The sequence below is a fragment of the Hemicordylus capensis genome, chromosome 2, assembly GCF_027244095.1.
Source record: "Hemicordylus capensis ecotype Gifberg chromosome 2, rHemCap1.1.pri, whole genome shotgun sequence".
In the NCBI taxonomy this organism is placed as follows: Eukaryota; Metazoa; Chordata; class Lepidosauria; order Squamata; family Cordylidae; genus Hemicordylus; species Hemicordylus capensis.
In genome coordinates, this window is record NC_069658.1 from 246,466,820 (window position 1) to 246,600,831 (window position 134,012).

General features: G+C 47.1%; 7 protein-coding genes across 32 annotated transcripts in view; 3 read left to right on the forward strand and 4 right to left on the reverse strand.

The window, feature by feature from the left end:
- LOC128342612 (zinc finger and SCAN domain-containing protein 31-like) overlaps positions 1–8,940 on the forward strand; it is a 14,007-nt gene extending 5,067 nt beyond the window's left edge. For both annotated transcript variants that reach the window (XM_053290128.1, XM_053290127.1), the window contains exons 3-4: positions 678–804; positions 5,275–8,940. In XM_053290128.1, the coding sequence (XP_053146103.1) occupies positions 678–804; positions 5,275–6,542 (1,395 nt within the window). In that variant the 3' untranslated portion in view covers positions 6,543–8,940. The remainder of the gene's footprint in view (positions 1–677; positions 805–5,274) is intronic.
- A 2,290-nt stretch (positions 8,941–11,230) lies between these two features.
- Positions 11,231–37,404, forward strand: LOC128342637 (zinc finger and SCAN domain-containing protein 12-like). Of its 9 annotated transcripts, XM_053290233.1 has the most exons (6): positions 13,360–13,808; positions 15,941–16,657; positions 17,646–17,772; positions 20,175–20,290; positions 31,186–31,312; positions 32,607–37,404. In XM_053290233.1, exons 1-6 carry the CDS (start codon positions 13,707–13,709, stop codon positions 33,188–33,190), a joined length of 1,773 nt encoding a protein of 590 aa, XP_053146208.1. In that variant the 5' UTR covers positions 13,360–13,706; the 3' UTR covers positions 33,191–37,404. The 9 variants fall into 9 exon arrangements, with proteins under 9 accessions (XP_053146214.1, XP_053146210.1, XP_053146213.1 ...); XM_053290239.1 differs by lacking the exons at positions 13,360–13,808; positions 31,186–31,312; positions 32,607–37,404 and adding an exon at positions 11,231–11,539 and having other exon boundaries at positions 20,175–21,349; XM_053290235.1 differs by lacking the exons at positions 13,360–13,808; positions 31,186–31,312; positions 32,607–37,404 and adding an exon at positions 12,946–13,064 and having other exon boundaries at positions 20,175–21,349.
- On the forward strand, positions 23,965–28,984 carry LOC128342699 (zinc finger and SCAN domain-containing protein 9-like). Its single transcript, XM_053290443.1, has 2 exons — positions 23,965–26,254; positions 28,111–28,984. Exon 2 carries the CDS (start codon positions 28,147–28,149, stop codon positions 28,870–28,872), a length of 726 nt encoding a protein of 241 aa, XP_053146418.1. The 5' UTR covers positions 23,965–26,254; positions 28,111–28,146; the 3' UTR covers positions 28,873–28,984.
- Positions 37,405–38,924: 1,520 nt separating the features above from the next.
- On the reverse strand, positions 38,925–51,258 carry LOC128342648 (zinc finger and SCAN domain-containing protein 31-like). 3 transcript variants are annotated; one of them, XR_008315100.1, is made up of 6 exons: positions 51,127–51,251; positions 49,976–50,061; positions 48,727–49,509; positions 48,385–48,511; positions 44,163–46,368; positions 38,925–39,047 (listed from the first exon to the last, which is right to left on the reverse strand). XR_008315100.1 is itself a non-coding variant. In XM_053290266.1 (5 exons), exons 3-5 carry the CDS (start codon positions 49,465–49,467, stop codon positions 45,542–45,544), a joined length of 1,695 nt encoding a protein of 564 aa, XP_053146241.1. In that variant the 5' UTR covers positions 49,468–49,509; positions 49,976–50,061; positions 51,127–51,251; the 3' UTR covers positions 44,136–45,541. The 3 variants fall into 3 exon arrangements, 2 of the variants coding, with proteins under 2 accessions (XP_053146241.1, XP_053146242.1); XM_053290266.1 differs by lacking the exon at positions 38,925–39,047 and having other exon boundaries at positions 44,136–46,368; XM_053290267.1 differs by lacking the exons at positions 38,925–39,047; positions 49,976–50,061 and having other exon boundaries at positions 44,136–46,368; positions 51,127–51,258.
- Positions 51,259–54,714: 3,456 nt separating this feature from the next.
- Positions 54,715–76,285, reverse strand: LOC128342627 (zinc finger and SCAN domain-containing protein 31-like). 5 transcript variants are annotated; one of them, XM_053290190.1, is made up of 6 exons: positions 76,155–76,285; positions 72,735–73,510; positions 67,992–68,115; positions 63,600–63,851; positions 57,158–57,256; positions 54,715–55,744 (listed from the first exon to the last, which is right to left on the reverse strand). In XM_053290190.1, the coding sequence occupies exons 2-6, from the start codon at positions 73,392–73,394 to the stop codon at positions 54,939–54,941; spliced, it is 1,941 nt and encodes a 646-aa protein (XP_053146165.1). In that variant the 5' UTR covers positions 73,395–73,510; positions 76,155–76,285; the 3' UTR covers positions 54,715–54,938. The 5 variants fall into 5 exon arrangements, with proteins under 5 accessions (XP_053146165.1, XP_053146164.1, XP_053146168.1 ...); XM_053290189.1 differs by having other exon boundaries at positions 63,600–63,854; XM_053290193.1 differs by lacking the exon at positions 63,600–63,851.
- Positions 76,286–78,901: 2,616 nt separating this feature from the next.
- Positions 78,902–98,880, reverse strand: LOC128342629 (zinc finger protein 3-like). Of its 5 annotated transcripts, none has more exons than XM_053290200.1 (6): positions 98,847–98,880; positions 91,942–92,124; positions 85,815–86,608; positions 84,375–84,486; positions 82,416–82,544; positions 78,902–81,958 (listed from the first exon to the last, which is right to left on the reverse strand). In XM_053290200.1, exons 3-6 carry the CDS (start codon positions 86,520–86,522, stop codon positions 80,973–80,975), a joined length of 1,935 nt encoding a protein of 644 aa, XP_053146175.1. In that variant the 5' UTR covers positions 86,523–86,608; positions 91,942–92,124; positions 98,847–98,880; the 3' UTR covers positions 78,902–80,972. The 5 variants fall into 5 exon arrangements, with proteins under 5 accessions (XP_053146175.1, XP_053146174.1, XP_053146176.1 ...); XM_053290199.1 differs by lacking the exon at positions 98,847–98,880 and adding an exon at positions 98,442–98,538; XM_053290201.1 differs by lacking the exon at positions 98,847–98,880 and adding an exon at positions 98,256–98,427 and having other exon boundaries at positions 85,815–86,565.
- A 9,649-nt stretch (positions 98,881–108,529) lies between these two features.
- On the reverse strand, positions 108,530–124,031 carry LOC128342608 (oocyte zinc finger protein XlCOF22-like). 7 transcript variants are annotated; one of them, XM_053290110.1, is made up of 7 exons: positions 121,969–122,122; positions 119,627–120,009; positions 119,047–119,229; positions 115,484–116,234; positions 113,434–113,545; positions 111,698–111,826; positions 108,530–110,576 (listed from the first exon to the last, which is right to left on the reverse strand). In XM_053290110.1, exons 4-7 carry the CDS (start codon positions 116,189–116,191, stop codon positions 109,423–109,425), a joined length of 2,103 nt encoding a protein of 700 aa, XP_053146085.1. In that variant the 5' UTR covers positions 116,192–116,234; positions 119,047–119,229; positions 119,627–120,009; positions 121,969–122,122; the 3' UTR covers positions 108,530–109,422. The 7 variants fall into 7 exon arrangements, with proteins under 7 accessions (XP_053146085.1, XP_053146087.1, XP_053146089.1 ...); XM_053290112.1 differs by lacking the exons at positions 119,627–120,009; positions 121,969–122,122 and adding an exon at positions 123,897–124,031; XM_053290114.1 differs by lacking the exons at positions 119,627–120,009; positions 121,969–122,122 and adding an exon at positions 122,399–122,469.
- Positions 124,032–134,012: the final 9,981 nt, after the last annotated feature.

Here is a 134,012-nt window from a genome sequence, read left to right on the forward strand (position 1 = left end):
TCCCTTAGGGGATGGGGCCGCTCTGGGAAGAGCCCCTGCCTGCTTGCATGCAGAAGGTTCCAAGTTCCCTCCCTGGCAGCATCTCCAAGATAGGGCTGAGAGAGATTCCTGCCCGCAACCTTGGAGAAGCCGCTGCCAGTCTGTGTAGACAGTACTGAGCTAGATGGGCCAATGGTCTGACTCGGTAGAAGGCAGCTTCCTATGTACCTTGCTTTTAAAGCTGTCAGTCAGGCTGAGGTGGGGTGGACAGAGTCTGAGCACCTAGCCAGCCAGTCCTGTGGGGTGGGGGAGCAAGGGATGCTGTCTGACACTCCTCCCCTTCCCCTCTCAGAGAAGGAGCCAATGATGTAGGAAGTAAGTGAGGCAGAGAAGCAGGAGGATTCTGTGTACCCCATGTACCCGCCCCCCGGCAAGGTTTCAAAGTACCCTTAAGCGCTTGAGTTGAAAACTCCCGGCCTAAGGAGCTCTCAGAGTCTAAAACTGGTGATGAAGAGAGACAGAATATGGCCCTTGCCCATTTGTAAGCCACTGTTTGCTTCCCTCTTTCCATAGCTAAGTAGGACAATCTCCCTAGTTAGAATAGTCCTGCATATGCAGAGGGTTGCAGCATTTGGTGCCCTGCCTTAGGTGTGTTCTTGGCCTGCCATAGTATCTGATAGTTGTCATTTTGCCACTAGGTGCTGGGAACATTTGACAAGCTGAATGCAAGTTTCTCCAAATCTGAGCAGATTCCCCTGGATCCTCAAGAGAAGAATCCCTCCTTGGAGATCAAACAAGAGAGCAATGGATACCACAGCTTACTAGGTAAGGATTTCCTGTGTCTGCTCTAATTCTGACTTCCTTAAGGCACAATTTCAGTTCCTTTTATCAGGGTGTAGCGAGGTTAGAATGGTGCCTGGGACATAAGAAGAGTCCTGCTGGATCAGGCCCAAGAAGGCCCATCTAGTCCAGCATCCTGTTTCACACAGTGGCCCACCAGATGCCTCCAAGAAGCCCACAGGCAACAGGTGAGGGCATGCCCTCTCTCCTACTGCTTACTCCTCTGCAACTGGTATTTAGAGGCATCTTGCCTCTGAGGCTGGAAGTGGCCTATAGCCCTCAGACTAGTAGCCACTGATAGACTTGTAGTGATAGTTGCCACTGATTGACAAAAGTGAGGATGGGCTCCCCTGTTCCCAAACCCCATCCCACCTTTTCTTCCTCCCCCATTGCTTTTGTAGGAGAAGTGTAAGGACATGGTGAAAAACAAAAAAATATCTGCATGTCCTTTCTCTCATTCATATACAAATACCATCACACTCCCCATGCACACAGACACTTACACACACACGTGTGTGTGTGCATTTCCCTGGTTCGGATTTTTTTTTTTTTAACGTACTTTAAAAAACAACAACATATATACCTGAGGCATCATCTCATACTGCGTGGGAGAAGGCAATGGTAAACCCCTCCTGTATTCTACCCAAGACAACCACAGGGCTCTGTGGTCACCAGGAGTCAACACTGACTCGACAGCACACTTTACCTTTACCTATGTATATATCTCCTGGAGTTCTTTCAGATGGCGACTTTGCCGCAGCTTTCCTTTGGGAGAGTGGGTGTTCATTCACATATCGGCCAGATTTACCCGAAGTCTGTGTGATATTTCAGAGAGCACTTCACACACGATTCGAGTTTTCCCCGCCATATTGGAACCTCGCCTGATTTGTATCCGGGGTTAAAAAAAAAATCTTCTTTTTGCGTCAGAGTATCCGGTATGCCCCGAACCCGCAGTAAAACCTCATGGCCAAGCTGCGGTAAAGCCTGCTGTCTGAAAAAGCTTCTGGAAAGGGCTTGTCTTTTTTGAAAAGAAGTCTTTTTTGAAGATGAGTCCTTGGATCAGGAGCCAACAGCATGCTAGTGAGTTGTGGAAGTGGGAAGGGGACATTTGTGCCCCCTTGTTCAATCATCGCTACGCCCTTGCCTCTTGTCTCCCTATGATTGCTGATGATTTGCATGGGTTCCCACAATCCCCTCGGCATTTCTGCCCATCCTAAGAACATAAGACTTGCTCTGCAGGATGAGACCGGAAGTCTGTCTGCCCCAGGATTCTGTTTCCAGCAGCCCCAGACAGTTGCGGGCACAAAGGCAGTAACCGTGGCTAATTTTTCAGTTAGTGATTCTTGAGTGGTTTTTTGGCTTTTGATCTTTTTTCCAGTTGCTTTTTGTATAACTATTTTGTTATTTATTTAATATATTTGTATCCCACCCCTCCAGTACAATACTGTTCGGGGCATCTCACCGACAATTAAATTAATAAAACAATATACAATTAATAGAATTCAGTGATAAACAAGACGCCAGTTAAAACCAGATGTACAAATTTAAAACTGACTAGAAACCAATAAAGAATAAAAACTAAAATGCCTCTCTAAAAAAATGGGTCTAAGTGTTTCTTAAAAACCCTGAAGGAGGGAGCATGGTGAAGCTCGGCCAAGAGGGAATTCCAAAGCTGAGGGGCCACGGTGGAAAAGGCCCTGTCTCTGAGCCCCACCAACCAGATCTCTGTCAGTGGTGGGGCTTCAAGCAGGGCCCTGGCAGGTTCATTTGGGCAGATGAGGCCCGACTAACAGATATCCTGGCTGTGCGTATTTGATTTTACTTTGTCATCATTCATTGTTGTGTTCTATCATCTATATATTTAATTCTCCTAGACATACCCATTGCTAATCCCATGTGTGGCAGCTCTTGCGAGAGTTTGCAAGTGGCTACGGACAGGATAGCGACAGGGATGGGGGAGAAAATAGGGATGCTGGCCAGCCACTGTAGGAGGCAGCTGGAGGAAGCGGTGGTGGGCTGGCCTGGCGAGCAGCAGGATTTGGTGGGCGGGTGGGAGGAGGTGGTGGGCTGGCTTGCCAGAAACTGCGGGGGGCAGCTGGCCAGAAAGCCGGGCGGGGGGGGTCGAAAAAGGCAGCGGTGGTGGGTGTGCAGATGCTCTGCGCCAGGCCCAGCTAGTTTTAAATAAGTGGCCTTGAGCTTTCTTGATCCTGCAGAACCCATGAACCTCAAATCTTGTGCTCATGACTGGCTTTATGAATAAACATTCTTTCAGTGAGTTGTGCTCATTCCAACCAATCATTTGACCTGGGAACAACGGTCACAGTTGGAAAGGCAGAGTAAAAATGCTTCTAATAAATAATACAAACTGGCCTGACTTTTAAGATCCTCTCCAGGGTCCCGTCTCCAGGTGTCCTCACATTCAGAAGCAGAGTGAATTCACAAGCAGAGAGAGTGTCTTCCCCTGTAGTTAGTCCTGTCATCTGTAGTGGAGCTGAAGCTCAGTGGTAATGCATCTGCTCTGTTTTTGATGCAGAAGGTCTCAGGTTCAATCCCTGCATCTCCAAGTGAAATCCTTATAAAGATAATACTGTCTGTCTAATATATTGGAGTCAATACCTAGGATGGACAGGCTAGACCAAAGGGTCTGGTTCAGTATAAAGCAGCTTCCTGTGACTCGGCTCTTTGGGGAAGGACTATAGCTCAGTAAAGCATCCACTCCGTGGGAGAGTCCCTCCTCTGCTTGCAGTAGGTCCCAGTTTCGATCTCTGGCATCTCCAGGTAGGACTGGAGAAGATCTCCAGCCCTGAAACCCCAGAGAACTGCTGCCAATCAGTATATGCAACACTGGACTAGGTGAACCAATGGTCTGACTTAGGAGACAGCAGCTTCATGTGTTTATCTGGAACATCCATAGCTCAGCGGTAAAGCACATTCTTTGCAAGCAGAAGGTCCCAGGTTCAATCCCTGGTATCTCCAGGTAATGCTGGGAAAGGCTCCTACCTGGAGAGCAGTGTTCCCTCTAAGAGGGAATCCCAGATGTTGTTGACTGAAATTCCCATAATCTCCAAATAAAGGCTATTGCAGCTGGGGATGTTGGGAATTGTAGTCAACAACACCTGGGAATCTCTGTTAGAGGGAACACTGCTGGAGAGCTGCTGCCAATCGTGGAAGACAATATTCATCTAGACCGGTGTTTCTCAACCGCCAGTCCGTGGACCGATGTCAGTTCGTGAGGAGTTGACTCCCGGTCCGTGCTTGTCCATGAAGAATTAACCCCCACCCCACCCCAAAAACCCAATTTCGAGCCAGAGCAGGCCGCCACTGCCGGGAGCTCTCTGGAGCTCATTTCTAGGCAGGCAGCCCTCACTGCTGGGATCACATTCATTTTGAGGAAGTGAAATGAACATTATCCAGCCTGCCTAGAAATGAGCTCCGGGGAGCTCACCCGGGCTCTGTGGATCCTGGGCCCCGCCCCCTTTGCGTGTGATGTCACTGGATCCACAGAGCCCAGGTGAGCTCCCCGGAGCTCATTTTTAGGCAGGCAGTCCTCGCTGCTGGGCTTATGTTCATTTCGAGGAAGCAAACTGAGCGTTATCCCAGCAGCAAGGGCTGCCTGCCTAGAAATGAGCTCTGGAGAGCTCCCGGTGACAGCGGCCCCCACCGGCTCAAAATTGTTTTGCGGGGTGCCTGGGGGTGTGGGTGGGAGCGAGGGGGGGTGACCCCTTTACTAACTGCTGGTCCCAGAAACTGCACACAAAGAATGTGTGCAGTTCCATGACTCCAAAAACGTCGAGAAACACTGATCTAGACGCACCAGCATTCTGACTCAGTATCTCAGGACCATCTGTAGCTCAGTGATAGAGCACCTGCTTTGCATACAGAAGGCCCCAGGTTCAATTCCCAGCATCACCAGGTAGGGCTGGGAAAGATTCCTACCTGAAGCCCAGGAGAGCTAATGCCAGTGGGAGTGGACACTATGCCAGATGAGCCAAAGGCCTGGCTCAATGGAAGATTGCTTCCTCTGTTCCTGATGGTACAGTAGTTTCCTGTCTTCAGGGGGTTTGGCTAGAATATCTCAAAGGGTCCTAAGAGAGCCACCACTTTAAAATATGCCTCTTTGCCCAGTTAGCAAGAGTAACTGGGTTTCTTGTTTCTTGTACTAAATGGTTTAGCAACTTGAGGGGCTTCTAGAAGAAATCTGGATCTACTGCAGTCTGTGTGCTCTTTCTTCCACTGTTAATATGCATAGGAGCCTTGCGGCGGGGGGGGGGAGTGGCAACCCACTTTAAGATAGCTGAGATGTTTTCTCCCCAAATCAGACCCTTCAGCTTCCATTTGAGACTCTTCTGACTTTGTGGGGGGACACAGGAGAAGTGCATCTCAACATAAACGATATAAGGAGGAAAAAATGTTATCTTTGGTTTCCTTTCATTTTTACAAGATTATCCATTGCAGGAGGTGATATACTGGTGAATGAGTGTGGCAAGGAACTACAGGGGATGCCCTCAGAAAAATCAGAGCATGAGGAGGAGGAAGAAATCCTTGGCAACCAACACAGACCAGAGAAGTTGATGGAAAACGAGACAGAAGAGGGAAGGAATCAACACATTACTGGGTTAGGTAGTGACAGCTGCAAAATTACAGCCCCAGAAAAAATACACCAAGGGACTAGAAGGAATACATGCTCTATTTGTGGGAAGAGCTTTACTCGAAAATCGGGCCTCAATAGACACCAAAGAATCCACACAGGAGAGAAGCCCTATGAATGTGCAGACTGTGGGAAAAGCTTCAATCGGAAAGCCAACCTTATGACACACGAGAGAATCCACACCAGACAGAAACCATACCAATGCTCTGACTGTGGGAAAGGCTTCAAACATAAATCAGGCCTTACTCTGCACCAGAGAAATCACACCGGAGAGAAGCTTTACAAATGCTCATACTGTGGCAAAAGCTTCAATCGGAAAGCAAATCTGATGATCCACGAGAGAATTCACACAGGACAGAAACCATACACATGCTCGCACTGTGGGAAAGGCTTTGGGCATAAATCAGGTCTTACTGGACACCTGAAAAATCAAACAGGAGGGCAGTATAAATGCTCCACCCGGAAGAAGAGCTACATTCGGAAAGCAGATGTTTTCAGATACAGGCTGCTGAATGAATGTGAAAAAGAACCAGAGGATATACATCCAGAAAAAGCAGAGCAAGAGGGAGGAACCTGTGGAGATCACAGACCAGATATGCAGGTAGAAAACCAAACAGAAATGTGGATGAATGCATCCACCACAAGTCTAGGGGGTGATGTTTGTGAAACGACAGTCCTGCAAATATTAGATGAAGGAATTAACAGGAACACCTGCCCTGTCTGTGAGAAGAGCTTTACGACCAAATCGAGCCTTAGTAGACACCAGAGAATCCACACAGGGGAGAAGCCATATAAATGCACATGTTGTGGGAAGAGCTTTAACCGGAAAGCGAACCTGATGTCCCATGAGCTAATCCACACAGAACAGAAATCCTACAAATGTTCCAGCTGCGGGAAAAGCTTTCGACATAAATCAAGCCTTCTGGTGCACCAGACAATACACACAGGGGAGAAGCCGTATGACTGCTTGGTCTGTGGGAAGAGCTTCACACAGAGAGCAAATGTAGTCAGGCACCAGAGAAAGCACACCAGAGAGGAGCAAGATGGCTGTGCTTCTCAGACTTCAAATAGTTGAGGCACGGTTTAGAAACAATAATAATTGGAAGAACGTTTCACTCTCTTACCTGGAAAAGCTGGGTTGGTGTCAGTGCCCTGGCAGAGCTAACTTCTCATGTTTGTCCTCGGGCCTCCCCATCCCTGGGAGGATCAAGCCCAGCCACAGTTTGGTTGACCAATGCCATTCTCCACCAGTGTTCCCTGTAGTAAGGATCCCCAGCTGTTGTTGACTACAACCCCCATAATCCCCAGCCTTAGGCCATTGCAACTGGAGATGCTGGGAGTTGTAGTCAGCAGCTGGGAATCCCTGTTACAGGGAAAACTGCCCCCCCCCACACACACACACAGATCCAGCGCTTCCAGTATAGCATCATTTAAGAGCTAAGAGCATGGGGGGGGGAGGTGATTGCCACCAATCACCCACCATATTTTCCCACAATGCCCTGGAACATGACATTGACAGCGTTGTGAGGGGGGAATGGCAGCTGCCAAGCCCTGCTGTCCCTGCTGCCACCAAGATAAGCTCTGCCATGGACCTTAGAAGGACCCATGAACCATTGAAGGGCTCTTGCTGTGGGCTCCCTGAAACCTGCAGCTGGCCCTCTCGAAGGCTTACTCATTGTGTGTTTAAACATGAAAAACTGCACACCCATGTGCGACGCTTCTCTATAACGTGCTGTTCTGGGCACTTTTACGTTGTTGTTTTATTCTCCTGCTCTATCCCATTCCGCTCAGAATGGCTTCTAGCAGGGGTTACCAACAGTGGATACTAGTACCCCTAGCATATCCCCCCAGCACTCCCTAGCACTCGTAGAGCTACCAGGAGATACTTGGAGCCCTGCTGCCTCTCCACGCTGCAGCTACGCAGTTTGTTCCCCTTCTGAGGATTGCCAGCTTGAAGCCAACACGTTCTCAGCAATGTGTCCCATGCAGAAGGGGCAGGAGGAGGGCCCCTCCTCCTTTGCTCCTGATTGGCTGGCTGTGTGCTGAAACTCAGCCTGATTGACAGGCTTCAGTAAATTAGCACTAAGGACTTCCATTGAAATTAATGGGACAAGTAAACATGTCCTATTAATTTCAATAAGACTCTTATGGATGTAAGCCAGTTACTGTAGTAGGCTGTCTCCCTACCTGTAATGATTAAATTTGTGCTTTTACGTGTATACACATAAATATTACAGTTATGAGGCGGGCTACTCCAGTCACTGGCTTACATCCAGATTGTTACTCATAAGTAGTCTTATTGAACTTAATGGGACAAGTTTACTTTCAGTGGAAGTGCTTATGAGTAACTTAATCTGATTTTAAGCCAGTGATTGGAATAGCCTGTTTCATACCTGTAACATTTAAATGTGTGTGCTTAAACCTTCAGCTCAGTGTGTGTGTGTGTGTGTGTGCGCGCGTGCTTAACACACACACATACACACAGCTGAAGGTTTGCAACAGAAAGGGTGCATTTGTTTAAAAAAGGTTGGGAACCCCTGGCTCATAGCAACCCCCCCCCAAAAAAAATTACTGTTCCTCTTGGTTGGAAGGAGGCCAGCCCAGAACAGTTACTTACACAGAGATGCAAAAGCCAGCCTCCTTTGCAAGAGGGTAATTGATGCTCTGCTTGTATATTGGAAATGATGTTCCAGCCTGTGTTCCCTCTAAGGTGTGCCTCATGTGAGCATGCTCACACTTTTAAAATCTCCGCTGAGTTGATTTTGGATCCTGCTCAGGTTTAATCCGGAAGGTCCCACTCTGAATATACATGCGCACACACTGCCTTGATACTGCCGCCCAGAAGAAAACTCATTCCTCACACTGTTGAAAAAAATTAGAGAGAACACTGGTTCCAACTGCACCTGCCACAGAGATTGGTAGAGTTCCTTCCTTGTGTGGAGGTAGATTGGAAGGAAGCTAAACCGGGAGTCATGCAAAGGCATGGTGGGACAGACTCCTGTGTTTTTTTTTTCTTTTTCTTGTGGCACCCTTGGAGCTGCCCACTGGCACACTAGCGCCCTCTCATGCTCCGTTTCAGGGATCACTGCTGTAGATATAATCAGAATTTACATCATGAGAAAACTTTCCCTGAAGTATATCTCTTATTAAACATCTGATGATATGCATAGGGATAGGAGACACAGTAAGTATTTAAACTCTGTGGGAAGAATAAGAACATGGGGTGGGGTGGGGGATGGAATGGTCACAATTTTTCTATTCAAATTTGATCTGGTGAGACATGTTCTGTGGCAAGTTCATTGGTATTAATTTGCAACAGATTAGCACATCATGAAATTTTCAATTTCACCTCTCTTACTTTGCAATTGTGTGTCTAAGCTTGACTTACTGCTAGCCAAGTATTATTTTTTGTGGATGTTTGTCAGTAACGTGATGTTATAATAAATGTACTCTATACATTTTTTAAAGCCTAATTTGTTTTTCTTTTTTCGAGGAGTTGTATTTTGTTTTTAGATTAAAGTTTGCTCATGTGTTACGAGGCATGCAGGAAGCCCCAGGTCCGATGCTCAGCATTTCCACTTAAAGAATCCCAGGTAGCCAAGTTGGAAAAGACCCTGCAGAGGTGGTAGAAGTCAGAATAGATGCCCCTGAGTAGATATTTGGGGAGGGGAGGCTTTCTGTGCCTTCCATGTACAAAGTCTGAGATTCCATGTTGGACATTACCAGCTAAAAGGATTTGAGATGGAATGAGAAAGAACTGCCTGAAATGTGGAAGAAGGGCCATAGCTCAGTAGCAGAGCACCTGCTTTGCATGCAGAGGTTCCAAGGTTCGATCCCTGGCTTCTTCAGGGAGGGCTGGGAAAGACTCCTGCCTGAAACCCTGGAGAAGTCTCCTGGGGAGCTGCTGTCAGTCAAAGTAGATAACACTAGAACATCTCCCAGAATGTAAGAAGAGCCCTGCTGGATCAGGCCCATCCAGTCCAGCATACTGTTTTGCACAGTGGCCCACCAGATGCCTCTGAGAAGCCCACAGGCAAGAGATACATGCATGCCCTCTCTCCTGCTGTTGCTCCCCTGCAACTGGGATTGAAAGGCATCTTGCCTCTGAGGCTAGAGGTGGTCCACAGCCACCAGACTAGTAGCCATTGATAAGAACAGAAGAAGAACACTGAATTAGTTGGACCAACGATCTGACGCCGCATGGCACCTTCATATATTCAGCAGCAGCAGCATCCATAGCTCTGTGGAATAACACATGTTTTGCATGTAGAAGGTCCCAGGTTCAATCCCCGGCATCCTCTCCAAGTTGTTGGGAAAGACTCCTGTCTGAAACTCTAGAGAGCTGCTGCTGCCAGTCAGTGCAGACAATGCTAAAGTAGATGGACTTTATGGGAGAGGAGAGCTGGTCTTGTGGTAGCAAGCATGACTTGTCCCCATAGCTAAGCAGGGTCTACCCTGGTTGCATATGAAAGGGAGACTAGAAGTGTGGGCACTGTAAGATATCCTCCTCAGGGGATGGAGCTGCTCTGAGAAGAGCATCTAGGTTCCAAGTTCCCTCCCAGACATCTCCAGGATAGGGCTGAGAGAGATTCCTGCTTGCAACCTTAGAGAAGCCGCTGCCAGTCTGTGAAGACAATACTGAGCTAGATAGGCCAATGGTCTGACTCAGTATATGGCAGCTCCCTATGTGACCAAGGTCTGATTTAGCACAAGGCAGCTCCCTATGTATGTAAGATAAAGTGTGCTGATGAGTCTGTATTGACTCCTGGTGCCCACAGAGCCCTGTGGTTGTCTTTGGTAGAATACAGGAGGGTTTACCATTGCCTTCTCCCATGCATTATGAGATGATGCCTTTCAGCATCTTCCTATATCGCTGCTGCCCGATATAAGTGTTTCCCATAGTCTGGGAAACATACCAGCGAGGATTCGAACCAGCAGCCTCTGGCTTGCTAGTCAAGTCATTTCCCCACTGCGCCATTAGGTGGCTTCCTATATATGCTCCTATGAGATATTAATCAGGAGCACCGGCTTTGAATGCAGAAAGTCCCCAGGTAGGGCTGGCAAGGCCCCTTTTTGAAACCCTGGAGAGTCACTTCCCACCAGAGGGCCACACTGAGGCATCTGAGAACCAGGCTAGCCTGCCACATACTGGGGATAGCTCACCTGACATGCCCCTGATTTTCGCTCATCTTTGAGCAGCAAACCCAGTTAACTTACTTGGACATGATGGTATGCCGTGGTGGTTGGCACAGGCTAGCTGGGGTTTTTAATCTAGGATCAGAACTGGGCTAGCTAAATGGAGCCTCTTGCATGGCACACGATGAGCTTTTGGAGGGATTTTTTAAAAACTTCTGAAAACCCATCTCTTCAACCAAGCTTTCTCAGCTTTTTAAAACTTGTTTTTAAATTGTTTTGGCTATTTAATTGTTGTTTTGTGATGTTTTATAATTTCTGTTTTAATTGTTAATTGATTTTAATGGTGTTTTAATGTAAACCGCCCTAAGCCTTTTGGAAGGGCGGTATAAATTTTTTAATAACAACAACAACAACAATTAATTAATTAAAATGTAAATTATATATAAACAAGCCGACCCCCGCACAGAGCATCTGCGCATTTTTGGGGGCCGGCTACCTCTCTCCCCCCCCCACCGCCCCAGTCTCCGGCCGGGCTGCCGCCGGCCTCCGTGTTTGGGCTGGGCCCGCCACCGCCGGCCTCCCCGGCCGGGCCAGGCCCACCACCGCCTCTGTCCTCCACCACAGACGCACCTCAGCCAATCAGGTGCGTCCCTCCGCTCCGCTGCCCAGCCAATCAGCTGGGTTGCCGGGACGCATCCCCACAGAGGCTGAGGCACGTCTACGGGGATTAAATATATAGATGTAAATTATAGCAACATAAGTAAATAAATAAATTAACCCAGGAGTGATGACGGAGAAGGGGAGAAGGCCTGAAGTTGCTGCCAGATAATTATCAAAAGGGGGTCTGTGAGCTTGGGCCTTGGATAAGTATCTAGCAATGCCCTGTGGACAAGACTGGGGCATGTGTGGTCTGACTTGGTTTAACCAGCTTCATTGGTACGTTTGGTCAGCCCTTCAAGCATACTCTCTGGATTGGGAGGGTGATGTGGACTGGAGCTGAGTGGAAGCAGTGGTTTGCAAACTTGCTTCCAAGAAAAATGGGCCTTCCTCAGCAATATGGCGCTGGATACCTGAGGGACCTCCTGCACCCAAGGGTTTCTGCCCACTTGACGAGGTCATTGAAGAAGGCTCTGCTTTGCCGGCCAAAAAACGTTAGATTTTTAAAAACACACACAATGAGGGAGGCTCAGAGGGAAGGCACACTCAGTTACTGTCCCCGGACTTTGGAATGCTCTCCTTTGGCATCCTTTACTGTCCCCGGACTTTGGAATGCTCTCCTTTGGCATCCTTTACTGTCCCCGGACTTTGGAATGCTCTCCTTTGGCATCCTTTACTGTCCCCGGACTTTGGAATGCTCTCCTTTGGCATCCGCTCCTCAGTCTCCATCAGTTTTTAGAAAGCAAGTAAAATCTTGGCTTTTTACCCAGGCTTTTATATGAGTGCTGTTTTTGTTTCTGCTGCTCTGTATTTTACTGTTATATTGTATTTGTATGTTATGTTATATTGTGCATGTTTTTTAAGCTTTTAATTCGATTTGTATTTTTATATTCTAGTTAAATATTGTTATTGTGTAACTGTTTTATAGCTTTATATTGTTTTAAATTTATTTATTTATTTGGTTTATATACCGCCCTTCCAAAAATGGCTCCTGGGTCTGGACTGGTCCTGATATAAATGAAGAGGAAGGTGGCAGGTCTGCCAGGACCCGATAGAGTCAAGCTTGGTGGCATTTAATTTTTTAAAAAATATATTATTGTTATTGTTTTTATATATATATATATATATATATATATATATATATATATATATATATATATACACACACACACACACACACACACACATTTTCAACAAAAAAGTTATCAGAGTGATTTACATGACAGGAGATACAAGGAAATGGTCCCATGTCCCCAAAGGGCTCACAAGTGTGGTATTATATATCATACATATAGCATATGTAGGGTTCACAAATGTGGTATACGGATAACGCAGGGCAGCTCAATGGAACTTCCCAGGGTATCACTGAACACAAGGTGGAAAGAAGCAAGGGGGGGGCTATTGCCTTCGTGTGGGCTTTCTGAAAGCATCTGACTGTCCACTGTCGGAAGCAGGAACTCTTGCTCAGATCCAACAGAGGGTTTCTTATTTCCTTGCTTTCTCTCCTGTCCCGCCCCAGCCTGCCCCCCACAAAATCTTTCCCTCATTAGTGTCTACGATTTGAGGCTGATGCGAAAGACAGAAGACTAAAGCTACTACAAATAAATGCATGGTGGTGATGATGATTGATTGATTGATTGATTGATGTTGATGACAAATTGACGTCAGCCACAAAGGTTTGGCAGGAAAAGTCAAAATGTTCCGAGCATCATTCTCTGCTGGCCATCAAAAGGTTAAGCTAGCAACGCACTGATTCCTAGAGCGCCTTGGGAAAGTGGCTGGATACCTAGAGCGGTCTGAAGGGGTGAGGACTCGGGAGGGGTCTGTTTCTGTTACTGAGAGGGTCTTTGCTTCTTACCCACACTCCTTGCCAGCTCCTCCCCTTCCCCCGTAAGCTGGAGTTTGAATTTCTCAGCACTGGGATTTCTACTAATATCCATGTGAAATCAGTGAGTGAATGCTGGGATGGGGTGGGATGAGGGATGAGGAGCAGCATATGCGAATAATAGGGTGGTGGGGGATGGGGGTCTAGGGCAGTGGGGAGAGGAAAGGGAAGAGATATATGGGGCAGGGAGACACTGCAGGGTTGGAAACTGGAATTCCCAGGTCATGCAGCTGTTTCTTCCTCTGCCCACTTGGATCAGGGACAGGGCAGAAAGAGACAACAGAAGTGTGTATGAGCTAGCTTTCTTTCTTTCTTTCTTTCTTTCTTTCTTTCTTTCTCCCCCCCCCCGCACACCCCCAGCTCTGTGATGCCTGCAGTACGGTTTTGCTTCCGATTTTCCTTTGCTGTTTTAGATCTGTAGACAAGGGGATGTTTGAGGAAAATGAGTGGGGTGAAGGTTGCAGAGATGGGCAATGTGATTTGCTCTGGAGTTATGGACAGTTGAGTTTTGTTTAAGAACCCGAGAAGAGCCCTGCTGGATCAGACCCAAGACCCATCTAGATGAGCATCATATTTCTAGCATGGGTCACCCAGATGCGCCTGGAAAGGGGTGTGATCCCCTTAGAACGCCACCTAAGGAAGTGGCTATCACCACGTTATCGGGTAAGGGTTGTAACTTGGTGATGGTAGATCCCCTGCTTTCCATGCAGAAAACCCTGCTGGCAGCATCTCCAAGTAGGGCTGGAATGACTCCGATCTCAAACCCAGGAGAGGAGCTGCCAGTAGATAATACTGAGATAGATGGACTGATGGTTTGATCCAGTAGAAGGCAGCTTCATATGACCTTGTGGCATGAAATCCCATACATGAATTCTGCTTTGCATGGAGAGGTGCTTTCAAGCCACCTACTGGCTGTCCATTGCAATGATCATGAGTTCTATTGTTAACTAGAACAATCTTTCCTCTTTCTCTCTCTTCAGATCATTCAGTCATGCCTTCCCCACTTAGTTGTCTTTATTTTCTAAACGAAAAAGCCCAAAGCCTATTAGTTTTTCCTTAGAGGGAAAGTGCTCCACCCCCTTCATGGTTTTGGTTGTTTCTTTTCTCTGCACTTATTTCAGTCCTATGGTATCCTCTTTGAGATTTGGCAACCAGAACGGCATTCAACATTCCAAAGATGGCCACACCATCGATTTATAACATCCCCTGAGTGTATGGGTAGAATTAGGAGGTTTTGCCTCAGTGTGAATCGGTTTCCACTTATTTTTTATTTATTTGTTTATTTAGTACATTTCTATACTGCCCCATACAAAAATGTCCCTGGGTGGTTCACAATATAAAACCCAATTAAAACATTTACACAAAACAATTTAAAATACAATAAAAACTCTAAAACCGAAGCTTTAAAATTCTAAATTAAAAGCCTGACTAAACAAGTATCTTTTTAGGTCGTTCTTAAAAACATTCAGAGAAGGGGAAACTTAATTTCGTTAGGAAGGGCATTCCAGAGTCCCAGGGCAACTCTAGAAAAAACCAGATCTCAAGTCGCCACCAACCAAGCCAGTGGCAACCTCAACTGGACCTCCCCAAATGATCTTAACAGGCAGTGGGGTTGATGAAGAAGAAGGTGCTCTCTTAAATACCTTGGACTCAAGCCATTTAGGGCTTTATAGGTAATAACCAGCACTTTTTATTTCGCCTGGAAACTTATTGGCAGCCAGTGTGGTTCTTTTAAAATGGGTGTTATATGATCTCTTTGGGCAACCCCAAAGACCAACCTGGCTGCTGCATTTTGTACTAGCTGCAGTTTCCAAACTACATTCAAAGGCAGCCCAATGTCGATCACATTGCAGTAGTCAAGTCTGGATGTTTTCAGCATATGCACCACTGTTTTAAGGTAGTTTTATCTGCAGAAATGGACATAGCTGGCAAATCAGCCAAAGCTAATAAAAGCACTCCTGGCCACTGCCTCAATCTGAGAAATCAGGGAGAGATTTGGGTCCAGAAGTACTCCCAATCTACATACCTGCTCTTTCTGGAGGAGAGCAACCCCGTCCAGAACTGGCAGATGTAAACCACTTCCTAAGACTTGACCTCCCACAATGAGTACTTCCATCTTGCTTGGATTCAGCCTCAATTTTTCTCCCTCATCCAGCCCATTACCACCTCCAGGCAGGCATTTAGGGACGTTAGGCCATTTCCTGATGAAGCTGACATAGAGAAATAGATTTGGGTGTCACCAGCATACTGATAACACCCGGCATCAAATCCCGGATGATTTCTCCCAGCAGTTTCATGTAGATGCTAAAAATCATTGGAGACAGTATGGAGCCTTGTGGGACTCCATAGCAGAGCTCTTGTTTTGAAGAGCAAGTCTCCAAGTGTCACCAAGTGTCAAGGTAGGAGCGGAACCACTGCAGAGCCTTGGCTCCCACTCCCAGCCCCTTCAAGCGCCCTAGAAGGATACTATGGTGGATGGTATTGAAAGCCACTAAGAGAGCCAAAAGGATCAGCAGAGCCACACTCCTCCTGTCAGTTCCTAATTGGAGATCATCCAACAGGCTGACCAAGCCCATCTCAATCCAATAGCCTGCCCGAAAGCCAGTTTGAAATGGATCCAGATAATCTGTTTCCTCCAAGTCAGCCTGAAGCTGAGCTCCCACACCCTCTCAATCACCTTGCCCAACCATGGTTGGTTGGAGACATTATTAATAATTATTAATTAATAATGTAAATTATTCTGATAAAAATTTAACAGAATTATGTTAATTCTCAGTTCTTTCTTTGCTGCCCAGCCACTACGTTTGGCAGCGGTTCACCACCCGAGGATGAAAATGAAAGAGGAGATTCCAGAAGGCCCCACATCTGACAGGTCGTCAGAAGAATCTGGAAACGGTCTCCATGTTGTCCAGACTGGATCTAAGGAAGAAGGCCTGCATCAGGTGACCTCACAGGGGGTTAAACTGGAGCCAGAGGAGAGGCAGCTGCAGTGCTGGGAAGCCCAGTTGCAGGAGTTCCTGAAGAAGGTCGAGTCTCCTCCCTCCGGGTCAGAAAACACAGAGCCCCCCTCAGAGGCCGAGATGTCTCTGGTTCCCTCTGATGTCTGCCAGAGTCAAAAGGAGACAGCAAGGCTCCAGCCAGCCTTCAGAGAGGGAGACCCAACTGGAGTCCAAGGAAGCTGCCAAAAAGTGAAGGAGGAGGTTCTGAGAGATGAGACCATCAGCACTGAAGTCCTGCGCCGACGTTTTAGGACTTTCTGCTACCAAGAGGCAGGAGGGCCGAGAGCAGCTTGCAGCCGCCTCCAGGGACTTTGCCACAGCTGGCTGAAGCCAGAAAGGCGCACCAAAGGGCAGATCCTGGAGTTGGTGATCCTGGAGCAGTTCCTGAGCATTCTGCCCTTGGAGATCCAGAGCTGGGTGAGGGAAGGCCAGCCAGAGACCTGCGGCCATGCGGTGGCCCTGGCTGAGGAGTTCCTGCTCCGGCATGGAAAGGCTGAGAGGGAGAAGAGACAGGTGAGAACATCTTATTCCTCTGTCACTTTGGGGGAACCAGAGTTGATGATGAAATGGGACAGAATGTGGCCTCATTGCTAGGCCTCTCCTTGCATCTTTCATTCCCTCAGTGGCTCAGTGTCATAACCAGAGGCGTAACTATAGGGGGGGCAGGGGGGGCACGTGCCCCGGGCGCCATCTTTTCTGGTCACGTGGGGGGTGCCGCCATGACAAAAAAAATTCTTTTAATTTTTTTTTAATTTTTTGTTAATACAAATGTTTCCTGCTCAGTGCAGCAGCGCTGCAGCAGTCAAGGGAGCACGTTGGCGCCCCCTCCCCCACGAGCGGTCCCTTCCGCGCCGCCCGCGCCCCCCCCCATTGCTTTGCTGGCGCCTGGTGGCCAGTCAGTGGCCTGGCTTGGCGGCGGCGGTGGGCGCTTGCGAGGAAAAACCTAAGTATAATGTAGTATGTTGGGGGGTGGGGGGCGCGGGGGGGCGCCATTTCAGTGCTTGCCCCAGGTGCCGTTTTCCCTAGTTACGCCTCTGGTCATAACAGGAAGTTTATGCCAAGAAACAGCCAGGTTCAGTCTCCCACTTCCTCAGTGTTAAGGATCTCAGGAGGCTTTCAGTTCACAAGGACCTTCCTCTGCCCTCGACATTATTGAGCCAATCAGATGAGACAATTCCTGCCCTGTGGCAGCCAGAAGAGCAGAGGAGCAGGAGGGATGTTTTGCCATCCAGCCCGTGTTCGCTGACACTGCCATGGTGAGATGCAGGAGGCCAGCTGGGAGCCAGGAGGAGGATCAGACAGCCAAGGCAGCCTGATTTTGTGTTGTTCTTCTTCTTAACTGGTACTTTGATTCTCACTGTAAGCGGCCTTGGGCACTACCTGAGTGGGAAGGTGGGATGAAAACATCTGCCAATAAATAATTCCTGCCTTGGAGGACAATTAATCTGACTCTGTATATAAAACAGCTCCTTCCTTATGGGACCCTCTTGTTCTGTTTCAGGTGCTGGGAAGGTTTGTGGAGTTATCTGTGAGTTTCTCTGAAGAAGAACAGACTTCCCTGGACCCTGGACAGAAGCATCCTTGCAGAGAGATCGAGCAGGAGCGCAACAGAGACGCCAGCTTTCTAGGTAAGGGTTTCCTGTGACCCTGTTGACTGGACCTTCCTGGCAAACACCTTCAGTTCATGCTGTGCCTGTACCATCCCCGTTTGTGTTGCTTCCCTCACTTCCCCCTCAGCATCTGTATCCAATCTCAGGTCACAAGAATCACACTCCTGGATAAGACCAAAGTTTTTACCTTGCTCAACATTTCCCATCTTTTCCCCAAACTTGCCCATCTTTTCGCCCAAGCGTTTTCAGTTTTTTAAAAACTGTTTTAATTTTATGGTTGATTTTAAACAGTTGATTTGTTTTAACTTTTATGTGTTTTAATTGTTTTATGTTAACCGCCCAGAGATGAAAGTTTGGGAAGTATATAGGTTTGATGAATAAATAAATAAAATAAAATAAAATAAACATTATGATTTAATTCATGGCTACCAGATGCCTCCAGAAGGCTCCTAGGCAGGGTATGAAGACAGTTTCCTGTCTCTGCTGTTTGTCTCCATCATCTGATAATCCAAGGTAGACAGCTTCAGAACCTGGAGGCTCCCTTTATGAGCTTTGTCATGGGAATCTGCCTCATCCTTTTAGGTGCCATTGCCACAATTTATGGGTCCTGGTGATGACCCTCAAATATTGTTATTATTATTGGCTAGCATCTAAAGCGGTGCTTGTGGAAGCTATATCCCCTCTCTCTTGTTGTTGCTGCAAGCTCCAGAAATGCTTGAAAAAGCATTCCTAAGATCAAGGGACCCTCAGCGATAACCTGAGATGCCTCATGTGAGGCTGCAGGGGGGAGGGGGGATTTTAAAAAGGTAGGCAGGAAGGAGCTTTGTCCTGGCACAGCACTAGTCTGGATGCTCCTCATCATTTATTGCAAAAGTGGTATAAAAGTAGTTGTAGGAGGAGTTGATTTTTTTCGGTGTTGTACATCACTTTGTGCACAATATACTGCAAAGTAGTATATTAAATGCAAAGTGATGTAGATCAGTGAAAATATCTACTCCTCCTACAACTACTTTTATCCCACTTTTCAACAAATACTTCTCAAAGCAGTTTATATAGACAAGATAAAAGAAGATGGTTCTCTGTCCCCAAGGGCTAATAGTCTAAAAAGAAACAGAAGGTAGATACCAGCATTAACCACTGGAGAAACCTTGTACTGAGGATGGAACATAGGAAGCTGCCATATACTGAGTTAGACCATTGGTCCATCTAGCTCAGTATTTTCAACACAGACTGGCAGCGGCTTCTCCAAGGTTGCAGGCAGGAATCTCTCTCAGCCCTATCTTGGAGAAGCGAGGGAGGGAACTTGGAACTTCTGCATGCAAGCCTGCAGGTGCTCTTCCCAGAGTGGCCCCATCCCCTAAGGGGAATACCTTACAGTGCTCACATGTAGTCTCCCATTCAAATGCAAACCAGGGTGGACTCTCCTTAGCACGCTGTTCTTATTTGTCTCTTCTTAGTTGAGTTCTCTTCACAAAAGACCTTTTATTGCACAAAAAGTGTTTTCTGTAGAAAATTGATATAAATCAATTAAAAACATGCCATCATCAGTTTCCAATCAAGCACAGAGAAAGACCTTTTCTGTTCCTCAGCTGTTAAATCCCCCAGCTTAAATTCCCAAATTGGGGAACAGAAGAGGTATTTTCTGTGCTTGACTGGAAACTGATGATGGCATGTACACTGAAATGTTTTAAATTGATTTATATCTACCTTCTACAAAAAACCCTTTTTTGCACAATAAAGTGTCTTGTGAAGAGAACTGAAGTGTCAATATGTGCATTGCATTGCCGACATATTTTCTTAGTTGTCTTTTAATTGAGAGATTCCCTTTTACTGGTTTAGTTATTTTAGCACTTAGCAATAGCAATAGCACTTACATTTAGTGATGTGCATGGTCCGGAGCAGTCCGGACCAGCACCAAAGGAGAGCCTATCTTTTAGGGCGGGGAGGGCTTGTTTACCCCTCCCGCGCCTCTTTGCCCCCGCCAGTGGCCGTAATCTACTGTAAAATTGGGGCGCTGGAAACCAGCCGCCCCAGCCGCCGCCGCTTCCGCCGCCCCCACCCCCGCGAGCAAATTAGAGGGAAAAAAGGCTACTGCCTACAAGGAAGGGCTACTGCCGCCCTGCCGCCCCCCCACCCGCCACCCGCCAACCCCCCACGAGTGCTCACCAAGTTAGAAGAATTTAGAGAGCTCGCGAACAGAGCTCCTCTCTTATCGAAGCCTCCAGCCCAACTGGGGCCTTGGGCGCGTGCGCACGCGCGCTAGAGCTCTTTATCCACTAGAGCTTTTGCCGGAGGCCCGGTCTACCCGCCGGGAGGAAGCCGGGTAGACCGGGCCTCCGATCTAGAGACTTCAGTAGTAGGCAGTTTAGAAATATAAAAAATAAATAAATACTCTTGCAAGATTCCCTCTTCTCTTCTAGGAGGTGAGATGTTGACAAGTGAGCAGGATAAGGAACTGCAGAGGGTGCCTTCGGAAAAATTAAAACACGAGAAGGAAGAAGAAGGCTGTGGCAATGGAGATGAACCAGAAAGGCAGGTGGGGAATGTGGTCCAGAAGAGGACAGTGATATCCTTTGGTGATCCATCTGGTAACTTCTGCAAAATGTCCCTCCCGCAAAAATTACCAAATGGGACAATTAGGCATACCTGTCCTGTTTGCGGAAAAGGCTTTTCTCGAAAATCGCACCTTAATAGACATCAGATTATTCACACAGGCGAGAGACCCTATACGTGTGCAGCCTGTGGGAAGACTTTCAATCGGAAAACAAACCTGATTGCCCACGAGATCATTCACACAGCAGAGAAATCCTACAAATGCACCGAGTGCGGGAAAAGCTTCCGACAGCACTCGAGCCTCCTTGGGCACCAGAAATTTCACACAGGCGAGAGGCTGTATAAATGCTCAGCTTGTGGGAAGAGCTTCAGCCAAAGGGCTGATGTCATCAGACACAGGCTGGCGAACGAGCACGGAGATCGGGAGCCACAAGGGGTGCCCGTGTGTCCTGTGTGCGGAAAGAGCTTTGCCACGCAAGCCACCCTCAAGAGACACCAGAGGATCCACACAGGAGAGAAGCCATACAAATGCTCAGATTGTGGGAAAAGCTTCAACCAGAAATCGAGCCTGCTCACCCACAAGGCAATCCACACAGAAGAGAAACCACACAAATGTTCTGACTGTGGGAAAAGCTTCAGGCAGGCTTCAAGTCTTATGGTGCACCAGCGGATGCACACGGGAGAGAAGCCGTATCAATGTCCCATCTGCAGGGAGAACTTCAGCCAGAGGGCACATGTCAGCAGGCATATTATGAGAAAGCACACGAGAGAGAAGTCAAAGCTCTGTGTTTCACAAATCTCTGATAGCTGAAAAGCCAGTGTTTTGTGAATTAAAAATGGGCTTTTGAAAAGGATTCCCTTTTTGGAGGGATGACGGATTCGGAGGCTATTACAACCCTATCCAGACATTATGTTGTATAAGTTTACAAAGATCTGTGCAGACTCATACAAGTTCTTTGTGTGAATGACTGTACCTGCATTCATTTTAAAAGTGAATGTGGGTATAGGCCACTCAAATGCGAGATACAGATGAAAAGTGTGATATTGTACCTGTGTTCAGTATAACGTGTGGATAACTGTACCCGTGTACAGAACTGCACCTGTGGACACTCTACACTCATTGTACGAGTGTTGAAGATGACTTGTGAATAGGGCTTTTATTTCCCTGGGTCTACCTTGCTCCGATCCCATTAGGAGCACACCATTCCTTCAAGGTAGGCCTCCACCAGCTGAAGACTGATCCAGAGTCACTAATCACACTCCCACAATGCTTCAAACAAATTATAGAGCTGTGTGGCTTGAGGCTTCCTGACGTAGCACAATCAGAGACTACAGAACCCAGTTCTAGACAATCAGTAGATAACAGGGATTCTTAAACTTGGGTCCCCAGATGTTGGACTACAGTTCCCATTATCCCCTGCTGCAGCCACTGGACAAAGGGTTTGTCTCAGTATAAGGCAGTGTCCTATGAACTAGTAGATCAAGGGTTCCCACCAGTGGTATGCCAGATGTTGCTGAACTACAACCCCTATCACCCCCTAAACCCCCCATCATCCACCCAAAGCACTTTCCCATGGCTTCCAAAATGGGAAGAGGGTGTTGCATTGCTTTAGAGAGCATAAAAAAGTTTAATTATGAAAATGAGCCTGAGCCAGGCCTTGTAGGCCCCCTAGATCTTTTAAGTGTCTAGCAATGGTTTCATACAGGGATCTTTCTCATCTCACTGGAGTTCTCAAGGATTCGATGGAGGAACCTTCGGCGTGCAAAGCAGGAACTCTACCACTGAGCTACAGACCTTCCACTATAAGATAATATTTTATTAAAGGAGCTGGAAATGTAGCCTGTACAAGTTCCACCGATCGTCTGCTACGGGGGTTCCCAACCAGTGGTACTCCGGGTGTTTTAAACTACAACTCCCATCATCCCTGACTACAATTTATTGTGGCTGGGGATGATGGGGGTTTCTATACTTCTTTACGCTGATGATGCAGTGATTCTCTCTTTGTCACCCATTGGCCTTAGGAGAGCACTAAAAGCATGAAGATGAATAAATAAATATCCATTAACTTCACGCAGCGGAGAGGAGCAAGGTACTAAAGAATTTATCCCGGGCATGTGCTCAGCTGGTCTGGAGCTGTCAGTGCCCCTGCTTGAAATCCTGGAGCACTGCTACCAGTACTTGCTGACAATACTGAATTACATCAACCAAGGGACTGACTCAGTTTACGGCAGCTTCCGATCTACCTATAATGATTTCTAGTGTTCATAATACACATGCTTGTATGTCACCACGAAGGCCACATTTTCTGTAGCAAAGCAGAACAGAAATGAAATCAGTAAACATAAACAACAGAACAACAACTGTGATTCCTGAGCCTAAAAACAACTAAAAATTCTTTCTCTGTTCTCTTTTTTCCCTCTCCCTCTCACTACTCTGGGAGGCAAAAGAGCTCCAGCTTATTCTCCATGCTGCTTCGTGTTTATTAGCAGCACCATCTGATGCCTTTTTTCTCAGACGTTATTCTCAGACGTTACGTCCTACTGTGTTCAGCAGGACTTGCTGCAAGGGCTATTCCACACTGGAACAGTCTGCCTCATGCGGTGGTGGGTTCTCCTTTGCTGGATGTTTTCAGATAGCGGCTGGATGACCATCTGTCAGGGATGCTGTATTATTATTATTATTATATTATTTCATTTATTTTATTTCTATACCGCCCTTCCAAAAATGGCTCAGGGCGGTTTACACAGAGAAATAATAAATAAATAAGATGGATCCCTGTCCCCAAAGGGCTCACAATCTAAAAAGAAACACAAGAGGAGAGGAGAGCTGGTCTTGTGGTAGCAAGCATGACTTGTCCCCATAGCTAAGCAGGTTCTGCCCTGGTTGCATCTGAATGGGAGACTTGATGTGTGAGCACTGCAAGATATTCCCCTCGGGATGAAGCCACACTGGGAAGAGCAGAAGGTTTCAAGTTCCCTCCCTGGCTTCTCCAAGATAGGGCTGAGAGAGATTCCTGCCTGCAACCTTGGAGAAGCCGCTGCCAGTCTGTGAAGACAATACTGAGCTAGATAGACCAATGGTCTGACTCAGTATATGGCAGTTTCTTATGTTCCTAAGATAGACACCAGCAACAGTCATTGGAGGTACTGTGCTGGGGTGGAGAGGGCCAGTTACTCTCCCCCTGCTAAATAAAGAGAATCATCACATTAAAAGGTGCCTCTTTGCCAAGTTAGCAGGGGCTTGATTCCTGCACGGAGCAGGGGGTTGGACTAGAAGACCTCTACAGACCCCTTCGACTCTCAAATCCTTTGCTTCTATAATTATAAAATCTCATGGTCCACTTTAGCCAGAACTGAATCCCTAAACACAAAAAGTTGTAATTGGTTCAGTATAAGTGGTTCATTAATCCCCTACAGATTAACAAATTTCCTCAGCTAAATCTGTCCCCAAAAGAACTCTAGGTGAATGTGTAATCAAATCAAATCTCTTTATTTCGGTCAGCAACCAGCATAATATGTAATGCTGGTGTTTCCTTTGGTTTCTTTTCTTCCACTTTGAATTTGTTGATTCTAGGTTTGCAGCCTAGGTTCTTCCAGCACAGAGGTTCCCAACCTTGAGGCCCCAGATGTTGTTCAACTAAAACTCCCATCATCCGATAAGATACGATACGATAGTCTTTATTGTCATTGTCCTGTACACAACAACGAGATTGAAAGAATCTACAACAACCTCTACAGGACCTAACAAGAAATAGCTAAATATATCCCAATATACCACCCCCCATATACCCATTGCCCTAAAAAAACTCTAAAAGAAACACTAAAAAAACTGCCAAAGGCTGGGGATGATGGGAGCTGTAGTCCAACATCTGGGGGCCCAAAGTTGGGATATCCTCATGACAGAGTCTAACTTCTTTGGCATGCTCCTGTCAGTCACAAAGAGCTCCTCCCCAGAGTTCTGGGAGGGTGGAAGGTAATCCTAGGAGTCTGATTGGCAGTTGATTTAGGGAGTAAGGCTGCCAGCCCTCCAGGATTGGTCTGGACTGGAGTTTCCGGGAATTGTCATCCATCTCCAGGTGACTCTTGAAAGCAATCCTAGTTCTTTTAATGGCTTCATATTGTGAAACAAATTGGGGGTGGGGGTGTCTTTAGAAATAGGGGGTGTCTTTAGAAATTGGGTAACATTGGGTCCCCTCCCCATAACAGATCTGAAGGAGCTTTGGGTAACAGCGGGGAGCATTGGGTGAGCATTGGCTAACAGGGGACTCAACAGAATTATGGCTCTTGGTAAGGATTGCCAAATAGGAACCTCCATATCCATAGGCAGTATATCTGAGAGGCAGGTGCTGTGAGGGTGCAAGGAAGAGAAGAGCTGTTACCCTGCTTGCCAGCTTCCTAGGGAGGTATCTGGCTGACTGCTGTTAGAAGCGGAGTGGTCCTTATTCATGTATTATTATTATGGAAATGAAGTGCACAAGGGTACGTCAGTCCAGTAATATTGTATGCATGCAAACTGTCCAAATGTTATACAAGATTAAGTCAATTGAAAATAATGTTTTCTGTCATGTGGCTTCATTTGCACAGTTTTCATGCTCACAATATTATTTATTTATTCATGTATTTATTTATTTAATTACATTTTATATCCCGCTCTTCCTCCAAGGAGCCCAGAGCGGTGTACTACATACTTAAGTTTCTCCTCACAACAACCCTGTGAAGTAGGTTAGGCTGAGAGAGAAGTGACTCTCAGTGTATCATATTGTAGTGAGTCCTTCAGTTTAACTACTGGCCTATAATTGTTTGAACCATCATGTGTCCATTTGTGGGCAAGGAGAGAATAAGGCCTCTTGAATTCTGTGTTTTATTAGCTATTGTTTATTGTTCTTTATTTTATTTTAATTTTACATATATATCCCTCTCTTCCTCCAAGGAGCCCAGAGCAGTGTATATGGTTTTGTTTATCCTCACAGCAACCCTGTAAGTTAGGTTAGGCTGAGGGAGTTGTGACTGGCCCAGAATCACCCAGTGAGTTTCATGGCTGAATGGGGATTTGAACCCGGCTCTCCCCAGTTCCTGTTCACCACTCTGTCCACTACACCATGCTACATGCACCACACTTTATAGGGTTTCATAAGTAAATAGTAGGCAGGTCCCTGCTCCCAAGGTATTTACAGTCTAAATGTCAATTGGAGCGAGGGCAATAAAGAGGAGGAGAGTTAGAAGCAAGCAGAGATAAGTTTGTACATGTGCAGTTCCTGGAATCACTAATAGAGCCTCAAGGTTCAGGGGCAGTCTACCCCTGAGCACCAGATTTATACCCTACTTATGGGCTTCCCTGAGGCATTTGGAAACAGAATGCTGGGCGCAATGGATTTATAGCAGGTCTGCTCAACTTCGGTCCTCCAGAAGATGTTGGCCTACAACTCCCATAATCCCTTGCTATTGGCCACTGTGTCGGGGATTATGGGAGTTGTAGTCTAAAAACAGATGGGGGGGCCCTAAGTTCAGCAGGCCTGATTTTATTTATAGTCCTTCCCCCAACCCCCCCCCCGTTGCTTGATCTCCATGCCAGAAAAAAGCTTCCCTGCTGAATGTGCCTAATGTGAGGCTGTTGAGAGAAAGAGAGACAGACAAGACAGACAGACAGTCTAGTGTGCGGCTGCTACTAACGGCACAGAACAAGCAGAGTCAAGAATACATACAAGACAGTGATCTTCATAAGAGATCTACCTACTTGCTGGGCAGCCGAGGGTTAAACTAGCATCTAATTGATTCCTAGAGAGGCAGGAGAATGTGGAGGACTTAAAGGGGGAGGGGGGGTGTTTGCCCTAGGCTGGTTCTTCCCTATTAACCCCATTACATCCAGGCTCCTGCTCCTCCCCTTCCCCAGAAGCTGGATTTTGAATTTCTTAGCATTGGGAGCTTTGTTGGCATCTGTTTGAGAGCAGTGAGTTAAAGGGGGTTTGTTTTTAAGAGGTTGGAGGGTTGAGATGGTACAGAGGAACAATGGAAAATAGGGACGTTACCTTTACCGAGTCCATCTAGCTCAGTAACATCTACACTGCCTGGCACCTGGCACTGGCTCTCCAAGATCTCAGGCAGGAGTCTTTCCCAGTCCTACCTGGGAATGCAGCAGGGATTGAACCTGAGACCTGGTGCGTGCAAAGCAGACCTTCTACTGAGCTATAACCCCATCCTTAGGAATTGAGATAGCAAAAGCAGAAGAGAGAATAAATTTTGGGGTGTCAAAAGGGGATGAGGCCATAGTTCAGTGGTAGAGCATCTGTTCTGAGCAGAGAGGTCCTTGACAGCATCTCTAGAGAGGGGTGGGAAAGGCCCCTGTCTGAGATCCTGGAGAAACACTGCCAGGCAGTGTAGATAATACTGAGCTAGAGGGACCAAGTTCTGACTCAGCAGATGGCAGCTTCCTGTGTACCTATTTCCAGGAGTGGCTTTGCATGCAGAAGGTCCCAACCAGGTTCATTCCCTGGCATCTCCAGGTAGGGCTGGGAAGGACTCCTGCCTGAAACCCTGGAGCGCTGCTGCCAGTCATTGTAGACAATGCTGAGCTTGGTGAATCAACATTCTGATTAGCTATAAAGCAGTTTCATATGTTCCTCTGGGTGCAGGGTTGGAAATTGGGGTTTCCGGTTCATGCAGTTGTCTCCTCAGCTCAGATTAGGAAGTACTCTCTCTTTGTTATTGAAAACCCCCCAAAAGTATGAAAAGCACCAGCTTTCGTGATTCCTGCATTATGGTTCTGCTTCTGTTTTACCTTTCCTGTTTGTAGATCAGCTGACCATAAGGTCATGTCCGAGAACAATGTGGAGGATGAAGGTTGTAGAGATGAGTGATCAGAATTGCCCTGCGGTTAGAGGTTGCCAACTATCTTTTTAAGAAAGAGCATAAGAAATGCTTTTCAGGCTTAAATGGAAGGTCTGGCTAGTACAGGGCTGCACAAATCTGCCTCCCCCCTGTTTGGATTGCAAATCCCATCATTCTCAGTCACAGTGGCCAATAATCAGGGATGATCTTTGCGTATGTTTTAACTTGTTTTATGTTATTGTTAACTGCCCAGAGACGAAAGTTTGGGGTGGTGTATACATTTGACAAACAAACAAATAAATAAATGATGGGTGTTGTAGTCCAACATCTGCTTGCCAAAGTTTCACAGTCCCATCCAACCAGATACATGTGGGATGTACTGGAAGACACAACTCCTATTCAGACATTATGGCCGGGTTCAGACATAACATGAAACTGGAGGTTCCTTCTGGTTTTGCTAACCGAACGGAGCAAACGGCAGTAAAAGGAAAAAATGCAGCCACGGTTTCCCTCCCCAAATTCCATTTGTTATTTTCTGTTCTCTCTAAGTTCCTTGACCCAGCCTCTGGTTTGGTGGGGTCAGTGTTACATCCGAATGCTGACACCAATGTTTGCCTAGTCCCAAACCAGAGTTAAGGGAGGAAGCTCCCTCACTCTGGCTGCTATTGGCTTTGCAGGCTGTCCTTCAGGAAAGAAGGAAGCCCGCACAACCAGCTCCCCCTGCTCTCTGTAGTCTCACTGACTTCAGAGAGCCCCCTCTCCCCAATGTCTGAACATGGGTGGGGGGAGGGGGTATGGAACCGCGGGTCCATTGGACCCATGGTTTAGTGTTACGTCTGAACCTGGCCTATGTTGTACATGTATACAGAGGTCTGTCAGTTTCCTTCCTGGACTAGAAGATCCCCAAGGTCCTTTCCAGCTCTTTGGTTTTATGACTTTGCCCTTTGGTTGTGTCTCATTTTTTGCTTTGTTGCCCAGCCACTGAAATTGGTAGTCAAGAATCACCATCCAAAGATGAAGATGGAAGAGGAGCTCCCAGCAGGGCACACACCTGTTGAGTCATCAGAAAAATCTGGAAATGATCCCCCTGCTGTCCAGGCTGGGACCAAGATAAAGAGTCTATCTCTGGTGACACCACAGCAGACTAAACTGGAACCAGAGGAGAGGCAGCTGCAGCACTGGGAAACCCAATTGCAAGAATTCCTGAAGGCAATGGAGACCCCTCACTCTGTGCGGGGATACACACAGGCTTCTCTTATTGTGTCTGACATCCGTCAGGGGCCTGGTAGAAAGGGGGTGGTGAGGCTCCAGCCAACCTTCGGAGAGGGATGGCAAACATCCTCTAGGACCCCAAAACCTGCAGGCCAAGAGGGTTGCCTAAAAGTGAAGGAGGAGATTCCAAGAGATGGGGCCATCACCAATGAAGTTCTGCGCCAGCATTTTCGGAATTTCTCTTATGCGGAGGCCGGGGGGCCGAGAGCAGCTTGCAGCCGCCTCCAGGAACTTTGCCACAGGTGGCTGAAGCCGGAAGGGCGCACCAAGGGGCAGATGCTGGAGCTGGTGATCCTGGAGCAGTTCCTCAGCATTCTGCCCTTGGAGATCCAGAGCTGGGTGAGGGAAAGTCAGCCAGAGACCTGCAGCCATGCAGTGGCCATGGCTGAAGATTTCCTGCTCAGGCGCAGAGAGGCTGAGAGAGAGGAAACGCAGGTGAGAACTCTGGTGCTTAGAATGCCGGACTAGGACCAGGGAGACCTGAGTTCAAATCCCCTTTCAGCCGCAAATCTCACTGGGAGACTTTGGGCCAGTCTCTTCTCTCTCAGCCCAGCCTACCTCACAGGGTTCTTGTGAAGATAAACATAACTATATACACTGCTCTGGACTCCTTGGAGAAAGAGCGGGATGTAAATGTATTTATTTTAATTTATTGTTAGAATAGAATAGAAACTTTATTTCAGTCATAGACCAGAATATTTTATTGTTAAATTTATTTATTTATTGTTAAATTTATATACTGCCTTTCATTAAGACAATCCCAATGTTGTAATTTGTAGTAAATGTAGTAAATAAATAAATCCTATTCCAGGGATAGCCACCTAATTGTGCAGCGGGGAAGTAACTTGCCTAGGGAGCAAGAGGTTACCGGTTCGAATCCCTGCTGGTATGTTTCCCAGACTATGGGAAACTCCTGTATTGGGCAGCAGCGATATAGGAAGGTGCTGAAAGGCATCATCTCATACTGTGCAGGAGATGGCAATGATAAACCCCTCCTGTATTCTACCAAAGACAACCACAGGGCTCTGTGGTCGCCAGGAGTTGACTCGATGGTACAACTTTACCTTAATTCCAGGGATGCAGCTCACCAGCTATTGTTGGACTCCAATTCCTATCATCCTGAGCTACAATGATGTGAGTAGCCATGAATGATGGGAGCTGTAGGGTTCCAGCCCAACTCTATTCAAGCCAGCATAACCTCATTCCAGTAGATATTATTGGTGTCTCCCCTGTGTTTCTTTTTAGATGGTGAGCCTCTTGGGGCAGGGAGTCAGGTTCTCATTTTAGCCTGCCCAGGCACTTTTTTTAAATAAGGCGGTATACAAATGTACGGAATAAGTAAATTTTATTTGATTTTATTTATTCGTATATGAACTGTTTTTTGAATTTCTGTTCATTTGTTAAAATACAGTGTATAAAATTAAGTGTTCTTAATCAATCCTGTAGAATTCTGAAGAGGCCAGTGTTGGTGGTGATGCCGTTGGACAAAATGTGCCACTTTGTTATTTAGCCTATATGTATTTATTACTTTTAAATATCCCCTAATCAAAAAACCTGGCGTGGTTTTACAAATGGCCCTTTCGTCATTGTTAGGCTTGCTTTCGATTCTCACTCTCTCTTCAGTAGGGTAAGCCCATAGCTCAGTCCAGGAGGCAGCCCTTACATGAGGCCAGGGGCAGCAGTTGCCTCGGGCGGCAGATTATTGGGGTGCCAGAAAGGCGGCAAGAGGCTCCCAACCACTGCCGTTGTAGCAGCTCTTTGGGACCGATCTGACCCTGGCAAGCTTTGGAAGGAGGTGCCTTTCCTCACACTCCTTGCAAAGCTTGCAAGAAGCATGAGGAGAAAAAAGGGAGGCTCTTGCCCCCCCCCCCCGCCGCCGCCCATGTCATGTTCAAAGCCTGCAAAGGTCAGTTTGGAGCAGAGTCGTGGGGCAAGGCAGGCACTGCTATAAATGGGGCCACCCTGGTTCACTCTTGGATTATGAGCTTTGCAGGCAGAAGGGAACCCAGTTCCAACTCCTTTTTAGAGGATCGAGGGCAGAAGTGGTGGGGAACCTCTTCTTTAGGCCTCGGAGAGCCAGTCAGAGTAAAGTACTCTGGGCTGGAAGACTGTTCCGACTCTGTCTTCAGCAACACCTTTAATGCGGAACTGCACAACTTTGGCCCTCCTGCTGTTGTTGAACTAAAGCTAAAGTGTGCCGCCCAATCAGTGTCGACTCCTGGCACTGTGGTTGTCTTTGGTAGAATACAGGAGGGGTTTACCATTGCCATCTCCCACGCAGTATGAGATTATGCCTTTCAGCATCTTCCTATGTCGCTGCTGCCCGATATAGGTGTTTCCCATATTCTGGGAAACATATCTGCGGGGACTCAAACTGGCAACCTCTGGCTTGCTAGTCAAGTCATTTTCCCGCTGCACTCCCATTATCCCCAGCCATCGTGGCCAATAGTCGGGGATGATGGAAGTTGTAGACCAACAACAGCAGAAGCCAGTATGGTGTAGTGGTTAGAGTGCTGGACTAGGACCGGGGAGACCCGAGTTCAAATCCCCATTCAGCCATGAGACTTGCTGGGTGACTCTGGGCCAGTCACTTCTCTCTCAGCCTAACCTACTTCACAGGGTTGTTGTGAGGGGAAACGTAAGTATGTAGTACACTGCTCTGGGCTCCTTGGAGGAAGAGCAGGATATAAAATGTAAAAAAAAAAAAACCCCAAAAAATTCCATCCGCAGAAGGGCTGAAGTTGTGCAGCCCTGATCTAATGTCCCCACTTGCCCTTTTAGCTGCCAAGAACATCCAAGGAGTCACCTGTGAGTTTCACCACAGCTGACCAGATGCCACTGGACACAGGGGAGAGGCATCCTTGCAGAGAGATCAAGCAGGAGAGCAATGGAGACACCATCTTGTATGGTAAGGGATTCCTATATCTCTGTAAACTAGATCAGGTCTCCAACTTTCCCCAGATGTTGTTGGACTACAACTCCCATCAGCCCCAGCCCCAAAGGCCTTTATAGCTGGGGATGAATGGAGCTGTAGTCCAGCAACACCTGGGGACCTCTAATTTGGAATATAATTAATTAAAAAGAATGTAATTCATAATCACGTATGGGTATTGAGTTCTAGATCAGATGACTTTAAAAGGGGGATAGACAAATGTATGGAGGACAGATCTTTTAATGGCTGCTTGTTTTGATGGCTATAGACTACCCCCAAATTCAGCCCCTGCTAACCAAGCAAAGAGGCACCTTTTAAATGGGTGACTCTTACATTTAGCAGGAGGAGAGTAACTGTTCTTGTCCAACCCCAGCACTGCATTGCTCCAGTGGCTGTTGTTGGTGTCTACCTTGTATTTCATTATAGATGGTGAGTGCTTTTGGGATAGGGTAACATCTTATTGCTTTGTCGATGTAAACTGTTTTGATAAGTCTTGTTGAAAAGTGGTATGTAAATATCAGTAAAAGTAGTTATAGGAGGCAGAAAGCCTCTGAATCCGAGGGGCAGCAATAGCAGGAGAGAGGGCATGCCCCTGCTAACTGGGCAGAGAGGCACCTTTTTAACGTGGTGATTCTCTTTATTTAGCAGGGGGAGAATAACTGGCCCTATCCACCCACAGCACAGTACCTCCCGTGACTGTTGCTGGTGTCTATCTTATGTGTTTTTTAATAGGTTGTGAGCCCTTTGGAGACAGGGATCCATCTTATTTATTTATTATGTCTCGATGTAAACCGCTTTGGAAACTTTTGTTGAAAAGCGGTATATAAATATTTGTTGTTGTTGTTGCATTCACCTCTTGCTTGTAGGCTTCTCCAAGGGCGTAGCTAGGGGATAGGGGGCTCATGTTTGCCCCTCTCTCCGGTGGCCCCTTGGAGTGAAGGAGATAATGAAAAAAATAAAGGGTGGAGCTGGGGGGCTCTTAGGAGCTGGGGGCCTAGGTTCTTTGAACCAATCTGCTCAATTATAGCTACACCTCTGGGCTTCTCCGAGGCATCTGGTGAGCTACTGTGGGGGGGAAAGATGCTCTTAGATAGTCTGTGGCCCTGATCCAGTAGAGCCCTTCTTAGGTTCTTATCTATAGATAGTGTGTCTGAACACTAAAGGTTTTTCTAAACATGGTTGATCCTTCCCTTTTAATCCAGCTGCTGCTTTCTTTTCCCTTATTTGAGAGATTCCCTTTCACTTTGGCAAGATTTCCTTTCTGTTTCAGGAGTCAATTTGCTGGTGAATGAGTGTAGTAAGGAACCACAGGGGATGCTCTCACATAAGTCAGAGGGCGAGATGGAAGGAAAAATCTGCAACAATCAAGATGGAACAGAAAGGCAGATGGAAAACCAGACTGAGGAGTGGAAGAACAAATTTGTTATAGGTCTGGGTAGCAGCTCCTGCAAAATTAAGGCCCCCGAAAGAGTGTACAGAGGAAAGACAAGAAGCCCGTGTCCTGTGTGTGGGAAAATTTTTGCCACAAAATCAAGTGTTAATCGACACCAGAGAATCCACACGGGGGAGAAGCCCTATAAATGTTCCGATTGTGGGAAAAGCTTTACTCAGAAAACAAGTCTGATAACCCACAAAGTAATCCACTCTGATCAGAAACTTTACAAATGCTCAGATTGTGGGAAAAGTTTCAAACATAAACTGAGCCTTATTGCACACCATTCAATACATACTGGAGAGAAGCCATATAAATGCTCAGTCTGTAGGAAAAGCTTCACACAGAGAGCCCACGTCAGCAGACATCAGAGAATCCATGCAAGAGAGAAGCAAAAGGCTTCTCCAAATTCTGATAGCTGAAGCTCATTTTTTTCTGAATTAAAATTTGGAGGAAGATTTCACTTTGATATCTGAAATTGATTACTATTAGAGGGTCTAGGACTGACCAGCCCTCATCCACCTCCTGCATTTTGCCAGAAGTCACTTAACTAGATGTGACTCTTGCCTGGAAGAAGGCAAGCCCCAACCAGTTACTCACAAAAAGATGCAGCAGGCAGCCTCCACTGAGGGTGAGTAATTATGCTGTGTTGGAAATGATTGCTGACGTCATGCCCAATCCAGCAATGGAAAAAAGCTACCCTCCCTCCATGGAAATCTATTGGAAGGAAACAAAACTGGAGCAGCAAATTGTTTATGGCCCTTCCAGACATCAGTGTATTCCAACTTCAGCACAAATTACCATGGAAAATAAAATGGGAAATCTATGCTACACAGAAGGGATGTTGTGTAATATTCTTAGCACCATCTTCTGGCAATCAGTGGCACTCCATGAAACAACCCTCTTTTTCCAAGTTAAGAATAAAATTATGAAAAAAGCTGCTGTTTCACAGATTGCCAGTAGATGGCACTAAGAATATTACGCAACATACGATGAATGACCTAACCTACCTCACAGGGTTGTTGTGAGGATAAAAATAACCATGTACACCCCTCTGAGAATTTTCTGTGAGTAATTTGTACTGATATTAGAATATAGCAGCATCTGGAAGAGCTCTTAAAGCGTCAATGGCTCAGGAAGAGTTCTTGCAGCAAGCTACTGTGCCCTGGTGCCCTCTATGTGAATGACTGGAGGAAATCTCATTACACTGAAAGCACAGAAACTGTCCCCATAGTTCACCTTTTATTAGCAATCCATAGGTATACAAAGGTGAGAGTTAGTAAAAGGAGCTGGATTATGAGAGATTTTTTAAAAAAAATCTAAGATTTCTAATGTTAATATTCAAATTAGATTCAGTGGGAGATATACACTGACAATTTCCCCTGTATTAACTTGCAGGTACAAGTATAGCCTGTTCAGACATTATGTTGTACATGTGTTGGGGTATCTGTACACATTTACATGTTTTTGTGTACATGAATGTACCTGCATTCATTTTAAAAGCAAACCTGGGTACAGGTCTCCTGAAATGTAGTCAATTAATTCATCCACGTAAACCACTTCCAAAACTTTTTCGTAACACTTCTTTTATAGTAGGCGGAGAAGGAGCTTTTCAACAGAGACTATTTTCTACTGCAACCAAGAGGTTTAGGATCACCATCTGAGCAGTGTGATTGATTGATGGCTGACATTCACTGTTCCGTGTGTGTGTGTGTGTGTGTGTGTGTCTTAACAAGATGTGTGTGCAGTTGCACAAGAGTGCTCTTGTGTAAAAACAATTGTGCAATAGACAGACATTATTTCCAATGACCGTCCATCATGCAGCTCCATTTGCACAATGCTATCTGTCTGCACGAGATTGCTGTTGCACAACTGCACATATGTTTCATTAAAACACACATGGAACATTGTGCAGGATGTTAACTAGGTTTTGCAAGTAAGTTGCAAGTGTAGTCAGAGCATCAACATTTAACCTCTTGGCTGTCCTCTGAAATCCTGGGGAGGGGGTGTGCATCACATCCTCTTCTTCCACCCCACCATCCTGCAAGCACTCTTGATTTCTGTTCTGCCCCAATTGGGCATTTTTAAATTGTGCCCTTAATCCCTGTTTTTAGAATGGTCATTATCTTCCCTTGATGTGTGAGCACTGCAAGATATTCCCCTCAGGGGATGGAGCCGCTCTGGGAAGAGCAGAAGGTTCCAAGTTCCCTCCCTGGCAGCATCTCCAAGACAGGGCTGAGAGAGATTCCTGCCTGCAACCTTGGAGAAGCCGCTGCCAGTCTGTGAAGACAATACTGAGCTAGATAGACCAATGGTCTGACTCATTATATGGCAGTTTCCTATGTTCCCTATAGGGATCTGTTAGCAACTAGTTAGGCTTTGCTATCTGTTACTGTGAATTGATTGGTAGCACTTAGAAAGGATTTGTCTCTCCCCCTGTTTGGGCCAGTAAGTAAAAAGCCTTTCAACTTGTTCTCAGTGTCATCCTGAGTTGCAGCCTGGGCATTTTCCACACAGGGCTTTTAGCTCACATTTCCTCTGGAATGGAGGGTGTGTGTTCAGATATTGGCCAGATTTACCCCGAAGTCCCTGCGAGCTATCAGGGAGCACTTCACACACAATTCGGATTTTTCATTGCGTGTTGGAGTGTAGCCCGATTTATATCCAGGGTAAAAAAAATCTCCTTTTTGCATCGGTTATTTGGGCAACATCGAACTCGCAATAAAGCCTCGCAGTAAACTCGCGGTAAAGCCTGCTGTGTGAAAAAACTCCCTGGCCTTGTCTTTTCTTTCCATGCCTCAGTCACACACTCCAGTTTATTTGGTTCAAACTTTCACAAGTCTTTTAAAAATCCCAGAGTGAAGTTAATCCTCTGCCTTTATCAATTGCTGTTCAAGTTGTGTTAGTGAACCTGAAGATTAATCGACATGGAAGTGTGGATTGGATGTGAGTTTAGTGTGTCTTGAGGCCAGAACAATGTCGGGGGGGCAAAGCTGCACCCAGATCAGACTCGTTTCTGACCCCTTGGCTTTTGTTTCTTGGTCACATTGCGCCACCAGAAGAAAAGGAAAACATCCTGTCGAGGGTAGGCAACCTTGGCTCTCCAGCTGTTGTTGAACTACAACTCCCATCAGCCTCAGCCAGGGGTGTAGCTGTAATTGAGCGAATGGGTTCAAAGAACCCGGGGGCCCCAGCACCACCCATCCCTATTTCCTTCATTATCTCCTTCACTCTAAAGGGGCACCGGGGAAAGAGGTGAACATGGGCCCCTTCTCCCCTAGCTATGCCCCTGTCCTTAGCCACAGTTTATTGTGGCTGGGGATGATGGGAGTTGTAGTTCAACAACAGCTGGAGAGCCAAGGTTGCCTACCCCTTCTTCAGACCTTATTCAGAGACTTCAATTTGGGTTTACAGATCCCAGTGCAAGACAGTCTGGAAATTCTCTGTGGTGAGAGAATCCCTTTCTCATTATAGCAGAGTGCACAGAGGCACAACACAGCAGATTTAGTTAGGCATGCGTGTATGCTGAGAGTAAAGTAACTTGGAGCCAATTCATAGTTTCAAATCAATATATAAGGCGTTTATTAAGGAACTCCATTCTAGATAGGAAAGTGAGGAGTTAGGATCTCTAATCTGTCTATCTAGCTGGGTGCAGATGGATTCTGCATCTTCTCTGCACATATGGTGCAGGGAGAGGCTTGCCATGTTGCAAGGTAGAAGGGCAGGTAGGGAAGAGAGAGAGAGGAAGGAAGTTAGTCCCTGAGATTAGCAATCTGCATATCAAAGGGATAGTGTCAGAGCAGTAGAGAAGGGATGACCAATATCTTGACCCTCTAGCCCTCTGACTCACTAGTCTGTCCTCCACTGTCTGAGACGAGACAGCGCAAAGTCCTTAACTTCCAACACCCCCTCTCGATGTCTCGTGACTCAGTTCACAAGATTCTTTTTCTCTCTCAGCTTTTCAAAGCAGGGTCTTGGTAGTGGCTTAGTGAGTATGTCTGCAAGCATTTCATTTGTCAGGCAGTAGATCAGCTTGATTAGTCCATCTTTGTCATGTACACTTCTTTCTCTTCTTTCTGGTGTGTTTCCTTCCCTCCCTTGATGTCTTTGTCACCCTGAGAGACTTAATTGAGATTAATGAGCATAGTGTGAGAGCCTTCTCTCCTTTTGTTCTAACTCTTCCTGTGGTGAATAGGAGAATGGCTAAGCCATCTGACTGAGTCCTGAGAAAGTCACACCAAGGCCATAATCTTGGTGACTAGTATTTTCCTGTGTCTGAGGTGGGAGGCAGTCAAACAAGAATCTGTTTGAAGTAGAACAGGCTCCCCCTTGTATATGTGAAGAGTTGGGGCCTAGAGTTCAGCCCAGGACTGAAGCCGAGAGAGTGCTCCTGAGAAAGAGCAGAGTTCCTGCTGCTCCTGGCTGGGGTAGGAAGCTCCTCACCACCATGCTTTGAGGCCTGAGATTCTAAAGCTGACCTTTCTGCAACTCAGTGGTTTAACCTCCTGGCTGATCCTAACATCTAAATCAGGAAGGAGGTATGGATGGATGTACATTTTCCTGTTTCTTTTGCCTGTAATGCTCTGTTCCTTGCATCTGACTTTAATAAACAAAACTTTTTATCTTTTTACTACGATACTGGACTGTGCTGAGTTTTATACTACCCACCCTGCTCTGGCAAACGTGCTACTCAAAGGCTGTGGGATTTGTGGGGGGATGGGATTTCCCTTGGGCTTCTGCAGGAAATTCCCAGAAAGGCAGGTCTGAACATTCCCTTGAGTGTTTCAGTTGTTCAGGGTGTTTTCAGGCTTCCAGTCTGCCTATAGTCAGCTGGTAGTGGCAGTAAAAACCCTTCTGGAGTAAGCGTGGGGTGTAGTTCTTTCCTTGCATGCCCCAATTTGCTTATTGTCTCCTGGATCTCTTGTAAGCATGCCTAGTGTGTTTTCTTATGGCCCCTTGCTGCTTTTCATCATATGATTTGTAGTAAAAAATCCATGTGTAAGTCTTCCTTAGGCACCTCCAGGCATGCTGCTCTCTCCCAGTCAAGGTCCCTCATCTCCAGTCTATGGGGTGAATCATTCCGGCCTGCCTTGTGGTGGTGGTGAGGATTTCAGCCATATTTAAATGGGGGTTCCCTTATATGAAGGAGAGGGAGAGCAATTGTCCCTCTTCAGCCCTGCATAGCATCCCTCTCAATGGTGCTTTGAGGGAGAAGGCTCCGTGCTCCATCCAGATACCTGTCGATCCTTCTCTCTCCCTACTTTGTATGGGCAGATGCATCATCTCTGTGCCTTTGCTTCCACTACTGCTAATAGTTGCATGCTAGCCAGGAATGAAGCTGGCAAAGCTTTAACCACTGAATGGAGAGACACTGATTGGGAGGAAGGGACTTTATTGTTTAGAAAATATAACAATAACCAAGGAAATAAATCTGGAGGGGAAACTTCTCCGTTTGAAGCTTCACACCATGCAACAGGTATAGAGGGCAACAAAGATTCTGAGAGCTCTGGAAACCAATGGATATCTGCAAGTTTCACCACATCCACCAATTCCCTGGATTGCTTTCTGGGGTCGTCACCTTGAGAAAACAGCACCAACTTCAGATGTTCCTGCAAGACATAAGAAACAACAGCCCTGGAAGTGGATTGGCTTATCCGTTCCATCCACAAGCATTGCCCAGGCGTATCCACTCCTTTCTGCTGGCCAACATCATCCACCAACTTCCACCTGTCACCTTCCACATAGCTTCAACCGCTTCAGTCCACTGGTTGGCCTTTCAAGTATTATCATACAGTAGCATCCGCCTCGGCCACGTTCACTATCTCCCATGAGCACACATATTTACATGCCATAAAGGACAACCACCGACATCCCTTCACATACACTCCTCAGCTTCAATCCACAAGTATCCGCTAGCTTCTGGAGACGGGCTTCCGAAGGGGGACTTCCACCAGCGCTCATCTGCAAACATCAGCCCACTTCTGCCTTACAACAGAATCCAGGGGCTTCTGAATATGAATGACCACCAGGCTTCTGTCCCCACAACATCCACCAGCTTCCACCAGGGCCAAAGGTCAGCATCCACAAGCCTCAAGCCCTGGGCATCAGCAGGCTTCAAGCACAGACTAGCATCCATGCTTCCAGCAAGAGAACTTGCCTTGTCTCTGCATCCATGGTGTGACCTCCTTCATTCTGGCAAGGAACTGCCTGCTTCCATTTCTGCCACATTGTCTCTTCCGTCTGCTGTCAGCCTTGGCCTGGGTGCTTGCCCTTGCCAGTCTGGGAAAGAAAAGTGCTTTTAAAGGAACTTTCTTCACCTTGACCGAAATGTCTCGATACTTTGGTTCAAGAACCCCTAGGAGCGAGTGTATGGTGTATGTGTTCTCCCTGGTGTATGGAATTCTTCAAAGAATTCACATCTACAAGGACTTTTTCAAACTCCCCTGGAGGAATTTAAGAACTTTTGGAAATAATTCACACTCCTTTGGAGGAATTGGAGAAATGCGTTTGGAGGAAGTAATGAAGAATTCCATACACCAGGGAGAAGTGATTTATATTTAGCTGTGAAGTTTATCACGATTGTATTACATAATTGTTCATGTACTTCTGATGAAGCTTATTGTGAAACGAGGATATATTGCGAAACCTTGTCAAAAATGAAGTGATTAATGAAGTGATATCTGATATGTATACTGGTCACCATTGTTTTTTGTATTTGTTTATGCTTTATTCATTGGGTGGTATTTTTTTCTTTACAGTCCAGGAGGGCTGGCAAACTTCGATATATCAATGTGGGTGATGTAGAATCCAAGGGAAAGACTTGTGGTATGCATGGACAAGGCAGTGGAGTGAAATCAGGAATATTAATGGTTTATTGAAAGAGATATTAATGGTGTACATGGTTATGTTTATCCTCACAACAACCCTGTGACGTAGGTTAGGCTGAGAGATACATGACTGGCCCAGAATCACCCAGTGGGTTTCATGGCTGAATGGGGATTCAAACTCAGGTCTCCCCAGTCCTAGTCCTGAGCAGGTAGACTGGTAGAGAGACCCCACCACTTAAGACCAAATTGAAATAAAAGGGGGTTATATGGGGGTTATCTTGTGAAATCTTATTGTTACTATTTTCTTTTCAAAAATGATTCTTTTGTTAATATTATAAAAAGGAAAGGTGTATGTGGAACTAAGTAGCATTGGTGGGGGCAGCAGACAAGAACTATCAGTTACACAGAGGGAAGGCTCAGTTAGAGGGGACAGCTATTATGATGGTGATCTTCACTATTTTTTAAGCCGGGTTCACTTTGGCAAAGAAACTTCAGTTTGCAACCCATTTCCCACTGTGCTGACCTCCACAGTACTGGGTTTTTCTCAGTACTGAGGGGGCCCTCTAAGAGAGAAGGACCTTCGCTTAAGGGCTTCTCGAGGAAAGCACTGGAAAGGGTGACACTTCCCAGGACTCTGTGCACACCTTCCAAGATGATACATTTTCATTTATTTTATTAATCAAATTTGTACAGTGCCCCAAACTTTTATCTCTGGGCGGTTTACAATAGCATAAAACCAGTTAAAAACATATAGCAATAGCACTTACATTTATATACCGCTCTATAGCCGAAGCTCTCTAAGCGGTTTACAATGATTTAGCATATTGCCCCCCAACATTCTGGGTACTCATTTTACCCACCTCGGAAGGATGGAAAGCTGAGTCAACCTTGAGCCCCTGGTCAGGATCGAACTTGTAGCCTTCTGGTTACAGGGCGGCAGTTTTACCACTGCGCCACCAGGGGCTCTTTTTTATACAAAAAACTTAAAAACTATTTAACCATTTAAAAATAAACCAGAGATTAAAACCCCAAAAATTTAGGAAGCTGAGAAAGCTTGGTCGAAAAGATGGGTTTTCAGGTGGTTTTTTAAAAAATTGCCAGTCTCTCAGAAACCAACTTCATGCAGTGGTTTTCTGAGAGACTTCTACAACGAAGGAGCTACATTTTGGGCTTGAGGATAATATGTAACATGAACTTAATTTGAACCTTGTGCTTAGATTATGGAGAATTTGTATCTACTTATACAGAGATTGTGGCTGCTGTGAAATAATACCATCCATGGAAGTTTCTGGAAGATTCTGTCACTTCTGTAAAGTCATCTTACAAAGACATATAGAGATTAGAGATTGTGGCTATCCTGAACTTCACTGTCCTTGGTTCAAGTTTCCAGATGATCAAGATAACCTTTGTAATAAATTACATTATAAGGGATCCCACTTGAACGATTGGACAGCAGATGACTATTGTTTTAATCTCTTATCCACTTGACAAAGATTCCTTGTGTCTAAATGATTATACACTGGATCACTGCTGTAGATTGGTGATATTTTGAGTATTTTCATTTATTCATGTATTATCATGTGGTTTGTATTATTAGAACTCAGATATATGTTTGTACATATTGGACATTTTTACTCTTCATAATTTATTTTGTATAATATTGGTTTATATATTGTGGCTTCTTTGTGGCTGCCCCAGGGCTTTGGACTAATTTCCCTGTTGAAATAAGAGCATCTCCTTCTCTTTTTGCTTTCAAGAAGACCCTCAAGATGTACCTGTTTTCTCAGGTTTTTAACTGAAAATTTAAAACTATTTAACGTGTTTTTATCTTGTGAGATTGTTTTTATTTGTTTTGTGAATTTTAATGTTTTATACTGTTTTTTACATTTGTTTTGTTTTCTAACTTTTTATACTGTCTAAAAATGCATATATCAGGTGGTAGAGAAATATGATAAATAAATATACCGCACTGGGCCTTTCTCATCTCTGCATGGTACCGGGAGGCACAGGTACAGTTATTCACAAGTTATGCTGAACACAGGTACAGAAGTACACTTCCTATCTGTACCACGCATTTGAAGGGCCTGCATCCAGATAAACTTTAAAAATGGAACACAGGTACAGTCATTCATACAAATGTATGTACAAGTGTACAGGCATCTGTACACTCGTACAGCATGTCTGAATCAGGCTACGGTTATCCACATATTATGTTGAATTAAAATACAGCCATACACTTTCTATCTGTACCATGCATTTTGACTATGACGAATATTTATCTACCACTCTTCAACCAAAGTTCTCAAAGCAGTTTACATAGAAAAATAAATAATACATAAATAAGATGGGTCCATGTCCCCAAAGGGTTCAGAATCTAAAAAGAAACATAAGGTAGACACCCACAACAGCCACTGGAGGGATGCTGTGCTGGGGTTGGAGAGGGACAGTTGCTCTCCCCCTGCTAAAAATGAGAGAATCACCACTTCAAAAGGTGTCTCTTTGCTCAATTAGCAGGGGATTTTTGAGGGGCCTGTAGCCAGGTTCCCTTTTTAAATGAACACAGGTACAGTAATTCACACAAAAATATGTACAGACACCTGTACACTTGTACAATATGTCTGAATAAGGCTATGATGTTAAATTCATATACAATCTGTGTACATTGTACACAGGCCAAGATGAGTACACAGGTTCAATCATTCACATGTTATGTTGAACACAGGGGCTTGATACCATGCAGTGTCCCACCATCTCAAGAGCGGAGCTTCTGTGGCTCATCCATGCTGTTTAAGAGCTCAGAGAGGCTCTGTGGCAACTTGGAATTGTGTCACCGCTGTAGTGATGCTGCTCCCATTATTCCTGATGGCAGCTGTCTCTTCAGTGCTGACAAAATTCGTAGTTGCCATAGAGCTTGTCTGAGCTTGGAAACAGCATGGACGCAGCTTACAATCGGCCTGAACCAGCACAGGCACCCTGCTCTTAAATCAGTGGGACATTGAGAGGTATGTGCGCCCGTTTGTTCAACATAACATGAGAGTGACTGAACCTGTGTATAGGTCTGTACTTGTGTGCATTGTACACAGAAGTCCTGTTCAGACAGTGCATCGTACGAGTGTGCAGATGTTTGTACACTCATGAATTTTTGTGTGAATGACTGTACCTGCGTTCATGTAAAAAGTGAACTTGGGTACAGGCCCCTCAAATGCATGGTAAAAACAGGAAGTGTACTGCTGTACCTGTGTTCAACAGAACTGTACTGTGTACAGATCCATACCTGTCTACACTATACACTCGTCATATAAGGGTTCAACGTAATGTCTGATTAGGGCTCAAGTGTACAAGTGTTAAATGTAATGTCTGAATTACAAAGATGAAAGTTTGGGTGGTACAGAAGTTTGATAGATAAATGTCTGAATTGGCTTTTGTATCATGTCAAGGATGCCACCCCAGTGACCTGACCACTTAAAAAAAAAACCCAAACCCATTCTGGGACCGGTTCAAGTGATACAGCCAGGCAGCACAAATGAACAGGAAGGGGATGTGCCAAAAGCACATTAGCTGTGTGTAGGGGCTGTTCATCCGAAGGGCCCCTCCACGTGCACTCCAGACACCTGTTTAAACAAGTATTTGGAGCACATGTTTAGGAACCCATGGGAGAAGCATCACTGCAGCGGTGATGCAATTCTTAGGAGCCACAGAAGCGCCCATGTGGTTCAGATTCACATGGCTCTGGCGTGCATACCCCACTCTTCCAATAGGGGGCACTGTGTGGTATGTGAGCTTCTTTTTGAGATGCAGCCTTAAGATACCTTCCCAAAATAACTTCTAAATTAAGATATGTTTGAGTCTAGGGTAAGCCCATTAATTAGTTAAGTCTTGATAAACTTTTATTATGATTGATACAAAAATAAACAGCATAAAGACTGTAAAGCATCAAACCCCAAATTCTTGGAGCTGCAGGACAGACACGTGGAAATAGAAATACCATCACTGTTTGGCTCTGAAATGTTTTGAAGCCCTTGAAATTGGACTCGGGCTTCCAACTCTTTCCTGCTCCCCTTCAGGGTCATGCCACTGTGAACTAAACTCTTCCTAGTTAGGAAGGGCCTCTCTATGCACAGGGAAAGCAACCCTTGCCTGCCTCCCCACCTTTGCATGGGGCTACAGGGGCTTCTTCATTGCCTATGGCCTAGCACATCTCCAAATAGGAATGAAGTGTGGATCCCCCATCGCTTGGCCTACCTGAGCCCAGCACTTGTAGGAGCTCCCCCCCTCCCTTTGTTTTGCAGGTACGGGCATCCTGCCCTCCACTTTGCCCTGAACAGTTACTTGCGAACAAGACCCACTGAACAAAGTGGGAACTTACTTCTGAGTAAATATGCATAGACTAGCTGACCCCGCACAGAGCATCTGTGCGCTCTTTGAGGCCAGCGGTTACCTCTTCCCCCACACCTTCTGCCCCAGTCTCCACTTCCAGGCCCAGCGGCCTCTCCTCCCCACCACCACTTCTGCCCCCTCCCACTTTCTCCCCCCCCCCAGGTCTTGCCGCGGCTGGGCTGGGCCTGACCTGCCGCTGCCGCAGCGACCAATCCTCCTGGGTGCGCCTCAGCCAATCAGGCCTGTCCACCACTCAGCCAATCAGCTGGGCGCTGGGACGCACATTCCAAGGCACACCCAAGAGAATTAAATATTAAATATGCATAGATGGCGATTTGGCCTATAATACGAAGTCTGCAAAGGCACCAAGGACTGATGGATTCAGGAGGTCTTCCCCTTACCCCTTCCTCAACTGTGCCCTTGTAACATTTGATACTTAAATCAGGGCTTCTCAAACTTGGATCCTCAGAAATTGGTGGACTACAATTCTCAGTTGAACATTTCTCTGTGACCTTGGCACCTATACCTGGGGCTGAAGTATATGAACCCCTGGGGATACTTGGGGGGGGCCTACTTGGAGTGCAGGGGCAGGTTGAGATGGGCACATGTAGCACATGCCCTGGGCCCCCCAGTACCTGCCTCTTTCCTGAATGGGGCGTACATGAGCAACTTACTCTGTCTAGAGCTAGTGGCTGACACACCCCACAAGGGGACTTCAGCCTAGTAACACTGGGTCACACAAGCTGCACAAATGAGCCAGCGTGGTGTAGTAGTTAGAATGCTGGACTAGGACCGAGAAGACCCAAGTTCAAATCCCCATTCAGCCATGAGACTTGCTGGGTGACTCTGGGCCAGTCACTTCTCTCTCGGCCTAACCTACTTCACGGGGTTGTTGTGAGGAGAAACTCAAGTATGTAGTACACCACTCTGGGCTCCTTGGAGGAAGAGCGGGATATAAAATGTAAAATATAAAATAAAATGTTGCACAGGAGTAAGCCCATTAAAAATAATGGGCTTACTCTTCTGGATCATTTGCACAACTTGTATACCCACAACATTACCACACAAGGGTATGTCAGCCCAGTAAGTCAGCCACCAATTGTAGTAGCTTGCCTCTTAACTGTGATGTTAAAGAGTGGGTGGGTGTGGTGCGGGTGAGCGTGGCGGGCTACACAAGCTGAAGCTTTGAGACAGAAGCGGTACACTTCTTAAAGAGGGTTGAAAATCCCCAGTTTGGATCAGAAGGATCACTTAGGCCTCCACTTGTTGTTGGACTACAACTTGCATCATTCCCAGCCATGGTGGCCAATAGTCAGGGATTATGGGAGTTGTAATTCAACGTATTCAGGAGGGTCAAACTTGTGCAGCCCCGGATTAGACTAATGTATGAACTGGCCTTAGGTCTATGCTTTTGCTTCTTGTTGATGATCAGAGCACTTGCAGTGACTTAATATAGCTCCCTCCAAATGCCAAGCATTTTAATGGTTTCTCTCCTGCCTGTATTTTTTCTTCAAGATGCGTAAGGCCTAGGCCCAATCTCCCCTCACAATACAAACCCTTGTAAAATCTCTACACTGTGTGAGTTCTTTCATGTTTAATCAGGAGCCACTTCTGACTGAAGCTTCTCTCGCAGACAGTGCATTTATAAGGTTTCTCTCCTGTGTGGGTTCTCTCATGTCTGATAAGGTCCGAACGCTCAAAGAAGGTTTTCCCACAGGCAGAGCACTGGTGCGGTTTTTCCCCTGTGTGCTTTTTCTTATGTTTAATGAGGTTCCAGCTATACACAAAGCCCTTCCCACACATAGAACAAGTATATGGCTTCTCTCCCCCATGAGTCCTTTCGTGCTTAATGAGGAGAGAATTACGGCTGAAGCACTTCCCACAGGCAGAGCACTGGAAGGGTTTCTCCTCAGTGTGGCTTCTCTCATGAAAAATCAAATTGGACCTCTGGCAGAAGCTTTTCCCACAATAAGAGCATTTTCGTGGTTTTTCCAAAGCGTGTATCCGCTGATGTCTCACAAACTGGTCCTTGTGACTAAGGCTTTTCCCACACTCCATACATTGAAAGAATGCTTCCTGATTATGGTCTCTTCCATATCGAGGAAGGCCTGAATCCTCTTTGAAGCCTTCCTCAGTTACTGCGCATGGTTCTTCATTGTGCCCTAACAAGCTTTCACTGAGAGTCTTGTTTGCTACGTCAAGAACAGATTGACTAATTCGGCTCCTCGGAGGGCTTCTCTGTTGCCTCTTTGAGCTGTGCCGATTCTCAAAAGCTCTTCCCAGTTCTGGATGCTGGGATATATTCTCTGTTACTCTCCTTCGGGATGCCCCGTCCAGCTCCACCAGCTCAGAACTTTCCAGAATTTTCTCTCCACACTCACTCGCTGACATATAACCTTTGGGAATGGAAAAGAAAACAAAAATGGCCGATAAGGGATCTTGCCTATGTTAAATCCTCCACTTTTAAAGATTTGAAATCAAGAACTTCATCCAGCTGCCATCCCTTTATGAGGTGGTTCCACTGAGGGCCATGGAGGAGAGAATTCTGGGTGGTAGCACTTTCATAGTCTGGAAGTGTATAAAAAACTGGTTTTGTGGCAAAGTTAGTGACAAATTTATACAGATTATGTCCAAGACAAAAACCTCTCTTTGTGAAGTATTCCCATGATGGGAATACTCTCTCCTGCATGATGCATTGCTGTGTTGACATCATCAAGATGACCACCAATAATTACTGAGATAAAGAGTAAATGAAACTCCTCATCTCAGTAATTATTGGGCCAATTTTACTGTGTATAGTGTCACTGGAAAGCTATTTTCATAAGCTAAAAAAAACATGTCCTTACGACAGGACTTGACAAATCCCAGGCACCAGGGGACCGTGACACCTATACTGCCCTTCCAGAAATGGCTCGGGGTGGTATACACAGAGAAATAACAAATAAATAAGATGGATCCCTGTCCCCAAAGGGCTCACACTCTAAAAAGAAACACAAGATAGACACCAGCAACAGTCACTGGAGGTACTGTGCAGGGGGTGGATAGGGCCAGTTACTCTCCCCCTGCTAAATAAAGAGAATCACCAGGTTAAAAGGTGCCTCTTTGTCAAGTTAGCAATCACTGGGAGGAATGCTATGCTGGGATGAAAAGGGACAGCTGCTCTTCCCCTTGCTAAATGTAAGAGTCAGCCCTAAGGGAGGAGAGCTGGTGTTGCAGGAGTGAGCATGAATTGTCCCCCTTTGCTAAGCAGGGTCTACCCTGGTTTGCATTTGGATGGGTCACTACATGCGAGTGCTGTCTGCTGTAAAAATTCCCTTTAGAAGATGGAGCCATAGCTCAGTAGTAGTGCATCTGCTTGCATGCAAAGGTCCCAGGTTCACTCCCTGGAGGCATCTCCAAGTAGGGCTGGAAGAGACTCTTGCCTGAAACCTTGGAGAGCTGATGCCGGTCAGCATACACCAAGGTTGCTCAACATTGGCCCTCCTGCAGATGTTGGCCTATAATTCCCATAGTCTCTAGCTATTGACCACTGTGGCTGGGGATTCTAGGAGCTGTAGTCCAAAAACAGCTGCGAGGGAGCTAAGTTGAGCAGGCCTGGTGTACACAAGACTGTGCTAATGGACCAAGGACCTGACTTGGTATAAGGCAGGTTCCTATGTTCCACTTCCAATGGTGTCCCTTTGCCAGACAAGTAGGAGTTTGCCCAGTACAATCAACCAACCAACCAACTAGCCACAAAATTTAACTTTACTCTAAAGCTGCATTCTAAAATAACACCAGCAGAACAGAACATAGAGAAGAAGTCCCAAGGTCTCTAGCAGGGAGAGAAGGAACCATGCAATCCCTAATTTTATATATATCCACACGTACACACCAGGGGTTCTCAGCCTGTGGTACTCAAGATGCTGCTGAACGATAACTCCCATCATCCCCAGCTACAATTTATTGTGACTGGGGATGATGGGAGTTGTAGTTCGACGACATCTGGAGTACCACCGGTTGGGAACCCCTGCACTAGAGCAAAGGTCCCCAACCTTGGGTCCCCAAATCTTGTTGGATTGCAGCTCCCATCATGCCCAGCCACCACAGCCTTGGGCCATTGCGGTTCTGGAAGATGGGAGTTGTGTAGTCCAAACACATCTGTAAACCCAAGGTTAGGAGCCGAGAATTCAATAAAATAAAATAAAAAAGCAACTTATTTTTTTAATATTTAAATTTTATATTTTTAAATTTTAATGTGCTTTTATCTATTATTTCCACCTTTTTATGAATTTTAAATGTTTGATATTTCATATTGTGTTTTAATTCTGTACACCGCCTAGAGATTTCTATATTAGGAGGTATAGAAATTCAACCAACAAACTAACAAAACTACAGAGCATCCAAAACATTTCAGCAGAAGCAGTCCTTACTCAGCAGCCTGGAACTCCCATCCTCGTCCTGCTCGGCCTCCCTCTGCACGTGCCTCTCTATAGGGCCAGATGGGGGTGGTGCCGCCTTCAAGGAACTCACAGGGGCCTCTTCCAGCTTTGTCAGAGCCTGAAACAGCAAGAAGGATCCCTTTTAGAGCAGAGAGGAAACCTGAAGAATTTCACATGCTGCGATGATAAACTTTTGCCCTTCCTAGCACTGACCACCAGACCGGGAGAGTTAAAGGACAGAGCTGGTGATCAGCTGGCCTGCTCCTCCTCCCCTTCATTCCACGTCCCAATATTCAGCATGAGCCTCCTGCAATCAGGATCAAACCTTCTTACCTGTTGTTCCCATCGGCTGCTCTCTTGTTGCACCTGCAGGAAATCTTCTGCCAGGGCCACCGCCTGGGAACACGTCTCTGGACCCCACTGCCTGACCCATCGCTGGATCTCGGTGGGCAGGATGGTCAGGAACTGCTCCAGGATCAGCAGCTCCAGGATCTGCTCCTTGGAGTGTCTCTCAACCTTCAGCCAGCGAAAGCAAAGCTCCTGGAGTTGGCTGTAGGCCCCTCTAGGGCCTTCGGCCTCCTTGTAGCAGAAACACCTGAAATGCTGGCGTTGCTTCTCCCTGCTGATGGCGTCCCCTCTTAAGATGGCTGCCTTCACCTTCCCATAATCCTCTTGGTCTTTGGCCTCCAGGCGGATAAAGGCCTGCTTGGCTTCTCCGCTGAGGGCTGGCAAGAGCCGGGCCACCCACGCTTCTCTGGGCCACCTGCAAGCTTCGGCCACTTGCTCGAAGGAAGCCAGAAAGGCCTTAGCATCATCCCATGGGGCAAGCTCCTCTGGCAGCTGTGGGATTCCCCAGCCTGAGTGAGGGGACTCCACGGTCTTCAGGAACTCCTGCCACTGGGCTTCCCAGTGCTGAAGGAGCCCTTCACATGGTTCCTGTTTCACCTGGACTTCGGGGATTCTTTGCAGGACTTTCCCAACACTCACAGCCTTTAGGACTGGGGGATCTTTTCTGACACCCTGGGATCCTTCCCCTTGAGTATGGCCCTCTGAGTCTTGCTCCTCCATTTTCATCCCTGCCAGTTCCACAGTAGTTCTCTCTTGATGAAGAAACCTCTGGAAGAAAATGGAAATTTAGCAGGAGTCCCAGTGCACTAGATTAGAAACAAAAATGTTCAGCCCTGGATAAAATTATTCACAGTGTGGATCAAGTGGATAGAGAGAAGTTTTTCTCCTTCTCTCACAATATTAGAACCTGGGACCATCTATTGAAGTTAAATGCTGGGAGATTAAGAACAAATAAAAGTAAGTACCTCTTTATACAATGTATAGTTAAGCGATGGAATTTGCTGCCACTAGACATGGTGATGGCCACCAAACTAGACAGTTTTTCAAAGTGATTAGACAGATTCATGAAGGAGAGAGCTATCAGTGACTACTAGCTTGGATGGCTGTGTCTTTCCAACAGGATCAGAGGTGTCATGCCCCTGAGCACCAGGTGCTAAGGAACGCCAACAGTCAGGGTGTTCCTCTTTCCCAATCGCCAGTCATTCCCTCCTGATTATCAGCTTCCCAGATGTACCTGGTTGGTTGCTGCATGAAACACGATGCTGGACTGGATGGGCTTTTGGCCTGATCCAGCAGGGCTTTCTGTAGGTCTACCACCACCTGATTTGGGACACAGAACCGTTTTCTCATTCATTTTGCAATGCAAATCACTTTGAGAACTTTTCTTTTGTTGAAGAGGTATAATAATAATAATAATAATAATAATAATAATAATAATAATAATAATAATAAAATAATAATAATAGTAATAGTAATAATAAAAATTTTCTGAAGGCCATATTCAAAATCTAAGAACTGCCAAAGGCCATTGCAACTGAGGATGATGGGAGTTGTAGTCCCATCACATCTGGGGACAAAAGGTTGGAGTCTCTGGTTTAGGAGCTGGAATGAATCCCACATGAAATCAATCTGCAGCAATCTGGGCATGGCAGTTAAAGTTTCTTCCTTGAATTAAACCCCCCACATAAACATAAATTAGACTTCATTTCTTTCTTTATGATACTTTTATTATAAGGCTTGCTAGTCTTAGGGGGCTTGATTCTCATTCGGGGTGCAAGAGGATCTGGATTCAAATTCTAGACAAGTCATTGGGAGCAGGGCAAAGGGGGTTTTGCCTCTGGAAATGTCCATAGCTCAGTGGCAGGGTACCTGCTTTGAGTGCACAAGGTCCCAGGTTCAATCCCCGATATCTCCAGCTAAGACTGGGAAAGGCCCTGGCCTAAAACCCTGGAGAGTTGCTGCCAGTCCTGTAGAGTAGACAGTACTGAAACAGATGGAGCAAGTGGCCAAAGGCCTTTGTGGTTGTGGATGATAGGAACTGTAGTAGTCCAACACCAGGGGACACAGGACTGAGAAGAACCCCTGCCCTCAAACTGCAGGGACTGGCCACTCCCTCCTTCAGGTTGTGGGGTCTCCCCACAAGGGCCGAAATCCCCGTCTCTGGATTGCAAAATGCTGCCTCCCCCACCCTACAGAAGAAGCTGGCGTGATGTTATGCCTTTGAAGGGAGTTGGGAGATCTTTTTCCTGATGTAGAAATGATTGCAGAGGAGGGATCCTGCTGGGAAGGGCTGAGAAACTTGGGGTTCTCCTTCCAGCATCTGCCTTCTCCCGCCACCACCCCCAGACCCCCACGCATCTTCCCAGCACGCATCCCACAACTCACTTCTGCATGCACCCAAGTCTCCCGCTTCCTCGGCTTCCTCTTCGGTTTCCACTACAAGGGATTTCAAAACCAGACCCCACCCCTTACAGGAACACAGCCTCCATTGCTTTACATACCCCAGCTCACCCTTGTTTGGCCTGTCTAGCAAGGAGGGCTCTGTTGCCTTAACCCTTTAGAATCTTGCAAAGATAAATAGGCTTCTGCTTCTGCTGCTTCTTTTTGAAACGTCACATGAAGTGCTTCATTTATTTGTCTCTATTTTTATAAACTTTTATTTACCCTTATGCAAGCGACACAAGGACTTTTATTCTTTCCTTATGCAAGTGATATAACTTGCATTTAGCAATTCTAAAGAATTTTCATTGTTAAAAAAGGAAGCTCACAGCATATAAAAACAATGTCTATCAAAATTTAAAACAACCAACCAATAAAACAGTAAGAATACAGCGCACGGAAGCAGCAGTAACTGGGGGCAGGGGGGGAAAGCACCCCTTAAAATACAAAACTGTGAGGAAACAGCACCCCTTAAAATACGAAAGCATGATCCTCTTGGATCTCTCAGTGGTTTTTGATACCAGATCCTGCTGGGTTGCCTGAGGGAGTTGGGATTGGATGGCACTGTATTACAGTGGTTCCATTCTTACCTCTCTGATAGATTCCAGATGGTGTTACTTGGACCCTGTTGCTCTTCAAAGCGAGAGCTACTGTATGGAGTCCTGTAAGGCTCCATCAATGCTTTTTAACATCTATATGAAACCACTGGGAGATATCATCAGGAGATTTGGTGCAGAGTGTTATGGATATGCTGACGATACCCAAATCTCTTTCTCCATATCAGCTGCATCAGGAAATGGCAAAACGTCCCTAAATTCCTACCTGGAGGTGGTAATGGGCTGGCTGAGGGATAACAATCTAAGGTTAAATCCAGATAAAACAGAGGTACTGATTGTGGGGAAATGATTTAGATCTACTTCTTCTGGATGAGGTTACACTTCCCCAGAAAGAACAGGTATTTAGTTTAGGAGTTCTCCTGGACCAAAAGCTCTCTCTGATTCCTCAGACTGGGGCAGCGGCCAGGAAGTGCTTTCTATTATCTTTGGCTGATATGCCAGCTACGCCCAATTCTGGAGGTAAACAACCTCAAAATAGTGTTACATATGCTGGTGACCTCCAGGCTAGACTTCTGTAATGTGCTGTACATGAAGCTGCCTTTGTATATCATTTAGAAACTGCAATTGGTGCAGAATGCAGCAGCCAGATTGGATTCCAGGGTTTCCTGAAGATACCATATAACATCAGCTTTAAAAAAAAACTGAACTGGCTGCCAATATGTTTTTGAGCAAAATACAAAATGCTGGTTGTTACCTCTAAAGCCCTTAATGGCTTGGGTCCAGGGTATTTAAGAGAGCGCCTTCTTCTTCATGAACCCCACTGCTTACCTTAGATCACATGGGGAGGCTCAGTCATGGCTGCCATCAGCTCGTTTGGTGGCAATGGGAGACCAGGCTTTCTCTGTGGCTGCCTCAGGGCTTTGGAATGTGCTCCCTGTCAGTATAAGAGCTTCTCCAGCTCTGGCTGCCTTTCAAAAATCACTTAAGACACACCTGATTGCTCACGCCGGCCACTTCCGGTATAATGCTGACTGGGGCAGCAAGAAGGTATACAGCCACCCCGCATCAGCAATTTTGACAGCAGCACTGGCGGAGGGAATGCAGCAGAAGAGTTAAGGACACCCTCACCGTGCCTTAAAGCAACCCCCTCCCCACCTCCGAACCAGCCAGTCTTTCAAACCGGTTCAGTGGCCTGTGAATAGACCGCCAAACCAGCTCGTGCACATCCCTAACTGGCAGTGGCTTCCCAGGGTTTCAGGCAGCAGTCTTTCCCAGCTCCACCTGGAGATGTCAGGGATTGAACCTGGGAACCTTCAGCATGCAGAACAATCCAAATTCTGGGGGCAAAGGCAGAGAAGGCCCTGTCCTGCGTGCACAACAGTAGTGTTGGCATTTCTGCTTAGCAAAGGAATTCGAAGCAAATTCATGCTTGCTACTACAAGATGGAGGTAATCGCAAAGCACTGCTTCGATGGTGGGGGACAGTGGAGGGAGTCGGGTGAGGCAGCGGGGTGTGTGTGTCATTTTAGCACCCTGCTGGTGCCCTGGTAATTTGTCACCCGAGGCAAATGACTCATTTCATGGAAGGGCTGCGCCTGTATAAGACGGTGGCTGCAATAACTCTGCCTCTACTAAAAACTTGTGGGTGCTTCAGTGCAAAGTCAGTGCAGCGGCTGACAACCTACTAATACAGCACTGGTGCCACAATGTTTGCTTTCCATGTTAAGGAAAAGCAATCTCCCCTTCCTTCTGCAGCTGCCTGTGCCACTCAAAAATATCTCTTTGGGGCTCAGGGACATGTTTACAGACGGAAGGGGGAATCACTTTTCCTTAGTCTGAATCCTTAGGCTGGAACGCAAACACTGGGAGGCTTCACACACACACACACACACACACACACACACACACACACACACACACACACACACGTAAGAAGTCCAGGAGAGGGAATCCTGTGGCTTGCACGTTCCCCTGCAGTGCATTGTCCAAGCCCGCCCAAGTCCGGCTGGCAACCGGTCAACCCAACTTATTACCAACTTTGTCACACAAGCTTCAGTCTTTGGTTACAAACCATAGGTAGAAGTCCATTAACAAGTCAGGTGGGCTGCTTGACAAATGGACTTGGATGTGATCGGACTAGGGATGTGCCGAAATGCGATTCGGCTGTCCGAATCGCCGGCACCTCCCTTTAAATTTGAGGGCTCACACACACAGCCCCTTTAAAACTGAGGGTGCAGGTCCGTACCTGCTCCTCCCCTCGCTGCCATTGCTGTCATCTAGGCGCTCCTCCAGCAATGCCTGCGCACCGGCAGGGTGTCTCCCAGCTGTCTCTGCACGGTGCTGGCACGCACGTGGTCTCGGCACATGCACAGAGGCCATGTGTGTGCCGGTGTCGCGCAGGGGCAGCTGGGAGACACCCCACCGGCGCACAGGCATAGCTGTGGGGAGCACCGGAATGACAGCAATGGTGGTGAGCAGAGGAGCATGTATGTTGTCCATCTTGTCTCTCCCTTGGCTTCCTTCCCCCACTTCCCTTCCCCTGTTGCTTGTAGTTTTTCACATAGTATAAACATATAGTCAACATATCCTTTTAGATAGTCATTTAAATCAGGCTTCGCCAACCTGCAGCCCTCCAGATGTTGCTGAACTGCAACTCCCAGCATACCCAGCCACAATAAATTGTGGCTAGGGATGTTGGGAGTTCAGCAACATCTGGTGTAGTGGTTAGAGTGCTGGACTAGGACCGGGGAGACCCGAGTCCAAATCCCCATTCAGCCATACTTTCTGGGTGACTCTGGGCCAGTCACTTCTCTCTCAGCCTAACCTACTTCACAGGGTGGTTGTGAGGAGAAACTTCACCGCTCTGGACTCCTTGGAGGAAGAGCGGGTTATAAAATGTAAAAAAAAACAAAACTGAAAAATTAAAAATCTTGTGTGAAACACCCCACATCTCCATACCATGAAAGTCTCACTCTGTATTCAATAAAATATACTTTTATTCTGATTTTAAGCTGTGGTTGTCCATTCTTCTTCATTGGAGGACTGCTTGATTTATAACCATGCCTTGGGTCCTAAGAGAGGTACACCAGCACCCCCTCGTAAGAGTGTGAAGTTGCCCACTGTTGCACCAGTGCTTGATTACTCCTACTGATGCTCTTTCCACCCTCCAAGCATGTACATGGTTTCTCGGCTACGTGGCCTCTCATGTGCTGAATAAGACCTGATTTATCACAAATGTCCTGGCTGCAGTCTGGCCACTGGGAGGATCTTTTCCCGTGTGGATTTTCTGATGCGAAGTTAGGCGGTCAACCCAACTGAAGCTCTTTCCACATTCGAAACATGTATAGGGCTTGTCCCCTGTGTGGAGTCTCTGGTGTCTAATGAGGTCCGAGTTCTGACTGAAGCTCTTTTCACACTCTGAGCATTTGTATGGTTTCTCTCTGGTGTGGATTCTCTGATGCCTAATAAGGCTCGACTGAGCACTCAGACTGATGCCACAGTCTGAGCAGCTGAACGGTTTCTGCCCTGTGTGCATTCTCAAGTGCTTGTTGAGGACAGATTTACGAATAAAGCTTTTCCCGCACTTGGAACAGTTATAAAGCTTTTCTCGTCTGTGGACTCGTTGATGTGAAATAAGGGTTGCTTTGTGATTGAAGCACTTTCCACAATCCAAACATGTGTGGGATAGCTCCCCATTGTGGAGTCTTGGTTGTTGCGTGAAGCTGTTCCCACAACTGAGGCTGTTCTCTGGTTTCTCCTTTGTGTGAGCATCCAGGCACTGGTTGTTTCGCTTTCCTCTTTCTTTTTCTTCTTGGATCAGGATTTTGTTAAAGTCTGCACCCTGACAAGTAACCGATTCGGCCTTCTTATTCTCTGCTTGGTTTCCTTCCTGCATCTTTGAGTCATCTTTGCCCAATAAATTCTCCTTCAACTCTTTGCACACCACTCTTTCTGATGACATCCCCTGGATTTCCCCTTTCCTCTCCTTCTCCTGCATACCATCAACTTCTGGAAATTAATGGAAAAAACAGAATTACATGCTATAGTGCAGTGGGGAAATAGAACATCTCTTCATGTCATGTCCGAAGATTCAGTGGAGAGACAGATACATATCCTAAGAGATACATATTAACCTAGGATAATATTGTTAGTTAGGGATTGCTCATGTATTTATTTTATATAGTCTCCTGTTAGGTTTTTTTCTGGTTTATCAAGTCTAATCTTTTAACTTCTTACTAGCCAACCCCACACAGAGCATCTGTGCGGCGCTTTGGGGCTAGCTGTTTCCCCCTCCCTCTTCCTCCTGCCCCGGTCTCTCCTCTCTTCCCCTTCCCTCCAGCCCTGTGCTCTTCAGCCCTCCTCCCCTCCCTTTCCTCCCCCCACACAGAGCCTCACCGGGTGGCGGGCAGCCAAGAGGGGCCCTGCCACCCACCCGCCGCCGTTTTTGCCTCCCTCCCGTTCGCCTGCCGCTGCCGCAGCTTTTCTCTCCCGCACTCCGCCCTCCAGCTGCCACCACTTTTCTCTTGCCCGCCACCGCCTTTCTCTCCCACCCGTCGCCACTGCTACTTTTCTCTCCCATCCTCCTCCGCCCGTAGGCCACCGCCAGCACTTTCTTGCCCCTCTCCTCCTCACTCCGCAGAACACTCACAGCGTGTCGCAAGAATTCCGCTGCCAAATCCTGCAGGACACGCACCAGCTAAGAGAATTAAATATATAGATTATACTAATGTTCTAGCCTAACCAAAAGCCCACTTGGATAATGTGCTTTGGACATGGTGGGTTTGAAAAATGGACTATAAGCCTATCAACACACATTTGAAACAGGACAAATCTCTTTCAGAGACAGTAGTCACTTCCCATGTCAGCATCTGAATGGGTAGATTTGCAAAGGCCAACCAACCTACCAATCATGGAATCATAGCGTTTTAGAACTGGAAGGGACCCTGGAGGTCTTCTAGCCTCTCCCCTGCTCAGTGCAGCAATATCCCAGGAATATAGGGAGCTGCCTTATACCGAGTCAGACCCTTGGTCTATCTAGCTCAATATTGTTTACACAGACTGGAGCGGCTTCTCCAAGGTTGTAGGCAGGAGTCTCTCTCAGCCCTATCTTGGAGATGCTGCCAGGGAGGGAACTTGGAACCTTCTGCATTCCACATAAGACCTGCTCTCCTGACCTCTTACCATCTTTCTTGCTTCCTCTGAACAGTCTTCTGGCTGTCCTCCTTTGAAATATAAGAATTGCAATGGCTGATCTTGGTGCTAACAAACTATACTTTCAAGGGAATCACCTGTATACTATTCAAGAAAGGAAAAGTATCAATCCAAATAACAACATGGAGGAATCTACCAGCACACCCACACTACTATAAGGGAATGCCACAATTTTCAAAGGGCCCCCTCCACAAACTCAATAGCAGCTACCTCTGGCTCTCTCTCCTTCCTCCCAAATCTGGACAAATGGATCTTCCTCTTCTTCTTTCAGCAAGGAAAAGCGGTCATGTTTAGGAATCAGAGGCCCTTCTGCAAAGGAAAACAAAGACACACCCAATAATATTCCAATCCAGAAGTATTTTAACTGGGTTTGTGATGATGATGCTTTGGCCCAGAGATGAAATTAGGCCTGGCTTGTGGAGTCCTGCTGGAAATACTCCTTTTAGACAAGAAATTAGATGAACTGGGGATGGGCGGCAGCTCAGCGGTAGAGCACCTGCTTTGCATGCAGAAGGTCCCAGGTTCAACCCTTGGTAGCTCCAGGTAGGGGCAAAGGCTGATGCCTGAAATTGTACTACTTACTACTACAGATATTTCTTTATTGCTTTTCAACCAAGTTTCTCAAAGTGTTTCATATAGAAAAAACAAACAAATAAGATGGCTCCCTATCCCCAAAGCAACTCACAGTCTAAAAAGAAACAAAAGGTAGATACCAGCAACAGCCACTGGAGGGATGCTGTGCTGAGGCTGTATAGGGCCAATTGCTGTCCCTTTGCTAAACAGAACAGCTTCATGATTTTCAAGGTCGAGAATTATGAGCTAAGGGGACCAATGGTCTAATTCAGGAGAAGGCAGCTTCATCTCCTCATTGTAGAATCCAAGTTGAGGTATGTAGGGACAAGGCAGTGGAGTGGAATCAGGAATGTTAATAGTTTAATGAAACAGAATGTACAGAGAGGCAAGTGCAGACTGCTTTTCTCTGTTCTTGCTGCTGGCTGTTTGTTAGCCCTGCCTCTACTCCGGGACTGGAACACAAGTAACTAAAGCGCCATTCAAAAGCTGGCCTGAATCAAGAAATGGATTAACCAAAAACATGAGTTAACCTGATTTGTGTGCATCAAGTGTATTCTTATTCAGTGAATTCAGTGTATTGTATTCAGTGGTAAAGCTCCTGCCTTGCACATAAAAGATCTCAGGTTCAGTCTCTGGTATCTCCTGACCCCTGCTAACTGAGCAAAGAGACACCTTTTAAAGTGGTGATTCTCTTATATTTAGCAGCGGGAGGGCAACTGGCCCTATCCATCCCCAGCACAGCATCCCTCCAGTGGCTGTTGCTGGTATCTGCCTTCTGTATCTTTTTAGATTGTGAGCCCTTTGGGGACAGGGGACCATCTTATTTATGTATTACTTATTTTTCTATGTATATATAAATATTCGTAGTAGTAATAGGGCTGGAAAAGACCCTCTGTTTGACACCCCAGAAAGCCGCTGCCAGTCAGTGTAGACAACACTAAGCTAGATGGACCAATGGTCTGACTCAGTATAAGGCAGCTTTATCTGCTCATCAGGCATATTCAGAGCTCAGTGGCAGTGCACCTGCCTTGCATGCACAAAGTCCCAGGTTGAACTAGATTCTTCACAGACTGTGCTGCATGGGTGTGCGTGCGTGCGTGCGTGCGTACACACACACACACGCATGTGAAGAGCAAGGCAGTTGATGAGGCGGTGGCAGCAGCAAGGCTGGCCAAGGTGTGGATTAGGCCAGTTTCTTTGGGTGGGTGGCGTATCTCCCTGAGCAACTGAGGATGCCTAGAGCTTGAAGCTGGAAGAGGCAGGAGGGAAGGGAGGAGCCAGTGGACAAGAGGTGGTGTGTGCTGCCCAAGCCGCAGCAGCAGCAATGAGGAGGCAGCCCCAGATCTGCAGCCTTCTTCTGCCTGCTTGCCTTTTAGGCGTGCCAAGAATGGCATTTGGAAATCCTGTCCTCGGCACGCCTAGAAGGTAACTGGGTGAGAGAAGGGAAAGGTGTTGGGCAGAGGTGCAGCTAGATAATTTTGGAGCCTAGACATAAAGGCCTCCCCACACTGCCCCTGCCATTGCAAGATAAACTGCAATGCACTATATTTTACACCAGAACATGCTCAGGGAAAGCTGGAAACTTTTTTTTCCTGATGGAAGAAAGCTGAAAGAAATTATGAAGAAGATACTTCCCACTGATCTGCACATCCCAAATTGAATTATTATTATTATTATTATTATTATTTTACACAGTCAGACAGGTGTTATTGATTGGTTTGTTTTATCCAGACATCGAGTCCTTCCCAAGGACCTGGGATGCCAGAATTTTATTGTCAATGTTGTTGCTGTTGTTATAGATATCGTCGCAGAATATAGGCTGTTCCCAGTAAAGTTGCTTTTTGTAATTGGCTGATGGTGATTTCTGTGGCCCCTATGGTGTTGAGGTGCTCTTCAAGGTCTTTTGGAACTGCACCCAGGGCACCAATTACCACTGGGATTATTTTGGTCTTTTTCTGCCACAGCCTTTCAATTTCAATTTGTAGGTCTTTGTATTTGGTGATATTTTCTTTTTCTTTTTTTTCTTTTATTCTGCTATCCCCTGGTATTGCTATGTCGATTATTTTGACTTGTTTTTCTTTCTTCTTGACTACAGTGATATCTGGTGTATTGTGTGGCAGATGTTTGTCTGTTTGTAGTCGGAAGTCCCATAATATTTGTACATCTTCATTTTCGACAACTTTTTCAATTTTATGGTCCCACCAATTTGTGGCTACAGGTAGCTTGTATTTTTTGCAGATGTTCCAGTGTATCATCCCTGCTACTTTGTCATGCCTTTGTTTGTAGTCAGTCTGTGCGATCTTTTTACAACAGCTGATTAGGTGGTCCACGGTTTCATCTGCTTCTTTACAAAGGCGGCACTTGCTGTTTGTTGTGGATTTTTCTACTTTTGCTCTTATTGCATTTGTTCTTAGTGCCTGTTCTTGTGCAGCCAGTATTAAACCCTCTGTTTCTTTCTTCAAGTTGCCATTCTTAAGCCATTGCCAGGTCTTGGTGATGTCTGATTTTCCACTTATATTGTGCAAATATTGACCATGCAGGGGCTTATTTTTCCATTTTTCTGCTCAGTTCTTGACTTGTTCTTTCTTGTAGGCCTGCTTTGTTTCATTGGTGTTGAATAGTTTCGCATTATTGACCATTTGAAGTGCATCTTCTTCAGTGTCCTTTATATATTCTTCAAGGCCTCTTTTCTCCTCCTCTACTATTTGATGGACTTGCAGCATTCCTCTTCCACCTGAGCTGTGAGGGAGGTATAGCCTATCTACATCACTGCGGGGGTGCAGAGCATGATTGATGGTCATGATTTTCCTGGTCTTACGATCTAGCATCTCTAGCTCTGCCTGGGTCCAGTCTATTATTCCTGCAGTGTATCTGGTAACGGGTATAGCCCAGGTGTTTATGGCTTGTATGGTGTTCCCACCATTGAGTTTGGGCTTTAGGATTTTTCTAACTCTCCTGATGTATTCACTTCCAATTTTTTATTTTAACTTCAGCGTGTGCAATGTTATCAGCCTGGAGAATGCCCAAGTATTTGTAACTATTGGTAATCTGTGCCTCTAGTTGGGCCCAGCTCACCTTCGCCACCGTCGTCCTGGGTCAGGCACCCCCCCCCGCCGCCACCTCGCTGGGCCCCGCCGCCTCGCTGCACCCCGCCACCTCGCTGGGCCTGCTGCCTCGCCCCGCCTCGCAGACGGGCCCGCCGCCGCCGTCTCGCTGGGCCCGCCGCCTCGCTGGGCCCCGCCACCGTGGCCTGGCCCGCCGCCGCCACACTGGGCCCGCCACCTTGGCTCCGCAGCCGCCAAGCCAGTGAATTCTCCTGGGTATGCGCCAGGACCAATCAGGCACACCCGCAGCCCAGCCGATCAGCTGGGCTGCCGGGACGCATTTTTCCTGGGCACACCCAGGAGAATTATATATATAGATGTTCTTTCTCTTCCAGGTTCTTGATCTTGCTTCCATTGGGCAGTTCTGTTTTTGTTATTTTTCCTCTGTTCATTATTAATGCAGCACACTTGTCTAGTCCAAACTCCATTGCTACATTGCTACTGAATATACGGACAGTGTTTAGCAGTGATTCGATTTCTGACTGGGACTTTCCATACAACTTCAGATCATCCATGTACAGCAGATGGTTGATTTTACTTGATGCTTTAGATGTTTGGTATCCAAGGCCTGTTTTGTTTAGTATTAGTGAAAGTGGGGTCATGGTGATTACAAACAACAGAGGGGATAGTGAGTCCCCTTGGAAAATACCTCTTCTAATGCTAACCTGTCCAAGTGTATCGCCATTGATTGTTAACTGTGTACTCCACATGCCCATTGCTTTTTAAAATAAATATCTGAATGTTTTTGCTGACACCACTTGTTTCTAAACATTTTAGTATCCATGTGTGAGGCAATGAGTCGAAGACTTTCTTGTAGTCAATCCATGCAACACTTAGATTGGTTTTTCTTCTCTTGCAATTTTCTAAAATCATTTTGTCAATCAGCAGCTGGTCTTTTGTGCCTCTGGTGTTCGGGCAGTTTCATTTCTGTTCAGCTGGAAGCTGTTTATTAGTTAATAAGTGTTCCATTACATCATCTGCTATTATTCCAGTTAATAATTTGAATATGGTTGGCAGACAGGTTATCGGTCTATAATTACTTGGAACTGCACCTTTTGCTGGGTCTTTCATGATGAGATGAGTTTTCCCAGTTGTTAGCCATTGTTCAATATCACCTCCTTGCAAAATGTGATTGAACTATTTTGATAGTTGTTTATGAAGGCTTGTTAGGTGTTTAAGCCAAAAGCCATGCGGTTCATCGTCGCCTGGCGCAGTCCAATTTTTAATTTTCTTTGCTCTTTCGCTTATTAATTCTGGTGTTATTATTAGACCTTGCATTTGTTGGTTACATTTTTGACCTCTTTTACCCAGCCTGCTTTTTAATTATAATCTATTGGATTGTCCTATAATTTCCACAAGAATTGAACTGTTTCTTCTTTATTTGGTGTTTCTATGTTTCTTGCAGTTTTTCTGCAGTCGGGATTGCCTGGGGAAGCCTCCTAGCAATGCTACGGTAAGTCACTGAGTCCTTTTGCCCGCCATAGGAGTCAAGCGCTGAGCTGCAAAAGAGGAAGCTGCCATCGCACGATGGGTGGGAATCTGGACTCCCTGGCTCCAGTTTCAGTGTAGGTGCCACCGTGCAAGCAGAGCTGTGCCTGTGGCACTGTCTGCCTCACTCTCCTCCCTTGTGAGTTGCACGGCTCGCATGGGCTGCCTGGAGGAGGACTCCCACAGTCGGTGCTGTCACATGTGTGTAGTTGCACACAGTGAACATAAGAACAGCCCTGCTGCATCAGGCCCAGGGCCCATCTAGTCCAGCATCCTGTTTCACACAGTGGCCCAGTGCAGGCACTGCTATAGCCGGGCAGAAGTGGCTGTGGCTTGGCAACTTTCTCGCCTGGCCCCAGCACACCTGGAGCAGACTGAGTAGGCCACGCAGTGCTCACCCAGTCATGTGACTTGCGCTTGTGGCCACCTGGGGTGGCAAGGGGCACCAGCGGCCCACCATCACCTGGGACATTTAAAACATAATTTGGGGGCCCTAAGGCCTACAAGGGTCTGGTCCAGGGGAAAAAGTGCCCCTGCAAGGGAGGTGGGATGGAACAGGTTCAGCTGCTTTGCCCCTTGATGCTGGTTTTTTGTATGTGTTGGGAGTGTGGCCATCATAAGGGGGTGGCCAGGCGCTGGCAGCGCTCAAGCCAGCCCTGCTTGACACACCACCTCTAAAAGGCTGCTGGCCCCTGCTTTACTGGATTAGCCAGGTGAATACACTGGCTGACATCCAGACCCTGTGCTGCTGCTACAACAACAACAACAACAAATATTTATATACCGCTTTTCAACATCCCTGTCCCCAAAGGGCTCACAATCTGAAAAAGAAACATAAGATAGACACAAGCAACAGCCATGGGAGGTGCTGTGCTGGGGGTGGATAGAGCCAGTTACTCTCCCCGTGCTAAATAAAAGCGAATCACCATGTTAAAAAGGTGCCTCTTTGCCCAGTTAGCAGGGGTAATGCCCAGTTAGTAGAGGTAACAAAGATCCACCGATGCAAGAAGGTCACCTAGCTGAGCGGATGCTCAATGTTGCACCGTCTCTTGCGCCCTTGGTCTGCCTGCACAAGGTACATAGTAACATAGGAAGCTGCCATATACTGAGTCAGACCACTGGTCCATCTAGCTCAGTATTGTCTTCACAGACCAGCAGCGGCTTCTCTGAGGTTGCAGGCAGGAGTCTCTCTCAGCTCTATCTTGGAGATGCCAGGGAGGGAACCTGGGAACCTTCTGCATTCAAGCATGCAGATGCTCTTCCCAGAGTGCCTCCATCCCCTGAGGGGAATACCTTACAGTGCTCACACCTCTAGTCTCCCATTCAAATGCAACTAGGGCAGACCCTGCTTAGCAAAGGGGAAAGGTCATGCTTGCTACCACAAGACCAGTTCTCCTCCCGATGCAGCAAGGGATATTAGGGACTCTGGATTCCTGGCAGAAACTTCACCTATCTGCACGGCAGACATTTTGTTTCTTGTTTCTTACCAGCGTCAGTTTCTGCCAGGACTGTAGTTTCTCTGGCGGCCTTGCAACATCCCCCATGAGGAATGGATTCATCCGTCTCCTCCTCCAGGTGTGTTTTCTGTGGAATCTCCAGATTTGTGGGGATGTTTTCCTCCTTATAGCACAGAGAAAGATTTTCTTTTACTTTCCATGTTGCGGTCCCACGTGGTCCCACCAGTTCCAAATCTTCCGGCACAGATTTTTCCTCCTCATCTGTAATCATCCATCCTTTGTCTACTAGACAAACGAGAACCCCTATCAGCTTGTTCTCTGGTTTACAAAAAATAGAACTTTAAAACAAGGAATAAAAACAATTACATAGGTACATAGTAAACTGCCTCATAATGAGTCAGACCCTTGGCCCATCCAGCTCAGTATTGGACTGGCAGAAGCTCTCCAAGTTTTCAGACATTACTTTATATGAAATAAGCTAAAAACTACTTGATGTCTGTCTTCTAAATGTCTGCCGTCTAAATTCAAGCCAGCTCAGTCACTGGCTCAGCTTGCTGTGACATCACAGAATGCTCTTGACAATTTCAGCTGCCTCATGCATTTAGAGCAATAGATGGAAGTAAAAGAGGTGCAACATGGGGGATTGTTAGGCGACTCAGGAGCTACTGCACGGGTGTAACGATAGGGGGGGCAGGGGGGCACGTGCCCCAGGCGCCACTTGCTAGGGGGGCACCAATAAGTGCCCCCGCCAATCCCCGAAAATTTCCCGAATTTTTTTTTTTTTTTTAAACACTTTTCAGCAGCACTTTTAGCTGCTGGGCTACTTGGTACGGCGCCCCGAGAGCATCTCCGTGCCGTGTCCCAACTCCAGGCTGCTGCTCTCAACCAACCTGCCTGCTCATTGGCTGGACAGTCCCTCCTGACTAGCAAGCTTCCCGCGTTTGTGCAGCAGGGCAGGCGAGATCTCACAGCACACACGTACATACTGCTGCACGCAGCGCTCTTGCTTACCGCTCTCTCTTCAGTTCAGGCTGCAGTGTGTGCACTGTGCTCGCGGAGGTGGTCAGAGGAAGGAAGGAACTTACCAGCAGCCCGGTGTTTTTCTCATGAGCCTTAGCCTGTTGCCTGCTCGTGGAGGTGGAGCCTTTTGCTTTCAGGAGTCACAGGAGGAGACTAAGCAGCCCTGGGGTGGCATTTACTTATATGTGCTACAAAAATGGGGGTGAGGTATGGCGTTTTTTGTTCTTATTGCCCTTGTTGGGAGTGCTGTGCTTACTGAACAATTATATAGTAAAGGTGGAGGAATAATGGGGGGGAGTCCGTCTTCTCAGTCAAACCCTGTAAGCGTGAGAGAGCTGCTACAAAGAGGCGCGAGAGGAGTTTTGCAACTGCAAGATAAACTCAGTCTGTGAGTCAGTCGCAGCTGCTGCAGGCGGGCTGCAAACCATCTCTGATTGCAGCCCGTCTGCAGCTGCTGCGACTGACTCAGACTGAGTTTATCTTGTAGTAAACTAGAGAGTTTGCAGCCTGCCTGCAGCAGCTGCGAGTCTGCGATTGACTCAGAGACTTGCAGCAGTAAACTAGAGAGTTTGCAGAAAAGACTGGAGGGCTGAGAGTTGCCTCAGTGGAAATGACGGTGGTGGGGAAAGGGGGAGGGGTATATTGAGAGGGAAACCTTGTGGAGCGATGTGGCGAGGTGCTTGTAAAACACAGTGTTTGAATGCATTTCCAGCCCCACTTTTAACATGCCCGAGGAAGGCTCTGAGTCTCCTGAAAACTTGCAGGGGTGTGTGTGTTCCTTGGAGGGGTGTCTGGTGGAGGGAGGGCTTTGGAGAGGACCCAGGAGAACCCCCTACTGCAGATGTGAGTTGGTTTTTCTGCCTTGGCGTCTTTCTCCTTCTTGCTCCCCTCATATCAGTTTTCCTGTAATTCCCCCTTGCCCTGCCCTTCTTTCACGTTTATTTCCTGTATTTGGGGCATGAAGGAAAGAAGGAAGCTCCCCTGGGCTGTTGCTGCTCTGGCTGTCGTGTTGCTGCCTGTGCAGTCTGGGGCTGCAGCATGTTTTTGGGTTTTTTTGGGTTTGCTTCGGGTTCCCCATCACTTGACAATGGCCAGGGGAGGGGGAGTGAGTCTTGTGGCTTCCCTCTGCTCCTGGCTTCCCTCTGCACGTTTCTCTCGCTGGCTCACCTCTCCCTCTGTTATTTGGAACAGCAGGGATGAGGCTTTTGTTCTGGAAACACAAAGGTATTTGGGACTGGGGTGGGGGGTGGGAGACGGGAACTCAATTTTGAGGCAAAAAGATGATGCCTTACTGTCTCACATCATTGTGGTGGCTTTTGCTGAAGAAAAGACTAAAACTTTCTTTCTCTCCCTTCTGGCTGCTGTGCACATGAATTAGCTAATAAATCTGCATTTTATGCATAGCTGGAAGCTTATTGTATTGATCTACTGCTCAATGTTTTTACTTGGAGAGATCTGGCTTAAGTAGCCTGTTGGGAGCCTGTAGGGAAATTGAAATTCCCTTTTCGGGGTGAGGGGTAGCCTTGTTGCTTATTACTGTTGCATTCTTCTTGCAAACTATGGACAGATTCATACATTAATCAATTCAAAATCCCCCAACCATTCAAGCTGGTAGCTGTGTGTGTGCAGACATACATGTGTAAAGATAACATACCATTGTGGAATGTCCTTGGGTATGAGGTTGTGTTTTGTGAAATAATCTTCATACATGCAGTTGGAGCTGAAGCTAGGGAGAAGTGGCAAAACCACAGGTTTGGCATGTGAATCCATCTTACTGTACTATTTAAGCTGCAATATCTAACTTCACACAAAATGTGTCTAGCTGTGCTTGAAGGAGGAGGACTTGGAAGATGATTTTCCTTTGATATTCTTCTGGAAATTCTCAGAATTATTGTTGGATCATCTAGTGGTAACTGATTCACATATATGGATCAGAATTTGAACCTGACTAAAACAAATTGAGTCACCTTAAGTGGCGCAGTGGTTTGTTGCAAAAGCAAGTTCCAAATTTATTTTAAATTAAATAAAATTAAAGTAGAGATTTTGCCCTAAGTGTAATGTAGGATGTATCATCATTCATTGCATCATAATTCTGATGTTAGATACAAGCCAACTTCACAGGGTTGTTGTGAGGAAAAACCTAAGTGTAATGTAGGATGTATCATCATTGCATCATAATTCTGATGTTTGAGATACAAGGCAACTTCACAGGGTTGTTGTGAGGAAAAAACACGTGTGTCAGTCAGATGTATGTTGGGGGGGCGGCGGGGGGGGGGGGCGCAATTTCAGTGCTTGCCCCGGGCACCGTTTTCCCTAGTTACGCCTCTGAGCTACTGGTCCCTGTCTTATCTGAAGTAACTCCCCAGGCTCTTGGGCCTGCTTCCACCTTACTTTCTTTCCTACCAAAATTGCAAATCTGATTGGCTGGTTGAGTAGAAATATGGCTAAGACATTTATAATTATGCTTTCTTTCAGTGCTCAGGGTTGTCTTTACTTTCTCTTCAGTTTCTTTCCCCCCACAAATCAATGTATCTTGTTCCCCTCTTGTCCTGCAGCAAAGTTCTCCTGGAGTTCAGGGATTCTGATGTCAAAAAATTTGCCAAGTTACCCCTGCCAACTTGGCAAAGAGGCACCTTTTAACATGGTGATTCCCTTTATTTAGCAGGGGGAGAGTAACTGGCCTTATCCACCCCCGGCACAGTACCTCCAGTGACTGTTGCTGGTGTCTATCTTGTGTTTCTTTTTTAGATTGTGAGCCCTTTGGGGACAGGGATCCATCTTATTTATGTATCATTTCTCTGTGTAAACCGCCCTGAGCCACTTTTGGAAGGGCGGTATAGAAATTGAAAATAAAACACTTCTCTCTCAGCCTAACCTACTTCACAGGGTTGTTGTGAGAAGAAACTCAAGTATGTAGTACACCGCTCTGGGCTCCTTGGAGGAAGAGCGGGATATAAATGTAATAAATAAAAATAAAATAAAATAAAAAATAAATATCCCTTATACTGTCTATGTAAATTATTGTACAGTAAAAAAAGAAGTATTTCCTGGAAGCCTCAGGTCTGCCCACAGCTGCTCTACAAAGCCTCAGATGTGTTATGAACCACTCTCCTGTCCATCCTTTCCTGAGAACATAGGAACAGCCCTGCTGGATCAGGCCCAAGGCCCATCTAGTACAGCATCCTGTTTCGCACAGTGGCCCACTAGATGCCACTGGAAGCCACAGGCAGGAGTTGAGGGCATAACCTCTCTCCTGCTGTTACTCCTCTGCAAGAAGAGCAAAGAGTCTGGAGAGGCTAAGGAGAGGAAGTAGCCCATGAGTTCTCTCAGGAGAAGAAAGGAGCCTCAGATGAGGGAAGTCTAGGAAGGAGCTTCTAAGCATCCCAGGATGCAGGATCTTACCCAAGGGGCTGACCCCTCCATTGCCATCTTCCTGCTTGGTCTCCACAAACAGCTGCCTCTGCACAATGTCAGACAGACCTTGGCTGGCCTCCTCGAAACTCACTGTCACTTCCTCAAATGCCATCTGCAACACGAGAGAGGAACCATTTCAAGATAAACAGACAGTGCTGAGGGGGCTAGATGCAAGAGCCTAGTACCACCTCTCCAGGGTGTTTTTAAAAACATTCAGAACAGCACAATGGGACATAAGTGTAATTCACATGTGCAGCGGGTGCTGCTACACACCTGTGTATTTTCTTGTGCACACACACTTTGTTTCCTAGAGTCATATTCCATGACATTTAGAAGCCTACACAAGGGAAGAAAATCCTCAGAACTGGGAAACTAGTGCAGAGGGGTGTGTTATTTATCGTTGAAGACTCTGTGAAGAGTAGCAGTGGAGTCTACGGGAATCGTAATTGGCAGGGGGAGGAGAAATTGGGGCACCTGATCAGGGGCTGGGTGCTAGAGGAGCCTGGGCTACACACTTTGACTTTTCTCACTGTTCTCAGTTACTTCTCACCAGTGTTCCCTCTAACAAGGTTACCCAGATAATTGTTGACTACAACTCCCAGAATCCCCAGCTGTAATGACTTTTACATGGGGATTATGGGAGTTGTAGTCAATATCTGGGAATCCCTGTTAGCAATAGCAATAGCAATAGCACTTACATTTATATACCACTCTATAGCTGGAGCTCTCTAAGCGGTTTACAATGATTTTTAGCATATTGCCCCCAACATTCTGGGTACTCATTTTACTGACCTCGGAAGGATGGAAGGCTGAGTCAACCTTGAGCCCCTGGTCAGGATCAAACTTGTAACCTTCTGGTTACAGGGCGGCAGTTTTACCACTGCGCCACCAGGGGCCATGTTAGAGGGGAAACTGCTTCTCACACCATCTAACACAATGCACCTTTTGCATGACTTGAATTTTTGAATGGCACCTTTTCCCTTTGGAACTAAACACTGTGTGTCTGGTTACACATTTTTTTAAAAAAGAGTCCTGTCCCACTTCATACACAAGTGCCTCATTGACATTATGAGGCGGAAATCAGAATGGAAATCCTTTCATAAATATACACAACTTTGGAGGGCATTCATTTGGGGATCAGTTAAAACTCCACGAATCAGACTGATTCGCACACAACTGACTCCGGGTTTATTATTTGGGGACCGAAATAAATTCTACTAGCTTAACTCGCGCAGAGCATCTGCGCACTAGTACTAGATTGCTCCCCTCACCCCCTGTCACAGCCCCCCCCCACCTCAGAGATCTCTCCATCCTCAACTGAGCTGCACTCCTGCTCTTCCTCCTCCTCCTCCATCCTTTTGTCTCCATCCCCCTCACCCCTCTTGGTCGCTCCTCCTTCCCTTTACTCCATCCCCCTCACCACTCTTGGTTGCGGCTGCAGCGTTGCTGGCGTTGACTGGCCAAGCTGCAGCCCCCTAACCCCAGAGACCTCCCCACCCTCCCCTGAGCCCCACTCCTGATCCTCCTCACAGGAGGAGCAGCAGCAGTGGTTGACTGGGCCCTTTCTAGCTGCTGCCACTGCCATGGCCACTCGTTTCCCTCAGGCCGCTGACAAGCCTGAGCCTGTCCCTCGCCTGCCTACCTCCCTCCGCCAATGGCCTAGGTTGCCCCAAGCGGCGGCAGCAGCAGCTGTGCTTGACCAGGCCCTTCTTTGCTGCTGCTGCCACTGCCGCCATGGCTGCTTGTTCCCCTCAGGTTGCTGACAGGCTCGGGCCCATTCCTCGCTCTTTCTTCTTTTTCTCTCTCTCTCTCTTCCACTCGCTCTTCCCCTCCCTTCTTTTTCCTTTCTTTCTCTCTCTCCCTTCCTGAGTTAACAGATCATGTTCATCTTGTTTCCTCATCTAATTCAGACACCCTTCTTCTGAAGGGAATCTTTCCTCCCTCACGACTGCTCTCTTCACATACCCCTGCCCACTATCCTTTTATATAGAGACAAGTGAATTTTGGCCCGTTGAATAACGGGCGCTAGTAACGGGGCTCCTGGCCCCCCGCCGCCATTCCCCCTCCCTCCGCCGCCCGCCCCCCCCCCTTTAAGGGCCAAATCGGCCCAGGCACTTGCCCCCGCCAGGCCGGGGAGACGGAGGCCGGGACCGGGGGCGGAGTGGAGGCCATGTAACTTTTAAAAAAAATTGCTCCCGTGGCTGCGGCCGCCGACCGCCCACCCTCCCTCCCAGCTGCCGAGTCCCCCTTACCCTGGCCGACTGCTGTCGGCCGTAGACAGCCCTCAATTTAAGAGGCAGAGAGGAGCTCCTCTCTGTGCAAAGCCTCTTGAAGAACTGCCGCTTTGAGCGCTTGCGTCCCTTGCGCCCAAAGCGGCAGTTTTTCAAGAGGCTTTGCACAGAGAGGAGCTCTGCTTGCGAGCTCCTCTCTGCCTCTTAAATTGAGGGCTGTCTACGGCCGACAGCAGTCGGCCAGGGTAAGGGGGGCTCGGCAGCTGGGAGGGAGGGTGGGCGGTCGGCAGCGGCGGCCGCGGGAGCAATTTTTTTTTTAAGTTACATGGCCTCCGCTCCGCCCCCGGCCTCTGTCTCTTTCGGCCGAGGCGGCGGCTCTGCCGCCGCCTCGGTCACTCTCCCCCGCCGCCGCTTCTCCGGGGCGGCCACTTCTGGCCGCCCAAGATGGCTGCCGGCGATCGTGTCTCCCTTGCCCTGCTTCGCGCATGCCCAGAACAGGGCAGGGAGGCACGGACACACGCTTGGTGTCCGTCCACGGACGGATACCAAGCGTTTTATTAGAGAGGACTAGTGTCTTTCAGCCTGTTAAATTAACGGGCACTAGTAGCCTTTTCCGCCCTCCCCAGCCGTCTCCTCCTGCCCGGGCCCTCCGCCTCCTCCGGCCGGGGCCCTCAGCAGGGCCCGCTTACCCAGGGCTCCGGCTTCCCCTGGGTCTGCTGTCTTCCCTGGCCTCCCCCGCTGCCTCCTCCTGGCGGGGGGCCCTCCACCTCCTCTGGCCGAGGCCGCGGCTCCGCCGCTGGCTCGACCGCAGTGTGTCTGCCACTGTTTTTCCCCTCCCTCGCAGCCTGGGCCCTCCGCCTCCTCTGGCCGAGGCCACCGCTTCCCTTCCCGCGGCCGGGCCGGGCCCGCCGCCACTGCCTCAGCTTTCCCCGCGGCAGGGCCGGTCCCGCGGCCGCCGCCTCTGCCCTCCCCGTGGCCTGCCCGGTCCCGCGGCCACCGCCTCCGGCCTTCCCACAGCCGGGCCGATCAACCGGCCAACATGGCGGCCGGCGCCGGCATCTCCCTCGGCTCTTCTGCGCACGCGCACCACGCATGCCCAGAATGGCCGAGGGAGACACGGGCGGACATGCCAGGGAAGACAAGGGCGCACACGCTAGGGTTTTATTATATAGGATTCCTTTCCTCTACAATCAAGAACATCTTCCAACTAGTAACAGTTGCATTCCAACTGGCCTTAACCATCACAGGCTCCTCCTCCCTATTTGCATATGGAATCCCCACTGCTCAATTACCATGGTGCCACAGGCGCCTCCTCCCTATCTGCATATGGAATCCGCACTGTCCAATCACCACGGTGCTTCTGCTCCGTTACCTCCAATTGGTAAAGCACTGTGTGGCAGGGCTTGGCACTTATGTCCTTAGCGTATTATATATATACTAGCCAACCCCGCACAGAGCATCTGTGCACTCTTTGGGGCCGGTGGTTACCTCTCCTCCCTCCCCCTTCTGCCCCAGTCTCTGCTTCCGGGCCCAGGCGCCTCCTCCCCACCGCCACTTCTGCCCCCCTCCCACTTTCTTTCCCCCCTCCTGGGCCTTGCCTCCGTGGCTGGGCCCGCCACCTCTGGCCGGGCCGCGGCGGCGGCAACCAATCCTCCTGGGTGCTCCTCAGCCAATCAGTTGCGTCCGCAGTCCAGCCAATCAGCTGGGCACAGGGATGCACATTCCAAGGCACACCCAGGATAATTAATATAATAGATAGATTGATTGACTGAACTGATTCAGGGGATTAGGTAGGACGTGAGCCTTGACAGCATCATAATGCCTTTCTCCTGGACAGCCGGAGTCCAGAAAATGCAAGCCAACTTGCTTTCAGGAGATCCTGCAGGAGATCCTCATTCCCCAGCCAATTTCCAGCATTCAGTCCATGAAAAAACCCCGAGAGCTGAATGAAATAGAATTTTTGACTACAGGGCCAGAAGGTCCCCAGTGGAGGGTTACCTCGCGGCACCTTGCCCCCAATTTCCAGCATGCAGACCCTCGAAACCAGCCTTACTGCTGAGTCAGAGAGAGTTTCTTTCTGGCTCAGCTTTGGAGGTGGTTTTCAGGAGCTGTGTGTTGGAAATCAGGGCCAGGAGAAGAAGGACAATCTCCTGTGACATTTTTACAATCAAAACATTATAGTATTACTGGCAGGCAAACCTTAAACTAGACTTGGCACATCACACCTGAAAGGTTACCAACCCCTGTGTTACACTGAATCTGTTCCTCCCTAGTGAGTATCTGCCACTTAGATATAAATAGTTATCATTTTGAATTTGCCACAGTGTAATTAAACATGTTTTATAATTACAGACACAACTGCTGTCTAATCAGCTTAAATGCGACCTGGACAGAAGTTTGGGGCCACATGTTTTAGGCCTGGAGGAGTTCCCTTCTCTCCACAGAGAGCTCCATCACAGACCTCATCACACCCAGGAACAATGCAGCAGAACAGCCTAACCTGTCTTCCCTGTCGCTGGGCCTCTTGCTGCCTCAGTAGGAAATCCTCGGCCAGGGCCACCGCCTGGGCGCAGGTCTCTGGGCTGTGTTCCCTAACCCAGCTCTGCATTTCCTGGGGAAGGATGGTCACAAACTGCTCCAGGATCAGCAGCTCCAAAATCTGTTCCTTGGTACATCTCTCCACTTTCAGCCACCAACAGCAAAGTTCTCGTAGTCGGCTGTAAGCCCTTCTTGGTCCCTCAGCCTCTTGGTAGTGGAAATGCCTGAAGTGCTGGCGCAGTTTCTCCCTGCTCATGGCATCCCCGCGCAAGATGGCTGCCTTCACCTTCCCATAGTCCACCCGGTCTCTGGCTTCCATCCTGTCAAAGGCCTGCTCGGCTTCTCCACTCAGGGCTGGCAGGAGTCGGGCTGCCCACTCTTCCTTGGGCCACTGGCAGGCTTCAGCCACTTGCTCAAAGGAAGCCAGGAAGGCCTTTGCATCCTCCCATGGGGTGGGCCCTGGCAAATGTGGTTCCCCCCAGCTCAGAGAAGGAGACTTCACTGTCCTTAGGAATTCCTGCCATTGAACTTCCCAGTGCTGGGCCAAGGTCTCTTCTGGTTCCTCCTTCACCTGATGTGGAATAGTCCTCGTGAGGGATCCCCCACTACCCCCAGAATGCATTGTTTCAGGAGGCTGATGTATTCCATCCAAGTACAACTTGGGTTTATAACCTATAATGTCTGGGAGGAAATGAGAAGCTTTTCCGGTCTCTTCAGATTCCTCCCGTGGCGCATGGCCTAGATTAAAACAAATAAGAAGAAAAAATGCCAATCACTTTTGGCTGATACCATTTCTTATGGATATTCAAGTTATATGGTATGCATACAAATATTATTAACCACCCCCACAACTAAATCAAAGTTCCATACATTTTATTAATTTAATTTAACATTTGAACAAATAAGAAGGGTGTGTGAAATCAAGTATTAACCGCCCGCCAGTGCTATGCTGAACACAAAAGCGCACCAAGAATAGCAAACAGGAGAATTATCACACAACAAAGCAAAGGAGAGAAGATCCCTCACAGAATAATTCACTTTTGCTTCACACAAATCCCATTACTGAAATTGACTGGGTTGCGGAGATGAAAGGGGAGAGAGAGTCAGGAACATTGCAATATGCTCATAGAACATAGGAACATAGAAAGCTGCCATATACTGAGTCAAACCATTGGTCTATCTAGCTCAGTATTGTCTTCACAGACTGGCAGCGGCTTCTCCAAGGTTGCAGGCAGGAATCTCTCTCAGCCCTATCTTGGAGATGCTGCCAGGGAGGGAACTTGGAACCTTCTGCTCTTCCCAGAGTGGCTCCATCCCCTGAGGGCAATCTCTTACAGAGCTCACACGGCTAGTCTCCCATTCAAGTGCAACAGGGGCAGACCCTGCTTAGCTAAGGGGACAAGTCATGCTTGCTACCACAAGACCAGCTCTCCCTGGTGTAGTAAAACAATCCAGCTAGCTTAAGTGAGTGAGTCAATCTGCTTGTCTCAAGGAAAAAGGCTAAGAATAGTCTGTCCAGTCTGACCAAATGTGTGCTCACAGGGGCAACAACTCAAGGCTGAGACAACGGCTCTTTCCACCCAGGGAAGAGAATCTCTGCAAAACACAAAGACGACAGCACCATAACCTAAGCCTTATTCACATGTTATGTTCAACAGATAAGAACATAAGAGCAATCCTGCAGGATCAGGCTCAAAGCCCATCTAGTCCAGCATCCCGTTTCACACAGTGGCCCACCAGATTCCTCTGAAAAGCCCACAGGCAAGGGGTGAGAGCATGCCCTCTCTCTTGCTGTTGCTCTCCTGCAACTGATATTTGGAGGCATCTTGCCTCTGAGGCTGGAGGTGGCCTATAGCCCTCAGACTAATGTAAACTTGTCCTCCATGAATTTATCTAAACCCCTCTTAAAGCCACCCAGGCTGTTGGCTCTCACCACATCTTGTGGCAGATACGTAATGTTCAATCAACATACAATCTGTGTACAGCAACTTTGGCCCTCCATATGTGGTTGGACTGCAACTCCCATCATCCACAGCCACACTGGCCAAATGTCGGGGCTTTTGGGAGCTGCAGTCCAACATCTTCAGGAGAGCCAAAGTTGTTCAGCCCTGGTGTACAGTGTATAAAGATCTATATGCAGATAGAGTTATTCACATATTATGTTGTACAGCAGTCATAGGAACATAGGAAGCTGCCATATACTGAGTCAGACCATTGGTCTACCTAGCTCAGTATTGCCTACACAGACTGGCAAGGTTGCAGGCAGGAATCTCTCTCAGCCCTATCTTGGAGATGCCAGGGAGAGAACTTGAAACCTTCTGCTCTTCCCAGAGCAACTCCGTCCCCTGAGGGGAATATCTTGCACTGCTCACACTTCTAGTCTCCCATTCATATGCAACTAAGGCAGACCCTGCTTAGCTACGGGAACAAGTCATGCTTGCTACCACAAGACCAGATCTCCTCTCTGAGTCCATTTCCTATCTGTAGCCTGCATTTCATGGGACCTATACCAACATTCACTTTTAACATAACCAGAGGGATAGCCATTCACACAAAAACATACAAGTGTGTAGACACATCTGTGCAGGGGCGTAACAAGGCTGGAGTGGGCCCAGAGACAAAATTTTAAAATGGGCCCCTCGCTGATACACACACACACTTCACATGTGACTTGCCTCTGAGGCACCCCTGGAGGTGTGGGAGCCCCCAGGCAGCCGCCTCCCCCTGCCTAATAGTAGTTACGCCCCCTGCATCTGTGGGCTCCCCATCAGTGAAGATTTTCAAACAGAGGCTGGACAACCATCTGTCAGGGTCCAGGATGCTTTAGCAATTTCCTGCTCTAAGCAGGGGATTAGACTAGAAGATCTCCATGGTCCCGTGGTCCCTCCCGGCTCTAAAATTCCATGATTCTAGAAAATGGAGGACAAGACAGGAACCAGTTGGTTGAACTAATAAGGACACAGCTTCAGCCTAGATATTGGGAGGAATTTCCTGACTGTAAGAGCTGTTGGACAATGGAACAGTCTGCCTCATGCAGTGGTGTGTGCTTTCCTTTTGCGGAGGTTTTCAAACAGAGGCTGGACGGCCACCGGTCAGGGATGCTGCAACAGTTTCCTGCGCTGAGCAGCGGGTTAAGACTTGAAGATCCCTAAGGTCCCTTCCAGCTCTAAAATGCAATGACCATGTGTTATGCCTTTGCACAGAGAAGGGGGGCAGCTTTTCTCTAATGCAGAGGTGGCACGCTGGAAGCAGGCTCCCCATGGCTCAAAGCGAGGACTGGAAAAGTTGAAGCTCTCTCTCTATCTCTCTCTCTCTCTCCTCTCCCCCAGTTTGCTGCATCTCTTGCAGCTTTTCTTCTTTCCGCTTTGGAAATGCAACTCACCAATTCATGCAGCAAAATCTTCTCCGCCTTCTTCCTGTTTCTGCAACAACAAACTCAAAACCAGCCCCTACCCGCGCCCGCCGCCTCCGCCGCCGCCACCACGAAAACAGGCGCCACCCTTTTGGCACGCCCCCTATCGCTTTGCCTTTGAATGTTCTCTCTAGGAAACGGAGCTCTATCACTTTAACCCGTTGAGACACTGTATACTACTAAAACATAAAAACACCACTTGCCCATAGATGCAGTTTATTTAGGGATGGATGGAAGGAAGAAGCAAGCAAGCAAAAGATTTAAGCCTCCCTTTAAGCTTCATTTCCTCATTGGTAAATTCTTTCCCTAATCCCAGATGCCTAAAGGTTGCTCAGTGGTGCTGGAAAGGCCCTCTACTCAAGCTCTGAGGTTTTTCAGATGAGTTTTAAAACTAGGTGTGACTCATAGGTATTGGGTAAGCTGCTTAAACACGGAGTCAGAGCCTTGGTCCATTTAGCTCCGTTTTGTCGACACTGACTGGCAGCAACTCTCCAGATGTTTCTCCAGGTCTTTCTCAGGCCTGTGCAGAGATGCCAGCAATTGAACCTGCGATGTTCTGCAAAGTGAAGCAGCTGCCCTTCCAAAGAGGCATGGTCCTGTCCCAGTCCGGATAAGACAGGTAGAGCACTTTCAGATTTGTATACAGAAGGTCACAGGTTCAAGCTCTAGTATTTTTAGGTAGTGCTGGGAAAGACCTCTGTGGCCCGGGGTTGAAACCCAAGTGCTCTGGGTGGACAATACTGAGCGAGATGGATGGGCCACCAAGTGTCTGACTCCATATATGGCAACATCCATCAGGTGCATCCATGGCTCAGTGGCGGAATCCTGCTTTGTATGGAGATGGTCACAGGTTCAAGGCCCCTAGCAGCATGTCAAGAAGACAGGCCTTGGGATTGTTCTTAATGAAAGGAGGTATATAAATGTAATTATATATATATATATATATATATATATATATATATATATTCCCAGAGAGCTACAGCCACTCATTGTAGACAGTATTCAACTCAACGGACCAAAGGTCTGGTTCAGTATAAGCTGCTTCCTATCTTTTGTTCAATTTTACAGACATTTATATGGCTAATTATTAATATTATTAATATTAAGAGAGCCAGCGTGGTGTAGTGGTTAGAGTACTGGACTAGGACCGGGGAGACCCGAGTTCAAATCCCCATTCAGCCATGATACTTGCTGGGTGACTCTGGGCCAGTCATTTAGCTTACTTCACAGGGTTGTTGTGAAAGAGAAACTTAAGTATGTAGTACACTGCTCTGGGTTCCTTGGAGGAAGAGTGGGATATAAATATTATTATTATTATTATTATTATTATTATTATTATTATTATTATTATCACCACTGAATTATATTTATACTAACCCCATAGAGCTAAATGTAAATATCCGTGCCATCAATTATTATTTAAAGTATTTATATCTCACATCGTTAGTTCCCAAAACTGGAAATCCCATCCCCTGGAGCTTTCCCAGGTAGCAGGCTTTGCAGTGGGTTTACTGAGAGGCTTTACTACGAGTTTGAAGTTGCCTTAAAAAACCAACACAAAAAGTGGATTTGTAAAAATCGGGCTACACTCTAACGCACAATTAAAAACCCTAATCTTGTGTGAGGTGCTCCCCGATAGCTTGCAGGGGCTTTGGGGTAGATTTGGCCAGTACGTGAATGTACATCCTCCATTCTGGAGGAGATGCAAGTTAAAAGCGGAGTGTAAAAAACTTTCTGGGCCATGAGCAATTACGACAAAACAAATGCCAGTAAATCATAAAGCTCTAATTTTAAAAAATCTACAACAATCTAGCAATAAAACAGTGGCAATAAAACCCAAGGAGACAATAACTGGACCATGGGTATAGCTTTAATTGAATGAGGGGGGACAAATGCCTCGGAGCTCATGCAGAAGGGGAGCCCCCAGTGGATGGGGAACAGCCTTCTCTTTGCTGTCCTCTCCCACCTCCCTGACTCAGTGGCAAGCAGCTGGCTCCTGATTGGAGTGTGTGATACATTATTTGTGTGATATTATTTGCAAAGCAAAGGTGTGATATTATGTGCATAGCGGTGAAAGAAATGAAATGCCAATAATGTTTTGTTTTTCAGCATGTCCATATAGTTCTTCCGTAGCAAAGACACGGGGGGTGGATGGGTGAGTTGGGAAAACAAAACAAGTGCATCATGTCAAGCATTATTCTTACCCAGTTATGGGAGAAAGGGGAGAAAAGCTATTGTCGTCATCAGATGTAAAGATACAACTGTTAACATTAGGTTCCAGCAAGTTCAGTTGAATGGGAAATGTAATCTTTTCCCACCCTGCCAGAGTTGTTCAATTATGTTTGTGGGGAATACAAAAGGTTGCCACACTGGTGTAGCCAATGTGACAACTCCCCACTGGCTACACTGTGTTTAAATACACAAGAGTGGGGGAACGCTTTCATGAACACTCTGAACAATTCTAAAGCTGGTTTCCTCTCAATAAATTGAAATCTCTGTCTTTAAACATGCTTCAGTGTTACTAGTCCTCAGGAAGATCAAACCTGAACTTAGTAAGGGGCCTTATGGACAGTGATTTCAAACAAGCAGTCGAGAACCACTTGAAGTCCCAATGTGAAGTCTCTTGGGCTTTCAGGAGATCTTCTCACTGGGAAGAGGAACTGCAAGAGAGAGAGAGAGTCCCAAACATCTACGACAGACTAAATAACACATCCTTTGGTGAAACTTTTAACATTTTATTGTTTACAAACCTTCAAGCAGGTGCATTTGCAATACAGAGGACAAGAGAAAGTCTGCTCCTTCCTTAACTAACAGGTGAAATCAAAAACATGTCAACTTATTAGAAAGCAAATAAAGAAATTATTAGTTGTTATTATTAATATGAATATTGATATATCACTTTTCAACAAAAAAGAAAGCTCTCAAAGCGGTCTACAGAGCAAGAGGAATAAGAAAATGGTGCCCTGTCCCAAAGCGGCTCACAGTCAAAAAAGGGGAGACACCAGCAACAGCCACTGGGAGAAATGCTGGGCTGGGCTGAATACGGACAGTTGCTCCCCTCCTGCGAAAGATAAAAGAGCCACCACTTTAGAAAGTGTCTCTTTGCCCAGTTCCAAGAGTAATCAACTCCTTACCCCCAAAGGGATATACAATCTAGAAAGAAACACAAGGGAGACACCAGTAGCAGTCAGTGGGAAGGATGAGATGCTGGGCTATAAACAGGGACAGTGGCTCTCCCCCTGCTAAAGATAAGAGAGCCGCCACTTTAAAAGATATCTCTTTGCCCAGGTAGGAGGGTCATTCATTCCCTGCCCAAGGGGCTCGTAATCTAGAAAGAGACACATGGGAGACACCAGGAGGGAAGCTGTACTGGGCTGAATAGGGTCAGTTGCTCTCCCCCACTAAGCAGACCACTTTGAAATGTGCCTCTTTACCCCATTAGCAGGGGTTTATTTAGCTAGTGACCATACCTTTTCTATGAGAAACCATGTATTCTCAGAAGCAGCAACAGAATACCATCTGAGAATTTTTCAAACATTTGTCCTTCCCCTCGGTGTCTCTTCTGCTTTGATTTCACACCCCTACAGGCACTTGTATGGTCCCCCAGTTCTTTGATCAGGTCTGGCTTCATCACAAATTCACTACAATACAAGCATCTATACAGGTTTCCTGCTGCATGGATTCTTTGCTAGCTAATATACCATCCGTGATACCATATTTACCCAAATAGAAGACGACCCTGAGAAGCCCTCTTTAAAAATAAATCTTAAATACAGGTGTTACCTGTATTTACCCAAAAGGAAGAGGCCTCTTAATTTAAGACAACCCTGATTTCTAACATCGAAGAACTTGCAAAAAACCTAAAGGCAGTTCACACAACTGGGTAGGAGATGTGTCTTAACCCGTTTTGGAAGTAGGGCGAACTTCTGTTTTGCAATTGTGTGTTAGATAAAAACAAGGCTAGGAGGCTGGGAGTGTGATCATCTGGAGAGGATGGACATGTACTACCCCAGTGGTTCCAACCAGCATTCCTCCAGTTGTTGCTGAACATTAAATTGTAGCTGGGGATGCTGGGAGTTGTAGTTCAGCAACATCTGGAGGAACCCTGGTTGGGAATCTCTGCCCTACCCAGAACCTATCCCCGGCTTCCAAACAAGACATAGGAACAGAGGAAGTTGCCTCATACCGAGTCAGACCATTGGTCCATCTAGCTCAGTATTGTCTACAGAGATTGGCAGCAGCTTCTCCAAGGCTGCAGACAGGAGTCTCTCTCAGCTCTATCTTGGAAAAGCTGCCAGGGAGGGAACTTGGGAGCGGCCCCATCCCCTAAGGGGAATATCTTATAGTGCTCACATGTAGTCCCCCATTCAAAAGTAAACCAGGGTAGACCCTGCTTAGCAAGGGGGACAATTCATGCTTGGAACCACAAGACCAGCTCTCCTACCCAGCTGGGGCTTGACAGAAGATCAAGCTCCTCACCAGATACTTGAAAGCCTGGAAAGAACGGAAAAAACCAAAGGTTTCTCCCCCTTTCCCCCCAGGCCATCACATCTCGACTCCTCATCACCTGACTTGTTTGTATCAAACAATGATCACAAAACAGGAGCGCACCCAGCGCCTGAAACTGGGTAAGACTCATCTCCTGCCCAGTTGATGGTCCTGTGAACTGCCCTCCCGTCTCGCATTCGGGTAAACAGGGTAGTTCTTCTGTCCATGGGCAAAGCTTTCTTTGTATGATTTATCTATCCCGTAGGCAAATGCCTGCATAAAGTCCTTTCCACACTCCAATTATTTACAGCGTTTCACCTCGGGGCAAGTTCTGTGATGCGAAGTGAGGTTTGACTTGCTGCTGAAGCTCTTCCCGCACCTCAAGCATTGATAGGGCTTCTCTCCTGTGTGGATTCTTTGATGCGAAGTGAGGTTGGAGCCCTGGCTGAAGCACTTGCCACACTCTAGGCACTGATAGGGTTTCTCCCCCGTGTGGATTCTTTGATGCAGAACGAGATGGTCTCCCCGCCTAAAGGTCTTGCCGCACTCCAGGCACACGTACGGCTTCACGTCGGTGTGCGTGCGCTGATGCTCAATAAAGCAGGCGCTTGAGCTGAAGCTCTTGCGACACTCAGAGCATCTGTAGGGCTTTTCGCCTCCATGGATTCTCTGATGCGAAATAAGGGCCGATTTGCTGCTGAACCTCTTGTCACACTCCAGGCATCTGTAGGGCTTCTCCCCCGTGTGGATCCTCCGGTGCAAAGTGAACTGGGTGCTTGTGCGGAAGCTCTTGCCACACTCCACGCAGTGGTAAGGTTTCTCCCCCGTGTGTGTTCTCTGGTGCAAAGTAAGGTGGTCTCTTCGATTGAAACTTCTCCCACACTCCAGACACACATATGGTTTCAGACCTCTGTGCATCCTCTGATGTTCAAAAAAGGGTGTCCTCCAACTGAAGCTCTTCCCGCACTCCAAGCACTGATAAGGTTTTTCTCCTGTGTGGACTCTCTGATGTTTCCTTAGCCCTGCTGTAGATGCAAAGCCTTTCCCACACCCTTGGCACTTTCTCTTTGCCTTCTGTATTTTCTGTTGGCCTGGAATTTCATGACAACTTTTGACCTGGCAAACAACCGATCCATTCCCCCCGTTCTCCTTTGCTTCTGCTGTTTTTTCCTGCTGTGCCTTGGGTCCATTTGGATTCCTGGTGTCCTCCTCCACTTGTGGATCGTCAGTTCTTTCTGCAGAAATCTCACAGGGTTCTGCCTCATCCTCACGCTCACACACAAACCCTGCAGGCACAAAGGGCAATTGTTCATTTGACCATTAAATTTGAAATAATAATAAGGGCGAGAGAAGCTGATAGGCCTAGGAAAGAACAACTGGGGGGATTTCCCGTTTTCCATGGTTCAGTATGAATTTGAACCGACCCGCTGGTCTGCGAACCGGTTCGCCAGTTCGAGCGGCTACGAGTGTAACACATTGCTTGTAATACAAGGGATAAAAGTTAGGGTGGCTGGTGAGGGCAGGCGGCGCTGTTGGTGGGTGCAAGAGCGAGGGAGTGTTGGCATGAGCGGAGGACATGTGAGTGCTGGGCCCTTTTTTAGACTGTGAGCTGTTTGGGGACAGGAAGCCATTTTATTTATTGATTTACTTATTTATTTTTATTTATCTATGTAAACCACTTTGGGAACTTTTGTTGAAAAGCGGTATATAAATATTTGTCGAATCGTATCGTATCGTACTCACTCTCAGCCAGCTCCGTCAGGATGGAAATATTCTCTCGGAATCCTCCTAGTGAACTTTCCAATGCTTCTTCTGAAGGAAGGCCTTCCAGCAGGAAGTTCTCCACTACGGTTTCTCTTATGCTTTCAGTTTCTATGGGAGAGAAAAAGAGGATCCTTGTTCCAAGTAGAGAAGAAATCTTGGAGGGAAGAAAAGGACGTAAAAAGGAATACAAGGAGCTCAAGACAAAGGGCTGGTTTAGTTGACCTAACAAACTGTGGTTTGCTGGATCAGCCTAAACCCATGCACCTCTCCCTTACCTGCTCTGCTTGCACACTGCAGACAGGTGTCATTGTGAACATTAACTAGGCAGGACAAACAGCTTTGGGAGCTGTGTGCACCCCTGATTTTTGGTCGAGTGTGAGTTCAAAGCTAGGTTGGAGGCAGGGAAAGTGATCCTATAAATATCCATCATATTCGTATTATGTGGGAGCCTATTATGCACAGGCTCCGAGGGCTTTTCTTCCCGCCTTGGCCAATGCTGTCGGGGCAATGCCAAAGTTCTTTAGTTTTTATAGTTCTCTGCTTTAAAAATAACTTTTCATCAGAATTGTTTTTTTTTTAATTGTAGTTTTAAATGCAGCTTTAGCCTGATCTCTAAACTTGTTTAACTTAAATTGGGTTAACTCTATCTATATTATTAATTCACCTTGTGTCTTAGAATGTGTGTCCCAGTGCCCAGCTGACTGGCTCTGCAGCGGAGGCACCTGATTGGCTGAGGCACATCCAGGAGGGAAGTGGCGGGCCCAGCCGGCTACAGAGGCAAGTGGTGGCAGGCCCGACCCAGCCGCGGAGAGAAGCGGTGGCAGCAGCAGCGGGCCTGGCCATGGAGGCCAGGCGGTGGGCCAAGCCACGGAGTTGGGCCATGGGAGAAGGGAAGGCAAGAGAGGGCAGGGAGGGAAGGAGGGCAAGAGAGTGGGGCGGGAGGGAGGGGAGAACAGCCGGCCCCAAAGAGCACACAGATGCTCTGTGCGGGTCGGCTAGTTAGTCTTATTTTACATTCTTTGTTTTTATTAATGTTCTGAGCTGCCCCAAGCAGCAGTGTTCTGGAGGGGTGGAGTATACATATTTTAAATAATTAATAAATTAGTAATACAATGCCAAGAACAAACAGGTAAGCCTTTCTTCCTAGGGTAAAAGCTCTAGGTCCCTGCTTCTTTGGGTCCTTTCCCCTGCCCTTCTGGGTCTGATTCAACCATGTAATTCTTACCTTCGGAGAGAATATTAGGACCCCCGGACTCCAGCCTGGAGAAGACCACTCGGAGGACCTCCGGGAGCCTAAACCCCCAGGCCGCAAAGAAATCTCCTGGATCACACAGACCCTGAGCAGCCATCAGCTGTGGCCACTCCTGAGACCCAGTGCCCGCCCCCACCAAAAAAATGGCTCCTGTCCCCTCCCTAGAATGCCCTCCACTGCTCCTGGGACCCCAGAAGTGGAGGCAATGCTGGGCTAGTGCCTGCAAACTCCAACACGGGAGGCAAAATGTTTCCCTCCCAATGTTCGGGCTTCCATCCTAATGGGCCTCTTCAGGAAGAGGGTTAGGCCGACTGAGGCACCTGCTTGGAATCAAGGCCAGCCTGAGCTCCAGGGAGAAGGGGGGATGTCCTGGCTTCGACATCCCCACTTTATTTGCAGCCAGCCTTTGCTGGATCGACAGCCATTTCTTTGCTGCTGCCTTACTAGATCGGGGTAGCAACATGAACTTGCTGGGTGGTCTTTAGTAAACCATTCTTGCCTCCCCCCACCTACAATTCGGGGATAAATTTATAGGGCTGCTCAACTTCGGCCCTCCTGCAGATGTTGGCCTACAATTCCCATAATCCCTGACTATCTGCCACTGTGGCTGGGGATGATGGGAGTTGTAGTTCAAAAACAGAGGGAGGGCCTAAGTTGAGCAGGTCTGGATAACACGAGGGACTCACCATTTCCTTCTTCACCCTCCTGCTTGGGCTCCCCACGCAGCCACCTCCTCCTGGAGTCACGCTCTGGCGTCTGCTCTTCCTCAGAGGGTGGGGCAGCCGATAATGGCAGGGCCTGGAATGGCAAGGAAGAGGGCTTTCCTTCAGCACGGAGGGACAGGGCTGCTGGGGGAGCAACAGGGAATGGGACAGCGAGAAGGAAGAGCCTGGCTGTCTCCCCGCCACTGCCTCAGTACTACACTGAAGGGCAGCAGCTCTCCAGAGTTTCAGCCCAGACAGAAATCTACACTGACGGGCAGCAGCTCGTCAGGGTTTAAGCCCAAGCACAGGTCTACACTGACTGGCAGTAGCTTTGCAGGCTTTCAGGCAGGAGTCTACACTGACTGGCAGCAGCTCTCCTCTTGAGAGGAGAGCTGGTCTTGTGGTAGCAAGCATGACGTGTCCCCTTAGCTAAGCAGGGTCCGCCCTGCTTACAAATGAATGGGAGACTAGAAGTGTGAGCTCTGTAAGATATTCCCCTTGGGGGATGAACCCACCACTCTGGGAAGAGCATTTGAAGGTTCCAAGTTCCCTCCCTGGCAACATCTCCAAGATAAGGCTGAGAGAGATTCCTGCCTGCAACCTTGGAGAAGCCACTGCCAGTCTGTGAAGACAGTACTGAGCTAGATAGACCAATGGTCTGACTCAGTATATGGCAGCTTCCTATGTTCCTATGTTCCTCTGCAGGGGTTCAGCCCAGGCATTGGTCTACACCAGGCCTGCTCAACTTAGGCCCCCCAGCTGTTTTTGGACTACAACTCCCATAATCCCCAGCCACTGTAGCCAATAGCCAGGGATTATGGGAGTTGTAGGCCAACATCTGCAGGAGGGCCGAAGTTGAGCAGGCCTGGTCTACACTGACTGGCAGTACCTTTGCAGAGATTCAGATATGAGTCTACACTGACTGGCAGCAACTCTGTAGGGGTTCAGGCAGGAGTATACACTGAGCGGCAGCAGCTCTGCAAGGATTCAGCCCAGACAGGGGTCTATACTGACTGGCATCAACGCTTCAGAGTTTCAGGCAGGAGTGTACACTGACTGGCATCAGCAATCCAGGATTTCATGGAAGAGATTTCCTCAACCCTAAGCAGAGCTCGAACCTGGAATGTTCTGCCTGTGTTCTACCACTCATGCTCCTAATGAATGTCTTGCCTTATACTGAATCGGAGCCTTGGTCCATCTAGCTCAGTGTGGTCTACACTAAGTGGCAGCAACTATTCAGCATGGTTCACTCCCAGGCATCTCAAGGCAAAGCTAGGGAGACTCCTGCCTGAAACTCTGGAGAACCACTACCAGTCACTGTGGTGTAGTAGACAATACTGAAACAGATGGACCAAAGGCCTGACTCAGTCGAGGGCTGCTTCCTCGGTCCCACACAGGAACAACATTGTGAACCAGTCTCACCTGGTTTTCCTGTCTCTCGGCCGTTCGCTGTCTCAGTAGGAAATCTTCAGCCAGGGTTACTGCCTGGGGACAGGTCTCTGGGCCATGTTCCCTCACCCAGCTCTGGATCTCCGGGGGCAGGATGGCCAGGAATTGCTCCAGGATCAACAGCTCCAGGATCTGCTCCTTGGAGTGTCTCTCAACCTTCAGCCACCCATGGCAAAGCTCTTGCAGTCTCCTGTAAGCCCCTCTGGGCCCCTCAGCCTCTTGGTAGCAGAAACGCCTGAAGTGTTGACGTTGCTTCTCCCTTCTCATGGTGTCTCCTCGCAAGATGGCTGCCTTCACCTTCCCATAATCCTCTCTGTCTTCAGCATCCAGCCTGCTAAAGGCCTGCTCCGCTTCTCCACTGAGGGCTGGCAGGAGTCGTGTTGCCCACACTTCTCTGGGCCACTGACAGGCTTCGGCCACTTGCTCAAAGGAGGCCAGGAAAGTGGTAGCATCATTCCATGGGGCAGGTTCCTCTGGGAACTGCGGGGTTCCGCAGCCTGCTTGAGGTGATTCCAGGAACTCCTGCCATCGTGGGTCCCAGTGAGGAAGTGTCCCCTCACCTGTTTCCTGTTTAACCTCTTCCCCAATACTCTCAACTTGGATAAGATGAGGGAGTTTTCCTGTTCTGCTTGATCCCTCCCCTAAGGTAAGGGCGATGGGGTCTTGCTCCTCCATTTTCATTGTTGTGTGACCTCAAAAAGATAACACGGCAGCACCAAGAACTCTAGAAGAAATGACAATGATGTAACTGGTGCGATGTGCTTTTCCTTGGGGAACAGAGGGGAAAAGAACAAACACAAGTAAATAGCCAACCTATTCCTGTTGGTGTTGTTATTTAGTTATATACTGATTTTCAACAACAACAAAAGTTCTTGCAGCTCTCTTGTGTCCCTGCTTGGAGCTATCTGAGATTCCTGACCAGTGTTCCTGATAACAAGGATACCTAGATGTTGTTGACTCCAACTCCTGTAATCTTCAACCAAAGGCCTTTACAGCTGGGGATGCTTCTGATTATCACCTGCAGATGGAGGTATCTCCATTTCTTGCCTGTGGGCCTCCCAGAGGCATCTTGTGGGGCACTGTGGAAAACAGAATGCTGGATTCAGTAGGCCTTGGGCCTAATCTAGCAAGACTGTTCTTAGCAATATCTGGGAATCCCTGTTACAGGGAACACCATTCGTGACTCCTTGCAGCTAGCTGAGCTCTGTGCCCCCTAGCCACACACACCCCCAACCCTGCATGGGCCAGATCCCTGAGGCTCCAGATCTCTGCCTCTAAGTAGAGAACCTGGGGTTCAGTCTGGAAGATACTTCCTCCATCTAAGGTCCAGTTGAATGTGCAGGAAGGGACCTTCTCAGTGGTAGCCCCTGCCCTATGGAATCCTCTCCCACAAAAGCTTGGGTTGGCACCCACCCCAATGGTGTTCCTGTGCCAGTTAAAGACTTTGTTATTTCATCAAGCCGTTCCACACCTCTCTTGATTTTGGACCTACTTCAGCTCTCCTGCAGATGTTGGACTACAACTCCCATCAGTCCTGACTACTAGTCACAGTGGCTGTGGATGATGGCAGTTGTAGTCCAACAACAACAGCTGGAGGGCTGAAGTTGTGCAACCCTACTTTAAATGCTCTCTTGGTGTTCATTTCTCCATCTGGCATGTTGGGTGTTTGCTTTTGGGTTTTTTTACATGTTATCATCAACTTAACATTTTCATGGTTGTTTTAAAAGTAAGCTGCCTTAAATCTGTGTGGAGAAAAGCAGGGCAGAAATCTTCAAAATTAAAAAAAAACAAATAAATGTGCAAAAAACATGCACATCATGTGTGCATTTGAACTTGTGTTTTTTCCATAGGTTATGTGAGTTGAACATAACATATGAACGGTGCTATTGGTTCTGTCTGAAATTCTGTGACCATTCAGGAAATAGTTTAGCAATATACCCAACTATGGATAATTCCATTAAATATCAGTCACCATTAATTAAGTGCAGTAGCAAAAAACAACAACCCACAGGGCAACTGTGCAAATTGAGGAGGTGGAATGATTAACAGCATTTTTATTATGCGGTGGTTTACATTAAAACAACACAGATTAAAACAAAATTAAAATGTTAAAACATTAAAATCATTTAAAATTTAACACAATGTTAAAAACTGTAAGTCTAATGAAAAGCCTGGGTGAACAAATGTTTCTTAACTGCCTTTTCAAAGTTGTCAGAGATGGGGAGGCTCTTATTTCCACAAGGAGCACATCCCAAAGCCTCAGGGCAGCGACGGAAAAGGCCCCCTCCCTGAGTAGCCACCAGGTCAGGCGCGTAACAACGATCGGGCAAGGGGAGACAGTTGTCTGGGGGCCCCACTGCCTGGAGGGGCCCTCCAGAGGCACCTCACGTGACTCCCCATTGCCCCCTGCCCAGCCCCAAGGCCCCTCAGCCACTTGCCCTGTTCGCTGTCTCTCCAGCTTGTTCTCTTGGCCGGCAATCCAGGCAGCAGACAAGCTGCAAAGAGCTCCTTTTCTCCCGCCTCTCAGCTGATCGGCGGGTGGGCGGGGCTTCCACGGAGGCCTCCCTGTAGGCCTCTGTGAAGCCTGAACTCCAGTAGGGCCCAAGCCAGTCAGGAAGGAGGAGGCAGCCAGAGTGGCCACCACTGGTCTCTGCAGCAGAAGACCCCTTGCTGCCAGGTAGAGTGTGAACTCCTTTTTGTTGTTACCTTCCCTGCCCCGGAAAAATAGGCATCTGCTTGCCATAGGGCTTTGATTGGGGGGGGGGGAGGGACTGAGAAATATTTATTTTTAAACAGCTTGGAAAATTTGCTGGCTTAAAAAAACTATCCAAAAAGTCCTATAAGTGGCTTGTTTCATGGCAGAAAATTACAAAAACTTCTGGAAGAAACAGTATTATATTTATTTTATTTATTCATTCATTCATTTATAAATGCACTTATGTTCCAAGTTGTTTTGCAACCCAGAAGGTCTGAGTGAGAACTGTGAAGCATGTCTTGTGCTTTTATTTTATTTTATTTTTCTTGTGTGTGAACTGCTCCCCAATAACTTGCAGGGACTTCAGGGTAAATCTGGCCAACATGTGAATGCAGCACCTCCGTTCCAGAGGAGAGGTGTGTAAAAGGGCTTTAAAAGCCTCCTGTGAAAAACCTCCTGGAATCAAACTTGACTGAATTTGTTCAGAATTCTGAGAAAACAAACATAGGCTCACCCTGCATGGTTGAAAGTCTCCTTTGCTAATCTGCAGCGAGGGGCCCATTTTAATCATTCATCTTTCTAGTGTGTTCTAGGCATTAAAAGTAAAACAAATGTATAGTACTCAATGTATATCACTATATATTGTGACGTGTGTGTGTGTGTATTCAGTGAAATGTATTTCCAGGCAGCATACTTATTTTGGAATATCAGACTTAAATCCTTGGGGGCCTGGGGTGTGCGGAGGCCCTGGACTTTGAGTGGGGGGGGCCCATTTTAAAATCTCGTCTCTGGGCCCACTCCAACCTTGCTACGCCCCTGCACCAGGTGAGCTAATGGTAACTGCCGACATTTATTTGCTAGGCTTCCTCTGAGGAGCCCAGAGTGGTGTACATGGTTATGTTTATCCTCACAGCAACCCTGTGAGGTAGGTTAGGTTGAGAGATAAGAGTCATCAGGTTTGTCAGAGTCATCCGGTGAGTTTAATGGCTGAACAGGGATTTGAACTTGGGTCTCCCCAGTCCTAGTCCAGCCTTCTTGGGAATAACTGGTATTAGAGTTTTGGAACTCTAATTAGTGGCCAGGCAAGCCACTATTTTCTCTGCCTTCATCAAAGGTATAATATTTCTATGATGTTCCAAGGAGCAGAGTCCGTCCCCCACTTCAATCAGGAGAAAAGGCAGAAGACTTAGGGGACAAGACTGAACATAAGAACAGCCCTGCTAGATCAGGTCCAAGGCCCATCTAGTCCAGGATCTTGTTTCGCACAGTGGCCCACCAGATGCCGCTGGAAGCCACAGGCAGGAGTTGAGAGCATGCCCTCTCTCCTGCAGTTACTCCCCTGCAACTGGTACTGGCATCCTGCCTTTGAGGCTGGAGGTGGTCCACAGCCCTCCGACTAGAAGCCGTTGATAGACCTCTCCTCCATGAAGTTATCCAATCCCTTCTTAAAGCCATCCAGGTTGTTGGCTGTCACCATATCTTGTGGCAGAGAATTCCACAAGTGAATTATGCGTTGTGTGAAAAAGTACTTCCGTCTGTTGGTCCTAGATTTCCCGGCAATCAATTTCATGGGATGACCCCTGGTTCTAGTGTTATGGGAGAGGGAGAAGAATTTCTCTCTATCCACTTTCTCCACACCATGCATGATTTTATAGACCTCTATCATGTCTCCCCGCAGTTGTCTTTTTTCTAAACTAAAAAGCCCCAGGTGTTGTAGTCTTGCCTCATAAGAAAGGTGCTCTAGACCCCTGATCAGCTTGGTTGCCCTCTTCTGCACCTTTTCCAGTTCTACAATGTCCTTTTTTAGATGTGACCACCAGAATTGTATGCATTACTCCAAGTGTGGTCGCATCATAGTTTTGTATAAGGGCATTATAATATCAGCTGTTTTATTTTCAATCCCCTTCCTAATGATCCCCAGCATGGAATTGGTCTTTTTCACAGCTGCTGCACATTGAGTCGACACTTTCAACGACCTGTCCACTACAACCCCAAGATCCCTCTCCTGGTCAGTCACCGACAACTCAGATCCCATCAGCATATACTTGAAGTCGGGGTTCTTCGTCCCAATGTATATCACTTTACACTTGCCAACATTGAACTGCATTTGCCACTTTGTCACCCACTCCCCCAGTTTGGAGAGATCTTTTTGGAGCTGCTCACAATCAGTTTTGGATTTCTCTACCCGAAAGAGTTTGGTATCATCTGCAAATTTGGCCAACTCACTAATTCCTCGCTGCTTACTGGGAAGTTCCCACAATCCTGGACACACACACAAACACCCGGCTTTGCCAGAACCCGCTACACCAAGAGAACCTAGGAGTTGAATCTAGTGATGTGCCAGGACTGGTCTGGAGGCCATTCTGAATCTAGTGAGGTGCCCGGACCGGTCCGGAGGCCTCCGGACCAGTCCGGACAGGGGCAGTTCGGAGTTCTGATGGATTGGGGTGGGGGCTTCCTTTAAGAGCTTTCCCCCTTCCGGTGTGCATATTCTCGTTAGTTATTGGGGCAGCAGGATATCTCCTTGCCGCCCCTTTCCCCGCTTGGCTGCAAAAGGCTTCAAGAAGCCTTTTGCGTGTGCGCACATCACGCACACTTCATGTCTCCGTGACGTGCGCGCATGTGTGGCCGCGCACGTCGCAGAGATGTGAAGCGCGTGTGCATGTGCAAAAGGCTTCTTGAAGCCTTTTGCAGCCAAGCGCGGAAAGGGGCGGCAGGGAGGTATCCTGCTGTCCTGATTAGTAACAAGAATACACGCTCCGGAGGGGGGAAAGCGGTGGGAGGGGTAAGTAAACCCTCCCCTGCCCTTAAAGGAACCGTTCCACCCCAGTACCGGACCGCAGCTCCGCGGTTCCGTGCACACCCCTAATTGAATCCAGTGCCCCTGCATGGTCCAAAAATAGGGCTTTGCCTTCTTCCTTCAACTTGGGAGACTCGAGTCCACCCAGCGCTCCTAGAGGCATGTCTGAAAAATGGCACAAGGTTCCTTCTAGAGAAAGGACGGGGACCAGTGTTGCCTGTAACAGGGATTCTCAGATGTTGTTGACTACAACTCCCATAGGCCCACAGTGTTCCCTCTCATTTTTTTCATCTGTGAGCAGAATGAGTTTTGTTCTGGGCAGCAGTATCAAGGCAGTGTGAGCACACCTGCATTCAGAATGGAGCCTTCCTGATTCAACTTGAGTGGGGTCTAAAATTAACTGAGCAGACATTTAAAAAAATTGTGCGTGCACACCTTAGAGGGAACACTGAATTCCAGCCAAATGCCATTGTAGCTGGGGGATGCTGGGAGCTGTAGTCAACAACTGGCAATTCCTGTCACTAGTGGGGGCAAGCACTCTAACCAGCCAGCAATCTAGATAACCCCCCAGTAAACTACAGATCTTTGCTGGAGCAACATCTTACCTGCTCTGGTGTTAGGATCCAGCTCAGTCTCTCCTGCCTCCCCTCGGAGCTGTTTGAGGTTCTGAGCCCTTTGCCTAACTCCTGTTTTCTCTCCGAGTTGTCCAAGGGCTAGATCGCCCACCGAGACTTTTGCCTTCACTCAGACCTGCTTCAGCTGGAATGTGGCTCCATCAAAGTCTCTGCCTGGAACAGGATAGATTACCAGTGAGACACTGAAGCATTCACTCATCCCAGTGAGACAATGAAGCACAATACTCTACAATGATACAGAAACGCATACGAGTGGTGTTCAAAAAGTGCGTATTCTGACATATATGAACAACTCAGATCTGTGTGTTCTAATGTTTATTTTTCGGTGTCATCCCCCTTGACTGCAATACACTTGTTCCACCTGTGCCTCCATCCCTCTGGAAAAAAAATCTTTGTCCCAGTCGTCCAGCCATAAATCAATAGCCATCATGACCTCAGAATCCCATGAACATTTCATCCCATGAAGGTGTCCCTTCATTCTTTGAAGCACATAAAAATCACTAGGGGCAAGGTCTGGGGAATAGGGAGAGTGTTCAAGCTGTTCAAATCCTGCATTACGAATGGAAGCCATTGCAACGTGGGAGGTGTGGCTTGGTGCGTTGTCTTGAAGGAAGAGCACACTTCATCGCAACTTCCCGCACCTCTTCTGCTTGATTGCCACTCAAAGTTGACCAATTAGGTTGGCATAGTAATTGCCGGTAATCATGGTGCCATGGTCCAGATAGTCAACCATGAGACACCCTCAACATTCCAAAAAATGGAAGCCATCACTTTGCCTGCTGATGCCACAGTACAGAACTTGGAGGGGGGGGCTGGCAATTTAAGCTTCCACACCACGCTTTGCTTTTTGGTCTCAGGATCAAAGTGATGGACCCACGTTTCATCCATCATCACGATCTGGACCCAAAAGTTTGTTGGATCATGATGCTGTTGAGGGGTGAGAAGAGAAACATTAAAGTCCTCACACAGCAGAGTATGCTCTGGTAGGAAAGAAGTTAGCCCAAGATATTATCTGGAGACATCAGGTTGAGTTAAAAAACAAAAACAAATAAAGATTGAACAACATACCCAAACAGGCACTAGCCTTCAACAACTGAACAGTTCTGACTCTTAACTAGAGTTGCCATGCCCCCCCCCGAAGTCTGAGTTTCACCCTGATTTTAAGCATCTCACTCAGATTGCTCAGCCCACTAGGATTCGCCCAGATTGCAGCTTTCATTAATTTTTTTTTAAGCTAAGCTCTAGCCCTTGTAGAAGCGGAGTTATGGAGCAAAACGTGCAGTCACTATCCGGCTCAAAAATTATTTTCAAGCCAATTTACATAATATGCAAATTAGGCACCCAGATCTGGAAAGCCAGAATATGGCAACCCTTAACTGAACACCTTAAGTGGCACAGTGGGGAAATGCTTGACTAACAAGCAGAAGGTTGCCAGTTCAAATCCCTGCTGCATGAATGAACTTATCTTTAATGGGAAGAATTTCAGTTGTGAAGATGAATGTTTTACCTAAAATGTTGTTTCTCTTTCAGACTGTTCCTATAATTAGTACATTAACCTGTTTCAAGCAATGGCAAAAGGATATAACTAAATTTGTTTTGCAAGGGAAAAGACCGAGAATTAAATTTAAAAATTTAATGGATGCTAAAGAAAGAGGTGGTCTTACTCTGCCTGATTTAAGGCTGTATTTTGATGCTGTTTGTTTGACATGGTTGAAGGAATGGATAACATTAAGAAATCCCAGAATACTTGATTTGGAAGAATTCAATAGAAGGTTTGGCTGGCATTCATATTTGTGGTGTGATAAAAGCAATGTGCATAAATATTTTCTTAATCACCATGTAAGAAGGAGTCTGATGGGAGTATGGGCAAAATATAAAAAAATGGCTGGAGTGTAAAACTCCACTATGGGTATCTCCGATTGAAGCTTTGGCATGTAAAGAGACAAATATGCAATCTAAATGGGGTACTTATAGGGATTTGTTATATTTTCAAGAGAAGGGCTGTAAATTAAAAAAAATTAAATGAAGTACAAAATTTCCTTAGTAATTGGTTTCAGTATCATCAGCTAAATTAAATTTATAAAAAAGATCTTAAGGTTGGGTTTGTGGATCAAATGTCAAGATTTGAGAAGGAGCTGTGTGAAAATGATGCAAGATTAGTCTCTAAGATGTATAAGTTGTTGCTTTTGGAGGAGACAAGAGATGAAGTGGTCAAAACAACTATGATAAAATGGGCTCAAGATGTGGGTCATAATATAGATATGGCCTCTTGGGAAAAATTATGGAAAACTGATTTAAAGTTTACTGCATGTTATACTTTAAAAGAAAATTATTGTAAGATGATGTATAGGTGGTATCTGACACCGAAAAAATTAGTGTTAATGTATAAAAATGTTTCAAATAAATGTTGGAAATGTGGACAATGTGAGGGAACTTTTTTCCATATGTGGTGGTCATGCGGGAAGGCAAAGGCCTTTTGGGATATGATATACAATGAGCTGAAGAAAAATTTTAAAGTGACATTTCTTAAGAGGCCAGAATCTTTCCTGCTGGGAATAACAGAGAGTTCTCCAAAAGAAATTTAACCTTTTTTATGTATGCAACCACGGCAGCCAGAATAGTATATGTGCAAAAATGGAAAGACATTAAAATGCCCTCAAAAGACTGGTTGATAAAAATTTTGGAATATGCCGAGATGGCAAAGTTTACAGCACTTGTAAGAGACGAAAATTTGGAATGTTTTAAAGAAGATTGGGAACCATTTATGCTTTACTTAAAGAATTATTTTTCTAATATGGACTTCTCAGTAGGGTTTGAAATATAGTAATAATAGCAGGCTAGGTTGGGTAAAATCGAGTAGTATTGTGGAGTATGTATGTTTTGAATTATTATAGCAACGGTTTATATGTATAGTTCTTGTGAACCGTGCAGATAGGCAAGCGGGAAGTCAATATTTACCTATGTGTAGAATTCAATAAATGAATGCAGTTTGAATGTAAAAGCTATTGTAAAATCCAATAAAAATTTAAAATGGAAAAAAGAAAGAAAAGAAATCAACTTGACATCACACTTTACTTTACTCTTAACTGACCAAAAGAGACCTATTAACATAACTCCTGATGCCTCTAGTGGCCAGAAGAAGTTACTGCGGAGTTAAGAGCAATGTTTAGAATTCTAAATTCTAACAGATGCAACATGTCCATATTGGCTGATGACCATTTGATGGTCTGCAAGTAACATGCCTTTTGTTGCTCTTAGCTAAGAGGACAAGTCATGCTTGCTACCACAAGACCTGCTCTCCTCGTAGATGCCAGGATGCGGACGGGGAGAAATCAGTACTGTGTTAGCCTCCCCACTCAACAGTGGCTGATGTGATATCCTTGTTGAAGATGATAAAAAGCTGAAGATGAGCCAGCAGTGTGATACACAGGGGCATAGAGGCAACGGAGCAAGGAGGGACGAGCATCCCTAGGCCCAGTGGCACACCTACATAATTTTGGTGCCCGGACTGCCCCTACGGTGAGGCCCCGCCCTGCTGCTAGGCCCCCCTGCATTGGGGTTCCCAGTGCCTAACCTACTTCACAGGGTTGTTGTGAGGAGAAACCTATGTATGTAGTACACTGCTCTGGGCTCCTTGGAGGAAAAGCAGGATAGAAATGTAATAAATAAATAAATAAATAAATAAAATTCTGCACGCAAGCAAGCAGGTGCTCTTCCCAGAGCAGCCCCATCCCCTAAGGAGAATCTCTTACAGTGCTCACACATCAAGTCAACGAGGGCAGACCTTGCTTAGCAAAGGAGACAATTCACACTTTCTACCACAAGACCAGCTCTCCTGATATAAAAGGGAGAATAAGAAGCCCATTTACCCTCTCTTTTCACATCATCTGTCACTAAGTCTGGTAATTTTGTCAAGTGTCCCTTGCCTGGCTCATAAATGTTTGGACTGACTCCCAGATCCAAAAAAAATTTCTCAAGGCTACCTTGTGTTTATTTTTAGGTTGTTCTCTTTTGGGACAGGGAACCAACTTTTTCTATGTAAATTGCTTTCAGATTTATTTATTTTTTAAGCAGTATAAATATCTGTACAAATGTTTGTATCATAATTACTTTTACCACACTAGCATTTTGACAACATTCTCAGACCTCCCTTGCTTTTTCATATTCATAGAGTTTTCTTAGACCCCACCCCTGTGCTTGGTGCTGTACAATACATGGGGGTGAGTAAATATATCTTGTAGTAATCTTGCATTGGTTTTATACTGTTGTTAGTATTGTAAGCTGCAATGAGGCTACAGGAAGGTTCAGGGAATAAATGTTTTAGATCTCTCACATATCTATTTCTGAAAGAGCTGAAAATATTATGATCCATATGGACACATAACAAGCAATTGCAGGCACCAGCAGACTCAGGATGACCTGAAGATAGATCCATTTCACAAAAATTTGAAGGAAAAAAGACCTAAAGGGGCCAACTCTCTCCCAAAACTGCCCCCCATGTTAGTCAATGGAACTCAGAGTCCAGTTAACAGTCAAGCAGTTGGGGAAAGCTAATGGATCTCAGTGGCAAGCAGGGGAGAAGGCGGCTTGAACAACAAGTGTAGGAAGTATCTCAGCTTGAAGAATACTCCCTCAGGACTGTCACAACCTCTTCTGTTTCTGAAAGTTGTCAAAAACATTCACCATGCTCAGGCACAGGCTCATGGTAACACATGCACACGTGGGATATACTGTAACATTTTGTTGAGGCTCCATACTTGTAAAATTCAATCTGTATCCGACATATCCCTAAGGATTAGGACCAACAAAAGGAAGTACTTTTCCAAACAGCACATGATTAATCTATGGAATTATCTACCACAGGATGTGGTGATGGCCACTAGCTTGAACAAAATCCTGGAGAACAGGTCTATCAATGGCTATTAGTCTGGTGGCTACAGGCCGCCTCCAACCTCAAAGGCAAGATGCCTCCAAATACCAGTTGCAGGGGAGCAACAGCAGAAGAGAGGGCATGCCCTCACCTCAGCTCTTGCCTGTGGGTTTCTCAAGAGGCATCTGGTGGGCCATGGTGGGAAATAGGATGCTGGACTAGCTAGGGCTTAGGCCTGATCCAGCGAAGACTGCTCTTATGTTCTCAAAATGAGTGAGCAGAAGTCAGATGGGCAGCAGGAGAGCTGTGACAGCAAGATAGCTGCTTTTAAAATGAATCGCTAAGGGAAAAAATACAAAGCCACATCATGGTTAAAATTACAGAGACTGACATCCTGATTAAGTTACTCAAGAGAAATCTCATTGAATTTAATAGGACAAGTTAGTCACGGCCGAGTCATTGCCCTACTAATTTCAATGGAACATCCGTTGAGTAGTTTAGTCAGGATATCAGCCAGAGGTGGTAAAGGCTGGATTCCGTACATGAGGATTTTCCTCCGCCCCTACGTGCTAGGTGCTGTACAGTACTCGGGAGACAAATACAGCGGACTTTACAATCTACATTGCAAGGATGTAGGCAGGGATATTGGAGCAAAGAAATTGAAGAGATTGATTAAAGGGGCGGGGACTGAGTGGAAAGAGCAGCAGAAGAGCAGAGATTGTGGCAGCAAGGGAAGTATTGGCATTTAAAATAAACCACTAAGGAAAAACAATATACAGAGCCAGAATGGGTTGAAAACCAGATTCAGGGTCCCCTCGATGGGCTGAATGCAGTGAGAAGGAACCACATCTCGGGTGACTTCTTCCTAATGCCAAGGGGTCCTGGGGTTGCCAACCGTCCAGGAGTGGCCTGGGGTCTCCAGAGATTGGCAACCGTCTCCAGGGAACTCTGGAAAAGCAATCTGGAGACCTCTGTATGGCTGGATGTTGTGAAAAAGATTGGAGGGAGGGAGAATATTGGGGCGGGGAGGGGAGGTCTCCGGGAATCGCTTTGGAGAGAGTTGGCAGCCCCCTCATCTCCATCCATCCACATTCCCAGCAAAACCCTTTGGGGATGCTTGAATGGGCCTTTTAGGACCGTCTCCCTCCCCACTTGGGGGTCTCCTGCTTGCTGAGGAGCTGCTGCCAGGAGCCCTCAACGTCCTGGAGTGGAGCTTCAAGGAAGCAGCTCCCCCCACAACGCCCACCAGCCGCCTCCCTTCCTGCCTCCGACCCCGACGCGCTGCTCCTCCTCCCAGCCCCTCTGCCTCCCCACTTTCCTACAGTCCGGACCCGCCTCTTCTTGCGCCTCTCCTCTCTGCAAGTGCTGCTGCTGCTGCTGCTGCCCTCGGATCGCGCCCCCGCCCGCGACTCACCCGGCCCCTCCAGCCACACGCCTTCCTCCTGCCCCCAGCACAGATCAGCACCACGCGCTTGGAGAGCCCTTTCCCCAAACCTCTCTGGGGAGGCTAATTAGGCATGCATTTTCAAAAGGCAGATTCTGGGGGAGGAGCCAAGCCAGGAAGGGGTTGCCCCAGATCACGTCCTGCCCCCACCCCCACCTTGGATCAGGGTTGGGTCCTTGCTAGGAATCTCTAGCCCTTGCTGCTTAACCCTTTGTGCACCGCTCTCTCAGAAGAGAGGACTTGCTGAATATGCAGGTTCAGTCTGGTGTGAGTCGGTGGAGCGTGGCTAGCTGGCTGCTTGCTCGCTCTCCTGCATGCTCATCTCTAGGCCTGGGAGTCCCACCCCCCAGCTGTGCATTGATTTGCTGAAGGCATTTCAGTTTCAGGCTAGTTGCCTTACTTAAGGAATAAATAAACGCCATTGATGCTCAGCTGTTACGACTGCAGTCTTTATTTAGGCGAGCTGCCGCGTGCCGCCGCTCAAAGTCTCGTGGGAAATGTAGTTCGCCGCAGGAAGACACAGCCTGCCCTGAAGAAAGAGGGGGTTGGGAAGGAACTTACAGAAAGGATTGCCATTGCTGAAGATTCTTTCCTCGCCTTCCCCCGATATTTTTCATGAAAACCGCAGGATTGCTTTAGAGAGTCAGCTGGAGATGGATGCCGATATTCCAGGAGACTTCAGGCTAATCCTGGTTGGCATTGGCAACCCTACAGATAATAGCTGACCATTTCTGAATAAAATTACTTAATCACGGGAGCCCTACTGAAATAAATAGGACAAGTTAGTCATGACAAATTATGACTAACTGGTCCTTTTAATAACTTGTCATGACAGGTTATGACTAACTTGTCCCATTACTTTTGATGTGACTTCCACCGAGTTAATTAAATTAATTAATTAACCCATTGAGTTATTAGTTTAATACTAATAAATTAGTCATTACTAACTTGTCCAGTTAATTTCAGAGGGACTTCTGTTGAATAGTTTAGTCAGGATGTCAGCCAATCTTTTTATTTCATTTCTATATGAAAGAAACCAGGTCAGCTTTCTCCCCCTCCCCCTTTCAGGATTTTCACTTTTATCAGGAATCCCATTTTCGCTTTTATTTGGCAGGATTTCCCTATTGCACGGTTTCCCCTTGAATAGGATGCGGCAGAGCAGCTACCAAGCGTATCTATAAGCACCTGGAGTTACCCCATTTCTTTTTGGCTCTGCTCCTGTGCATTTTAAAAGCAATTCAACAGGTAGAAGCTCAACAAGGGAAGCCTTCCACACTGTACATCTGCATGCCAAGAAAAATGGCTTCCTCCATTTTTCTGCATAATAGAATCATAGAATTTTGGGGGCAGTCCAAGCACCAAAGTTACATTGGTGCACAACCGGGCCAATGGATACTTGTGTTCCCCCCCCCTTGCTCCGTGGCCACCATGCCCCTGTGTATCATGCTGCTGGCTCATCTTCAGCTTTTTAAGATCTACAACAAGGATATCACATCAACCACTGTTGAGTGGGAAGGCTTGCACAGTACTGATTTCTCCCCATCCACATCCTGGCATCTACCAAGATAGGGGTAGCAATATTATCCCTGGTGGAGCCAGGCTGAGTTGGTTGGAGAATCCACCCATGGCGAACTTGAGGCCAAGGCAAAATCCAGTGTGGCTTCACTACTTATCATATCAAGTCTGAGAACTAAAGTTGACAAGGCCAATATGGCTCCACCACAATCATTTGGGGACACTACAGGCAGGCTATTCAAGTGAATAGAGGAGTTGGAGGGCAGGTATAGAACAAGGCGCTCAGCCAGGAGCAGTCCTTTCATGTGGAGAGATTAATTGGTCACCTCAAGCATCAAGATGCCCACTACCCCCACAGGTGCCACCCATGGCCCACAACCATGGGACCAGCTCTTCGCCGCCGCCACTGCTCAGCAAAGAGATACTTCAAGACAGTCCTCTGCCTCCTGGCTGCCTTCTCCTCGTGCTCCTCCTTGCAAAGCTTGCATTCCTCCAGCCTCTACCTTGATTCCAAATTCTCTCCTTCAGCTCCTTGTGGGTGCCTCTTTCTGACAGTATCCCATGTGGTCCACCCACATTCTCACTCTCCCACCCATCATCTGCTGGAATAAAGAAAAATCCCTGATAAAGGCTCACATACTTGTGTGTTACATTTATATCCAGTCTTTTTTTCCATCATGGCATATGCAGGGCTCTTCCAGACAGTGATTTATTCCAAATTCAGCACAAATTCCAATAAAGAAAAATCCCTGATAAAGGCTCACATACTTGTGTGTTACATTTATATCCAGTCTTTTTTCCCATCATGGCATATGCAGGGCTCTTCCAGACAGTGATTTATTCCAAATTCAGCACAAATTCCAAGGCAGATGTAATGCCATCAGCATAACGTTCAAGTGTGCTGCATGAGTTCTTAGTGCCATCTGCTGAAAAATCCCTGAAAAAGCAGAGGGAAAAGCAGTGTCTTCTCAGTACCACTCCGATTCTAAACTGAAGACTTGGCTTAGCACCCTCTGCTGACAATCCATGTAAACGCTGTGTCTTTTATTCTAACTTCAAAAAGACACGGCTTTTGTCATGGATTGTCGGCAGATGGCAGGAAGAACTTTTGCAATGCACTTGAACATCATGTGGACGGTTTGCTACATCTCCCATCAGAATGTATGCTGAAGTGGGAATAAATCACTGTTTGGAAGAGCACAGAGGGTTCCCAGGCAGCCACCCACCCAAGCATTGACCAAACCTAGTCTTCTAGGATAAGCAGTATGATTTCTGACAGTAGTCGTGCCTGCTAAATGAGCAAAGAAGCATCTGGTGGAAGGCATTTGGTAGTGCAGTCTGGGAAGGTCTGAGGCTCTGGAGGGCTGCTGCCACTCAGTGTACTGAGCTGGAGGCCCAACAGTCTTTAATCAAAATAAGGCAGCTTCTTGTGTTCAGAGGTACACTGCTTTTGAACGTGGAGAATCAGCCTTTGACCAGCAGCCCTGGTAGGTCCCTAACACTGGCGTTACACTGCGTGGAAGATCAGCCACCAGTTTTCAGAAGTGGCTTGGTCACCAGTCCAGCCTTTGAACCATTTTTGAACTGGTTTAGATACATTTCAGGCAGAGCAATATCAAACTCGATGCCTTAAAATTAAACTCTATTAAAATGATACATATTTAACTTGAGGGGGGAAATATATGACATTAGCTTTAAAAAGCGATTCTGTAAACGATTTTGAACCATTTTTTCCGAACACAGCAGGATTTACCACCAGTTTACTGCGAGGCTTTATTGCAAACTCATTGTCCCAAAAAAACAACACAAGAAGTGGCTTTTTAAACCCACAATATAAATCAGGCTACATTCCAATGCACAATGAAAAACCCACATTGTGTGTGAAGTGCTCCCTGATAGCTCGCAGGAACTTCGGGATACATGTGGCCGATATGTGAATGCACACTCTCCATTCCAGAGGAGTTGCAAGTCAGAGGCCTGTGTGGAAAATGCCCTGGAGATACCAGGGACTGAATCTGGAGCCTTCTGCATGCAAAACAGATGCTCTACCACTGAGCTGTGATCTCATCCCCACTGTTTCTGATTCTTACATGTAAAGTCCTACATGGTCTCTGCTCATGTGCACTGTGATGCAAATGCTGGCAGTAGAAAGTAGCCTGCAGGCACCAGGCTACTAATCCTAATGGAATTAGGATGGCGGGGACATAGGAAACTGCCATATACCGAGTCAGAACATTGGTCTGTCTAGCTCAGTATTGTCTTCACAGACTGGCAGCGGCTTCTCCAAGGTTGGAGGCAGGAATCTCTCTCCTGCTGTTATGCCCCTGCAACTGGTACTCAGAGGCATCCTGCCTTTGAGGCTGGAGGTGGCCGTTAGCCCTCCAGCTAGTAGCTGATGATTGACCTCTCCTCCATGAAGTCTCCTGCCTGTGGCTTCCAGCAGCATCTGGTGGGCCACCGTGTGAAACAGGACGCTGGACTAGATGGGCCTTCCGCCTGATCCAGCAGGGCTGTTCTTCTGTTCTTATGTAGGTGTTGGAAGGAGGGCTGTGTATATAGGGTCATGATATGACAGATGTCGGATCTGGTGTGAGTCGATTTGCCACCCTTTACACCAGAGTTGCAAAACTCAAGTGATGAGTGGGGAGGAAAACATGGGAAGCGGCCATATACTGAGTCAGACCATAGGTCCATCTTGCTCAGTATTGTCTGCACAGACTGGCAGTGGCTTCTCCAAGGTTGCAGGCAGGAATCTCTCTCAGCCCTATCTTGGAGATGCCAGGGAGGGAACTTGGAGCCTAGGTGCTCTTCCCAGAGCGGCTCCATCCCCTAAGGAGAATATCTTACAGCGCTCACACTTCTAGTCTCCCTTTTCATATGCAAACAGGGTGGATCATACTTAGCTTAAGGGGACAAGTCATGCTTGCTGTTACACGGAACACTGCCCCTAGCTTCTAAAAAAATTAAGAAGTATAGTAATTATATCTTGATAATTTAAGTTAATAATTTAAGCAGTATCTCCATTTTATCTTATCTTATCTTATTTATTTATTTATTTAAAACATATTTTTATACCGCCCCAAACTTACGTCTCTGGGCGGTTTACAAGAAGATAACAATAAAGATAAAACGTTAGTTAAAAACAAAAACAAGAAATTTAAAACACAACAATTTAAATTTTAAAAACCCAATATTCTAAAAACAACATTAAATTAAAACAATATCAGTTCAAAGCCTGGGTGGACAGAAAAGTCCTCTTTAAAGACTTTTAAAAAATTGTCAGAGATGGTGAGGCTCTTATTTCACTAGGGAGCGCATTCCAAAGCCTCGGGGCAGCAAGGCCCATCCCTGAGTGGCCACCAGATGAGCTGGCAAATGCAGACTGACCTCTCCTGATGATCTCAATGGGTGGTGGGGTTCATGACGAAGATGACGTTCTCTTAAATACCCAGGGTCCAAGCTGTTTAAGGCTTTATAGGTTATGACCAGCACCTTGTATTTTGCCTGGAAACATATTGGCAGCCAGTGTAACTCCTTCAATACTGGAGTAATATGGTCTCTCCTAGATGACCCAGAGACGAGCCTGGCTACCGCATTCTGGACCAACTGTAGTTTCCAGACTACATACAAGTGCAGCCCTACATGGAGCGCATTGCAGTAATCCAGTCTGGAGGTTACCAGCAGATGTACCACTGTTTTGAGGTCATCTATCTCAAGAAACAGGTGCAGCTGGAATATCAGCCGAAGCTGATAGAAGGCACCTCTGGCCACTGCCTCAACCTGGGACACCAGGCAGAGACTTGGATCCAGAAGCACCCCTAGACTGCATACCTGTTCCTTCTGGGGAAGTGTGACCCCATCCAGAATGCAGATCAAGATCATCTCTCGAGTTTCGACCCCGCACAATGAGTACGTCTTATCTGGATTCAGTCTCAGTTTGTTATCCCTCATCCAGCCCATTGCCAGCTCCAGGCAGGCCTTTAGAAAGGTTATGCCCTCTCCCAATGATGCTGACATGGAGAAATAGATTTGGGTGTCATCAGCATACAGATAGCACCCTGCACCACATCTCCTAATGATCTCTCCCAGCAGTTTCATGTAGATGTTAAACAACATCAGAGACAATACGGAGCCCTGAGGGACACCATACAAAAGTTCAGATTTTGAAGAACAAGTCTCCAAGGAACACCATCTGGAACTTGCCCGAGAGGTAGGAATGGAACCACTGCAAAGCAGTGCCTCTCACTTCTAACTCCCTCAGACACTCCAGAAGGATACTATGGTTGATAGTATCGAAAGCCACCGAGAGGTCCAAAAGGATCAACAGAGTCACACTTCCTCTGTCAATTCCCAGTTGGAGATCATCCATCAGGCCGACCAAGGCAGTCTCCACCCCATAGCCAGTCCAGAAGCCAGTTTGAAATGGGTCTAGATAATCCATTTTCTCCAAGACCGTCTGGAGCTGGGAGGCCACCACCCTCTCAATTATCTTGTCCAGCCACGGAAGGTTGGAGACAGGTCTGTAGTTACTCAGCTCTGAGGGATCCAAAGTAGGCTTCTTCAGAAGGGCCTAATAATTGCCTCCTTAAGTCTAGGAGGCATCCTACCTTCCCTCAGAGACGCATTTATAATCTCTACCAGGCCTTCTACAACAACCCCCCGGCCAGATAGTATAAGCCATGTCGGACAAGGATCAAGAGAACAAATGGTGGGCTGCACCGTTCCAATCAGCTTGTCCACATCCTCAGGAGTCACAAACTGGAACTAATCCAACCTAATCACACAAGAGGAGTTGCTGGACACCCCCACATCAGACACTGAAGTAATTGTGGAGATGGAATCTAAGTCAGCCTGCATACGAGAGATTTTGTCCACAAATAATTCATTAAACACATCACAGCGGGTGGTAGATGGCTCCAGATTCTGATTCAAGGGAGCAGGGGCACATACTAGCCCTCTCACAACCCTGGACAACTCCGCCAGATGTGAACTTGTGGATGCAATACGGGCAGAAAATAATCGCTTCTTTGCCGCACGTATTGCCTGAGCATAGGTCTTCTTATGAGCTCTATGCTGCGATCTGTCAGATTCAAGCCGAGTCTTTCTCCACCTGTGCTCCAGTTGTCTACCTCGCTGCTTCAGCCCCCGTAGATCTTCCATATACCAAGGGGCTAGTTTTGAAGTGGATCGGAGAGGACACTTAGGAGCGATCATATCTACCGCCCTGGTGAGTCTGCTGTTCCAATTCTCCACCAGGGCATCAACAGGATCTCCAGCAGAGCCAACACTAAATCCCTCCAAGGCTTCTTGAACTCCTATAGGATCCAATAACCTTCTCAGGCAGACCATCCTAATCGGGCCCTCGCCCCTGCAAAGGCGGGGTGTGACTGTGAGTCCAACCTTAACCAGATGGTGATCCGTCCATGACAATGGGGAGATCACAGGATTCCCCACCCACGGAACACCACCCTGATCAAAGTGAAAGACCAAATCAAGCGTGTGACCTGCAATGTGCATCAGTCCCAAGACCACTTGAGATAGGCCCATAGTCATCATGGCCGCTATGAACTTCTGAGCCACCCCGGACAAATTGGTCCTGAAATGAACATTGAAGTCCCCCAGCACCACAAGCCTGGGAGACTCCAACACCAAACCCGAGACCAAGTCCATCAGCTCAGTTAGGGACTCTTTTGAGCAGCGGGGCGACCAGTACACCAACAGAAGTCCCAGTCTATCCCTGGTCCCCAAACTTAAGTACACACATTCAATATGGTCCGACACTCTAACAGGGATCCTGGTAAGAGAACTATTATTCTTATAGACCACAGCCACTCCACCTCCCCACCCGTGGACCCTCACCTGCTCCTCCCCTTCTCTCTCCTCTCCCCCTTGTCCCATATTCCCTGCCTGGGTCTTGTGTACCCCCAGGAGTTTGCACACCACACATTGAGAAGCTACATTCTACAAGTTCCATATGGCACGGTTTCATATGGAACCGGAGCCCGTGGGGATGGCTGGGAAGGCACAAAGGAACGGTCAGGAACAGTAGTCCCTTCTAGTGCTTTCCCCGATGGAGAAAATGCTGAGAGGAATACAGTTCCCAGATGCCCTTGTATGCCTTCCTTCCTGGCCATCCCCACAGGCTCCAGTTCTGTAGAAGAGCCCCACCACACACACACACACACACACACACACACACACACACACACACACACTAGAAATGACAGATTCTGCTTAAAACTAGCCACATTGGAAGCCCCTGAATCCACACAGCTCCAGAGTGGGGTGGGGGCAGGATATCATACATACTTAATACTTAATAATTAGGTGTTCCGAAATGCCGACCTATGTGGGCCTTCTTGTTCCTTGCCTCCAGATTTTGGAGTGCTGTCCCAGCAGATCCCCTCTCTTTGGCCTCCCATGATGCCTTCAAGAGGCAAATAGAAGACCTTACTTTTTTGCCCAGGCATTTGACCCTTGGAGGATGCTGCTCTTTTCTTTTTAATGATGTTCATTTGAATATACGTTTTCTGGCGGTGGTGATTTTTTGTTAACAGGTTTTTTTGTGTGCGTGATAGATTTTATTGCTGTTTTGTATTAATGCAATTGTTGTGTAAACTACCTTGGAATAATTTTATGAAAGGCGGCATAACGATCAATCAATTTATCTAAATAAATCTTCTAACACTCCTTAATGGGCTGACCTCCTCTGTGGCTTCTTCCCTCCTTTTCAGGGAGCTCAGGGGCTGTAATTTTATCTACACTGACTGGCAGCAGCTCTCCAGTTGGGTCTTTCTCAGGCCTGTGCAGAGATGCCAGCAATTGATCCTGCGATGTTCTGCATGTGAAGCAGCTGCCCTTCCACAGAGGCATGGTCCTTTCCCAGTCTGGATAAGACAGGTAGAGCACATCAGATTTGAATACAGAAGGTCACAGGTTCAAGCTCCAGTATTTTTAGGCAGTGCTGGGAAAGACCCCTGTGGCCAGGGGTTGAAACCCAAGTGCTCTGAGTGGACAATACTGAGCAAAATGGATGGTCCACCAAGTGTCTGACTCCATATATGGCAACATCCATCAGGTGCATCCATGGCTCAGTGGCGGAATCCTGCTTTGTATGGAGATGGTCACAGGTTCAAGGCCCCGAGCAGCATGTCAAGAAGACAGGCCTTGGGATTGTTTTTAATGAAAGGCGGTATATAAATGTAATAATGAATGAATGAATGAATGAATGATCCCAGAGAGCTACAGCTGCTCATTGTAGACAGTATTCAGCTCAACGGACCAAAGGTCTGATTCAGTATAAGCTGCTTCCTATCTTTTGTTCAATTTTACAAACATTTATATGGCTAATTATTAATACCACTGAATTAGAGTTATACTAACCCCATAGAGCTAAATGTAAATATCCGTGCCATCAATTATTATTTAAAGTATTTATATCTCACATCTTTGGTTCCCAAAATTGGAAATCCCATCCCCTGGAGCTTTCCCAGGTAGCAGGCTTTGCCGCGGGTTTACTGAGAGGCTTTACTGCGAGTTCAAAGTTGCCTCAAAAAACCAACACAAAAAATGGATTTGTAAAAATTGGGCTACACTCTAATGCACAATAAAAAAAAACCCAAATCGGATGTGAACTGCTCCCTGATAGCTTGCAGGGGCTTTGGGGTAAATTTGGCCGATATGTGAATGCACACCCTCCATTTTGGAGGAGATGCAAGCTAAAAGCCAAGTGTAAAAAACTTTTTGGGCCATGAACAATTACGACAAAACAAATGCCAGTAAGTCGTAAAGCTCTATTTTTAAAAAATCTACAACAATCTAGCAATAAAACAGTGGCAATAAAACCCAAGGAGACAATAACTGGACCATGGGTATAGCTTTAATTGAATGAGGGGGGACAAATGTCTCGGAGCTCATGCAGAAGGGGAGCCCCAGTGGATGGGGAACAGCCTTCTCTTTGCTGTCCTCTCCCACCTCCCTGACTCAGTGGCAAGCGGCTGGCTCCTGATTGGAGTGTGTGATACATTATTTGTGTGATATTATTTGCAAAGCAAAGGTGTGATATTATGTGCATAGCGGTGAAAGAAATGAAATGCCGATAATGTTTTGTTTTTCAGCATGTCCATATAGTTCTTCCATAGCAAAGACAGGGGGGTGGAAGGGTGAGTTGGGAAAACAAAACAAGTGCATCATGTCAAGCATTATTCTTACCCAGTTATGGGAGAAAGGGGAGAAAAGCTATTGTCGTCATCAGATGTAAAGATACAACTGTTAACATTAGGTTCCAGCAAGTTCAGTTGAATGGGAAATGTAATCTTTTCCCACCCTGCCAGAGTTGTTCAATTATGTTTGTGGGGAATACAAAAGGTTGCCACACTGGTGTAGCCAATGTGACAACTCCTCACTGGCTACACTGTGTTTAAATACACAAGAGTGGGGGGACGCTTTCATGAACACTCTGAACAATTCTAAAGCTGGTTTCCTCCCAATAAATGGAAATCTCTGTCTTTAAACATGCTTCAGTGTTACTAGTCCTCAGGAAGATCAAACCTGAACTTGGTAAGGGGCCTTATGGACAGTGATTTCAAACAAGCAGTTGAGAACCACTTTAAGTCCCAATGTGAAGTCTCTTGGGCTTTTGGGAGATCTTCTCACTGGGAAGAGGAACTTCAAGAGAGAGAGAGAGTCCCAAACATCTACAACAGACTAAAGAACACATCCTTTGGTGAAACTTTTAACATTTTATTGTTTACAAACCTTCAAGCAGGTGCATTTGCAATATAGAGGACTTTGAGTCTTCTGTATTACATACAAGAGAAAGCCTGCTCCTTCCTTATCTAACAGGTGAAATCGAAAACATGTCAACTTATTAGAAAGCAAATAAAGAAATTATTAGTTATTATTAATATGAATATTTATATACCACTTTTCAACAAAAAAGAAAGCTCTCAAAGCGGTCTACAGAGCAAAAGGAATAAGAAAATGGTGCCCTGTCCCAAAGCGGCTCACAGTCAAAAGAGGGGAGACACCAGCAATAGCCACTGGGAGAAATGCTAGGCTGGGCTGAATACGGACAGTTGCTCCCCTCCTGCGAAAGATAAGAGAGCCACCACTTTAGAAAGTGTCTCTTTGCCCAGTTCCAAGAGTAATCAACTCCTTACCCCCAAAGGGATATACAATCTAGAAAGAAACACAAGGGAGACACCAGTAGCAGTCACTGGGAAGGATGAGATGCTGGGCTATAAACAGGGACAGTGGCTCTCCCCCTGCTAAAGATAAGAGAGCTGCCACTTTAAAGGATATCTCTTTGCCCAGGTAGGAGGGTCATTCATTCCCTGTCCCAAGGGGCTCGTTATCTAGAAAGAGACACATGGGAGACACCAACTTCTACTCCTCATCACTTGACTTGTTTGTATCAAACAATGATCACAAAACAGGAGCATACCCAGCTCCCGAAAATGGGTAAGACTCATCTCCTGCCCAGTTGATGGTCCTGTGAACTGCCCTCCCGTCTCGCATTTGGGTAAACAGGGTAGTTCTTCTGTCCATGGGCAAAACTGTCTTTGTGTGATTTATCTATCCTGTAGGTGAATGCCTGCATAAAGTCCTTTCCACAATCCAATTATTTACAGTGTTTTACCTCCGGGCAGGTCCTGTGATGCGAAGTGAGGCTTGACTTGCCAATGAAGCTCTTCCCGCACCTCAGGCATTGATAGGGCTTCTCTCCTGTGTGGATTCTTTGATGCAAAGTGAGGTTGGAGCCCTGCCTGAAGCACTTGCCACACTCCAGACACCGATACGGTTTCTCCCCTGTGTGGATTCTTTGGTGCAGAACGAGATGGTCTCCCCGCCTGAAGGTCTTGCCGCACTCCAGGCACACGTACGGCCTCACATCAGTGTGCGTGCGCTGATGCTCAATCAAGCACGCTCTTGAGCTGAAGCTCTTGCGACACTCAGAGCATCTGGAAGGCTTTTTGGCTTCGTGGATTCTCTGGTGCGAAATAAGTTCTTGTTTGCTGATGAACCTCTTGTCACACTCCAGGCATTTGTAGGGCTTCTCCCCCGTGTGGATCCTCCGGTGGAACGTGAACTGGGTGCTTGTGCGGAAGCTCTTGCCACACTCCATGCAGTGGTAAGGTTTCTCCCCCGTGTGGATTCTTTGATGCAGAACGAGATGGTCTTTCCGCCTGAAGGTCTTGCTGCACTCCAGGCACATGTACGGCTTCGCGTCAGTGTGCGTGCACTGATGCTCAATCAAGCACGCGCTTGAGCTGAAGCTCTTGCGACACTTAGTGCATCTGTAAGACTTTTCGCCTCCATGGATTCTCTGATGCGAAATAAGGGCCGGTTTGCTGCTGCACCTCTTGTCACACTCCAGGCATTTGTAGGGCTTCTCCCTCATGTGGATCCTCCGGTGCAGTGTGAGCTGGGTGCTTGTGTGGAAGCTCTTGCCACACTCCACGCAGTGGTAATGTTTTTCTCCTGTGTGGACTCTCTGATGTTTCCTTAGCCCTGCTGTAGATGCAAAGCCTTTCCCACACCCTTGGCACTTTCTCTTTGCCTTCTGTATTTTCTGTTGGCCTGGAGTTTCATGACAACTTTTGACCTGGCAAACAACCCATGCATTCCCCCTGTTCTCCTTTGCTTCTGCTGTTTTTTCCTGCTGTGTCTTGGGTCCATTTGGATTCCTGGAGTCCTCCTCCACTTCTGGATCGTCAGTTCCTTCTGCAGAAATCTCACAGGGTTCTGCCTCATCCTCATGCTCACACACAAACCCTGCAGGCACAAAGGGCAATTGTTCATTTGACCATGAAATTTGAAATAATAATAGGGGTGAGAGAAGCTGATAGGGCTAGGAAAGAAAAACTAGGGGGGTGCGTGGACCGTTTTCCGTGGTTCAGTCCAAATTTGGACTAACCGGTTCACCAGTTCAATCAGCTATGTGAATAAGACGTTGCTTGTAATACAAGGGATAAAGCTGAGGGTGGCTGGTGAGGGCAGGCAGCCCTGGTGGTGGGTGAGGAACCTTTAAGAGTAAATGTTACGGTCTTGGCACATGCGGAGAACATGTGAGTGAGTGCTGGGCTGACAGCTGGGTCTCCACCACATAGCTGGGCTGCTGTGGGGAGCGACACTGCGGCTGCAGCTTCCAGGTGAGCTGCCAACACTTCATTTACCTTAAAAGTGCTTTGTTCTCGCTGCCCCTGCCATACCTACACTCACTAGCCACCTAAGTTTTATCAACCCCTTTATTACAAGAAACTGCTTTATCCCCTTTATCGCAAGCAACTTGTTACATAAACATAGCCGCTCAAACTGGCAAACCAGTTCGCCATGAACTGGGCTGGATCCGGTTCAATCTGTCTTTCCTGAAGGCTGGTCCAGTTCACAGTCAAACAGCCTGATTGACAGTGAACCAGCTGGCTATCCAACTGTTGAACCAGTGAACCAGTTGGCTATCAAACTGCACACCCCTAAGAAAGACTACTTTCTGAAACCCTGGAGAGCTACTGCCAGTCAGTGTAGACAATACTGAGCTAGATGGACCAATGGTCTGACTCAGTAGAAGTCAGATTCATATGTTCATCAGGAGCCTCCTTAGCTCAGTGGTGGAGCACCTGTTTTGTATGGAAGAGCTGGGAAAGGCCCCTACCTGAAACCCAGAAGAGGTGCTGCCAGACAATGTAGACAGTGCTGCCCGAGGCGGACCATGAGTCTGACTCGGTCTAAGGCAGCTTCACCTAAGCGTACTGATGTTTCTTTTTTAGACTGTGAGCTATTTGGGGACAGGGAGCCATTTTATTTATTTATTTATTTATTTAAATCTATGTAAACCACTTTGGGAACTTTTGTTGAAAAGCAGTATATAAATATTTGTCAAATCATATCGTACTCACTCTCAGCCAGCTCCGTCAGGATGGAAATATTCTCTCGGAATCCTCCTAGTGAACTTTCCAATGTTTCTTCTGAAGGAAGGCCTTCCAGCAGGAAGTTCTCCACCACAGTTTCTCTTATGCTTTCAGCTTCTATGGGAGAGAAAAAGAGAGATCCTTGTTCGAAGTAGAGAAGAAAACTTGGAGGGAAGAAAAGGAAGTAAAAAGGAATACAAGGAGATCAAGACAAAGGGCTGGTTTAGTTGACCTAACAAACTGTGGTTTGCTGGATCAGCCTAAACCCATGCACGTCTCCCTTACCTGCTCTGCTTGCACACTGCAGACAGGTGTCACTGTGAACATTAACTAGGCAGGACAAACAGCTTTGGGAGCTCTGTGCACCCCTGATTTTTGGTCAAGTGTGAGTTCAAAGCTAGGTTGGAGGCAGGGAAGGTGATTCTATAAATATTCATTGTATTCGTATTATATGGGAGCCTATTAATAAATTGAATTATTAACAATAATAATATTATACACAGGCTCCGAGGGCTTTTCTTCCCGCCTTGGCAATATGCTTTGTAAAAGTGCTTTTCTTCCTGCCTTGGCCAATGCTGTGGGGGCAATGCCAAACCTCTTTAGTTTTTATAGTTCTCTGCTTTTAAAATAACTTTTCATTTGAATTATTTTTTTAAATTGTAATTTTAAATGTGGTTTTGCCTGAACTTGTTAAACATAAATTGGGTTAACTCTATTAGTCTTATTTTACATTCTTTCTTTTGAGTAATGTTCTGAGCTGCCCCAAGCAGCAGTGTTCTGGAGGGGCGGAGTATACATATTTTAAATAATTAATAAATTAATAATACAATGCCAAGAACAAATAGCTTAGCCTTTCTTCCTAGGGTAAAAGCTCTAGGTCCCTACTCCTTTGGGTCCTTTCCCCTGCCCTTCTAGGTCTGAACCAACCATGTAAATCTTACCTTCGGAGAGTATATTAAGACCCCCGGACTCCACCCTGGAGAAGACCACTCGGAGGTCCTCCAGGAGCCAAGACCCCCAGGCCACAAGGAAAGCCCCTGGATCACACAGACCCTGAGCAGCCATCAGCTGTGGCCTCTCCTCGGACCCAGTGCCCCTTCACCACCAAAAATGGCTCCTGTCCCCTCCCTAGAATGCCCTCCACTGCTCCCGGGACCCCAGATGTAGAGGCAATGCTGGGCTAGGGCCTGCGAACTCCAACATGGGAGGCAAAGTGTTTCCCTCCCAATGCTTGGGCTTCCATCCTAATGGGGTGGGTTGTACAGTCTGATCTACGATCGTAATAAAGTTTATCTATCTATCTTGGGCTTCCATCCTAATGGGCCTCTTCAGGAAGAGGGTTAGGCCGACTGAGGCACCTGCTTGGAATCAAGGCCAGCCTGAGCTCCAGGGAGAAGGGGGAAAGTCCTGGCTTCGACATCCCCGCTTTATTTGCAGCCAGCCTTTGCTGGATCGACAGCCATTTCTTTGCTGCTGCCTTACTCGATCGGGGTAGCAACATGAACTTGCTGGGTGGTCTTTAGTAAACCATTCTTGCCTCCCCTCACCTACAATTCGGGGATAAATTTACAGGGCTGCTCAACTTCGGCCCTCCTGCAGATGTTGGCCTACAATTCCCATAATCCCTGGCTCTCGGCCACTGTGGCTGGGGATGATGGGAGTTGTAGTTCAAAAACAGCGGGAGGGCCTAAGTCGAGCAGGTCTGGATAACACGAGGGACTCACCATTGCCTTCTTCACCCTCCTGCTTGGGCTCCCCACGCAGCCACCTCCTCCTGGAGTCACGCTCTGGAGTCTGCTCTTGCTCAGAGGGTGGGGCAGCCGATAACGGCAGGGCCTGGAATGGCAACGAAGAGGGCTTTCTTTCAGCAGGGAGGGACAGGGCTGCTGGGGGAGCAACAGGGAATGGGACAGCAAGAAGGAAGAGCCTGGCTGTCTCCCCGCCACTGCCTCAGTACTACGCTGAAGGGCAGCAGCTCTCCAGAGTTTCAGCCCAGGCAGGAATCTACTACACTGACTGGCAGCAGCTCTCCTCATGGGAGAGCATGACTTGTCCCCTTAGCTAAGAAGGGTCCACCCTGGTTACAATTGAATGGGAGACTAGAAGTGTGAGCTCTGTAAGATATTCCCCTTGGGGGATGGAGTGACTCTGGGAAGAGCAGAAGGTTCCAAGTTCCCTCCCTGGCTTCTCCAAGCAGAGGCATATCTAGGGAAAATAGCGCCTAGGGCAAACACTGAAATTGCACCCCCTGTCCAAGCATCTGACACCCATCTTTCAGATAACTTTACCATAATATCAGCTGAAAAATACAAGTCAAGCTCGTTAATCTTTTAATATTTCAAAAACTATTTAGCAGTGGACTTAGCCGGACCAAAAAATGCTGGAAAACTACAAATTTCTGTGTGTGGGGGCTCATGAAATACCCAAATACTATGTGGAGGTGTACTTGGAAAACTAAACAGAAGTGCCTGTCTAATTCTCTACTATGCATTGTAGCATCACCATTACATAAGTTTTTAAAATCAATGGAGAATTTGACTTTTCCCAGATACTCTGTAAATAATTAAAGGATATGCAGAGTAAACTGTGTCACTGCATGGAATATATTCTAGTCTTTCAGAAAGACAGTTAAAATGAGAGAAAGAGAGCAAGAAACTCCCAGTGGGCCTTAATATTAAGGGTTTCACACTGATTCAAAGACAAACTCACCATTAATAGCCATATTAGCAAGACATCACATTTAACTCACTTATCACAAGAAGCAAAGTAAGAGCAAATGAATACAATCCTAGCTCTTAAGCGTCAGCTCAGTATTCACAAGCCCTGATTCTCTGTACATAGAGACAATCTGAATATGTGTACAGTGTCCTATATTATATTATTATTATTATTATTACCCGTAGCCCCTTTTGGGGGCTTCCTAAAGGCTGGGGGGGTTTGCAAAGATTCCCCCTCACCCCGCTGGCTTCTAGGGCCTCGCAGGGACCATTTGAGCATGTGCAGTGGCCATTTTTAAAAATAATCTTTTTTTTTTTTAAAGGCCACTGAAAACAAAATGGCCACCGTGCATGCTCAAATGGCCTCTGCAAAGCCTGGCATGACCTAGAGCCTCACAGAGGCCATTTGAGCATGCACAGTGGCCATTTTGTTTTTGGCAGCCATTTTTTGGCAGCCCCCCCTTCAAGTGGCGCCAGGGGCACGTGCCCTGCCTGCCCTACCCCTAGATACGCCCCTGTCTCCAAGATAGGGCTGAGAGAGATTCCTGCGTGCAACCTTGGAGAAGCCACTACCAGTCTGCGAAGACAATACTGAGCTAGATAGACCAATGGTCTGACTCAGTATATGGCAGCTTCCTATGGTCTTATGTTCCTCTGCAGGGGTACAGAGTTTCAGCCAGGAGTGTACACTGACTGGCATCAGCAATCCAGGATTTCATGGAAGAGATTTTCTCAACCCTAAGCAGAGCTGGAACCTGGAATGTTCTGCCTGTGCTCTACCACTCATGCTCCTAATGAATGTCTTGCCTTATACTGAATCGGAGCCTTGGTCCATCTAGCTCAGTGTGGTCTACATTAAGTGGTAGCAACTGTTCAGCATGGTTCACTCCCAGGCATCTCAAGGCAAAGCTAGGGAGACTCCTGCCTGAAACTCTGGAGAACCACTACCAGCCACTGTGGTAGTAGACAATACTGAAACAGATGGATCAAAGGCCTGACTCATTCGAGGGCTGCTTCCTCTGTCCCGCACAGGAACAACATTGTGAAGCAGTCTCACCTGGTTTTCCTGTCTCTCGGCCGTTCGCTGTCTCAGTAGGAAATCTTCAGCCAGGGTTACTGCCTGGGAACAGGTCTCTGGGCCATGTTCCCTCACCCAGCTCTGGATCTCTGGGGGAAGAATGGCCAGGAATTGCTCCAGGATCAGCAGCTCCAGGATCTGCTCCTTGGAGTATCTCTCGACCTTCAGCCACCCATGGCAAAGCTCTTGCAGTCTCCTGTAAGCCCCTCTGGGCCCCTCGGCCTCTTGGTAGCAGAAACGCCGGAAGTGTTGACGTTGCTTCTCCCTTCTCATGATGTCTCCTCGCAAGATGGCTGCCTTCACCTTCCCATAATCCCATCTATCTTCAGCATCCAGCCTGCTAAAGGCCTGCTCCGCTTCTCCACTGAGGGCTGGCAGGAGTCGAGTTGCCCACACTTCTCTGGGCCACTGACAGGATTCGGCCACTTGCTCAAAGGAAGCCAGGAAAGTGGTAGCGTCATTCCATGGGGCAGGTTCCTCTGGGAACTGTGGGGCTCCCAAGCCGGCGTGAGGGGATTCCAGGAACTCCTGCCATTGTGCGTCCCAGTGTAGAAGCGTCCCTTCATCTGATTCCCGTTTAACCTCTTCCCCAGTACTCTGAACCTGGATAAGATGAGGGGTTTCTCCTGTTCTTCCTGATCCCTCCCCTAAGGTAAGGGCGATGGGGTCTTGCTCCTCTATTTTCATTGTTATGTGACCTCACAAAGATAACACGGCAGGACCAAGAACTCTAGAAGAAATGACAATGAAATAACTGGTGCGGTGTGCTTTTCCTTGGGGAACAGAGGGGAAAAGAACAAACACAAGTAAATAGCTAGCCTATTCCTGCTGTTGTTGCTATTTAGTTATATACTGATAGATAGGTAGATAGATAGATAGATAGATAGATAGATAGATATAGATATAGATATAGATATAGATAGTTATATAGATATAGTTATATATATGAAGAACCAAAGTTCCTGCAGCTCTCTTGTGTTCCTGCTTGGAGCTATCCGAGATTCCTGACCAGTGTTCTCTATAACAAGGATTCCCAGATTTTGCTGACTCCAACTCCTGTAATCCTCAGCCAAAGGCCTTTACAGCTGGCGGTGCTTCTGAATATCAGCTGCAGGAGAGCAACAGCAAGAAAGAGGGCATGCCTGTGGGACTCCCAGAGGCATCTTGTGGCGCACTGAGGAAAACAGAATGCTGGACTCGATAGGCCTTGGGCCTGATCTAACAAGGCTGTTCTTAGCAATATCTGGGAATCCCTGTTAAAGGGGAACACAGTTCCTGATCCCCTTGTAGCTAGCTGAGGTCTGTGCCCCTCACCCACCCCCATCCCTCCCCAAGCCAGATCTCTGAGGCACCAGATCCGTGCCTCAGTAGAGACCCTGGGCCTCAGTCTGGAAGAAGATACTTCTTCCATCTAAGTTTCAGCTGATGACTGTGCAGGAAGGGGCCTTCTTAGTGGTGGCCCCTGCCCTATGGAATCCCCTGCCACTAAAGCTTGCGCTGGCACCCACCTCAATGGTGTTCCCGAGCCAGTTAAAGACTTTGTTCTTTCATCAAGCCATTCCACGCCTCTCTTCATTTTGGAGCTCCTTCAGCCCTTCTGCAGATGTTGGACTACAACTCCCATCAGTCCTGACTACTAGTCACAGTTCCTGGGGATGATGGCAGTTGTAGTCCAACAACAGCTGGAGGGCTGAAGTTGTGCAACCTTACTTTAAATGCTCTCTTGGTGTTCATTTCTTCATCTGGTATGCTGTGTGTTTTGTCTGGGGTTTTTTTTTTTACGTGTTATCATCAACTTAACATTTTCATGGTTGTTTTAAAAGTAAGCTGCCTTAAATCTGTGTGGAGAAAAGCAGGGCAGAAATTTTCAAAATTAAAAAAAATAATAATAAATGTGCAAAAACCATGCAAATCATGTGTGCATTTGAACTTGTGTTTTTTCCATAGGTTATGTGAGTTGAACATAACATATGAACGGGGCTATTGGTTCTGTCTGAAATTCTGTGACCATTCGGGAAATAGTTTAGCAATATATCCAATTGTTGATCATTCCATTAAATATCAGTCACCATTAATTAAGTGTAGTAGCAAAATACAACCACCACCACCACCCACAGGGCAACTGTGCAAACTGAGGAGGTGGAACTATTAACAGAATTTTTGTTATGCAGATTCAAAAAAAATATTTTTTTTCATGTTATATATGTATACATGTTTTTATACAACCCCAAACCTATGTCTCTGGGTGGTTTACATTAAAACAACACAAATTAAAACAAAATTAAAATGTTAAAACATAAAAATCATTTAAAATGTAGCACAATGTTAAAAACTGTAAGTCTAAATAAAAGCCTGGGTGAACAGATGTGTCTTAACTGCCTTTTCAAAGTTGTCAGAGATGGGGAGGCTCTTATTTCCGCAAGGAGCACATTCCAAAGCCTCAAGGCAGTGATGGAGAAGGCCCCTCCCTGAGTAGCCACCAGGTCAGCCAGTTGCAACTGCCAACATTTATTTGCTACACTTCTTCTGAGGAGCCCAGAGTGGTGTACAGGGTTATGTTTATCCTCACAGCAACCCTGTGAGGTAGGTTAGGTTGAGAGATAAGAGTCATCAGGTGAGTCAGAGTCATCCGGTGAGTTTAATGGCTGAATAGGGATTTGAACTTGGGTCTCCCCAGTCCTAGTCCAACATGAGACCTTCTTGGGAATAACTGGTATTAGAGTTTTGGAACTACTTCTTCAGCAGGGTGCTGAACAGTTATGATTTCATTCTGGGGGAGGGCCAGGCAAGCCACTATTTTCTCTGCCTTCATCAAAGGTATAATATTTCTGGCCTATGATGTTCCAAGGAGCAGAGTCCATCCTCCACTGCAATCAGAAGGCGGAAGACTTGGGGGACAAGACTGGGAAGTTCCCACAATCCTGGACACACACACACACACACACACACACACACACACACACACACACGGCTTTGCCAGAACCCACTACACCAAGAGAACCTTGAAAGAGTTGAATCCAGTGCCCCTGCATGGTCCAAAAATAGGGCTTTGCCTCCTTCCTTCAACTTGGGAGACTCGAGTCCACCCAGTGCTCCTAGAGGCATGTCTGAAAAATGGCACAAGGTTCCTTCCAGAGAAAGGATGGGGACCAGTGTTGCCTGTAACAGGGATTCTCAGATTGTTGACTACAACTCCCATAAGCCCGCAGTGTTCCCTCTAATTTTTTTCATCTGTGAGCAGAATGAGTTTTGTTCTGGGCAGCAGTATCAAGGCAATGTGAGCACATGTGCATTCAGAATGGAGCCTTCCTGATTCAACTTGAGTGGGGTCTAAAATTAACTGAGCGGACATAAAATTGTGTGTGCACGCCTTAGAGGGAACACTGAATTCCAGCCAAAGGCCATTGTAGCTGAGGGATGCTGGGAGCTGTAGTCACCAACATCTGGGAATCCTGTCACTAGTGGGGACAAGCACTCTAACCAGCCAGCAACCTAGATAACTCCCCAGTAAACTACAGATCTTTGCTGGAGCAACATCTTACCTGCTCTGGTGTTAGGTTCCAGCTAAGTCTCTCCTGCCTCCCCTCGGAGCTGTCTGAGGTTCTGAGCCCTTTGCCTAACTCCTGTTTTCTCTCCGAGTTGTCCAAGGGCTAGATCCCCCACCGAGACTTTTGCCTTCACTCAGACCTGCTTCAGCTGGAATGTGGTTCCATCAAAGTCTCTGCCTGGAACAGGATAGATTACCAGTGAGACAATGAAGCATGCACTCATACCAGTGAGACAATGAAGCACAATACACTACAATGCTACAGAATCGCATATGAGTGGTGTTCAAAAAGTGCGTATTCTGACATATATGAACAACTCAGATCTGTGTGTTCTAATGTTTATTTTTCAGTGTCATCCCCCTTGACTGCAATACACTTGTTCCACCTGTGCCTCCATCCCTCTGGAAAAAAAATCTTTGTTCCAGTCGTCCATCAATAGCCATCATGACCTCAGAATCCCATGAACACTTCATCCCATGAAGGTGTCCCTTCATTCTTCAAAGCACATAAAAATCACTAGGGGCAAGGTCTGGGGAATAGGGAATTCAAACTGTCAAGATGGAATAGATGCTACCAACTGAGATGCCCATGGAGTCAGCAATTGTCCTGACTGCCATTCTCCTGTCCTGCATCATGAGATCACACACACTGTTGATGTTTTTCTGCATGGTGGATGTTGAGGGCCATCCTGTGCATTCTCCATCTCCACATGATTATCGGCCAAACCCGAATTCTCTCTGCCACTTCACAACGGTCAAATAGGTTAGTGCATTCTCCACCAGAGTTTGCTGCTTATCGGCATGAACCTCCTCAGGGACAGGTACTTTATCACTGGCCGGAGTTCAGATTTTTCCATTTTTCACAAATTTACCAATTTGCCTCAGAAGACCATTTGCAACAACAACAAGTTATACGCAGGAAGATGATATTGAGTGCCTTAACATGCAACAACATAATCTGCAAAAATAAAATAAAAATAAAATTGAACACTGTGGTTGAACACATGTGGGTGAGAATATGGACTTTTTGAACAACCCTCATAGGAGCAGTATCATTTTTTTCTCACAACTCACAAAACAGAGATAAAGTAAAGCAACAAGCAACTGTGATGGGAATCAGATGTCAGTCCCTGCTAACTGGGCAAAAAGCTACATAGAAACATAGGAAGCTGCCTTATACAGAGTCAGACCATTGGTCCATCTAGCTCAGTATTGTCTTCATAGACTGGCAGCAGTTTCTCCAAGGTTACAGGCAGGAGTCTTTCTCAGCCCTCTGGGACTCTTCCCAGAACAGCCCCATCCCCAAAGGGGAATATCCTAAGAGTGCTCATATGTAATCTCCCATTCAAATGCAAATCAAGGCAGACCCTGCTTAGCAAAGAGGACAATTAATGCTTACAAGACCTGCTCTCCTCCCAACATTCGAAGTTGTGATTCTCTTTATACTGTGGGCTCATTCTCAAGACCAAAATCAGGGTAGGGGGAACATCCATCCAGCCTCCAAGCCCCATGCACACTACCGAGAAAATGTCATATGTTGGCAAGAATCAAAGCAGGAGGAGAAGGAAGTCTGCTAGCTGTGATCTGGGTAGGATGGGAGCAGCCAACACACATTGTGCACCCAGCACTATATCACGGGTGGAGGAAAAGCACGTCCTGTGCTGTCCTATCTAGAATGACACATTATTTTAGCCATACAAATACAAAGGACAAGAGAGGTTACCCAGCAACAAGAAAGCAACAGTGAATCCTCTGTGCATTTTATGAGTAGGTTAAATACTTTCTCTGGGATGGAGAAAGAGACCCTAGTTAAAGAAAAATGGAGAAAATTTTGGGCTTGGCTTCTGGAGATGACCCCTCTGATTACTTAAGGGTTAGTTTGCTCTATTCTTTAAATTTAATTTATCTGGGGATTAATGAGATAACTGCGATATTCTATGCAATGTATTAGAATTCATATATCTATATGAATCTGAATGTGCTTTTTATATTTAATATGCGTAGGTTTGCTTTATTTTTATTTCATATTTTGTTTTTGGTACTCTATATTTTGTACATTGTAATTTATTCCATTTATGTGTGTAACATATTTTTATACCACCCAAAACTTATGACACTGTATTCTGTAATCCCTGTCTTATACAATACAGAGAATATGTCTCTGTATTGTATAAAACATTATGTCTCTGTAGTGTATAAGATTTGAGTATTTTGAATTTTAAGCAATAATATTTTTCTGTAGTAAATATTTATTCCTTGAAAAAGTTGTCCTATTCAAAACAGATTGTCCCACTCAGATTGGAGCTAGCAGACTATCACTTCCCCCTCCTTTTTTCTGGAAAAAACAATATACAGAGCCAGAATGGGATGAAAACCAGATTCAGGGTCCCCTCGATGGGCTGAATGCAGTGAGAAGGAACCACCTCTCAGGTGACTTCTTCCTAATGCCAAGGGGTGCTGGAGACCTCTGTATGGCTGGATGTTGGGAAAAAGCTTGGAGGGAGGGAGAATATTGGGGCGGGGAGGGGAGGTCTCCAGGAATCGCTTTGGTCAGAGTTGGCAGCCCCCTCATCTCCATCCATCCACATTCCCAGCAAAGCCCTTTGGGGATGCTTGAATGGGCCTTTTAGGACCGTCTCCCTCCCCACTTGGGGGTCTCCTGCTTGGGAGGCAGCCCCGCCATTCCCGAGGAGCTGCTGCCAGGAGCCCTCAACGTCCTGGAGTGGAGCTTCAAGGAAGCAGCTCCCCCCACGACGCCCACCAGCCGCCTCCCTCCCTGCCTCCGACCCCGACGCGCTGCTCCTCCTCCCAGCCCCTCTGCCTCCCCACTTTCCTACAGTCCGGACCCGCCTCTTCTTGCGCCTCTCCTCTCTGCAAGTGCTGCTGCCCTCGGATCGCGCCCCCGCCCGCGACTCACCCGGCCCCTCCAGCCACACGCCTTCCTCCTGCCCCCAGCACAGATCAGCACCACGCGCGTGGAGAGCCCTTTCCCCACACCTCTCTGGGGAGGCTAATTAGGCATGCATGTTCAAAAGGCAGATTCTGGGGGAGGAGCCAAGCCAGGAAGGGGATGCCCCAGATCACATCCTGCCCCCACCCCCACCTTGGATCAGGGTTGGGGCCTTGCTAGGAATCTCTAGCCCTTGCTGCTTAACCCTTTGTGCACCGCTCTCTCAGAAGAGAGGACTTGCTGAATATGCAGGTTCAGTCTGGTGTGAGTCGGTGGAGCGTGGCTGGCTGGCTGCTTGCTCGCTCTCCTGCATGCTCATCTCTAGGCCTGGGAGTCCCACCCCCCAGCTGTGCATTGATTTGCTGAAGGCATTTCAGTTTCAGGCTAGTTGCCTTACTTAAGGAATAAATAAACGCCATTGATGCTCAGCTGTTACGACTGCAGTCCTTATTTAGGGGAGCTGCTGGGTGCCACCGCTCAAAGGATCGTGGGAAATGTAGTTCGTCGCAGGAAGACAGACACAGCCTGAAAACAGGAAGTTACAGAGAGGCTTGCCAATGCTGAAGATTCTTTCTTCGCCTTCCCCGATATTTTTCAGATTAAAACTCCAGGATTGCTTTCGAGAGTCAGCTGGAGATGGATGCCGATATTCCGGGAGACTTCAGGCCAATCCTGGTTGGCACTGGCAACCCTACATATAGTGGCTGACCATTTCTGACTAAATTACTAAATCACGGGAGTTCCATTGAAAAAAATAGGACAAGTTAGTCATGACAAGTTATGACTAACTGGTCTCATTAATTTTAATGTAACTTCCATTTATTTAGTTAAACAAATAACTCAGTGGGTTAATTAATTAATTAATTAATTAATTAATTAATTGACCCATTGAGTTATTAGTTTAATACTAATAATTTAGTCATTATTAACTTGTCCAGTTAATTTCAGTGGGACTTCGGTTGAGTAATTTAGTCAGGATGTCAGCCAATATTTTATTTCATTTCTATATGAAGGAAACCAGGTCAGCTTTCTTTCCCTGTCAGGTTTTTCACTTTTATCAGGATCCCATTTTCCCTTGTATTTGGTACGATTTCTATTTTACACGGTTTCCCCTTGAATATGGATGAGGCAGAGCAGCTACCAAGCGTATCTACAAGCACCTGGAGTTAACCCATTCATTTTTGGCCCTGCTCCTCTGCATTTTAAGAGCAACTTAACAGGCAGAAGCTCAACAGGGAAAGCTTTCCACACTGTTCATCTGCATGCCAAGAAAAATGGCTTCCTCCATTTTTCTGCATAATAATAGAATCATAGAATTTTAGACCTGGAAGGGACTTTGGAGGCCTTCTAGACCAACCCTCTGCTCAGACCATGGAAACTGCCACAGTGTCCCTGACAAATGGCCATCCAGCCTCTGTTTGAAACCCTCCAGCAACTCCCTATGTTCTAATTGGGGAAGCAGGCTGCTATATACTTGATAGAGGAAACCCAGATTAACTTGCATCGGACTTCGCAAGCACGTGTAATTTAGGGTCTTGCCCTGCTGTAGCAAGGCCATTGAACCTGGGGGTTTGCTCCATTCTGAAGGCCTGCCCCTGAAAGAGTCCCTCTCTGCTGTTGCAGGTGGCATTTGAGGAAGCAGTTGTGAGTTGCTCTGAGGCAGGCCAGGCTCTGGCTGAAGTTGAGCAGAGGCAGCTGTGCACAGGGACCAAGCAGGAAGATGTCGACGGGGAGGTCAGCCCCTTGGGTAAGAAGGGAGTGTGGGTGCCTTTTGATAGCTGGATTGTTGGGTACACAAGACAGTAGGCCTCAGTGTTGGGATATCCAATTCCCACAAATGCGACTCCGACCCCATCCCCGCTGCAGCTTAGAGGCCAGCTCCACACAATACCTACAGTTTCCAGCACCAGGATATCCTCTTGTATACGATGGTGTTTCTCAGCCCTTTTAGTAGCAGGTTCCCACTAACCAGTGTTCCCTTTACCAGGGAATCCCGGATGGTGCTGACTACATCTCCCATCATCTCCAGCTGAAATGGCCTTTGGCTGGCGATGATGGAGTTTGCCCAGGAATCTCTCTTACATGGAACACTGCCCTTAGCTTCTAAAAAAAAAGTAAGTAGTATAGTACTTACATCTTAATAATTTAAGTTAATAATTTAAACAGTATTTCCATTTAATCTATTTTATTTATTTATTTTTATTTATTTAACATATTTTTATACTGCCCAAAACTTACATCTTACTACTTGTACTTCAAGTACTTGCATCTTGATAATGTAAGTTAATAATTTAAACAGTATCTCAATTTTCCAGTGGATATTCTCTTTAGATTGAGTAATGTGTGCCAGGATGTGAGAAATCAACTTGTGGAATTCTCTGCCACAAGATGTGGTGACAGCCAACAACCTGGATGGCTTTAAGAGGAGTTTGGATAACTTCATGGAGGAGAGGTCAACCATCGGCTACTAGTTGGAGGGCTAACGGCCACCTCCAGCCTCAAAGGCAGGAGGCCTCTAAGTACCAGTTGCAGGGGAGTAACAGCAGGAGAGAGGGCATGCCCTCAACTGTCCTGCCTGTGGCTTCCAGCAGCATCTGGTGGGCCACCGTGTGAAACAGGACGCTGGACTAGATGGGCCTTCCGCCTGATCCAGCAGGGCTGTTCTTCTGTTCTTATGTAGGTGTTGGAAGGAGGGCTGTGTATATAGGGTCATGATATGACAGATGTCGGATCTGGTGTGAGTCGATTTGCCACCCTTTACACCAGAGTTGCACAACTCGAGTATGTACCTGAGCTAGAGGTGATGTTGGCCAGAGGTGATGTTGGCCAAATTATTGCTGGGAAATATAAAGTGCTATATCTTATGTGGTGCCTCAAATTATTTGGCATTGTTTTGAGAGGGACAAGCCAGAGAGAATGGAAAAGAGGGCATGAGAGAGAACGGCAGGGCTGGGGGAGAAAAAGAGAGCAAGTGAGACTAATTCTGGGCAGTAACCAGCAGCAAAGGCAAGCAGGCACTCTTGTCTCTCCTCTTTGCTGGGCCTTTTTCTCCTCTCCCCCTTCTCCCATACTCCCTGCCTGGGTCTTGTGTACCCCCAGGAGTTTGCATACCACACACTGAGAAGCTACATTCTAAAAGCTCCATATGGAACCGGAGCCCGTGGGGATGGCTGGGGAGGCACAAAGGAACAGCCAGGAACAGTAGTCCCTTCTAGTGCTTTCCCTGATGGGAGAAAATGCTGAGAGGAATACAGTTCCCAGATGCCCTTGTATGCCTTCCTGGCCATCCCCTCCCCAAGGCTCCAGTTCTGTAGAAGAGCCCCCCCCCATCCCCTGTGGCACTAGAAATGGCAGATTCTGCTTAAAACTAGTCACACTGGAAGCACCTGAATCCACACAGCTCCAGAGTGGGGTTGGGGTGGGATATCATACATACTTAATACTTAATAATTTGGCATTCCGAAATGCAGGCCTATGTGGGCCTTCTTGGTCCTTGCCTCCAGATTTTGGAGTGCTGTCCCAGCAGATGCCCTCTCTTTGGCCTCCCATGATGCCTTGTCAGAGGCAAACAGAAGACCTTATTTTTTTGCCCAGGCATTTGACCCTTGGAGGATGCTGCTCTTTTTCTTTTTAATGATGTTCATTTGGATGTACTTTTTCTGGTGGTGGTGATTTTTTGTTAATGGGTTTTTTGTGTGTGTGTGATAGATTTTATTGCTGTTGTGCGTTAATACAATTGTTGTGCAAACTACCTTGGAATAATTTTATGAAAGGCGGCATAATGATCAATCAATTTATCTAAATAAATCTTCTAAAGCTCTTTGATGGGCTGACCTCCTCTGTGGCTTCTTCCCTCCTTTTCAGGGAGCTCAGGGGCTGTAATTTTATCTACACTGATTGGCAGCAGCTCTCCAGTTGGGTCTTTCTCAGGCCTGTGCAGAGATGCCAGCAATTGATCCTGCGATGTTCTGCATGTGAAGCAGCTGCCCTTCCACAGAGGCATGGTCCTTTCCCAGTCTGGATAAGACAGGTAGAGCACATCAGATTTGAATACAGAAGGTCACAGGTTCAAGCTCCAGTATTTTTAGGCAGTGCTGGGAAAGACCCCTGTGGCCCTGTTTGGAGCAGATGCGAGCTAAAAGCCGAGTGCCAAAAACTTTCTGGGCCATGAACAATTACGACCAAACAAATGCCGGTAATAGTAAAGCTCTATTTTTTAAAAAAATCTACAATTTAGCAATAAAACAGTGGCAACAAAACTCAAGGAGACAATAACTGGACCATGAGTATAGCTTTAATTGAATGGGGGGGGGAATGTCTCTGAGCTCGTGCAGAAGGAGAGCCCCACTGGATGGGGAACAGCCTTCTCTTTGCTGTCCTCTCCCACCTCCCTGACTCAGTGGCAAGCGGCCGGCTCCTAATTGGAGTGTGTGATACATTATTTGTGTGATATTATTTGCAAAGCAAATGTGTGATATTATAGGATAGAAATGTGTGATATTATAGGACAAATGGCCATCCAGCCTCTGTTTGAAACCCTCCAGCAACTCCCTATGTTCTATTTGGGGAAGCAGGCTGCTATACACTTGATAGAGGAAACCCAGATTAGGGTTTATGATAGGAGCCAGCGTGGTGTAGTGGTTAGAGTGCTGGACTAGGACCAGGGAGACCCAAGTTCTGATCCCCATTCAGCCATGAAACTAGCTGGGTGACTCTGGGCCAGTCACTTCTCTCTCAGCCTAGCCTACTTCATAGGGTTGTTGTGAGGAGAAACTTAAGTATGTAGTGCACCGCTCTGGGCTCCTTGGAGGAAGAGCGGGATATAAATGTAAAAATAAATAAATAAATATTATATGCATAGTGGTGAAAGAAATGAAATGCCGATGTTTTGTTTCTCAGCATTTCCATATAGTTCTTCCGTAGCAAAGACACAGAGTGGGTGGAGGGATGGAGAGGGAGTACAAGTCCATCATGTCAAGCATTATTCTTATCCCAGTTAGGGGAGAAAAGCAATCATGTCATCAGATGTAAAGATGCAACTGTTAACATTAGGTTTCAACCAGTGGAGTTGAATGGGAAATGCAATCTTTTCCTGCCCTGCCAAAGTTGTTCAATTATTTTTGTGGGCAATGCAAAAGGTTGCCACCCTGGTGTAGCGACAGGTTGCTTACCTGTACCTTGGGTTCTTCTAGTGGTCATCTGTGCTCTTACACGAATGGGCTTTGTGCCTGCGCAGAGACCTCGTCGTAGCTTCCCAAGCGGGATACCAGACTTTTGTCGGTAACCCCACCCCTTCGGTATATAGGCGGCTGTGCGGGCTTCCCTCTCCAGTCTTCTGAGTCCACAATTCTGAAAGAGACTAGCAGAAAAGACATGAGTAGAGGGGAGGATGGGTGGGCGTGTAAGAGCACAGATGACCACTAGAAGATCCCAAGTTACAGGTAAGCAACTTGTCGTTCTTCGATGTGGTCTCTGTGCTTTACACGAATGGGCGCATAGCAAGCTGCACCCGTGCCGTGCTCACCTGGAGGCAGGATCATGGATTGCAGCACCGCCCTGCCAAATGCCATGTCTTTTCTGGCTTGGACGTCTAGGGCATAGTGCTAAATGAACGAGTGTTTCAAAGCCCATGTGGCCGCTTGACAGATGACTTCCAAAGCGATAGACCGGTCGAAGGCCATAGAAGCCGCAACCGCCCTCGTTGAGTGTGCTCGTATGGAGGGTGGAGGAGGTTTCTTGGAAAGCTGGTATGCAAGGGAGATGGTGCGAATCACCCATCTGGAGATAGTTTGTGCTGATGCCTGTTTGCCCTTATTGGGTCCTGAATGGAGAATGAAGAGAGAATTGGATCCACGTAGGGAGGATGTTCAATTCATGTAGAATGCCAGCGTCCTGCGGGCATCGAGAGAGTGAAAACGACGTTTGGCGTCAGAGGACAACTCAGGAAAGAATGCAGGTAAGGAGATGGGTTGAGAGCGATGAAAGGAGGTGACAACTTTAGGTAGAAAAGCGATGTCAGGGCAAAGCACCACTTTTTCCTTATGGAAGGTAAGGTAGGGCAGATCTACCCCCAGTGCTCTGAGTTCGCTGACATGCCTGGCGGAAGTGATGGCTGTAAGGAAGGCCACCTTACACAGCAGTAGGTCCAGGGAGATTGTAGCCATGGGCTCGAATGGTGGGTACATGAGAGCGGATAGTACCAGGGTGAGGTCCAACGATGGGGCCATCACTGGTAGGTCTGGATAAAGGTCAGTAAGGCCTTTGAGGAAGTGTTTAACAGTAGGATTCTGGAACCAGGATGGCGTAGCGGCCGGGGAGTTGGCCACTATGGCTGCCAGGTGTACTCTTAATGAAGGGATTTTAAGTCCAGACTCTTTCAGAGAGAGAAGATAGGAGCAGATGTGCTCCACAGAGAATGTGCTCCACATGGGAATGTTGCACTCAGCTAGAAATTTTAGAAAACGGGTCCACTTATGTGAATAGGAAGTGATGGTGGAAGGCTTACGGGCCGCGTTGAGGACATGTTGTAGGTTCAGTGAGAGGGCGGGATGAGGCGCCAAGCCGTGAGGTTCAGGCGCTGGAGGTCTGGATGCAGAAGACGACCCTGCTGCTGAGAGAGGAGGTGCGGGAAGGCTATTAGGCGACGATAGGAGCAGTTGGGGAGGCGGGGGGACCAGGGCCTCCTGGGCCACCAGGGAGCGATCAGGATGCAACGTGGGGAGTCCTGTGCAATCTTCTGAAGAACTCGAGGAAGAAGAGGAATTGGAGGAAAGGCGTAAGCTAGGAGGCCTGTCCATGGTAGGGCAAACACGTCTCCTAAGGAGTTAAGGCCGATGCCTGACCTGGAGCAGTATTGGCGACACTGTGTGTTTTCCTCTGATGCAAAGAGGTTGATGTCTGGGAAGAACCAGTGGTTGAACAGAGACAGTAACGTTGGGCGGTGTAGTTGCCATTCGTGAGAGGCCGTGTGAGTCCTGTTCAGTCTGTCTGCAGTAGTGTTGTGGTCTCCTTGAATGTGGACTGCCCAAGGAGTGACATCATGCTGGATGCACCACATCCAGAGATCGATGGAGAGAAACAGCAGGGCAGTGGAAGATGTGCCTCCCTGTCGGTTCAGGTATGCTTTTGCAGTTGTATTGTCCGTTTGGATCAAAACATGTGAGTGGATGATAAGAGGCAGGAAGGCTTTCAGGGCCTTGAAGATGGCCAGGAGCTCAAGGTAATTGATGTGGTGGGAGGCCTCTTCTAGAGACCAGAGGCCGTGGATGTTATGGTCCTTGGTGTGTGCTCCCCACCCTTCCATGGAGGCATCTGTGGTGAGCAGGAGGGAGTGGCGGGGGGCTTGGAAGGGGGAACCAACCTGGAGATTGGCTAGGTTGGTCCACCATTGGACCGAGTCTGACCACTGGAGGAACGGACAGGTATCACATTAGGGAGTCTGTGTGAGGAGAGACGTTCGAGAGGAACCAGTGCAGAAGCACTCTTGCCCGTAGGCGGGCATGTGGGAGGACGTATGTGGTCGAAGCCATATGGCCTAGTAAGCGCAGGATTGTGCGAGCTGGTTGAAGAAGGTGAGATAGAAGGTGGGTGGAGAGGTCCAGAATGGCCTGAATTCTGCAGTGAGGTAGGAATATACAGGCATGGATAGAGTCGAATAGGATGCCGAGGAATTCTGTTGTCCTGGAGGGTTGAAGCTTGGATTTCTCGTAGTTGACATTGAGGGCCAGGGTGGATAGGAAGCAGGTGACCGTGTGTAGGTCTTTCAGGAGTGACTGGAGGTTGTCTGCTACTATGAGCCAATCGTCTAGAAACGGTAAGAGTTGAATATTGTTTTGTTGTAGGTACGCAACCACCAGGGCCATACACTTGGTAAATACCCGCGGCGCCAATGCTAGCCCGAAGGGAAGGGCTCAGAACTGGTAGGTGGTGTCCGCTATTTGGAAGCGGAGGTAATGGCGGTGCTGAGGTCTGATGGTGATGTGATAATATGCATCGCGGAGATCGACTGATACGAACCATTGGTTCCTGTGAAAGAGGGATATGATAGTGGGGATGGTAACCATCCAAAATCTGCAGTAAGTGACATATGCGTTGAGATTGCGGAGGTCTAGGATGGGGTGGAGGGAGCTGTCCGGCTTGGGAACTGTAAAATATCTTGAATGGAATCCTGGGGAGTGTGGGTTGCACACCTTTTCTATTGCAGATTTTGTGAGGAGAGAGTTGACCTCTGCAAGAAGGGCTGTGGTGGCTGGAGTTGAAACCGGCAGGTTGTATGGAGGGGTAGACGCAAATTCTATGGCATATACTATTCTCACAATGGTTAGTGCCCAAGAGTCCATGGTGATGCTCTCCCAGGTGGAGATGTAGGGGGAGAGCCAGGTTCCCCGTAATGGGGGAGATAGTGAGTCATTGTCACTTGGACATAGGTTGTGAGGTTCCAGGCCGCTGGTGCTACTTCGAGCCGGGATCTCTTTCGGTACAGTTGGAACCTGGGAGAACGAAAGGACTTGTCTTGAGGCTGAAACTGTAGAGATCTGGAAGGGTATAGTTGTTGTTGCTGCCATCTTTGGGATCTGTAGGGACATGAGGATTGCTGAAGCCTCATGGAACGGGCCGTATTGCAGAGTTTTTGAACTTTTTGAAGAGTGTCATCCTTTTTCTCTCCAAACAGAGAAGCACAATCGAATGGAAGGTCTTCTATTCTGGACCTGGCATGAGGGGTGAGGCCCGAAGAGCGTAGCCAGGCGTGTTTTCGAAGGGCAGATGTTGCCATCACTTTAGCAGTGCACTCAGCGGCATGGCAGATAGCATGGAGTTCTTGTTTAGAAACCTGTGTGGCCTCATGAAGGAATACACATGCTGGGCCCTGTTGTTCCTCTGGCAGGTGATCCAGAAAGGAGGCAATATGGTCCCATAAAAAAGATTGGTATTGGGCATAGTATGCTTGATAATTAGCCTCCCTTGTAAGGAGGGAGGAGATGGAATCTAGATGCCTTCTGAAGGTGTTTAGTTTCTTGCCCTCCTTGTCAGGCGGAGAAGAGGAGGTGTACCCACGAAATCTGGATAAGGATGATTCCACGACTATGGAGTTAGTGGAAGGATGTTGTTTAAGGAAGGAGTCATCTTGGTCCTCCAAGGCATGGGTCTTGTAGAAGTTGTCAAGCAAAGCTTCTTGGACGTTTCAGGGAGGGAGGGAAGCTTGTGCCAAGATGACTCGGCCACTTTCAAAATGGAGGGGTTTAGGGGAAGAGAGACTGATGCTCTAGCATCCTCTTCAATTAGCTGAAAGAAAGGATCTTGATCTGTTTTATCTCCCTGGGAAAACTGAACCCCCAAGGATGATGCCATTCTAGAGATGAAATTGGCATATATTTTAAAATCTACTGAGGGCAAGCTAGGCCTGGGTTCCAAAATAAGCGTCAGTGGGGATGAATCCAGTGAAATGCCATCTGAAGTGGAGGAGTCTGGGCCCTCTTCATCCAAAGAGGAATCAGAAGAATCTCTAGAAACCGGAGAGGGATGGATGTGAGCCCTGAGTCTGGTAAAGGCAGGTCTAGTATCCGGGGTTACAGTGGCTGTAGCTGCCTGAGTAGGATAGTTCCTTGGTGGAACCCGGGGGGGGGGGGGGGCGTGTAGAAGAGATGTGTTCCGAGGTGGAACTGGAGGTGGAATTGTGGAAGATCCCGAGCATGACTTCGGTACCGACGACGTCGATCCCGATGGAAGGGGAGAAGCGGACCTGTCTCGTGTCATTCTAAGGGCGCTCACTGTCCGATGCTGGAAGGAAGCCTCCTGGTCAGCATAGTAGTAGTCCGATTCTTGTTCCAACTGCCTCATGTAGCGCTCATCTAGAGCCACTTCTAGCTGCTGATTAGCCCACCTTCTAGGTTGTTCTGGTGGGATCTGTTCCGGTTCCGATTCCTGCTCGGATTCGTAGACGGGATCATGAGGGCTAGAGGCGTATACCACGTCTGCATCGAGAATAGTCTCAGTTTTGAGGGTACGAGATCAGCGTTCAGTATCGTGAGCCGGCCGGTGTTTCTTTTTTGGAGGAACTTCCTCACGAACTCGACGGTCCTTCTTCCTCTTTTTCTTTTTAGGAAGTTGGGCCGATCGCGGTTCGATGAACACTGCCTTCGAAATTGACACCGCTATCGAAGGTTTCAGTACAGACATTGAAGCCTGAGCATCGGGATCGACGGGTAAACTAGCCTCCGGAGTGACTACAACGATTCCCGGAGGGGAGGAAATGGGCTGTAAGCCCTGGGCTGAAGGAGAGCTGCTGGTCGACGCTTGCATGGTCGGTTTCAATTTTGCTGAGCCCGAGAATTTTAAGGCCTGTTCCCAGAGCCAAGAACGAAGGCGGGAGGCCTGATTTTTCCAAGCCTGTTTCGTGAACGCAGCGCAGTGGGAGCAGGACTCAACTTTATGGGATTCTTCCAAACAGAAGAGGCAAAGTTTGTGGCCGCCGGTAGATAGGATTTTAGCTTTGCAGCGACCACACTGCTTAAATGTTGTAGTCTTGGCCATAGGCCGATTGAAGAATAAAGCTGTACAGCGCCGAGCCCGAAGGCGCGCGGGTGGGGGGGGGGTGTACCGGGGAGAAAGAAAAATGCTAACGCTAGTGGGCATACTAAAATAAAAGTAAGGGAAAAATTATTTGGAAGCTGGTACTTAACAATAGCGAGAGAAGGTCTCCAACGATGTCGATCTGTCTGCGGATGAAGACAGACTGGAAAGGGAAGCCCGCGCAGCCGCCTATATACCGAAGAGGCGGGGTTACTGCCAAAAGTCTGGTATCTAGTTTGGGAAGCTCCGACGAGGTCTCTGTGGAGGTGCAAAGCCCATTCGTGTAAAGCACAGAGACCACGTCGAAGAACCAATGTGACAACACCTCACTGGCTACACTGTGTTTAAATACACAAGAGTGGGGGGACGCTTTCATGAACACTCTGAACAATACTAAAGCTGGTTTCCTCCCAATAAATGGAAATATCTGTCTTTAAACATGCTTCAGTGTTACTAGTCCTCAGGAAGATCAAATCTGAACTTAGTAAGGGGCCTTATGGACAGTGATTTCAAACAAGCAGTTGAGAACCACTTGAAGTCCCAATGTGAAGTCTCTTGGGCTTTCAGGAGATCTTCTCACTGGGAAGAGGAACTGCGAGAGAGAGAGAGTCCCAAACATCTACAACAGACTAAAGAACACATCCTTTGGTGAAACATTTAACATTTTATTGTTTACAAACCTTCAAGCAGGTGCATTTGCAATATAGAGGACTCTGAGTCTTCTGTATTACATACAAGAGAAATCTGCTCCTTCCTTAACTAACAGGTGAAATTGAAAACATGTCAACTTTGAAAGCAAATCAAAGAAATTATTAATTATTATTTTTAATATGTGTATTTATATATCACTTTTCAACAAAAAAGAAAGCTCTCTACGGAGCAAGAGGAATAAGAAAATGGTGCCCTGTCCCAAAGCGGCTCACAGTCAAAAAAGGGGAGACACCAGCAATAGCCACTGGGAGAAATGCTGGGCTGGGCTGAATACGGACAGTTGCTCACCTCCTGCGAAAGAAGAAACACAAGGGAGACACCAGTAGCAGTCACTGGGAAGGATGAGATGCTGGGCTATAAACAGGGACAGTGGCTCCCCCCTGCTAAAGATAAGAGCCGCCACTTTAAAAGATATCTCTTTGCCCAGGTAGGAGGGTCATTCATTCCCTGCCCAAGGGGCTCGTAATCTACTAAGAGACACATGGGAGACACCAGGAGGGAAGCTGTACTGGACTGAATAGGGTCAGTTGCTCTCCCCCACTAAGCAGACCACTTTAAAATGTGCCTCTTTGCCCCATTAGCAGGAGTTTATTTAGCTAGTGACCATACCTTTTCTATGAGAAACCACGTATTCTCAGAAGCAGCAACAGAATACCATCTGAGAATTTTTCAAACATTTGTCCTTCCCCTCGGTGTCTCTTCTGCTTTGATTTCACTCCCCTACAGGCACT

What these genes read in the sequence shown, in the direction of transcription:
- LOC128342629 (XM_053290200.1), bottom strand. Translation starts at nt 86,522, where the DNA reads ATGAAAATGGAGGAGCAAGACCCCATCGCCCTTACCTTAGGGGAGGGA. An exon ending in CCGAGAGACAGGAAAACCAG is followed by an intron (nt 84,487 to 85,814) that starts GTGAGACTGGTT and finishes TTGCCATTCCAG; the next exon opens with GCCCTGCCATTATCGGCTGC. An exon ending in GGAGGGTGAAGAAGGAAATG is followed by an intron (nt 82,545 to 84,374) that starts GTGAGTCCCTCG and finishes TCTCTCCCATAG; the next exon opens with AAACTGAAAGCATAAGAGAA.
- LOC128342648 (XM_053290267.1), bottom strand. Translation starts at nt 49,467, where the DNA reads ATGAAAATGGAGGAGCAAGACTCAGAGGGCCATACTCAAGGGGAAGGA. An exon ending in GCAGCCGATGGGAACAACAG is followed by an intron (nt 48,512 to 48,726) that starts GTAAGAAGGTTT and finishes TTGCTGTTTCAG; the next exon opens with GCTCTGACAAAGCTGGAAGA. An exon ending in TGGGAGTTCCAGGCTGCTGA is followed by an intron (nt 46,369 to 48,384) that starts GTAAGGACTGCT and finishes CCATTCCCAAAG; the next exon opens with GTTATATGTCAGCGAGTGAG.
- LOC128342627 (XM_053290189.1), bottom strand. Translation starts at nt 73,394, where the DNA reads ATGCATTCTGGGGGTAGTGGGGGATCCCTCACGAGGACTATTCCACAT. An exon ending in CCCAGCGACAGGGAAGACAG is followed by an intron (nt 68,116 to 72,734) that starts GTTAGGCTGTTC and finishes CTCGTGTTGCAG; the next exon opens with ATGGCATTTGAGGAAGTGAC. An exon ending in CCTGGCAGAAACTGACGCTG is followed by an intron (nt 57,257 to 63,599) that starts GTAAGAAACAAG and finishes TTTCCTTTGCAG; the next exon opens with AAGGGCCTCTGATTCCTAAA.
- LOC128342699 (XM_053290443.1), top strand. Translation starts at nt 28,147, where the DNA reads ATGAAGATGGAAGAGGAGCTCCCAGCAGGGCACACACCTGTTGAGTCA.
- LOC128342608 (XM_053290112.1), bottom strand. Translation starts at nt 116,191, where the DNA reads ATGAAAATAGAGGAGCAAGACCCCATCGCCCTTACCTTAGGGGAGGGA. An exon ending in CCGAGAGACAGGAAAACCAG is followed by an intron (nt 113,546 to 115,483) that starts GTGAGACTGCTT and finishes TTGCCATTCCAG; the next exon opens with GCCCTGCCGTTATCGGCTGC. An exon ending in CCTGACGGAGCTGGCTGAGA is followed by an intron (nt 110,577 to 111,697) that starts GTGAGTACGATA and finishes TTGTGCCTGCAG; the next exon opens with GGTTTGTGTGTGAGCATGAG.
- LOC128342637 (XM_053290231.1), top strand. Translation starts at nt 13,707, where the DNA reads ATGAGCATCATATTTCTAGCATGGGTCACCCAGATGCGCCTGGAAAGG. An exon ending in CTGAGAGGGAGAAGAGACAG is followed by an intron (nt 16,658 to 17,645) that starts GTGAGAACATCT and finishes GTTCTGTTTCAG; the next exon opens with GTGCTGGGAAGGTTTGTGGA. An exon ending in CAGAGACGCCAGCTTTCTAG is followed by an intron (nt 17,773 to 20,174) that starts GTAAGGGTTTCC and finishes CTTCTCTTCTAG; the next exon opens with GAGGTGAGATGTTGACAAGT.